The sequence below is a fragment of the Melospiza georgiana genome, chromosome 1, assembly GCF_028018845.1.
Source record: "Melospiza georgiana isolate bMelGeo1 chromosome 1, bMelGeo1.pri, whole genome shotgun sequence".
NCBI lineage: Eukaryota > Metazoa > Chordata > Aves > Passeriformes > Passerellidae > Melospiza > Melospiza georgiana.
In genome coordinates this window covers 147389796-147533974 of record NC_080430.1, presented here as the reverse complement: position 1 = coordinate 147533974, position 144179 = coordinate 147389796, and the positions used below count along the sequence as shown (strand labels likewise).

At 39.4% G+C, this 144179-nt stretch overlaps 1 protein-coding gene across 2 annotated transcripts; it reads left to right on the top strand.

The window, feature by feature from the left end:
• The first annotated feature begins 24238 nt into the window (after window positions 1-24238).
• ZFAT (zinc finger and AT-hook domain containing) lies at window positions 24239-139249 on the top strand. 2 transcript variants are annotated; one of them, XM_058031447.1, is made up of 18 exons: window positions 24239-24281; window positions 35210-35396; window positions 61518-61588; window positions 72803-72973; window positions 78601-78861; window positions 87458-87631; window positions 94691-94841; window positions 95144-96612; window positions 97776-98008; window positions 104979-105066; window positions 108857-109006; window positions 110839-111012; window positions 114138-114226; window positions 116829-116967; window positions 123221-123339; window positions 124720-124846; window positions 126890-127020; window positions 138026-139249. In XM_058031447.1, the coding sequence occupies exons 3-18, from the start codon at window positions 61570-61572 to the stop codon at window positions 138263-138265; spliced, it is 3735 nt and encodes a 1244-aa protein (XP_057887430.1). In that variant the 5' UTR covers window positions 24239-24281; window positions 35210-35396; window positions 61518-61569; the 3' UTR covers window positions 138266-139249. The 2 variants fall into 2 exon arrangements, with proteins under 2 accessions (XP_057887430.1, XP_057887422.1); XM_058031439.1 differs by lacking the exons at window positions 24239-24281; window positions 35210-35396; window positions 61518-61588 and adding an exon at window positions 62821-63001.
• Window positions 139250-144179: the final 4930 nt, after the last annotated feature.

Sequence of the window (144179 nt, the reverse complement as noted above, 5' to 3'; positions counted from 1 at the left end):
GGTGAAGCACTTCTCAGAACCAGGACAACACCCTTGGCCAGTGTGGCTGACCCTCTAAAAATCCTGTTAAGAGTGTGAAAGCAAATATCTGTGAGTGAATGATGCCAAAGCCTCCTCCAGAGGGCAGGGAGCTGGCCCTGCAGGGAAGGTGTTTCACAAACTGCCTTGCACCAGGATGCCTCCAGCCTCAGGAGAAAGAAGCTGCACTGTGCCCACCTCACCTGCTCCCAGAGGCAGCTTCTCTCTTCCCCAAAAAACCCCAAAAATGTGTCAAAACATGTGTGGCTAAAAAACATCAAATCATAATTTTATCAGGCCACATTGGGACCAAGGATCAAAATTGGGCCTATGTAAAAATCTTTAGCAATACCAGGGAAAAGTCAAAAACATTGTGAGTGCAGTCATTTGTTTGCCTCTAAAAGGTGTGTTTGCAGCCTGAATGTAATATTCCTGGAGAACCCAAATAAGGACACAATTATAAAGAAAGCTCAAAAATACCACACTCCACTCTTCAGGCCTTGTGAAATGTAAACAAAATAAAAGTTCCTCATGGAAAAAAGGGTAATGAGTTATTTTTAAAATTTATTTTAATGGTGACTGTGTTATTAATAATGTATTTAGAGAGTTATTTTCAGCTATGTCCCTAGATCCAGTGAAATAATTACATGCTCCAGGACAAGAGTAAAAGGGTGAGGAACTACATATATCTTAGTGACCAGTTCTATAAATAAGCTGCTAAAAATTAGTAACCACTGTCATAGCTGGCTCAAGAGACACTTGTTAACTAATTATAGATCAAGCTGTGCATTAAAATTAAAGCCATTTGCAAGATATTACAGTAAATGCAATGTTCCCAAGAGATGTTAGATTGAGCAATCTTGGAACCTCAAGTGGCTGTGTAACCTCTGCAGCCTCAGCAGTGCAAAAAACAAGATTTCAAATATTATTTGAATGTCATGGAGGGACTGGATAGAAGTGCTACCCAGGACAGGTCATTCCTTGAATTTTTTGACCTGAAGACCCTCTAGAAGATGTACTGACACAACACCACAAATTGCCTGGGTAGGCTGCTCAGATATTGGCAGGTTTTTGGCCATTGCTGCCTGGTTCTGTGTTTTTTATGGTTGTGCATGATGGGATCAGCAGCCTTGCCATGATATAAAACACACAGAATTATAGCACAGGCATTCTGTTCCTCAAAGCTGTGTTTCAGGAATGTGAAGTTTGTTTCCTGATTTAATGCTGCCACAGTCAAGCAGATTTGGTGCATTACATGGGCCTAATAAGATTTCAGTATTTTGAAATTGTGCATAACCTGAGAAAAAGGAGAAAGTATATTTTCGAATAAAGCATACTCTGATGTAAATCATGGATAGAATTTCCAGGAATTTATCCTGCGACAGAATCTGAGGGCTGAGTGGCTGACAAAGCGAGTGGACACAGCGGATCTTTATCACTTTGAGCTGCAGCTTGATCACCAAAAATAAAAATAAAAGTTAAAAATTGAAAAAAAAAGAAAAATTCAATACACAGTGTAACCTTGAACATCAAAAGGACCAACCAGGTTGCCAGAGAGGAGTGGGATACTTCCACCTGCTTGATTCCTTTGCTCTGACTAAAATATTATTAATATTTTAGTATATTGACTGCTGCTTACTTTTCTGGAGCAACACCTTTAAAAATCAAGCTGTAAAACACAGAGATGAACCTGGATGATGGCTGGTTGAGATCAACTACAGGAGACAGCACTGCAAAAAAAAAAAGACAAAAATCTGATTGAAGCTAAGCCTTCCTTTTTTATTTTTTTTCCTTAATTTGGATTAAATTTTCCAATTTCCCAATATAGAACAGAGCATCTGGTTGCAAAGAAGATGGTAGCTGGACTGCAGCATTCAATTACAACTAATCTGCATCACTAGATACTTCTAATGTGCCTGGAAACTATTTTGATCCAAGGCTAATTGGTTTATTGTACGCATTTACAGGTACAAAAGAAAACAAAAATTGTGACTGAGCTAAAATTTAGCTCATTATTTGCTATTGTGGCATTAATTATTGACCAGATTCTTCAGTTACTGAACAATTTAAATCTGTCACGAGCAGTAATCATTCTTCTGAACAATGTTTTGGAAGTTGGTCTATGAGCTGAAACCTTGAAATGTGGAGCAATAGCACAGCCCAGTGGCTTGCCAAAGAATAAACCACCACTAAGGCATCCACTGATCTGGGCAATTGAAGGGATTTTATCCAAAAGTCTGGGAAAAGTGAAAATGGGAAATTATTCTGGGGTCAGGCAGAAGTGAATTCTTTCTTCTAATCCATTTTCTTTATCCAAAATCATTCTGAAAAACTGCTTTCAGCTTTGTTGGCTACAAAGCTACACATTGCCACACTCATGTCATTTTAAATAGAATTCTTTAAGACTGTTATTCAAAACTATATTTGGAATACTAATTTCATTTAGAATAATTCATGCTCTAAATTATGTTATTGTTATAATTCTATTGTTGCAAAGAATTATTCTTTGTCCCCTTATTCCCATTATTCTCATTATATACATACTTGCTTGGATCTGCTTTTATTTTCATGTACAATTTGCATATATTCAAGGAGTCCTCTGAAATCTATTGACACTGGCTTAGGTTGACCCATTTTTTCTAGAAAATAAATGGGTCTGCCCACCATTTATTCTAGAAAATAGCTGATGTCTGACAAAAAATGCAGTACCACCACTACCCCCCCATTTTAGTGTTGGACCAGAGGAGAGGGGTGGGATGTTGTGGCTGCATGGGCACCACCTGGGTTTGGGCTGGGGTCAGGGCTGTGCCAGGGCTGGGGAGCAGCAGAATTTTCAGCTGGGCAGGGCAGGAGGGGTGGTGGGCAGGCAGGATGCTGTGTGCCTGTTTCACCCCATCATGAAGAGGGGATGTGTTTAAGGATGCCCTGGGACACAGGCCAAGGAAGGGCTGGCTAGTTCCTCACAACCATTGTTGTGACGGTGTTCACAGGGGTCTTAGGATGAGGGAAGAGACGAGGATCTGACTCCATGTTTCAGAAGGCTTGATTTATTATTTTATGATATATATTATATTAAAACTATACTAAAAGAATAGAAGAAAGGATTTCTTCAGAAGGCTAGCAAAGAACAGAAAAAGAAGGAATGATAACAAAGGCTTCATCTCAGATTCTCTGTCCGAGCCAGCTGACTGTGATTGGCCATTAATTAGAAACAACCAACATGGGCCAATCACAGATCCACCTGTTGCATTCCACAGCAGCAGATAACCATTGTTGACATTTTGTTCCTGAGGTCTCTCAGCTTCTCAGGAGGAAAAATCCTAAAGAAAGGATTTTTCATAAAAGATGTCTGTGACACATTGTCTGTCTGGGCTGTGAGAGGAGGGTTCAAACAGGGCTGTTGGACACCTGAGAATGGAGCTCATGCATGTTAACACATGGATAAGGCAAATACCTGTCCAAGTCACCAGGAAATAAAAGGCAAAATGCTGTGCCTTAGAATGCCTTCTCTAATTAAACAGAAATACCTTAATTTAAGAAGCATTGCTCTTTCTCCTGGGATAAGTAATGACCCCATCCCTCCACAGGCAATAGAGTTTGTCATAAAACGTGCACAGAGTCCAGATCTGGATTATGGATACTCCAGGTGGGAGGGACAGGATGGGAGCACCTATGGTCAGGGAAAATTTCTGAAAGGAAAGAAGATCATATAGTGCTGAAAGAAGACAAAAAAAAAAAAAAAAAAAAAAAAAAAAAAAAAAAAAAAAAAAACCCAAAACAAAAACCCAAAAACCAAAACCCAAAAAAAAAAAAAAATAAACAAAACTGACACAGAAGTGATAAATGAAAAACAAAGAATAAAGGCTTTGAGGGGTGCCACTTGAAGCAGACTCAGGTCAGAGCCTGTGTTAGCAGTGTAGCAAGCATGGGTCACTAGCAACACAGATTTCTCTCTATTGACTAGAGGAAAAAAATCCACCCCTCCTAGAAAATTCCCCAAATTAATTCTACCAGAAGATGCTACAGATAAGAGGTGACCTTGCACACTGAGTCAGTTTGTTAAACAAGGCATAGCTGACATGGCCAAGTCCTGCACACCACAAGTCCCTGAATCTGAATTTTAGCACTGTGTGTGGCTTAAATAAATCAAGTTTCCACCATTGCTAGTCCCATGGGTAGCAATTAATTGAATTAAATAATAATTACTAATACAGCTATAAAGCAAAAAAAAAAAAAAAAAAAAAAAAAAAAAAAGAAAAGAAGGCTAAAACTCAGCTGTATTTAGTACTCTTAAATCTCTGTACAGCCCCAGATGCAAATAAATGTAATATGCTGGCATTTTGACCAGCAAAAAAACAAAGGTGGACTTAACTAACAAAGTCCCTGAGGATTTAAGGATTCATGGACACAGATATAGGAAAGGCAAAGCTCGGCACCACTCTGGGCTCTGGGTGCAAGCAGTGTTGGTTTCACAAGATGCAGCCTGAACTCCACGGGGCACTGTAGCTCTGGAAGCATCACCTCTAGGCTGCAGTGTGGTGCCAGCACAGTCTCAGCTGCCCATTGCACATGGCAGTGACCCAGGAGCTCATTGTGGTTCGCACAGCCCTGCTCAGTTACAACCAGGTGCCAAACACAACTAAATCTGGTGGGTAGGCCTTGTTGTTTGAATTTACCAAACTTCAGGAGGCTCCAGTGGCACTACCATGCTGCCAAAAACTTCCCCAGAACCAGTATGGCAGAGAATCCTTCCAAAAGGACACATTCCTCTTTCACCTATTTTCTCTCAGACCCAATCCAGTGCATGTTGCCAGAAGATCTCTAGTATTCATATTCTCTGGGAGACAGAGAAGGGACCTCAAAAACAGGAGAAAGTCCACCCGTGTGGCTCCCAGCTCCATTGAGATGATCTGTGCAAGCCTTGTCCTGTCCTGAGATTTTCCTATTGACCAGCTGTGAGCATGTGATCAATTAATTTCCTTCCTTCCTTCCTTCCTTCCTTCCTTCCTTCCTTCCTTCCTTCCTTCCTTCCTTCCTTCCTTCCTTCCTTCCTTCCTTCCTTCCTTCCTTCCTTCCTTCCTTCCTTCCTTCCTTCCTTCCTTCCTTCCTTCCTTCCTTCCTTCCTTCCTTCCTTCCTTCCTTCCTTCCTTCCTTCCTTCCTTCCTTCCTTCCCATTCTGTTTCCCTGCCATTCAATTTTCCTTCTTCCCAACATGTCAGGCTCCAAGCCTGTCTGTCTATCCTGTTTTCATGCTTAGGTGTGTCTGACTGAAGTTCAAGTTTGTGTAATTTGTCCTCCACCAGGAACTCCCTCAAGAATCATGTCCACATCTCCAGCACCCAGACACAGATCACAGCCAAATGACAGGAAAACAAACATTTCCTTCCCCTTTCCTGGAGTTATGGATGTCCTTTTATTAACACCCCAAATCACCCTGATATTTTTTATGTTTATTGGCTGTGGGATATTGGCACACAGCTCTGCCACATTTAAACACTGGTTCCACTGGCATAATCTTCTCAATCCCTGTTGATTTGAATGTTTCTCAGAGGGTCTTGTACATGACAGTCTCCCAGAAAATGATACATGTGAAGATCCATTCATGCAAAATCCCAAAGGATTCACCTAAGCATTCACATTTCAGCTCATAACCATTCTTGGTGCAATATAGGATAAAACACCAATATATATATATATATATTTTTTTTTTTGTGTAGAAATACTATAGAACTACTATAACACTGTTCCTTGCCGGAGTCTTCATAGAGGAAATATGCAGAATATCTTTTTTTCTTGCTTATGCATTGTTCTGCTGCTGTAGGCTATTTCCATTCTCTTATTTATAACAAATTCATTCCAAGTTGTCACTAAAGCATTGCCATATGTTGCCCTTTGTTTTGTGAGGACTGTTACCTGAAGTTCTTCTTTCACAAAGTATTATCAGTTCCGTGCTTCTCCTGCCTGATATTAGCATTTTCCATAGTTTTTTGAAGAATGTTGTGATTTCCAATGGTGAGCATGTGATACTGGAAGTTGCAGATCCCTGAAGTGTTTTCTACTCAGGAAAAAGGGCAGGATGTCCTTCACAGTTCAGCTTTTCACAGACCTAATTCCAATCCTTCTTTTTTTGTTCCTTTTCCCTTTACCCAGTCACTTATCACTGGAAGGAAGACTGTTTCATTCTACTCCTTGTCTCATCCCTCATGAACTTTGTCTTTTCCATGTATATTACCTTCGATTTTTGCCTTTCTCTCTCAGCATCTGAATTTATACAATTTAGGGCTTGTAATGGTTTCAGGCAGATAAAATATGTCATTCAGGAATGGCTTGGACTGTGCTTGATGTGTTTACCTTCCTCACTCATAAGGTGAAAAGTTTCAATAAAATGATGTCCTTTTTGTCTAATTTCCTGCTTTGACTTGGTCTTTTCACTCTCCTTGAAAGCAGAGTGAGTAAGTACTGGGGGACCATGTAATTCACTTATAATTGAAACAATAGACCATAAAGGCTCCTTGAGAGCAATTACATCTATCAAGCCAATGAGTCAGTTGTGCATTTGCACCAAGTCCAAGCAGTAAAATATATTTATCATTTTTTTTTAATGAAAGTTACTGCTCACTTAGTCTTTGGAGTCAGCACAATGCATCATGAGACAGGGAGGCTTAAATGCGAATCTTCATGAGCAGTGTGCATGACATACAATGAAAAAGGATTTCAGTAGGCTTTGTCTGGGCATGCTGCACCAACCAAAGAATTAGTATGTATCTGATTAAATGTGGTCTGAAACACAATGGTTAATCTAAGAAAAGTGAAGTAAAAACTAAAGCAAATTTGAGAGCGTGGTGCTCAAGACCAGATAGTGAGAAGGGGATAAACTGTGTATTACTAAAATTAGAAGTACCTCAATTCCTTTGTTTGCTTTTATCTTCAACCACAACCTAGGCTGACTCTGCTGACAAGCCTGGTTGAGGTCAGGAAAAAGCAATTACACTGCACTAAGCCACCTGTCCAAGGGGGATTCTGGAAAATCAAATCCTGTGCAAGACACTGATTATAAATGAAGAAGTCTGGGACCAGCTACTGTGTCAGAAACATGTCTGTGTGTATGATGCTGGGATCCAGCTGTGTCTGTGCCCTGTAATGCTCTGTGATCCTGGGCATGTCACTCAGGTGGGGGCCATTACCCAAACCATGGTCTCCACAAAATGGAGAGCAAAGTGCTCTTTACCTTTTCCTTCTGTCTTTTTTGGGTGATCAGTGGGGCACCTGGTCCTTCAGAGATGGTAAAATCCATGAGGCCTTTGCACAGGTCTAGCAGCCCAACCCAGCCACAATACATAGGAATTCACAGGATCATTGAGGTTGGAAAAGACCGCTGAGATCATTGAGTCCGACCCTTAACATAGTACCACTGTGCTCACCCCTAAACCCCAAGTGCCACATCCACATGGCTTTCCAGCACTTCCAGGGATGGTGATTCCACCACTTCCTTCTCTAGCCAGCTTCAGCGCCTGAACCATTTTTTCAGTGAAGAAATTTTCCTAATATCTAATCCAAACCACTTGTCATGATTCAATTATGAGAGATGCCTCTGCCTGAGTTAAGGTGCAAATGAGACCATATGCTGAGTAAGGATTTTATTTAACAGTAAATTTAAGGTAGAGAGATAGAAATAATAGGAAGGGAAGGGCAAGAGAAAAAGAGTGAGACACAGATAAGTTAAGCAAAACATATCACCACCATGTGGATTCCTACATTTTCCCACTGGTGCTTCTTCATCCTGGTCCTCAGTGGCAGAGGTGCCAGAATTCTTCTGGAGGTACCACTTGTGTACAGTCCAAGCCGTGGGGATTCAGGGAGTGCAGGTGCCATTCCCATAGCTTCAGATGGGATGTGCATAAGCACTTGCTTCCTTTCCCACAGTTTGCCATGGTGGGAATTTTTGTCTGGATGCTAACCAAACCTCCACCTCATTAGGTCTGGAATGAGCACCTCCTCCTTCCTTCTGTGCTGTCTGTGCTTATCTCAGGTTCCACTGTGGTGGCTTATCTTACAGGGTTGGTATTTTGAGACAAGTACCTGCATTCTTTAAGTCTCACACCACCCTGGCCACTTCCTCTTGTCCTGTCACTTGTCACAGCGTAGAAGAGACCTCCACATCTCCACAATTTCCCCTGCAGAGAGAGTAGTCCATCCTCCCTGTGTGAGACAGAGAAAAAAACACATTTAGGGCCTCACTGAGCTGGGGCACCTCTGTGGTCTCACCAGTTTGGAGGTTCAGTTAAACAATTAAATTAAACAAGATGGTTCCGTGGAATTAAACATGGTGGTTCCATGGATTGATGTGGGAAGCACTTTGGCCTCACTAATTCCAGCACCCAAGCCAAGAGCTGTGGTATTCCGTGCCACATAAGCAGAGCAGCACATTCAGAGGCTGCTGAGATGCCTCTGCTGCACCTCTACAGCCTGGCTCTGCAATAAATATGTGCTTTATGTGCTTTATGTGATGAGGCTTGTTCCCTGCTCTGCAGAAATGCTCTTTTCCATGGAGAGTGTTTCAGCTCCCTCTTAAAAGTGAGCGTGCATTAAAGTGCTTCTCACCTCAGAGATAATTGAGTACATGTACAGCATCTATCACAATAAAAGCCAAACCTCAGACAGATACTAGGGCACTATCAAAGACAAAAAAACAATAAATAAGAATTCATAAGGCTTTCAGTCCAGTGCTTTCTGCCACCACTCAATCCATTAAAAAAAAAAAATCAAATGTTTGTGTACAGCACTTAATTCTACACAGTATACAGGCACCACTGCAATACAAATACAATTTACAGCTATTACTTCTAAAAATAATTAATAAACCTATCATTTGTTGATTCTTCTCTCTTTTTTGAAACTGCCTCTCTTTTTTTGCTTTTTGGAACCTTTCATATTTTTCTACTTGAAAAATTATCAAGTCATTAAAAAGAAAATTGAATTTTTTTATAACAGATACCAAGTAACAGCAAATGTTCACATCCAGGTTATAAAAATGAGGTTTATAATGGCAATACTTATAGATCATTCCTGTTACCACATCAGCAGGGCATCACTACAACATAGTGCTCCACAAAAATGACATATGGAGCAGCACTGAAAATAACAAGAAATTTCCTGCTATATCTGATTTTTTTTTACTGTTAATTCAATGAGCCACCAGCCCTGGTTTCCTTAGTTTGTGTTTTTCATCTGGTTGGATTGTTTGGGGATTTTTCAGAGATGCAGAGGTTATAAGAAAATGGGGGTTCTTTTATATACACCATTTTAGTTTTGATATTTCCCCTGAATTGTGAGAGAGAAAATACTATTTAAATACCACTTTTATAATACTGATAAAAAAGAGAAGAGGAACTGTACCTTTTCTTTCATGAGGTCAGATAATCTTTAGGGAATACATGGGCTTTTTACAACCTTTTAGAGTTTCTTTTTACTTCTTCACAGAACAGCAGCAAATTCTTGAAAGGACGGACCACCTGCAACTTTGGCTTCATGGAAAAAGGGATGGAGGTTTTTAGCACTTCCCTGGAGTCAGGCCAGGTTCTGTACTTACACTGGCATTTATTTAAAACAGATTAATGGGTTTGTGCTGACAGAGCTAATGCTCAGGAAGAAAACCACCTGTCAGCAAGCTGGGCACCTCATCCAAACCCGCGTGCCAGGTGGGCAAACTCATCAGCACCAGCTTCTGAATCCTCCAGGACTTTGCTTCCATGAGCATTCCTGGCATGAGCATCCCCAGCTCCTCCAAGCTTCAGCACCCCTTTGTGTACTGCCTGATGCTCTGCAGCATTCCCAGAAATTTTATGAGCTTTTTGGCTAAGACACAGACATGTTGACTTCTAAAAATAATTTTTAAAAAATCATTAGAGTTGAAAAATTCTCAATTCGGAATTTGCACAAGGGCCCTCCCCTTGTTTCTGAATTGCACAAAGCTTAAGATATCTCATAGAGGTTTTGGATAATTGCCTCAAGGAGTGCAAATTCCTCCCTCTCTGCTCCTGGTGAGCTCCAGTCATTAATAAGATAAAGGGTACAAAGCAGCTTGGCTGCAAGAGAAGAGCACAATGCAATACAATACAGCTCATCCACATGGGGAGGAAAACACAGGTGAAATAATGGTCCAAAAGTTTTCAGGTGAGACAAACCTTGGGTGCATTGCCATGGCTAAGAGTTTTGAACTGGCTGAGCTAATGTTGACTGGTTTTTCAATCCCTGGCACAATGAAATTATATCTCTGAAATCTACCAGTGGGGTGTACCTGTGGCTGCCTGGGTCTGTCTCAGCACTCCTGGAGCAGCCCTGGCACACCCACAGCACCCACACCCAGCAGGGTGCACAGCATGCTGTGACAGAGCAAACTGGGATGGGACAGCCCCTGCACAGCTCAAGGCCAGCTGCAAGATGCCACAAATGACAAGAAAAGGTCACATTCCCTCCTCTCTCAGGTGATGTGCTTGCTGAACACAGCCCCAGGTCTCCTCTCCTGCAGGGCAAGGAGGAAACAAACATGGGAAGGTGCAAACTGAGGCAGTTCAGAAAATAGCAATGTTTGTTTTGACAACACTTGACTTCCTGAGTTGGTAGGACTTTCCTTGGCTTTAAAACCATAGTTTCAACACTTACCATGCCCAAAGTGTGCCAGCAAATTAATGCAGTTTCAGGGGTGGGGGAGAACAGCTAATCAAAGTAGGAGGGTGGAGGAGCTGAGAGATACTAAGAAAGACTGTTCTGGGAGAAGAAATTGCTGCCCTTCCTTCTATATATTGTTGTGATTGCTCTCCTGTTGTTCTCATGTGACATTTCACATGGGCAGATAGTGATAGGACAAGGTGGGGGATGGTTTTAAACTAAAAGAGAATAGATTTAGATTAGATGTCAGAAAGAAATTGTTTCCTGAGAGGGTGGTGAGGCACTGGAACAGGTTGCTCCGAGAAACTTTGGATGCTCCATGCCTGGAAGCATTCAAGGCCAGGCTGGGTGAGTCTTTTAGCAATCTGTTCTAGTGGAAGGTGACCCTGACCATGGTGGGGGGCTTGGAACTAGGTGAATTTTAAGGTCCCTCCCAACCCAAGCTTTTCTGTGCTTCTATAATTCTCTCAATATGTTCCTCACATTCATTGATGAAAGATGTTCAAAGATATAACACATAAATAATCAAACCCTGAATATATAATGTATCTACCAGAGAAGGTCTAGAATAAATGAGAGAGAGGCTGTGCATCTTTTTCTTACTGACTTTTCCTTAGGATGGGGAAATGGTGTGAGCTGCATCTGTCCTTCAGGCCTTCTCCTGCTTCTCCAGCACTGTCCTGACAAGTTGTTTTGTGATTGTGAGTGAGCCTTCCTCAGAGAAACTGCTGCTGACCTGGCTGCTCCTGCCTGGGAGTGCAGGACTGCAGAGAGAACACTGCCTTTCTGTTCTCTCACCCTGTCTGATCCCCTTGGCCAGAGGACGTGGATCTGGCCAGCTTCCAGAGAGTGAATGTGGTGATAAGGAAAAGCAGAACTTTGGAAGACAAAGATATACTGTTACACTGGGCACCAGCAAGGAAGGTAATGTCATTACTGGGATGCTGGCATGCGATACTCAAGGGCAGCCTCAACCATGAAGTCACAATTTTTCCCAACACTTGGAAATAAGTGAATATTCACTCAACTCAAAAAAAAAAAAGAAAAAAAAAAAAGAAGAAAAAGAAGTCATTTGTAATACTACTAAGTGAAGAAAGCAGCAATTCTTACTTCAAAAACATTATCGATGTGAATTCGATGGAAAGTTTAAGAATATCCAAAGAGATAGGAACAGAGAACTGAGAACAAACAAAGCAGAGCCACCTCCTGTTTGTTGCCTCCTGCCCTGCTCTGGAGGTGAAAGCAAGCAGGGGAATGGAGAGGCTCCTGTCCCAGGAAGCACAGTGCAGTACGGAAACTCAAACCACAGCATCTCACAGGTGACTGGAAGGTAGTGACATCCTCCAGAGTTGCCTGCTGACCACATCCTGGACTTTCACAGCCTTCCCAGTAACTCATCCCCACCTCCCCATTGCTAATTGTTCCCTAAGGTCCAAGCAAGGTTGCTCTTAGCCTGCTACAAATGCCTCTTCAGTCCTGGTTTTGGGAACAAACAGTGATTATCCCCTTTGCAGCACTGCTCCCTGTTGAAGTCTGTTTCCACATCCACATTTTTGTGCTGTTTTTATTAAACCAACAACCCTGCTGTGGTCACCCTTTCTCCATAGGGTCACACTGCACCAATCTCTGAGCTCTGCTGTGGCTCTGCTGAGCTCTACCCTGTGCACAGAGATGTCTGTGTGCACACACACACACCATGCTTCCTAAAGTATTTGTGCCCAAAATGGGACACACACTCCAGGAGAGGTCTTGCCCCTGCTAAACAGAGTGGAATAATGCTCTTTATCTCTTACATGTGACATGCACGAGAATGGCTCAACAGCATCTTATCTGCTGGCTTATATTCAGCCCCTGCTCTAATACAGTCCTGTATTCTTTTTTTAATATACCGGGGTGTAGACTATTGTTGACTATTTGCAACTTTTATTGATTTTGTTTTTCTTTCAAAGGCAAAACATTTTGCACTTGCTTTTATTGAATTTTGCTTTATCAGTTCTAGGCTATTTCTCAAAGTTATTATGATTATTTGAATTCTAACACTCCTCCAAACACTTGCATCTTTTCCCAGAACATTATCTTACGGAAATTGTATCTGAGTAAGCTCTGTATCACCAGGAACTTGGCAATAAGAACATCCAACCAGTCTGGAGCTGGGGCAAACCTGTCAGGCCCAAATGACCTTGCTGGTGTAAAGTGAGTAATTTATAATTTCTCTTCAAGCATGACTTTTTCAGGCAGTTGCACTCTCCCCCTTACAGTGATTTCTTCTGGTGAAGGACATTCCTCCTTGCCAGACATTTTAGCTCTGCCTTCCTCCATCCAGTTCCTCATGTCTCAGCACAGAAAGTGGCCTGGGGGATCTGACATGTGCTGATGTGGGGTATCACCAGGGTTAAGCAGAGCCCATCTAGACCAGTTATCTTTGCCTGTCAGAAAGGACATTTCCACATTTTTTATAACAGCCAAGGCAAAACTGCTTTGCCTTTCCCCACTGGGCTAAACACTGGATTCATGGGATATGCTTTATTCTAAACAACTCCATGTTGGCAGCTTCTCATAGGGATGGAGCAAATAATTAATTTCTTTACAAGTGTCTTTACAAGTATCAGAACTGCAGTGTTTGATTTACAGTTGTGGATCCTCCCCTCCCTTGTTTTTTAAATACATAATTTATTTTAATATAATATACCAGACCTGTCATGCAGGTTACACCCACTCAAACAAATGGAAAAATGCAGGAGAAGTTTTTGGACACTGGGACTGAATTCTCCCTATCTTACACTCAAATGTTATTTTAACCAGTTAGCATCTTTCCAAGAGTTGGTGCAGTCTGCATGAGCCCATCCTGTTTTGAATGGTAGAAATTTAAAAATACAGCTATAGCCAGCTATGTCAGTCAGTCCAGAGCAAGATAATGGCCCCACTGATGCTTATTTTGTGGAATTTTCCAATTTTATTTTTTAAATTTTGTCTCACTGATCACTGTAGAAAAAGAACCCAATTTTCAGAATATTTTCAGATATCTGAAAAAATTAGATATATTAGGATATATGTAGATATATTAAGGAATATGATCCACTTTTTCCAGAAGAAAGGGACTTTGGCAAAATGGCTGATGCCAAAAATTTCTGTCTATTTAGAACATCCCCATCAGCAGGTGTCTGACACCATAAAAGAGAAGTCATCACCCTTCAGGACTTCATCTGTCTTGCTGGGGCTGAATCACTCTCTCTGGTCTTCATCCAGTTTGTCCTCAGCATTTGAGGTTTTTCAGAAGAAATTTTGGATGGGGTAGAGCTTGCCATAGCCATTAATTCCCAGCCAGTCTCTGGAGCTACATTAAGCAAGGTTTCCAATAATATTACCAATTAATTTTTAGGTAATAGCGGTGCATGGTGTTCTGCAAGGAACACTGAAGGTTGGTGGAGGTCCATTCATCAAAACCTGATGGGAACTGTGGCTTCTGTGGTGTACACAGATGTTGTTCTGGTCCAGGGAAACATTGGAGAGAATAGTTAACACAGTAAGACAAAATATATATCACAATAAAATATTTCTAGCCATATAATTAAAAAGAGAAAAGGGTAAAAGCAGATCTATCCAGCAGAGAGAGTGGAGTAATAACTAAAGATAATCTAATTACGGACTGAAGCAAGAAAGAAGTTTTTTTCCCCACAGTTTTCAGTGAGATGGATTACCCTCTATTGTGGAGGGCACTCAGAAGTGAGCAGAGACTATAATGATCTCCAGCAAAGTCCTTCTGGTAGGACAGCCAAGGTGTGACAAGGGTCAGATGTGATGTCAGGTTTGACAGGCTGTGGTGGCACCAGAGCAGAGCCAAAGCCATAGTGCTGACCCACTTGTGAATGGCGCTCAGGGTGAGCAAACCAAACCACTAAAAGAGAGTTGATGATGAAGGTTTTGTTTTATTAGAAGACAAATTAGAACAATCAATTTCTAAAGTACAGAAAATTGGATGTTCTGGGTGAGAGACTTCAGCAGTAAAGTTTTTGCAAGGAAGTTTACCTCCATATGCCCTCCACTCATGAGAATCCATGAAAACTTCTCAGGATCCTGCTCCAGCAGCCTCAGCAATGAGCCAAGGAGCAACTCCAATGGGAGCTGGCCTGGTCAGCCTGGTGCTTTGGCAGGGTTTGGCCACAGCCAGGGGCAGGCCATGGGGCTGCAGGGTGGAGGGGCCAGAGCTCCCCATGTGGGACACAGCTGATCCCAGCTGGCTCCAATGGCCCCACACAGGCACATCTGAGCCTCTTGCCCAAGCAGGGGTGTCCAGATGATGCTCATCAGGTTCTGTGGTAGCATGTCCTGCAAGGAGCAGGGAGCTGGACTCCAAGATCCTTGTGGGGCCTTTTCAGCTTGAGATATGCTACGATTCTGTGACCATAACCCCCATTTCCACCCAGGACAACCCTCTGGACCTGTTTTCTCTGGCAGAGCAAAGTCTGGGACCATCTGAGAGCTGTCTTTAGCTACAGCAAGATGAGAGCTGTAAAGACAGTGTGGACAAATGCTCTCAGCCCTGGCAGGATAAAAAGAAGAGCAATGGCCAGAAAAGGAACCATGGAAACTTCAGGCTGGACAAAATGACAATTTTTTTTTTTCATTTGGAGGGTGATGAAGCCCAGGCATGGGTTTCCACAGAGAGGTTGTGGATCTGCTGTTCCTGGGGATTTTTAAAGGTCAAAGACATGGCTTATCCCAGCAGGTGCTGGTACAATACCTGCTTTGAGTGAGTGGTTGGACAAGAGACCTTCAGAAGTCTCTTCTGACCAGCACTTCAGTGGCTGTGATTATAACAGCTGTAAAACAAAAACGTGGTGGACTAGTTTTGAAAAGTAAGAAAAGTAATATAACTCAGGAAGAATATTTGCAGCCACTGCAAAAGAACTCCCATGCTTAGAATAAGGAGTCTGAAGGTTAAATCCTCCTGAGGAAAAACAATAAAGATAAAGGTGGTATAAAGAAAGTTGGTGAGATCATAAAAATAGATGACCTTGGGGGGTAACACTTCCTTTATTTTCAACATTTATTTTACTTTGTTCTGATTTTTAGGAAAAAAAAAAAAAAAAAAAAAAAAAGTGTTGTGCTGTCTTTTCAAGGGAAACATAGCCAGCAATGCTCCTTGCAGGAAAAGTGTGACTGGTCAACAATTGCTGTGTTCCTGCACTTGCTGGAGGGCTGATGGGACTGAGATCCCTCCCTGCCTAAGTGCTGTGAGGCAGAAACTCTTCCCCACATATTGCCAGCTTTTAGGCTTGGACACAGGCAGAGGATCCAAATCTAAGCAGAAGATGAGAGCTGCCATCTCACATACAGGTATGAATCTAACTCACCTCAGGCAAAGGGTTTCCACGCTTGTGGGAATGAGGAGAAAGGGGAATCACAGCCTTCCTGGAGGCAAGTTAACTCCAGCCAGAGGATCTGCATGGTCCTGCCCTGTTGAGGGAAATGGCCAAGTCTGGAAGCCCACAGCCCCTCCAGTACTCTACTGGGAGGGGCAGAACTGGCCTGTAAAGGACCATGATGGGACATGCTATGGATCCTGTATGTGTGGAATGACTGGAGAGGCTGCAAGCAGGACTCTGAAACCTCTGGAGAGCAGCTGTGGTCACAAGCAAACACTTCTCTGTCCCTCAGCCTCTCTGAAAAACTGTGCCCACATCTGACTGAATGGGTTCAGAAAAGACAGGTTCAGCGTGGACTAGGTGAAAGGAAGGGCTTTTTGAAGGACCATGGGAATGGAGGGCCCATTTTATAATGTCCTGTTTCATAAGAAGCCTTGTTTAGTCTGGCAGAAGAGTGGCTGCAAGGGAACATGACTGCTTTCTAAAAATACAACAAGGAGGGAAACACTGGGGAAAACTATTTAAGTGAAAAGCCAGTTCTGGTGCAGAAACAGGTGATATAAATTGTCTCAGAAAAAAATTAGTGCAGATTTGTAACGAATTGAACAGGGAGGTCTAATTGCTGCAGTGTGAATGGGGGGGCATCCAAACTACTTTTGTGACAAAATTTGACCAGATCCAAACCTCATGAGCAGGTTTGGATCTGCTCATGAGTCTGTTTGTAATAGCAGACAGTGGGACTCACTGCCTCAGAGTTGTTCTGCCTCTGGTGTGTCAGAGGGCAGAGATGCTGTGACCCCCATGCTGTTCTGCCATCAGGGCAGAATTACACTGTTCTTTAAACTGCTTTGATAAACACAGCCTAAATGTTTTCCTTTGCTTTCACAGATTTCTTGTTAATCTCAACACTTTGTCCCGCTGGTGTCCTGGGGCGATACCGTAGATCAGCCAAAGGACCAACGCCTTCTTCTACTCTTTATCTTCTGCTTTTTCCAGCATTGTCTGATACTGCCTCTCAAGTAGCATGCTAGTCCCTCTTCTCCTTTATCTCCATGCTCTCCAATCCATCTGATTTGTCCTTCTTACCTATTTTCTTCTGCCCTGTGCTACATCTGCTCAATCTTCTCTATCATCCTGGATCTCTGATTTCAATTGCCAGCTCTTCTTCCACCGTTGTCACTGCTTGTCTCCCACATCTTCCTGAAGAGGGGCTGATATTTGATACTTCTTACTTCCAGCTGATAACACATGGGAATCTGCACCTCACAGATTCCATGGGGAGTGTGTGCCTAACAGGAGTATCACATGATGCAGGACAGAAATTAAACCAGAGCAGATGTACCCTGACATAAAGTGTGACTTGAGGGACAACTGCTCAATTCTATGAATGGACCATCCTCTACTCCAGAAGACTGCAAGGCTTGTTTTGGGGAACAGAGAAGCACCACAGCTGGGCTAAGGAGGATTTTGCTTGGGAATTTGCCTTCCTTTTTTAGGTGGCAGCCTTCTAGCTGAAAAGGAAGTCCTGGATCCTCAATCCTTTGCTACTTAGCTCCTCCTATGTAGCTCCTCCTCGGGTGTGCAGAGACTCTTTAAATAAGATTTCAGAGTAAACAAAAGAGCAAAACACACTCTGCTCAAGAAAACGTGTCAGCTGAATGTCCACCAGAAGAGCATGATGATCCCATACCCCAGCATGGACACTTAAGGCCTGGTCAGCTGGATGCTCTCCAGGCTCTGCTGGCTGGGTCTCTGCTGGCTCTGCTGGGAATGCAGACAACCAGCTCAGAGGGAAATGCCTGCACACAGCCCACTTACATTTAACCAATTGAAATGCACGTGCCAAGAGTCACTGGAGATGCCCCAGGGTATCTCAGATGAATTTATAGGACTGTCAGAAATTGCACAGGACCGACAGTGGACTTGTGACCTTGTGAAGCAGGAGCTGTGGTTGTCTAGGACATCTTAAATGGCATAGAAGTTTTACGTGCAGGCAAGTGAATAAAGCTGTGTGTGTCTTAATCAGGAGCTGGATTGTGGCTGAAAAGCCAAAATAAAAATTTTCATGGGCAACTGAAGAAACCAAAAAAACTGGTTTTGCAAGCTCCAGAGCTTCAGTGCAGCACTTGCAACTTGATATTGATTATCCACTAAAACCAACACAGACCTAAATCAAAAGGAAACACTCAAATCTCCAAAGAGAAGCAAAAGCAAAGTCTGAGGGAAAGGCAGGTGACTGTTAATTGAGTTATATCACAGGATACAGTGGCTGAAGACTTTGATACTGTAAACAAGAAAGCAGTGTTAGAAATGGCCTAAACTGAAATAAAACCAACCTTGAATGAAAGCAAAGTGTTTGCTGGCTCAGAGATTTGAAATTAACTTGGCTGCTGATTCAATGGATCAAAAATTGCATTGATCTAATCCCTCTGACTTTCCACTTATGTCCAAAAATGTAACTTAAGTACAGCTCGACTGGAAGATTGCTCCCTGAACAATGCTTTCTTTTTCTTTTAATGGAAAATTTCAGCTCAATTTTTCCAGCAGTCCAAAACATCCTCTGCTTCCCACATTGTGAGATGACAACAATGCTCAGCTGTCTTTGGCCTGAGTTGTGGCGCCAGGCCAGAAAGTATCTCAAGTTGTGAAAAGTCTTAAATCAACACATTTTACCACTAAAGAGTGAGGAAAAACAGTTTCTAAACCATATGAAATATTCATGTCTAGCATCTTGTGAGATACCATCTGGTTAGATCAAACCAAAGCAGAGCTGATAGTGACAGAGAAATGCACTGGGTAGAAAGTGGGGAGTGTTTCATGCCCTATAAAAGAGCACTACAAAAGCAACATCACTTCAGGAACAATTAACTTTTCCAACCAAAAAAAAAATCTGAAATAAAAGTGTTGATCTTTTGGGCCTTTTGTTAGGACAATAATAATGTACTTCAGATAATATCACGCTTCTCATAAGGGCATTGATAATTCAATTGTAATTTAATAATTGCCTAAATATTAAAGTATCTAAGGAAAAAAGCCAAACCCCCAAATTACTAAACAAGCACTTCTACAGAAGAATAAACAAAGAACAAATGCTGCTGCAGACAATGTGATCTTCCAGCATTTTATATTTATATTCCCAGAAGCAAATATGTCCTTTTATCCCTAAAAGCTTATGTTCATGGTAGCACTTGGGGGACCGGCTCTTTTCTCCTGCAAGGGCTCCTTTTCTGATATAATACCTTGAGACAAATACTTTGCTCTGTTTCTGCCTTCCCTCCCACTTCCAGTCTCTACCAAATGGCAACAGGTTTGCTGTGCCTTGTACAATGGGGCCTTCATGTGCCATTGCAATGTAAATAGTGGCAGTACAGGTACAAGTGTGAGGAGAATATGGCTTTGATTATTCAGTTTTACAAGGTCACCCTTGGGTGAAAGGATTGCTGCATAAAACATTGCTGAGCCATCAGTCTGTGGCTGCCTCCTGGTTACATAATAATGTTATTTCAAATGCACTGAAAGTGTTTCAGGCTTTCCCAAAATTGCCAAGTTTGTGGTGCAGTGGAAGATCACTGGTAAAAATGGTCCCACACAGGTGAGTATCAACACAGAGATACTCACAGGGCTGGGGCTTTCCCCACTCTCTCCCTGTTGTTGTTGGCAATTTACCCCTTCCTTTTCTCAAGGTTAATTAAGCTTTGTGCAACTTTGGAGAATAAGGAACTATTGTACCTGGCTCTGTGGAGGGGAAAGACAAAGAAGGCTGCTTGGAGCATGGAGCTGGAATCAGGACCAGGTTGCTCTCCTTTCCCTTTCTGCATACCTTGTGATAAAATCCAAATGCTATCCCTTTAACAGCAGTGTCACTCACACGGTAGGGGCTCTGCACTGCCTTGGAGAGCAGGGAAGAGAGCATCAAATGTTCCATCCCACTTAATTTGAGAGCTGCCTATAATAAACATTTGGGAACATGTAAAACAGACAGGTCAAATTACATAGTTACATAAATATCACTGGATTTCTGGTGTTTAGGAATAAAAGGTTTTCATCTGTTCAGTTTAAAAGTGCCTAAAATATCCATGCACTGTGTTAAAAACTAATATTAAGTGCTTTTTTTTTTTTGTACTTTCCAAAAGCTTAGCTAGAGACAATTTGGACACAGGATGACAAAACTTCTCCTTAATAACATAAATATCCATGCACAAATAATTTGACACGGTGAGCCATTGCAAAATATTTTATATTCACTAAAATGACAGTCCTTATCTAGTTCTTATCCACAGAAACTCTTGAAGAAACAATCCATTGCCCTTTAAAAGCCCCTCTCAATTCCTCATTTTCCCATCCATCTTATTTATAGCTCTGTCTTTGTAAAGCACTCCAGGATCTACGAATGAGAAGTGCTTAAAAACCTCCATGAGAGCCAGGATTTGAAATCAGCAGCACTTATGGATGCTATGCATATGAAGGGAAGGCCTGAGTGCAACAACCTCAGCATTCAAAATCAACCCCACATCCCTGTCCTCATCAACAGCTTTGCTTTAAACCAGCCCTCACTCGACATCTGTACAAATGCACCAAAATGCCTCTTAGCCCTTCTCCCACTTCTTTTCGACAGGCGTTTCACTGTGTCTGTGAGCAGGGATCCTCCCTCCCTGTTTTCCCTCATTGCACAATTGGCTTTCCATGGGCCCCTTTGGCAGCTCCTGCCCTTTTGGAAAGCAGAGTTCATTCCTCCCCTCCTCTTTCAGCCTTGCATTGAGGAGGAGCTCTGTGGCAGGGACTTGAAGCAGCAGAATGTCAATGCCAGAAGTGGCCTTTCTCATGGAAATCAGGTGCAGGAGCCTGGCATTTTCTGTGCAAGAATGAGAGATGGTGGTGGGTTGTGGTTTTTTGCCCCCTCCCTTTCTGGAAGATTATAACTGAACTGATGAGCTCTGGCTCTCTCATGACTTTTGGGTGCCAGATCTTTCCTCAGGACTGATTTCTCCATCTCCTCCTTCACCTACATTGTTGTGCCATCTCCTTTCGTCACGTCCAATTAGTCATTATGGGCTTGTCTTGGCTTTTTTTAAGATTTCACGGATAAAAATGCCACAGTGTATTTGGTTTGAATTTACTCACGCTGAGGACTGTATTTATGTCTCCCACAAACACTGATTACACTGCTTGACCCCTGGGGAGAAAAGAAAGGGCTCTCCTTGCTAAACTGGGGAGCAACAGGAGATGTGCAGAAAGGAAACACTGTGGTCATACTGACATATCCCTGCTGGCCCATTTATTTATGCCCTTCCTAAAGTTTGCTTTTCAAAGTCTTCCTCCTGATTTGGGGGTTGGTAATATGGACACTGCACTTTTTCAGCATTAAAAATATGAAGGTGCAAGTCCTGGTGTCTTGATATGCAGTTTATCCTGGCTGGCAGGCACATGCAGCCCAGATGGTTGTCTTAGAACAAGACACCTTGTTCTTAGAATAAGGTACCTTAGAATAAGATCACTTCTGGCTGCTCCTGGCTGGCCAAACTCATGCCCTTCACAGCCCTGCAAGCTGGCCACAGTCAGGCTCACGGCTTGGAGGCTGGAATTAAAGGAACCCATGAAAAGGCAAATTCCAGCAGAGCTGGCACCTGCCAGAACCACTGTGCAAAGCCAGCAGATGCACATATGGCCTCCCAGGACAGGCTGGAGTCACCCTCACTACTCACCACACAAGAGCTGCCTTCCACCCAAACAATCTGCTCTGAACAGCAGCCAGTTACAGTGTTTTCACAGAATCATAGAATATTCTGATTTGTAAGGGACCCACAAGGATCACTAAGCCCAGCCCTTAAGTGAATGGCCCGTACAGGTATGGAACCCACAACCACAGCATCACGAGCCAGTAACACAACACTGAATCTACTTGGGCTGATAAGAAATAAGCCATGTCACAAATTCAGTGATAGCTAAAAATGTCTCTTTAAAATTATTTCCTTATTAAAACTCTGCCTTTAAATGAGCAAGACCCACATCATGCATGAATTCACACGGCAGATCCTGGTCATGCCGTGATAGGATTTTAACTGGTTTTTTAATACTCTGGAAGAAAGGCATTGTGCATTTCAAAGGCAGGAAAACTCTATTCATGCCCTTTTATCCACCTTCAGGAAAGGTTTGATGAACACACCTCAGCTTGTATTTTTGATGAATATAGGACTATATTTCTGAATGAATATTCTGGTTAAAATCATTTGAAATTTGTCACAGCTCCAAAAATGACAGCAAGTGGCACACATAAAGCATGCAGTGTGTTCTGCATGTCGGGCAGATGAAAGGCAGTGTAATTGCTAATTGATAGTGTATTTAAATATCATGCCTGCCTACTTATCTTGACTTAAAGTCTGAAATATGTAACATGCTGATAATGCACACACCTTTCATGAAACAAAGTACAAACCCAGAGTCAAACACTGACCTTACACACGTTGCAAGCTGCACGTGCTCACAGCTGACAAATGTTTGAAGCAAAGCATTTACACATAAAACATTTATGCAGACATTGTGCACTGAGGCATTGAAATATGCAGCCTTCCATATGTTATACATATTACATATATGATTTCTATGCCAAGTATTTTGGGAAAAGAAAAAGCAATTGCCCATATGTTCTCTAAACAATGGGAACGTGCTGTAAGTTGTGGCACTGGAGAGGCAGCTTGATCCCTGGGGAATATTTAAGTGCCATGGCATGTGGAAGAACACTAGAGATGGAAAGGAGCAGGCAAACTGTGATGGCACAAGCTGGGTTTGTGTAAATGTGTGCATAGAAAAGGCAGCATTTAAAATCACAGAACAGAACCAGATAGAATCAAAGAGAACATGCTGAGTTGGAAGGGAACACCAAGGACCACTGAGCCCAATTCCTGCACAGCACAATCCCCAAGAGTCACGCCATGTGCCTGAGAACCTGGTCCAAACTCTTCTAGAGCTCTATCAGGCTTGGTGCTGTGACCACTTTCCTGGAGAGCCGGTTCCAGTGCCCAGCCACCCTCTGGGTGAAGAACCTTTTCTTGATATCCAACCTAAAGCTGCACTGACACAGCTTCAGGCCATTCTCTTGGCTCCTGTCACTGTCACCTGAGAGGGAAGATTGATACTGCTCCTTGTGAGGAAGCTGCACAATGAGGGCTCCTCTCAGCATCCTCCAGGCTGAACAGAGCAAATAACCTAAGCCACATCTCATATGGCTTCTCCTCCAAACCCTTCACCACCCTCATGGCGCTTCTTTGGATACTTTCTAATGGCCTAATGGCTTTATATTGTGGCACCCAGGACAGCCCCCAGCACTCGACGTGCGGCCGCCCTAGTGCAGAGCAGAGTGGGACAATCAATCCCCTTGCCTGGCTGGCCGCGCTGTCCCCGGTACCCCAGGACACGGCTGTCCCTCCTGGCTGCCAGGGCACTCATGTCCAACCTGCCTATACCCGGAGCCCGCATTCCCTCTGTCCCTGCAGAGAGAGGGAAGCTCTGACTCCATGAGGACTGAGGGCTCACGCTCCCACACCCTGCACTCCCCGGGCACAGCTGCCCACAGGGACACCAGAGTGTCCCCGGCATTCAAATCCTGCAACCGACAGCAGCTCTGCTCCAGAGCTTGCTAAAAAAAAAAATAAAATTAAAAAAAAAAATTACCCCCAAGGGCTTTGCTCTGTAACTGCCTCAGAATCCTGCTTGTGCACTAGGCTGTGGGGGGGGGGGGAAGAATATACAGATATATACACATATATATACACACACACACATATATATACACACAGATATACGCATACACACACATATATATACAAATATATAATATAAATATATGTAATATCAATATTATGTATTTATTATGGGTTCTGCGCCCTGTGGGTGACTTCGGGGGGCGGGGCCAGGCGGCCCCCGGCGCACGCTCATTGGCCGCGAGGGGCGCGCGGCCCCGCCCCTCCCACCGCCGGCGCGTGCGCGCGCGCGCGGGGTTGGAGGGCGGGGCCAGGGGAGGGCGGGGATTGGTTGCCATGGCGGTGACGTTAGAGGGTGCCGGGGACGGGCGGCGGAGACACGGAAAGGTCAAACGGGAGGCGAGAGTAGCGAGCGCGGCGGGGCCGTGGTGGCGGCAGCGGGGCACGGCCGGGTACGGCCGCTCCGGGGAGACCCGCGGGACCCACCGGCCGGGCGATGCAGCCCCTCGGTCCCCGCCGCCTCCCCGCACAGGTACGGCAGGAGCGGCGCTCTGGGGCCGAGCTTGGGGCGGGGGACAGGCGGCGAGGAGGGTGCCAGGGCTGGGTCGGTGAGCGCCTGTCGGAGGAGCCCGGGCTGTGGGGTCGCGGCCGGCCCCGGCGGTGGGGCAGCTGGGCGCGGGCTCCCTGCGCTCTGCGGGGTCGGACGGGAGCCCCGCACGCTCCCGGTGTCCCTCCCATGCCGGGTCCTTCCTCCGCCGAGCCCCCGGGGCTGCGACCCCGGCACCGTGACCCCCGTGACCCGCTAACACAAGTTGGGATTTTTGGTTTTTGTTGTTGTTTTTTTTTTTTTTCCCCTCTGGGCCTTAGGGAGCGCTGCTCCCCGCCCCGGCCCCCAGCTTTGCATAACTTGTCTCCCAGTTGTCTGTCCCTTCCTCGCTGCACTTTGCCCTTGCCCGGTGGTCTGTGGCGTGAGGGAGTGAAACTATTCAAGGACTGGGTTTTGTTTCTCTAGGGAAAGAGCTGGGTCACAAGTGAGGCAAGCTATCTAATAATATACATATATATATATGTATATTCCTTTTTCCCCCCACAGCAGCTCAATGTACAAGCAGGATTCTGTGACAGTACAGAACAAGGCCCTTGGGTGTGATTTTTTTTTTTTTTTTTTTTTTTTAGCAAACCCTGGAGCAGAGATGCTATTAGCATGTAGAGTTTGAATGCCACAGGCAGTCTGTTGTCTCTTCCTGCTGAAAGGATAATTTAGAGGAGCAACAATGACTCATTAATAGAAAGTATTAGTTGCAGGAAGGCAAAACCAGGTGAAGTTTCTTAGTTTGCCACAGACTTACTCTGTGACCTTGGATCGGTCTTTCTGCACCAGTCAACCCTGTTGTGTTTGCTTATGAATTGGGAATAGCGGTGCTTTCCAAAAGCGTTCTCTGAATAAACATACTAATGACTGTGAAATGCTTATCTGCTGCAGTAATAAAGGGTAGATAGTGATGCTATTTCTATCACAGAAGCAGGAAGGCTCTAGCCAGGATGTGAACTGTAGGAACCACGCTTTGATGGAAATAAGAGCTTGCTTAAAAAGACATTTAATAACCTGTGATGTTGCATGATTTGCACTGTGGTCATCTTGCATTTCATATTTTGATGTAGTGTGTGCTTTCAAAGAGCTGCTATTCCATACTGCAAATACTTTATGGGTGGCTTTTTTTTTCCACTTCTGTTTGGAACAAACCTGTGTGGTGTCCTCTTCCACTGCTAAGGAAACCCTGTGAATTTCTAATGTAGCAGATTATCTCTGATAGTTGACATCTCTGAACTACATGGTGCTTTTGAAAGGAAGTACGAAGGGAGTGACAATAAGTTCATTATGCTTGTAATAAAAGGCAATGTTAGTTTTAGGAGCAGTATTTTTCCCCTCACGTTACTGGATGCTCTCTGTGGAAAATCAGAATGGTTCCAGTATTTCATAGGTAAAAACCTAAATACAGGAGTGCAGGACTTGAGTGTCCTGGTTCACACACTGCTCTGAAGTGCAGCCACTGCAATAACAAATGGAAGCAGCCAAACACAGAGCTGGGAGTTGCTGCTGCAAATCCTGACCTGAGTGAAAAAAGTTTTCTCTCTTTACAGTTTTGCTTAATACTGATTTGTGCAGCTAGACTAGTCATGTTTTTTTCTATTTATTTTTTAATATATTGTATAAGGTTACACCAGGAAGAAGCAATGCTTGCCTCATACATTGGGGATTTTTTGAAAGTAATTCGATATATAGTGTCTCACTTACCTACTCAATTTAATATTAAACTTCCATAATCAGATTAATATTAAGTAGGAAAACTTTTGTGATGAAGAAGAGGTAAGGACAGCCCAGCTGAGTTTGGTTTGGGTTTTGTGTTTTTTATTTTTTTTTAATGAACCTGAGAAGCTTCTCTGGTAGAATGGCAAATCATTGTTAATTCTTAATATGTAGGTGCCCTGGAAAAATCAAATACCTGGTTTCATAGCTACCCTTAGGCATCTTCAATTTATGCAAGCAGGGCTCAGTGAGTAACTACTGTAAGTCTCATTGACCTTAGTAGCTTTGCAGAGGTCATGTTTTAAAACGGGTAAGTTGTGCTTGAACTATTTTCTCAGTAAGTATTAGGAGCAAGTGTTTGTTTACACAATTACACGCTTTTTCCAGTTCTCCATTACATTTTCTGTTTTTCTTTAGATTCTTGCTCATCTAAAAGAAAGCTCTCATTAGGAACACAGGTTTTTGAAAACAAGTTCCTTTTCAAGATGAGGCTGTAGCAGAGCAGACTGTGAGGTTTTACAAACAGCCAGAAAAGCCCGTGTTGGGTTCAGAGAAACTTGGCCAGCACAAGCTGAACGTACACGAGTGACATCAGCATTTTCTGAGCCATTTATGCTGTTCACTTGTGCTGGTTCCCAGCAGTGCCTTGTGTCTTATGTAAGCTCACACTGTACATCCTGTCCTGCTGTTCTCATGCATGATAATTCACTGGCGTTATCTTACGGGAGGGCTTGAGAGCTGCTGCTGCTCTCAAATGTCTGCGTGCAAGTTTCCTATGAGCCAGGAGCACAACAGTGTCCTAGGAGACATCAGAGGAACAACTTGGAGTGAGACACAGCTTGTCCCCTGCTCCTTTTGGTAATAGAGCTGTAACCCCTGTGAAGTCATGTGGCAGAGGTTTTACTGGACTGAAGCCTTGATCTGTATCATATGTAGATGGGCCACTAATGCAGTTTTGATGGCTGGTGATAAAACAGCCATAAAACCCAAAGGACTTCAGTGTCAACAGAAGCCTCGATAATGCTAAGACTGGAAAATAAAGGCTTTTATTACACTGTCACTGCACACTTCTTGTTACAAGGTCTTTGGGAGGAATTGTGTCTTCAGATACTGATCCTTCAAACTTGTCCTTGCAGTTAACATTTAATCGTGTGTAATGAAAGTGCTGCCACTTGATGGGTGAAATTGTAACAAACCCTCCATTATAAGCACTAAACCCAAATATTTCTTCTGTTTTTCCTGCTTGCTAAATCTAACTGAAACCTGCTGACATAAAATCCTGCAGTAAAGCAATGTGCATAATCTAGTTCTAAATAAACAGAGCACCTTCTTTGAACAGTGTCTAATGTTTCATATTTCAGTCGCTTTTGTTAGTGCTGTAGCAGTGTGAGGGAGCCAAATTCCTGATTACCTGTCTTGGTGAACGTGGTTGTCCTTGTCTGACTCCATGGCTTGTTTGGAGCAGCTAGAAAGTTTCCTTATGAGTACTAATCTGGCACAGCCTTCTACAAGACTGTGAAATTTATAGCTCTGTAGGAAACCACCTACAGAGGGAAGAAGGGTTGACCTGGAGGAGAAGTGTACCTGGAGAGGAGTGCTGATGTTCCCTGTGGAAGTCACAGAAATCTTTCCTGTGGCTTGCTCTGTACTGCACAAAACAGTTTGTCGTGGTAGTGGAGAAACAAGAGGAATGCAAGACATGACAAGGGGACTGGTTATCTAAAAAGGAACAGGTGCAGTCCTTAGACACCAAACAGATTCCTTTAAATAAGCTGTTCTTGCAAGTTTAAGGACGTTTATTGGCAAAAGAGAAAGAGAGAAACTTGAAATTATATTTTGAGAAGGAAATGGAGTTATCACTATTATGTTTATTGACCAAAGATAGGGATGCATGGACTTTTCTTAGTGCTTTTGTTATTTATGGAGGATATGCAAATCTGTTTTAAAACCATATACAGGAGAATAGGCAGAAATGAAGTTGTATTTTAGAGCCTTGTAGCAGCTGTAAGAATAAATGTCATAAAAAATCAGCAAACTCCTCCGAAATCCCCAAGCTTCAAAAGTGCCTTCACATGACACATTCAGGATTCTGTTAATTATATTTTATTGTGTGACAGATACTTATGTAAATATAAAGGTCCACATATATGTTGTGATGAATCAGTAGCTTTTTTAGTCAATGTGGGCAAATAAAATGTGGTCTGGATGCTTAAGTCTGCTAAAATATTTATAAGAGGGCTGGCTCTTGGAAAAAGTTTCCCACCGGATGCAGTGGGTGTCAGGTCTAAAGGTCAGCAGCAGAGAGTAAAGAGAAGAATCTTTTGCATTTATTTTTCTCCACATTTTTCAAACAAGCATTGTGTAAAGAAGCAGAGAATCTTTCTTCCTAAATTTCCAAGTGCTAACAGGCACTTGGAGGTTTGTTCATACTTCAGCTGTTTGTTGTGAGCTTCTTTCTTTAAGAGAGAGGAAAAAAATCCCAAACCCCCAGTGCAGTTAATACATTCATGAACTCTTAGCACGGAAGTTCCTGGTGTAAGTCATAAAAGCCAGATGGAGTTTTAAGTGACTGTCATGTACAACTTGGGGAATGAACATTCCTGCTACTAATAAAGGGCCAGATTGGAGCTACGTAATTAATCCCAGTGTCCTTTTCAGTGCATGATGAGATTTGGCTGCAACAGCCATGGAGCTAATAGAGACAACTGTCAGGTCTTGTGAAGCTGTGGATTGTTTGTCTAAAATAAAAATACCTGTGTGCTTACTCTGGTATGTATCTTCTGGTGATTAGTGCTCAAATTGCAGTTTATATGGGGAAAAAAATGAATGTGAATAGTGGGTTTGTCTTGAATCCATCCCGTCTTAAATATGTATGTAAATATATTTATACATATATTTAATATGTATAATTTATCTGCATGCATATAATATAAATATATAAGTGGTTTTAAAGCAAAAGATAAATATATAGGTGTTACATGCAAAACCTTTTCTAAATTTGAGTTGATTTGAAATGTAATGGTCTTACAATGAAGTTTATCAGTCAGTCTTACAATGAAGTTTATTCCCTCTGTGTAGCAGTGTCCTGAAGGAAGTGAGCAGAAAAGTGCCAAAAAACCTCCTTATGAGATGGCACAAAGTCTGTGTCAGATAGAGACAGGAGGAGGAGTGGGCAGATGGCAGTCAGTACAGAACACGTGAATAATCAGATTGAGAACAAGCTGAATAGACTGGCAATGTGCTGTTGCATGCTGCTGCATTTTGGGGACATGCTGGGGATTTTTTCTGTTGTGATCACTGTTCCATACTCAGGAGAGGTAAAAATCTTCAAGCTAGAAGTATGTATGAGGGTGAAGGCATGCCCACCAGAGTCAGGGGAACTTCTGGGAGAGGGAAAGGTCAGTGCTTTTCAGAACTATCAGGACTGGAAAACATTAAAAAAATGTCTTCAATCTGTTATAGACTTCATGTGCAAGTTTATTCAGATCTACCTTTGGCACGCATCACATGGAATAATATTAAAATGATCCAAAATCTTAGTGCCTGACCTTCTGGGATGACAGATTTGTTTCTTTTTCTGAAAAGGTCTGAAAGGTAGTAAGACTTATTTGTGATAAATTGTTAACATAACTTACTTTATCTAATTTATTGGAGAACTCGTTGGGTGGCTGTGTGGCCTGAGTGTTCATTGCCTGGCTCAGTGGCCTTTTCCAGATTATTGGTTGGATGCCCTGTTGGAGTGTGGGATGGGAAGAAGAGCAGAAGGGATGGCTGCACTGGTGAATGATTGATCCTGTAACCTCTTGTGCAATGAAAAGGATTATAGAAAAAAATAAATCCAGAAATACAACAAAAAAAAGCCCTCCTTCCTTACTGATTCTTACTTGAAAAAGGTTATAATATCAATTTATAATAATAATAAGGTATACATATGGAAAAGAGTGTATAGAGATCTAGCTGATCAATAATAACTTAGTTCTGTTTGTATTTGTTTCAAAATGTTCCTGCTTTCTTCTTTCTCAGAAAGTTCCATAGGCTAGAAGAGTAGTGAACTGGTCTAACTGGAGAATGCCCTACTTCTCAAAAAAGAGGCATTGTCTGAGCTGGCATTTGAATGGAAGGATCACAACACACCTTTCATTTTAAAATTTATTTAGTTCAGATAATTTTGCATGCCTGCAGTTATCCTTTAGTAATAACAGTTTGTTCCTTATACACTGTCTTAGCATGCCTCAGTCTGAGCAACAGCAGTAAAGAGTTTAACAGCACAAGAAGGTAGAGCAAATGTGGTCTGTATTTTTTGCAGAAGTGAAGGTTAGAAAGATAAAGGGAAAATGATTAAAATATTCACAAGAAGTGCCCTAGATAAGATTGTTTCTTGTCTGAGGGCATGAGGAATCCTGTGGGAATGAGGAAGCTAAAAGGCTCTTTAATTCTGATGTTTCACACTGAATCAACATGTTAGATATCAAAGTGGTATTAGTGAAATTTGTAAGAACATGGACATTTTATGTAAAGAATAGAGAAATAAAGTAAGTTAGTCCAAACCAAATCCTTTGCTGTATCCGAGCTATGCAGAGAATGAACATTGGAGGCTTAACGTGAGTGTAATAAATCAAACTGCCAGCTGAGCCTCAGAGGCTTTATTCATGCACTTCATTGTTCTCTCTGCAGCTCCAGCAGGGTTCAGCCAAACGCAGGGCTGTCATTCTGCAGATGTTCAGAGTGTTTCCAGTGTTCTGGGGGCTGAGCTGGTGCCTCTGTGTTGTCCCCTCTGCTCCGTGTGCCTGCTCTGACTTCCATGGGGGCTCTCACACGCAGAGATCACAGTGTGAGTTTGCAGGTTTGGGTGAGTGGGGAGCTGTACTCTTGTGTACTGTTGATAATTCCAGAAAAGGCTCAGATTTGTAGCTTCTGGAAAGTGCTTTTTGGCAGCAGAGGATGCCCTGCTGACTCTCTGCAGCTTGGCAGAAAATGTTCCTCAGCACATGAGCTTCCAAAGCACCTCTCTCAGGGTACTTCTTGGGGCTGCTGGCACAGAGCAGGTTTTTAGCCTTCACCAAACTGTCTCCTTTCCCTGTGTCCTCAGTACCAGGCAAACAAAATAATGAAACAGAAGGCAGACTTGTTAAATAAGATTGAAATGGGAAACAAAAGGGTAAAAGCAGAACAGACAGAAAATTGTGTTCTGGTTTAACACATGGTGACACAGCTGGGTGTTCTTACCTAGAGTTCCAAAGCATTCTTCATTTGATTTCAGCTTGTCTCTGCTGTTGGGCCTGACAAGACAGTAGTGTGAACTTTAAGTACTCAAAGTTAAAATTGCTGAGTTTTCCATCACATCTTCCTTTCTTTTGCCTCGTCCTCACTCGGGCTCTGGCTGGAGATGGCACCTTTGTGTTGAAAGAGTTGCTCTTCCATTCTATCTGTATTCATTTTGCTGGCTGGCTGGTCCATATTTGATATGCATCAGTACTTTAATGAACATGCTTGCAACATGCTCATATGATTAGTGTAGTGTGTTTTGTTAACTCCATGTTTTCTGGGAGTATCTTGAGCATTTTATAGAGATCTCATGTGATACATTTTTAGCCAGGCTGATAAACTTTAACTAAATTATCTGATTATATACAAATTATGCTTGTAAATAAATATTCTTTATCATCTTCTCCCTAGTCTGCTTCTTTAGGAGTTCTGCTTATCTTAAATTATTGTTCAGTAAACTTACCCAGTAAAACTTTAACTTGAAAGCAATCAATATTCCACTCACTTGTAGAAGACTAAGTAAACACATTTTTTCCTATCAAATTAGGTTAAGATAAGAAATACTACAGCTAACTAATTTTTAATATTCGTTTGACAGGTGTATACTTTATCCCAGTACAACAAAGGCAGTGTTCAGGAATGTTGTTCTTGGCAGTGGTTCTGTGAGCATAACCCTTGGATCTCCCTGTAGGTCAAGGACAAATTTCACAGAGCCCTTTGCAGTGGGATAACCAAACTGTCTGCTCACAGGATCAGGTACTTTCAGGTCACTGGAACATTGGGAATGTTTCAGGGCAGACAGTTTTTCTGCAACCTGGCCCTCATCTGTTCTGAATATATCAAGGGAATATTTCAAGGAAATGGTAAGGAAGGTGAAGGTGACTTCTAGGGCTTTGTGAAGATTGGTGTGCATATCTCTAGCTGGACAGAATTTGCAGTGTTGAAACTTGACTCAGCTGTGATACAGTACAGATTCTTCTTTTACAAGGAAATCTGTGATATTTTCTTAAACTACTCATCTGTTAATTTTGAGTTCCTTTCTTTTTTTGATTACTCTGACTTGAAAAAAGAGTTTCCACATCTGATCTAATGATTTAATATTTTTAATTACAAAATAAATGTAGTAGTTTATATCCTCAGATATTATATGATTAGGCACGATTGTTTGGTCTTGCATTCTTCATTTGATTTCAGCTTGCATGACTGCTTTGAGTTCAGAAATCTAATTAAAATTTTACTATGAGTTTTTTGCTTTGAATATGATGACTGAATTACTTGTCTTGATAAACACACCAGTTAGATCAGAATCTGCTAAGCTGATGTTTCAGTTAAGAGTCAGGTTATGCCAAATATTAACTAGAAGCAGTAAAATCCCATCTAAGTATAATGAATCTGTGTACTTAAACATTCCTTGGTTCTAACAGACTGAGGAAGCTGTGATTCTGTATGTTAATGTGAAGTTGCCTATTGCAAGATCAGGGAGAAGTTTGGTTTGTTTGTTGCTCTTTCTTACACAACATGAACTGCAGTGTGAAGTTCCTTCTTGTTGTAGTTAATGGTACTTGACTTCTTGCTTATGCAGAAATTAAGGAACAAGACCTTTATTTGCACAGCTTGAATTGCTGTAATGTGTAATACTACTTGTAAATGTCTCCTGAGAGATTCAGACACCCTAGTAAAACCAAACCTCTGCTGCAATTTTCAAAGACTCTTAATCATTAATTTATTTTAGGGGGGGTGGTGGGAAAAGGGGAAATGTTTCCTTAAGTTGCCTGCTTTAAATGAGGTGACTGCTAGTTTTCTGTCAGTTCACTGGTACACTACCAATCTATTTCTTAATAGTTTAGGCAGTTTATAATCTGCTGGTAGTTTGAACTATGTGGCTGTTTGCTTCAGTCATTTATTCTCCCTCTGTAGAATCAAGTTATTTTAGCTGTCTGGTTAATCTTTGCACAGATGGGACTTGCAGGTCATTGGAGGCTGAAGCACTGTGATGTACAGGCTATTGATAACTCTCTGGTGTTTCCTGTCTTTCAAGCTACTGGTTTAAGTTTGTAAATATAATTAGTTTGAGGTGTTGTACTTTTAAGTAGTATTTTAGTTAAGTTGGTATTTGCAAGAATAAATATTAGCTTTCACTTGTGTACAGAGCTCAACAGATTTTGCCAACTCTGATTCTCTGTTTCCTGCATTTAAGTGGAGCCTAAGGCAGCTGACTGTGGCTTTGTGCAAGAGTGGTGAGTTTTGGTGCTTGAGTTTATTATATACAAATGACTCAAAGTCTGTGTTTGCAGCATTTCCTTAAGTGTGCATTTTTAGGTCTTATTGTACAGGTCAACTTTTAGCAATTTTCACAAAACCTACCTGTTCTAGAAATGCTACTGCTGATGCTCTCTGCTCTAGCACCAGCTATATTTGAATGTTTCACTTTGAAAGATTACAAACTGCACATGAAATTGTCTTTTTTTTTAATGGAATTGATTGCTGAGAAGAATTTTTTGATGTTTTTACAGCATTTCTGTTGAGCTAATATGGTCTTAGCTCTTTCAACAGGTGAAATAAGTCTTAAGGACTGTTGCATCCTTGCACTTCAAACCTCTTTCAGGGAACAAGTCTGGTTCATGAACTGAGTATGGCAGGATTCCTATGAGGAGCCATATGTTTGCTTATTTTTCTATTTTTGTAAACATTATATATGCAAATATGGTGAAATGAAGTGGGCAGCTTTAATTAATTTCTTTAGCTGATTTATTATGCTTGATGCCTAACTTTAATGAGCCTTATTTCAGGCTCTTATATGGAAAATAAAATCTGTAGTGCAGAAACTCCAGATTTAATGACATTTTTGTGTGGGAGGTCTACTCTTGGGCTTGGCTTGCATCACTCATGCTAATTCTGCAGAGCTGTACCCTTGACCTGATGAAGTAAGTGATGCTCATGTGTCAGCAGCCTGTGTGTCATTTCCAACCAGTGAAGGAGGACAGAACCACATCCTTGGCTGGAGGTTTTCACAGATATTTTTCAGGAATATTAATACTCAGCAACATGTTATACCAGCAAAGTCTTCAAGGGAATTTTTGCCTGAGGTGCTTTAAGATGCTTCTGGTTACTCAGAAAGGTTTTTGTGTATTCTTGTGTTCCTTTGGTTTCCCTTGGCCTCCCCAAGGGCTGGGTGCTTTCAGGACTAGCCTGCACTGTACCAAGTACTGGCAAGTGGAGCTTTGGGAACAGAAAACAGACTTGGGACTCCTTCCAGCATTTAGGGAAAGTGATTGCTGTGGAATTGCTCAGCTGATTTCCATGGAGGTGGAGTCTGCTGACTGTGTTTGGCACAGAAGCCTGTGGGAAGAGCTCCATGTTAATGTGCAGTGTTAACAAAAGAGGCTGAAGGACAGTGTTCAGACTTGCAGTGGGGGTGAGCTTCAATGCGGAGACTGAAAAGCAACTTGATGTTCCTCTGCTGATTTGTTGTTTTTTTTGTTTGTTTTTTTTCCCAAGTGTCAGGTTCCTCTTGCAAGGCAGGGAAGTATTGAAGCTGCATCTAAATGGTTGCAAAGTTAATGCTACCTTTAAGGAAGCGTGGTTTTGCCAAATTAATTTGTTGTTTACTCTTTCTCTGAGATCTACATCTTGTTATTTTATTGTTCCCCACTGAAAATGTTGATACCAAATGTCTTAGGTATTTCTGTATTTTTAGGGAGCCAGGGGAAGGAAAGGTTCTGCTGTGGTTAAACATTCTCACCTATCTTGGTTTGGGACTGCATCACCACCAACACAGGCAGTCCTGGCCCATGCAGTACCTTCCTGATTGAACTGCTCTCCAGTGATTGGAATCATCTGCCTTCTCTTGCAGAAAACTCATCTTTTTTCCGCTATTTTTTCCCCAGGATAATTTTGCAGCTAATATAGTGGTTGTCCAAGTAAATTGCATCATGAAGTCCAAAAATTCCTGGAGCAGTAGAGGAAGTAGGAATCCCTCGGCTGGAAGACAGAGAACACGACTACCCTTCTGTCACAGTGCTTTTGTTCAATTTAAACCATCCTGAAAGTTTACCAGTAGTCAGCCTCTGTGGTGTGAGTATTCTTTGCATGCTTTTGGAACAGTCATTGTGCAACAGCCTCCCTCATTAAGATAATTACAAAGCAATACTGAGTTGCATTAAATGATGTTCTTATTGCACAGTTGTTTTCCATTTGAGGTACGACACAAAATTCAGCTGCACGTAGTTGTTATATTCTTGTATCACTCTGTATTTTGCAGAGCTAATAAAAATTAAGATTAAAAATTAAGATTAAAACTCAAGATTAACTTGAGAACAACTCTATGTTGTTATCCCCAGAATGCCTGTCACTGTAGGCTGGGTACTGGCATTCTTTGCTGCTGATCCTGCTGAACATGCAAGTCATGTTTTGGAAGAATCAGAATTAAAGCATGTGCTTCCAGACTTCACTGATAGGTTTGGTTTATGGACATTTAGACCTTAGGCAGGATTAGAGCCTGTTCTGAAATGAGATACCCTGTGGTAGGTGTAGTTTAAATATTGTCTTCAGCACAAACTGTGGTTTCACAGATCTCCTCCCGTTGCACACTACCCACGAATGTGGGCAGAGGGTTGGGGTTTGTGTTTTTTTAAGAGGACAGCTTTAGTTAGTTAACCAAAAGGTATGAAAAGCATCAGTCAACCCAAGAATAGAGTTTGTTTTAGCTACTAATCTTGATAAAATGAGTAGCTCTCATTCTTCGTTTGAAACTTGGTGACAGCATAGGAATTTCAGGTTTGCTGCACCAGAAGTACTCAAACCCCCAGATTTTAGTATTAGATAATGATCTAGGTTTCCCCTTCACCAAGCTATTTTGTTGGTTGCATTGAATTGTTGCTTAAACTGCACTGTTGTGGGAATGAGTTGTAGGAACCAGTCCTTCTACTCCTGAGTTACTTCTAAACTGATTGCTTACTGAAAATGGTTTAATTATGATTATTGCGAAAGCCCTGTACTTTTAGGGTGACTGAGAAATAGTTTGGGTCATACTGTCCATCTTCAGTATTTAGTTTATGATGGTTTGAAAAGATTAATTCAGTACCTGGAAGAAACAAAAATGAGATTTGCTGGGAAAAAAAATAGAAACTGAAAATCAGTAGTCAGTGCTTAAATGTAAGGCATCCCTGTGTACTGCTTCAGTGTAACATTTTAAAGTTTTCATGTTCAAAATAGTGCATTGTAGGAAACATCCTGCTGCCTTTTTCAAATTTGAGGGAGTCCCTGCCTGCAAGCTAAGTAAAAATATTTTTCATGTAGCTTGTTCTTTAATACACTGGCATAAAATTATAATCTTGAAGCGTTCTTTTTCTGGAAGAACATTGAGTCATCTGCAGAAGTGACCATGGGATAGTGTTTGGCAGCACATTTAAATACGGTAGGTTTAGGTATGCAACTTCTATATTCTCTGTAATTTATTTTGAAAAAATATTTGGCATCAGCGGAAAAAAGTAGTGTTAGCATCAAATATTTGTGATTTCAGAACTGTTAGACCTGCTGGCAGTGGAATCTATTGATAACACCTGGTTATTTATAGAAAAGACTGTACTGCTGTAATCTATGGATAGTTATATGTCCAATATTGACTTAATTATGTCTGAGGACAATTATATAAACAAGGCTGTAGTTGCTGGAACCATATCACAGGAATTAATGAGATTATGGAGTTGCAGGTGTAATGGTCAGAAGAGCCTTCTGAGGGTCTCTGGTCCAACCACTCATTCAAGGCAGGGCTAGAAGTAGCACTGGATGGATTAAGTCATGGCTTTGACCCCTGAAGCTCTGAAAAGCCCCAAGAACAACAAACCCATGGCCTCCATGTGAAACCTGTGCCTGCTCTTCACCACTCTCCTAGTGAAAAAGATTGTCATTGTGTTCAACCTGGATATTCCATGGTGACTTCTGTGGCCATTGCTCTTCCTTATCCTGTCTGCCAGGGCTTAGAGTGTCTGCACTGTGTTTACAGCTCCCATCTTGGTGTAGCTGTAGGCAGCTCTCAGATGGTCCCAGCCTTCTGTGTACCAGAGAAAACAGGGCCTGACTCCCTCTGCCTCTCCCTGTGGATGATGTCCCTGAGGCCCTTGGTCCCTCAGGCTCCTGCTGGAGTAGGGTCCCCACCTGGGCCCCAGATGTGTGCAGAGTGGCCTTGCCAGGGTCCAGCCAGGCAGGGATCACTCTTTTCCCTCTGTCTCCTGTCCCCTCTGGTGTCTGCCCCAGTGCCTGGGCCCTTTCCTGCAGGGCCGGTGCTGTGCCAGCCCTGCCCAGCCTGTGCTGGGGCTGTGGGCACAGCTTTGCTTTCCTGCCCTGGGCCTGATGAGGTTTGGTTTGGCCCCATCCTTGTGTTTATCTGTGTATGTTTATGCTTGTGGCACTGCTGCCATTCCCTGTGGGAGCCCTCTCTTCCCCTCTCCCCTCCACTTTCTGATCCCCTGCCAGTTTGCTGAGGGTGTGCTCTTCCTGAGTGCTGGGGAGTGTCTGGGGCTCTGGGGTGGCCCCTGGAGTCCAGCCTGGCCAAGATGCAGCTGGGTGATCCAGAGATCTGGCCAGTTTTCCAGGCCAGCTTCCCTTCTCTTCATGGAGCTCTGGGCACCTCAGCTTCCAGCTGAGTCTGTGGTGAGAGACCTGTCCTGAAATCAAAGAATGTTCTCTGGGCCATTCAACTTTCAGAGCCCCCCCAGGAGTTGGCTGTGCTCTGCCTTTGATAAATATTTGTTAACTCCTTAAGATTATCAAAATTAATTTCATCCAGACTTTTCCCATGTTCCTACCAGAAGCTGATGGGACTCTGTACTTTCAAGTTCTCAGGCATAAGGATATTGGGAACCTCCTGTGGATGCCATGATGTTTAAGTAGGTGACAGCACTCACAGACACATGGTGTGATTCATGGGTGTCCTGTGCAGGGCCAGATATTGGACTTCATGATTCTGATGGGTCCCTTCCAAATCAGGGTATTCTATGATTTGATGAATCTTGACATAATGCTACATAGAATACAGAAAAAAACCCCAACTAATTTAGTGGCTGGTAAGCAAAATTTTTAACAGTCAGTATGAAAATAAAAAAATATTTTCATTATTTAGGAAAAATAAATTCCTACTAAAAGTTACTTGTGTCTTCAAAAAGTTTTATGCCTTGTATTGTATTAGTCCAGTAACTAAATTTCAACTCTTATGTTGTTCCAAGTAGAGAAACATAACTCAAATTTATCAGTTATACTCCCAGAAAATTTACAAACTAGGAAAGTCTATTTTAATCCTTGTTTGTTATAAATTATTGGAGGAGGTGGCTTGATTCTGGGGGAGTTGGTGTTTGAGAGGCTCTGAAAGCAGTAATTTTCCAAGTCTATTTGTCAGATCTGATGTAAGATTGATTCTATAATATGGAGTTAATGTTTTCAAAATGAGCTGCTTGGCCAGCACACTGTGTCTGGTTCCAATTACTGTCAGTAAATCCTGAAAATTATTTTCTGAGACAGACTTGGTGAAATCTGCATTTTAAATAGAGATAATCAGTATTAAAGTAGTTGAAAGGAGTTTCGTAATATTTCATGCTGCATGGTTTTGGTTTTGAGATTGTTGATTCTGAAGTGGGTGCCATGGCTGTGCTGTTCTGGCGTGCTGTGTTTCCTCTGTGGAAGCAGGATTACGAGCATGCTTAAAAGGATGGATCTCCTGAGTATTATTGCAAAACAAGTAATTGAGTTTCTTAAAAAACCCAAAAACTTCTGCATAAGAACAAAGATGTTTTGTAAACCCAAGTGCTGTGTACTTATCTGATGTTTGTGACTTGCATGCTTGCTGGGTTGGGCTTATTTTCTTTGAAGTAATTTTAAAAAGTGAATATGCTCTGGGAGCAAGGTTAGGATTGATACTGGTGTACAGATTGTTTCTCAGGTTAATATCCCTCGGGATTTAATTGCAGTGGAGCAGTTGAGCTCTCTTTATACAGCAGGGAAAATAGGTGGTTGTGACACTGTACTTTCAGCAGAATCTCAGGCTGCAATAGCAGCCTCCAAACTCTGCTTTCAAAATTCAGTGTGATGATGCCAGGACTTGTCATATTTGCAACTATACTCATTTGGAAGGATTGGAATACATTCACAGAGGATTATCCTTAAAATGGGAGCATTCCCTGTGGATCTCTTGGTGGCCTGGCCCTTACCAGCTTCTGCAGCAATTTAGTAATTGCTGCAGACTTAGTTGTTGGACCCTGCTGATAGCAGACTGTCCAAATGTGCCCTTGTTCAGCAAGGTAAGTAAAGGGACTTGGAATGTCTGCTTGCAGTTCTCTGCTTGTTCCCTTGCAGTGTTACAGAGAGCTATTGTTGGCAGCTGATATCACCAGAGAATTATAATTGCAAATGTGAGTGAAAAGTCATTAAGTGAAGGAGTGTGCTAAATGTGTCATTGATTGGAGTCTGGGACACCAGACTCAATTGATATCCACTCAAAAGAACCCCAAACAACCAACAACCTACTTAACAAGTGACATATTTATATAGATTTTTTTGGTTTCTGTCTTTTTGGGGAGGTTTTTCCATCTGTGCTCAGCCATGTTTGAGTCAGCAGGTGTGGAGGGCTTCAGTGAACTTACTGCAAATAATTCAATCTTTACCATTCCTGGTATTTAGATTATTTTTTATAGGGCACTGCAATGAACATTTATAAGGTGTATTCTTCATTTCTGTTTCTTGTCAAGTTGAAGGTTGTTTTTTGTCCTTGTGCTTCTGTCTTCCACTCTTTTAGAGCAATCAGATCACTGGTCTGAACTTTTTGTATTTTTTCAGATTGGATGATCTTCTGAATCTTATGCTTTAAAGATGCCTTTAAAAGACCCCAGATTTATAGGTAGTTTTGTCACCTGTGGATCAGTGAGATTTGTTACCTTGGAAGAAGACAAGGCAGATTATAGGCCCATATGAGGAGTTGGAAGACTCTTCAGTATAACATGGAGATATGTCAGGGAGAGGGAGCTGGAAGTACTTAATGATTTGTTTTAATAGTTCATTATTAAATATCTACAATAATCTATCCCACATTGAGCAATCTAGTTTCTCTGTAGATCTTTACCAGGAATGAGGCAAAAGTTCCTTTCCTGTAAGAGGGAGCAAAAGAGGTAAATAGCTGAAACTCTGAAATTAAAACTATGCCATGGGTAGCAGTAATGAGTTACAATGTCAAACCTACTGAAGTTGTATAATCAAAATTTCTTGCTGACACTGAGGAAGTAATACTTCAATGAAAACTTGAGGGAAAGGATGGAATCTTTATGTAAAATCTGGCCTAATAAATTCATAATATTCATATTTCTCCTCTAATTTTGTAGTTCTGGTTGTTCATGTTTCTCTTGTGCATTGGGATGAGGCTGTCCTGCTGGAAAAGTTTAAAATCTAGAAAGGGAAAATAACAGTGCATGTTGCTGTATGTCCTGTAGCAACATAAACAGCTGGATGACTGTGTACTGAGGAAGAGAAATACAAGTAAGGGTGGTAATGCTGTTTGTTTTTTTTTTTTTTTCTGTTCTTGATTGCAGGTTAACCTTCTGGTTGGGACTTTATGAGGGTAATTCATTATGATAACTTTTTAGTGGTAGACGAGTTTTAAATTTTTTTAGCTCATTTTTAAAGCAAAATGACCTCAAATTAGCCGCTTCCTACCTCCTGTGGTGGCTGTGGAGATTACCAGTTACTGCAGAACTTCCCTGAAATAAAGACTTAATTGGCCTGAATGACATCTTGGGTATGGTACTCCACCCCGTGGAGAGCCAAGATGCTGTGCCAGAAATAAACATATGGTTTCTTTAGGCTGAGCTGTGTTGCTCAGCCAGAGGAATATGAGACTCTGGTGGGGAAGAAGGGGGTATGTAACTGCTGCCATCATTCTGAGGCAGAGCACACTAAATTTATGACTTTTTTGAACTTTGTTCGGACTAAGATGTGGGGCAATCTTGAATCAGGATCTGAACTTTTATTTTGTCTCACATCATTATCCTTTTTCAGTAGTTTGTCCTCCTTAGAACTCCTTTTGTCAGATAAAAATAATTAATTTACCACACAGACTTCTGTAGTTTGTTCTACTGAAATAATTTCATATGGTGTATGCATCCAGCCCTCACTGAAATTCCATCTGAGGTGTGCTAGTAACATTCTACTTTCATGCTTTCCTGGACATTTTTAAAATACAAAGACACTTTTTTTTTCTTCTTTCTTTACAATTGGCAGTGTTAGATTTAATCTTTAATTTCTTTAGAATTCATGTCCCAGTTTGAAAGGTCTTTTTCCCTCTTGTGCTGAATTTATTAGTTGCACTGTGTAAGTATTAGTGATCAAAAGAAGCTGAACATGTTTTTCTGAAAATACACAGGAAATGCAGTGTTAAAGCTACTTGTATTCACTTCCTACTTCACTGTAATTCCTCATGATGGATATTGTTAACTTGTAGTGCTGCAGTGAACTCTGTGTGGGTGTCAGAAGTTCACTGCAGTTCACAGTGGAACCTCTTGATTTCAACTGTGAAGTTCTTTCTACTGTATTTCAATTTGTGTGCGGTTCAAGGATCCCTTTAGTAGTTAGGTTTTAATGTTTAATTCTCAGTTCTCTTCTGGTTAATATGCATGACTTAAAAAAAAACACCTCATGGCAACAGTGAGCATCTGTCTGCCTCTGTCATTTCTCATCACTCTGTGCTTGCATCAGGCATCTCAGGCTAAATTGCTTTGACTGACAGATGGACTGACTGACAAGATCTTGGCTCCAAACACACACACAGAGCATTCACACACAGATAGGCTCCTTTGGCTCCCTTCACATTTCATTATTTTTATGTGGTAACTGAGGCCCCAAATACACTGAATTCAGTGGTGATGGTGGTTGTAGAGTGAGGAAGTCTTAAGATGTGGGGCAAGAGAAGGAGGAAGATCTTTGGTTGTTTGCTTCCTCACCCTCTTCCTTTCTTCTTTCTCCTCCTTCCTGTCTTGCTGGACTTTTTGCTCAAGGTGCTCATGAAAGGTGCAATAGAAGTTCTTTGTGACTGGTAAGTTAATGATGGAGGTTTGGGAAAATTGCAGTAAGTTTTGGTGATCTGCATGGCTTTGATTTGGAACTGGTGGATGAACACAAACAGTATTCTAATGGTGTCTCTTCTAAATCCTGACTTTTCCATGAGGGAAATCCCATGAGGGTTTTGTAAAGTATCATGCATATTGATCAGAAGAGAATTGAGAATGAAACATTAAATCCTAACTATTAAAGGGATTCTTGAACTGCACACAAATCTAAATACAGTAGGAAGAACTTCACCATGGAAGTCAACAGCCAGCATTCACAAATTTTCTGGTAGTTAAATAAGGATTTTAATTTTTCTTTGTTGTTGCTGTTCTGGAGTATTTACAGGTGAGGAACAATTCCTAGGAGGGTGATCTTATGTTGCTGTTAATAACAAAGAAGTAAATTTCAGGTGCCAGAAGGACTTCATGTATTATTGAAGATCTGCATCATTCTTTGTGTTCTCTATGTGTGGACTTAGGAGGGGTCTTCACACTTCAAAGAATGGTATCTTTTATTGCTGTTCTCAAGAGAAACAATTAAAGGCATTAACAGAAGCCAGCAGCCAATGTTCTTCAGCTTGTGATGATATTAGAAAAAATCTTGGTTATTTTCAGAGCTTTTAGTCTTTATGGAAATGAGAGGGCTGTGCCATTAGGGGAAATTGGAGTATGCTCTCTACTTTTTTGTTTGAAAAGAAGAAAGTGGTTGGGAAGATCGCTGAAGAGGCTTCTTAATGAATGTATGGCTTCAGTTTTGACTGAGCTTTTCTAGAAATTGGGTCTTTCAAGCATGTAGTTGTACTGTCACCTGTAATGCCTCTGCCTTTTTCAACACTATGTTTGGAAATGAAAATTTCAACTCCTTTTATACAAATATAATTCCTTTGTAAGATGTTATGCAGGTATTTATAGTCGATAGTGAATCCATTAACGCACCAAGAAATGTCACTGTCATGTAAATTGGCATTTTTGTGATGATGTATGTGGTAAAAAAAAAAACAAGGTTGTGGAGAGTTTGTTCTCTTTGGGCAGGTAACATTGTAGTAACCTTCATTATTCCTTAAGAAGTATTAAAGAAAGCAACCAAAGAAATGGCTCATTGCAACTTAATGCTCAGCAGCCTAATTAGTCAAATACCATGTGCCTACCTTTGCATGAAATAGCCTATTTCTTTCCAATGTAAAATAGGAATTTTCAGTTTTGGAACAGCCTGAAGAGGCCTTTGTTGCAAATGACCACTGGCTTTTTAGTTATTTATTCTCAAAAGTAATGAAGGTCAGCATGGTATCCATAGTGACTGCATGCAGCTTCCCCATTAATCTTGGCATGCTGCTGCAATAATGAAATTCACTTACTAGTAACAATTTCTTGTGTTGCAGAGGGAAACCTTTCTTTGAAAACTGGATGTGAGTGGGTTTCTGGAACTTGAGAAATCTTGAATACAGTAGTTTTTCTTCAGTTTGAAACACCTTGTCATAATTTCTGGTTGTATGAGTTACTGTGGAGATCTAAAGAGAGAACAAGCAACCATGAATTGCTGAAGTTTATGTATAATCTGGCACTGGAAAACTTGTGACTTGAAAAATTATTTTCATTTGGAAGTGATAAGGACTGCTAAATGGGGAATATATCATTCTGCTTGCAGCTCTGTTAGTGGGAGGAAGGCATTCTGCTATAAACTACAAAATTAAGGCTTCTAAGTAGTTTGTGAATATGATCAAGCCAGAATGGTTGAATGCTCCCAATTCCACGGTATGAAATCAGAGCATTAGGGGAAAGTGCAACAACCAACTGAGTGAAATGCTTTTAGTAAATACTTCAGTGTAAGGTACACTATTTCCTCTTTGAATATTATACAGTGTAAATACTAAATTTTAATATTATAAAGGTTCTTTTAACTTGGAGAAAAAAATTATTGCAGAATTGAATGCAAGTGTTGTGGGAGTTCTGATGGGAATTTGAAGATGGGGAGTGAAGTGGTTTCATCCTGAGGTTGTTTTCCCTCACATCCCATTTTGCTCCTTTAATGCTTACCCAAAGAGAGTAGGTTTAGTTTGGGTTTATTTAATCATTTGGTTGTAATGGAGCTTTAAACTGATCAGGAAGGATTCTGACCTTGAGGGTAAATATTTTCAGATTTCTGTCTAGTTTCTGTTTCTGGTATTTTTTCATTAAGAATATGGCTTGTTTTTGCTTCTGTCTTTAATTTTGCATAGAGCTGTATTTAAAATGATAAATATTTATGAGAGAATAGCCATTTTCAAAATTCGTGGGAAAGTTCAAAGTGGAAGTCTGTTTTTGAGAGCTCCAGGAATGAGCCTGTAGGGAAGTAAAGCCAATGTATCTTTAAAATAATAATTATTTTATATCTGTTTTAAATGTATAAATTAAATATATATTTATAAATAAATATAATATACAAATAAGAATGAATCTGTTTGAACCTAGAGAGGTCTCAAAATGCATATTGAAATTGAGAATTTTTCATCTAGTTGCTACGTTTAGAAATGTTAATTTAATGTAAATTGTGTGTGAATCTAAAACTATTTTTGCCACTGAATGTAAAAACATGTTTTCTTCAATATTAGCTGCACAGTAATTGGCTGGAATGCTACAGGAGCTAGTCTTAAACCCTTTCTTTTTTTATTTCCCTGTCCTAGAGGTGAGCAGCTGCCCTGCACCCAGGCCCTTGCAGTGATGTATCGTAGTCTGTTGCTGTAAACATCCCCGACTGGAAGCTGTACCAGCTCCAGCTTTCAGTCAGATGTTTGCTGCACCTGGCTATGCTTGGACAACAGCAGGAGGAGAAGCTGTCAGGAATCCATGTGTGCATTTAGATTTGTCAAGCAGTGTTTCTACAGACAGAGATGAATTGCCTTCCTGAGAATTATCCTGGCTGGTAGGTGTGACCTCCTGAAATCTAATCTGAAATGGAGATCCAAAGCTGGTGTATGCTTTGCTCGAAGCTGAGTTCTTTGCTGCTTTGTGTTATAAACTACAGGATTAGGCTTCCTTGGAATGACCAGAGGTGGTGAACTTCTGCAGTTCATTGCTTTATCACTGGTCTGTTTTAGCAGCTTCTCTTACTTTGGCCTGTGGGGACAAATTATTATCAATCCTGTCCAATACTTAGCAGGCCTCATACCTGCTGTGCCTTGCTTTTATTTTCTCTGGAATTCTGTATTCCAAGTCTCCTTGTGAGAAGATTGTGCTCCTAATTGTTAGCTGAGCATAACCCAAGACCAGAATAAAGGTTAAAAACATCACCCAGTCTGTTTTTGCTGTTCTCCCAATCCACAGTGTATGGCCTTGTCTGTGGTGTGGTTTGTGCTGCCCCCACCATGGTTTGCTTTTCTTGGAAATAGCAGCTCTTGAAAATATTTCTTCAGAAGTCTTCACTGGTTCAGTTCCTGAAGAACTTAAAACAGTCATGACACCAGGAACAGTGTCTGCAGAAAAGCTTCAGCTTTTCACTTTTGTCCTGTGGGATCTGCACATGCTGTTGCCTGGATCTTGCCTGGGATTTCTTTCCTTCTTTGTTTCACTTTAGTCTTCTATTTTTAAAGGGATGGCCAATGACAGTAACTGCTGCTAATAGAAAAAATATTCTTGCAATAATCTAGCTCTCTGTTCTACCCCCTCAAATGTTATTTTTTTTATGCCCCAACACTTAAATGAAGTGTTGAATGTTTTGTTGAATTTAAATGTTAGTATAACAAACCTGGGTATTTATTTGTTTAACTTCATTATCGTGGTTCTGTAAAAGATTATTATGAACAAAAATATACATGCTTTTAAGAAGTAAAATATTTTCTCCTTAACTTATCAGAATTAAAACTAGGAGGATTTCTTAGTCCTGGGAAAGCTGGACTAATAAGCATTGGAAAGGTGATGATTTTGAAGCTGTCAGTGAATGACCAAAGGTGAACCAAGGACAGCCATTTTTCTGTGATGGTCTCACTGCTGTAACCATTTTGTTCCTTACCCTGTGTCCTGTCTGGTGACACAGGAACATATGTGGTGGTAGAAGGTTGTGAATTTATTTATTGATCTAATTCATTGCTAGCACCTCTACAAAGATTCTTAAAGCAACTTGCACACCTAATATAACCTCAGTTAAAATACCTTTTAAAAAAAATAGCAGTCTTATTTGGTTTGATAAATCGTGGCTGTCTATTTATAGAAAGGACTTTGATGCAGAAGCTACAAAGCTTGATGCCTTAAAAAAATGCTGGTAGTTGTTTTCCAAGCTTTCTTTGCTGTAAACATTTAGCATTTCCTAGTTCTAGACAGTATTTGGACGTAGAAAAAAGGAAATTGTTTTTCTAACAAACTTCTTAGTTCAAAGTAAATGTATTATAACTAATCTAGTGTTCATTTTGGTTAGTGCTGTCTTAGCCATTCCACATGCCACACAAGTGCTGCTTTTTTTTGTTTTTAATAAGCCTAGTTCACGTGCACTTTGTCAGTCCAGTCTTGTGGAATTGAACTTGTGCATATCTTCATATTGTACTGGTGTCTAATCCATATACTCAAACACAGCTGTCACATGTCAGCACATGAAAATAATTTGAAATGTCTTGTAACTGCAATAAGTAAATAAATTTTAAAGTCCACACTGTATTTTTGTTTGAGTTTTTTTGGGGTTTTTTTTGCCAAGTGTTTGAAATGAAAGGATCTGCTTTCTCTGGTCATGAAATAGCAAGTCCTAACATCTTAACATGTCTCAAATGTGGCTGTTGTTTGCAGCTGAAGAAGGTAGGTGTTGTAGTGTTCTCCAAATGCATGTTTATGCCATGATCCCAGGTGAGCTTTGCAGTACTGGGATGTCTGGGAAGGGATGATGGGGATTTGGCCTGGCAGCTGTGCAGTTCTGGTGGGGATGAGGAGTTGAAGCAACTGTTGGAGAATGAGACAGGACAGGCTCACAAACACAGCAGTGAAATTTGGGAACAGAAGAAGCAGATTTGGCACATCAGCCTGATGCCCAGCAAGCAGATGATCTCATCTTGTTCATGTGAAGCCAGTGTTGTGTGACATGGATCAGTTCCTGGTGTTTTGCAGCAGAGGGAAGTACCTGGATGAAGATCAGTCTGGGATCCAGAGTGACACAGGGGCCACACAGTGCTGCTTTTGGGTGGGTGGCATTAGCTGTACGTGCAGGTGCAGCACAGCTGCCTTTGCTGATAAAAGCTTGTGATGAATACCAAGGCTGACCCTTGCTGAGTAGGTGGAGTGTCTGTGAAGTCCAGTGTTTGGCTTGCCTGTGGTTTTCTTCTGAGCACTTTTTGTGGCCACTTCTGAGCAATGCCCTAAAGTCCTTGGTGACTCCAAAGGCAGTCCTGTGTCCTTTGCACTGGCCTGCTCGAGTGCTGGCTTTCCTTGCTTGGAACTCACAGCTGCATTCAGCAGAATTGCTTGAGCTCATGTTTTCCTTCATACAAAGAACAACTGTTAAAATATTTGGAGGGCTTCCCCCCTCCTCTGTGCATGAAATAATCTGCATCTGTGATTCCTTTTCTCCAGCAAAGCTGCAAACACCTGTTCAGAGGGCTTGGAGAAGGCTGAGGCTCAGCCTTCTGACTGATTGGGTTCATCAGAATTTTATCTTCCCGCACTGCTGAAGTCTTGTTTGTTCAAGACTGGACATCACATTAAACATAAACCTGTAAAATACAAGTTCAGATGGTGAGGCTGAGGAATGTTTTGCTCTTTTGCTATTAAAATTACTTGTATCTCTGAGTAGCTGAAACTGGAGATAAAAATAAGAATGAAAATAATTGAAACAGTAGAATTGCCTTTAAAAAGTTCCAGAGGAGAAATGGGAATTATTTTAAGAACATAAAAATAAGATGCGCAAATGTTGCAACAAATGCTGTAAAATTTAGCACACTAAGGAAACTGTGGAAATACAAACAAAGGGTTATTTCTCCATAGAAGTTGAAATGGGCATTTTTGAGGACTCCCAGTTTGTACCACCCCATTTATCTCCCATATATATTTTAGAGTTGAGTTTCAGTTTGAAAAATTTGGATTTCTAGAAGGTGCCTGTACTGAACATTCAGGGCCTTGGCACGTAAGTGCAGTAGCATGCTCTTGTACAGGGGCTGTGAGAGAGAAACATCTTATTTTTGCTTTTGGATCTCTACAACATCAGGGACTGCAGATGGATATTACTGACTTCTGATATTCAGAAGATTAAATGTTAAAATGCATGGATTGACTTCATAATGTTAGTGAAGGTTAATAAGAGTTGCATGTACTGTATGAGTGGTGCAAATCCATACACCAGAGTATGTCTGCAGATTTATTTTTTTATATCCTGAAAAGCACTGCTGTATTTGTATAATTCAGCTAATTTTTAGTTCCTGTAAACATCCTACACTCAGCTATAATAAGTGGTGGGGCTGGGGGGTGGGTGTTAATTCAACTGACTTGGAAAGGCAGCTTTCCTCAATGACCAAGTGACACTGGCAAGCAGGGAATCCTATTTTTCAGTAGTATTTATTATTGTAAGCACTAATTTCTCTGGAGGCAATATGCATTTCTAGAAATCTCTTCATACTGAAATTATGATTCTGGCTGTATAAAGGCCTGCATGTTTGTTGGGAAACAGGCTTTAACTGATGGGATCTGTATCTTTCTAATTGCAAATAAACTGTGACAATATATCTTTGCTTGAAAAGCAATGTCTCATGCCCAGATGACAGAAATAATCTAAAACCTTATCTTGAATGTTCAGTTCTCAGTTGCAGCAGTGATTTATTGCTTATTATCTACTTGATCATTGTCAAAGGAGGAATAAACTTACAGGGTGCTGTAAAATCAATTCCCAAACCAAGAGATCATTAAAGTAGTAAAAATACTAAGCTTTAACAATTTCTGTTGCCTTTTATCTTAAAAAAAAAATGATAAATATCTCTGATAGGGGAAATCTGCATAGGAGGAAAAAGAAGACAAGGATCTCTTGTTTTTCTAGTAGCTCTTCTTCTATCATGTCTTAGAATCACTGATAATTCTGTTGATGGATGTGTTGTTAAATGAAGTATGGCTTCAGCATTTGGGCATTCTTAGGTACCAAAAAATTTAAAGACAGAACTTAAATATTTTTACTCAAATGGAAGAATGGGGTACATGGAATTCCTCATCTTCATAAAGTATAAACAGGTTTTTTGAAGATCACTTTTACAATCTGGTACCCTTGTTAATATTTGAAAGGCTCAGACTCTAATATTTTTAACTTATGAAGCCAAATACATTATAAAAATCAGTAAGAGGATTTGTCCTCATTCAAATTCACACACATGAGCCCCATTTTGCTATAATTGAACATTTTGTTGTGCTTCTATTTTTGCTTACAAACTGAAGAGGTCTTTTAATACGTAGAAGTCCTTGTGGGCAGGTGTTATGCAATATATGGCACTGGAGGAATTGCATAGAAGAGATGAGATAAAATCAAATCCTGTATCTGAACATCACCCCTGTGTGTGAGCACTGCAGTGCAACCATGTGTTTGCTGTGTGTGCACTTGTGCATGTACAAAACTGTTCTTCTGTGGTTTTATTCAGTGCATCTGTTTAACTGGTACAAAACACAGATCTCCAGCTGGGATGAAGTAGGGAAGAACGAGGGATGCAAGTTCTCCTCCTCAGGAGAGATGATGTAATTAAAAACAAGCTTATCTCCAGAAAGAATCTGCATGTCTGTCTATTCCATTTCCCAGAATCAGTGCCTCGTGGTGTCCCTGACTCTGCCTGACAGAACTTTCCTCAGGTTCTGCTGTCTTTGCTTCACCCATCCTGCCGTGGGTTGCTCTGGGAGGGCTGGGTTTGACAGCTGTGCTGAAGCAGGAGGAAAGTGCCAAGACAGAAGGATTTCCCTGTGAGGCTGTGACATCCTGAAGCTTTGCTGTCACTTGTTGTGTGGTGGTGAATGTTGACTCACACTCTTGACCCATCCACTGTGATTCCTGCCCTTGCTCCCAGGCAGGAGCAGGCTGTGTGACCAGCACAGCTCTCTGGTGTCAGTGAAATGCTCTCGCTGTCCCTCCTCAGACTGGATCCATGTCCTTGCTTTGTGCTCTGTGTGCACCATGAGCACATGGAGCCATGCAATAGTACAGTGACAAAAACAGAAAAAAAATAAGTTTGATGGCAAGAAGGAATCCTCAAATCAACAGTTTCTGCCAACCAAAATGTCTGAGATTCATCTTTTCAGCCAGTGTCTCTATGTGGAGCTAATTTCCTTGGTAGCACGGACGATGACTAAATATTCTGAGCAGATCAAATGTGGAGACATATTTGGTATTTCAGCAGGTTTGTTTTTTTTTTTTTAATGCATTTGAAATCTAGAATTCATGTTGCAGAAACTCAAGTATGATCCAACTAGACACTGCTGTTCTATTGAAGAACAGTTCTGACTGCTTTTGATGCAGCACTTGAAAACTCATTAGGAATGAAATATAAATATAGAAAACCAATGAGCCTGTTGAAGCTTTCATTAATGTAAGCATTTGAATAGTTGGGTTTTTCAAGAGTTAGAGTTCTTTGTGGTTCCAGGTTTGTCGATTTTGTTTAGCTACTCCTTGGTTACATAGACAGTAGAGTAGGTTATAATGATAGTGTATCAAATAATTTCAAATAGTTTGGCTTCTCCTAAGGGAGAAAAGACACTGAGGAGTGTCAGGACCAGTATTTGGCAGGGGGAAGAAGGAGTTGTTTGTTTTTGGTTTTTCTGAGTGAGGATTTGATAGGGGAATGAGTACTGTGCCTGTGTGTACCCTTCGTGCTTGGCTGCACTTGTGAGTGCTGACTGTTTTCTTTTTGTGAAAATCTTCATTTGAGAATCAGACACTGATTTTGGTACTGTTCCTCCTTGTTGAGGTAATGTTTGGCATTCTGGTTTGTGCTAAACTAAAACTAAACTTCTAGATTCCAAGCATAAAATAACCCTGTGGAATCTGACACATCATTTTAAGTAGTGTAGTTCACTTTTTTCTTCCATTTTGTTGATGCTTTTTAGGTAAACAGTGATAATTCCATGGTGCCAGTGATGGCCTAAACCAAAATGGGATAAATATCTTGGGCAAAGATTGAGTGTGAATGATTTATAAGATTGTCTGGAAGTTGTTTGTAGATATGACATCAATGGTAAGTCACTTAAAAATTAAATTTCTCTTGAAAAACACAGGGGCATGGTTAATGTGGATTTTTTCACAGCAATTTTGAAAATACATTTATTCATATGTTTTATTCTTCACAGATTTGTCTTATGCTAAAAATACAAGTTTTGCAATAGATGTTTATTGATATTTGCTTTACTTGTCTGTTGTGTTTACTAAGACTCTTCCAAAATGCAGCTCCCTTCCTTTTAACAGCTGTGCCAGTTCTGCTTAGCTTAATTCACGTTTTATAGAGGTTCTGTGTCTGGGGAGAGTACAGACAAAGTTCAAACTGCTTAAAGCTTGAACTTAAAACATGATTTTATAGTAGGTGAGTATGAGTAGTGAGGGTCTTAGCTGTGGCATTGGGTTTTCTCTTCCTGTTAAGGAGCAGCAGATGCCACACTTGTCCACCTCTGCAGCCAAGGAAAGCCTGATCCATGGAACAGTTCATGCATCTGGAAGCAGAACGAAGGAAATGCAGTTTATGTCAGTCAGAATTGTTTGTTGTCTGATAACATCACTGTCTCAGCAGGGAAATCATTTCCTGTAAACAATATGGCTTTATCTGAAAAATCTGCTATTTTAATAAAGTGAAAAATTATTTTTCCAAGCTTCACAGAAGCCTTATCTTTGTCTGGCAGGAAAAAGGGAAGCGGCAGGGATGAAAGATGCTTTGTGAACTGAGCCCTGTTTACTTAAGGCTATGGAAAACATGCTGAAAGCATATACATTAAGTGCATGGTTTAATGCATTTTTTTAATAAACACATTTCCCCACATATTATTAAATTAGTTGAATTGAGTAACTACCATTAGTGGAAAATGAGATCTGTTGACCATCTCTTTTTCTGGAGATGTTTCACACTTATTCTAAGGAATTTATAAGACAGCAAATCTCTAACCTGGATCACAGTCCAGTGTTGGCAGTCTGCAGAAGCTTTTTAGCTGTGTGTTATGTCCCACTAGACATGAAGTCTTGTTCATCCCATGAACTGCCTGCCATAGCTGCTGTGGGCTGCTTCCTGCCTGTACTGAGCCACAACACACCCAGGATTTCCACTGTCACAGCTGCTCTGGTTTTCCAGGCAGAGGTGCTTCTTGGATGCATCCCACACCAAGGGGTTGACATTGGTGTGTCTCTGTCAGCTGGAGACACAAACTTTGTACCTTCAGATGTGTTAATGAAATCTGGCTTCTGCTATGAAACAAAGAAATACCCCTGACCCCTTCCTGCTTAAATTGGTCTTAGAAAAAAACTGATGTTATAGGATAGATGCAGAAAAGCAAGAAGCAAACTCTGTCTTACCAAAAGATGGAATCTTTGAGGGGCAACGGAAAGGGAAGATAATTTTGTAGAGTTTTCAGATGAGAGGCACTAGTGTGTATGTTGGTTCTTTCTGTTCTGCAGGAATTTCAACAGTGATGTTACATCTCCCACCAGTAAATGTATTTATATCTGCATTTAGCTCAGGCATCCTCACATCAGAAAACTTAGTGAAAACTAAGTTAAGAAGTTGTGAGGAATCTCTTCTTAGAATCTATGTTATTTGTGCTATGATGCTTCTTGGTCAACTAAATTGATAGGTGTTTTGTAGGTTTTTGAAGCACAAATTTCCCAGATTTCTCCTTTCTGAACTTTTTTGACTTGTTGCTATATAAAGTTTTTTCCTATTTGGAATCAGTGAATTCAGGAAATGGAAAATACAGCCGCATCATATGCTTGCTAGAGAAAATAAATATTTAAATAATCTTGGATGGTGCTTCATGTTAAGAGTAAAGGTTTTGATATAGTTTTTCTTTTTTTTTTAATACTAGAAAAACCAATTGCATGTTGAACAATCAGAAATAGTTTTCATACAGATGCTCATCTTAAAACTGTTTTTTCTATTTTTTTAGACTGCTTGAAGTGCAGATTTACTATAAAAATGTGTAGATACACACACACATATATATAATAGTAGTGTAAGAACAGTCAAGTGAAGTTTTTCCCAGGGCAATGCTGATAAGAACGTTTGCTTATCAATGCTTCAGCTGATAAGGCAGTAGTTAATATGGTGGGATGCAGAATGAAGGCTGCAGTTCCTTCCATCAAAAATATCCTTTTTGATGTAGATGTCATTTTAATTAAACATCCATGTGTGCTGCTGTGTGACAGTGACCGTGTGGAGCATTGCCCTGTGCCAGGCTCTGACTGTTCACTGGCAGCTTTGGTTTTGGAGCTCTGCAGACATGGCCTGCATGCATGGCAAGCACAAGGGATGTCAAGGTTCTGCTGGTCCTTGGCTGGATGTCCTCCAGTGTGTCCAGATGGGATATTAGGAAATCCTAGTATACCAAACTTCCTGAATTTTTGTTTGAGCTGCAGCATTTCTGCTAGAAAAATAGGTAAGTAAGGTCACACTAAAGTAACAACTTCCAAAGGCTTGATCTCAATGACAGCTCCCATCTGTTAATTACATTTGATGGTTGTTTTTGTGGCAGAGTAGTGCTGCTGATGTGGGACCGTGTAATCTGTCTAAAATTGTTGTGACTGAAAGCCAGATCCTGACTCCATAAAATTCCATAACAACTGAGTGACTTCACTGATTTCTAAGGAGGTTTTTTTTCTAGCTGTCATCAATATGAATGAGATTATAATCAGGCTTCAGTTATGGTTCAGAATACATCAGAAGATACTAAGTATGAGCAAATGTAAACTGTCATAAAGCATGTGAAGTGTCCACAATACATGCATGGATTTAATCATAAATTAGTTTTGCAAAATTGATGGCTGAGCTGTAACAGGGATGAGTAATTTCTCAGCAGAGTTTCCTTGTATGAACATAAAACCAGAACTCATATAGTTTTATTGGATGTTTAAGTAGTGGTGTCTGTGTTACAAAAATAACCAAACCCAAACCCTTGCCATGGTGTGCTAATGAAAGGAGACTGAGCAGATGGTTTTTAGGGACTGCACTTCACGTGTTATGCAACTGTGCTGTTCTTCCAGAGAAAGAGAAGTGAAGCAGAAAGAAGTCTAGCTAAACATTTAATGCTTAAACTTCCACTCATTGTTAACACAGAAAATGACTGAAGAAACCTCCAAAAATAGAGTATTCAGATGTGCAAGCTACAAAATTTATTTGCTTTTATCCTCCAATTTGAACAATTATCTCATTAGAGCAGCAGAGTGATAAATTAAGCACCCTCAACATGTTTTTATCAACGGAGGAAGGGAAAAGGAATAATAAATTATTCTTGCATGAGGAAAAACCTTGTAGCATGGCCAAGAGAACAATGCCAGACAGAATACAGAGTTGTTTGGGTTTGAGATACTGCCCAATGAAACCTGAAGATGAGAGCTTACACTGGAGGAGTAATAAAAAAAGAAATTCAAACAGCTTTTTCCAATTAAGGAGTATAACTGGAGTCTCTGTCAGCCCTAGTAAATGGTATTTAGAGAAGTGAAGTCACCTTCTCTTATACAGACTGCCTGTAGAATATACAATTCAGTGCTGTTATCACATTTCAGTAGCTGGTCTATTCAAAAGATAAGCAGTATTAGTGATTTTTAGGAAAACTGTAAAACTGAAAATGTTCCTTAAAACATTTTGTGGTGTAATCTCTCTACTACTTTCAAAATTTCTCTGTAAGAGAGAGGAGAAGGAGGGGTTGGTTAAAACACCCACAAACACTGTGCAGTGCATGTGTTTTCCTCCTTGTAAGGAGCAAAAAATGAATAGGTGGTGACTGGACGTTTTGTCAGTCAAGCAATATTACTCTGAAAAAAGATGTATTTACAGCTTTTCCCTGTCAATGGATTTTCATTCTATCAGCACCATTTATTATGTCAAAGAGGGAAGTATTGGGCTGTGATCATGTGGAAGATGCAGAGATTAATGAGCAAATCAATGGTATCAATATGACACAGATCCCTTAGCTTTTTTCATAAGTAGGAATGTGCTGCTTTAGAGTCTTGTTTATATGGTCACAGTGATCCTCTAATAATTGGAGCCCCAGACACAGCATTCCCACGAATAAACAACATAAGCTTCTGACTACTCCCCCATCCTTCCTTCTCCTCCTAGCATCTCCCACAGTCGAAGCATCAACCTCCTTCTATAGTCACTGGGGAATTCTGGATGCTTCTGACCCTCCAGAAGCTACAGGCAGGCAGACCTAGCTCATGGCATACAGAAGTGTTTGGAAGGGACCTTAAAGGTCATCTAGTTCGAAGCTTCCTGCTTTTATCCAGTCCATCCATCCATCCATCCATCCATCCATCCATCCATCCATCCATCCATGTCTCTCCAATTTGGAGAAAGGATGTTGTGTGGGACAGTCTCCAATGCTTTTCGATTTCCTTTAGTCCAGGTAAATGATGTCAGTAGGTAGTGGTGGTGGTTCTCATTTTCCTGGGAGAGAACTTAATGTATTAAGTATTTAAAGACATGATAATCTTGCAGAAAATTGATGAAGATTGAGAATTGTACAGCAGTCTGCTGAAGTCAAACATATGATGCAATGTCTAACCCAATTACCATCACACAAATCATGGAGGAGCTGTCAGATTTGTATCGTTTGGGCATATCATGCTTGTCAAATTCCTCCTGTAGAGCTAATAAATCAAACCCAGCATGATTGGTGCTGCTTTTCCTCTCTGTTCCACTATCCTATAAATAGCTTCCTGTTCCATGAGAGCAGTGGCAACTTTCCCAGCAGAAATAGGATAACAAAGATGTCTTTCCTCTACACCTCTCTTTGTGCCTTTTTTCAGTGGTGTAGAGAATATTCTATTTGTACTATGAATTTACCTTTTTTATTTGGTGTGTATATATATTTCCTCTTGCCTTGTGTAAGTAAAGGTTTACAGTGAAGATTTACTGTAAAGATTTACAGTAAAGGTGAAAAGAATGAAATCATGGTGCTGTTTGGATATTGTGCTACACTTTTTATACATAATCATAAATAATCTTCTGACAGTCCTACATTTTGAAAAGCTTAAGGCAAAGTTTGCTTTCTCACATGCATTTCCACCTCAGTCCAGCTGTACAGCATTCATTTTGTACTAGACTGAAGAAACAGCACATAATAGCATTTCTTAACTTTCATTTTTCTAATATAATTTCTTGTTTTATAGGTCCCTGTGTAAGAAAACAAACCCCAATCCAAAAGTACTTAAAAGAACAAGGAAAACTGCCATTTAAACCTGCACAGTGTTCCAGCCTGTGCTGCTGTCTCCAGCTAGTCTGACACCACCTACCAAAGGAAAAACATGCTGTACAGCTGTAATAGGATTAAATAGAATAAACCTGCAAGCAGAAATGTGATTAATACAGGGTATTTCTGAATCCTGCAGTGACTGTATTGCTACACTGAGAAAACCAGAATCTTTATTAGAAGCATTTTCAGTATGTATATATTTTTTCTGAAGTTATTTATAATTGTTGCCTTTCTCTCAGGCCTGCAGGAGATAATTTTTAAATTAACTGTGCAGTGTAATCAGTATCAGTAGACTATACAATCCTGAGATGTCAAGAATTATGGTAAGCCTCATACTAAGCTCTGGAGAGATTTGTAACTGTGTAGTTTGCACTGCCCCATTTTTATTAGCATTTTCATTATAAAGTTGTTACTGGAAGCATAAAGTTAATGTTCTGTAACAAGAAAACAGCAATTATGCAGTCCTAAACAAGAACTCAACATTAAACATGGCAGATAAAAATAACAAGCAGATACAGTTACTGCAGACAGATAATGTGGAAAAAAATAATGTAGCGTTTACAGGAAGGCAATGGTAACTTTTCTTCCTTAAGCATAAAGCTGATTGCCAAACAACCCCCTGTAATTTCTGAGCATTCATCTTTGCATTTTCAAGTAGAACTTCCAAAAGTGCAGAGCATAAACTCAAACTGTTTTCCCTTTGAAATCAATGAGAAAATAAAAATCTGATAAAAATATATGTGCTAATTAACTTTAAAAAAATTTCTTAAACCTGTGTAACTTTTGAGAATGCTCTCTTCAGTGTCCTCCCCTAGAATCTATATTAAATGGATGCTGTTGATTACCTCCACAGCTGTAAATATAGCTCAAGTTTTCCCTTAGTGGAAAAACAGTTTACAAAACCCAGGAAGAAGTGCTTAATTACTTTACAAAGTTTAGACTTTGCTCTCACTAAACAATGGTCCCTTTTCTTTTAAAAATAACGCAGCATGTCCATGGGGCCGGATGGGATCCACCCCAGGGCAGTGACAGAATGGAGGAAGAGCCCACCCTGGCACTCTCCATCGTTTATCAGCAGTCCTGGCCATGTGGGGAGCTCCCAGACGACTTCAGGTTGGCAAATGCAACACCCATAAAGGGCTGGCAGGAGGATGTGGGAATTATGGTGCCAGGGGAAGTCATGGTGCCAATCACTGTGTGTGTCACCACATAAGGAACAATCAGGCGATCAGTCCCACCAGCAGGGGGTCATGCAAGGCAGGTCCTGCTTGAGCAACCTGACCTTCCATGACCAGGTGAGGGATGTAGTGGGTGAGGGAAAGGTTGTGGGTGTTGTCTGCCTGGACTTCAGCAAAGCCTTTGACACCTCTTCCCACAGCATTCTCCTGGAGAAACTGGCTTCCCACAGCTTGGGCAGGTGCACTCTTTGCTGGCTAAAACCTGGCTGACTGGCTGAGCCCAGAGTGGTGGTGAATGGTGACAGAGCCAGTTGGTGGCCGGTCACCAGTGGTGTTTCCCAGGGACTCAGTACTCGGTCCAGCCCTGTCTAGGATCTTTATTGATGACCTGGATGAGGGGATTAAATGTACCTTCATTAAGGTACCCCAAGGGACACTAAGGACACCAAACCCTGTGGGTAAGGACATTAAGGACATACATACATTGAGGGTATGAGAGGGAGTGTTGATCTGCTGGAGGGTAGGAAGGTCCTGCAGAGGGATCTGGACAGGCTGGATCAACGGGCCCAGACCAGTTTGTATGAGGTTCAATAAGGCCAAGTACTGGGTCCTGCCCTTGTGTCCCAACAAACCCTGCAGTGTCCCAGGCTGGGGACAGAGTGGCAGGAAAGTTCCCCAGCGGGAAAGGCCCTGGGGGTGCTGGCCAACAGCAGCTAAACATGAGCCCGTGTGTGGCCAGGTGGGCAAGAAGGCTGGTGGCCTCCTGGCCTTCTGTGTCAGCACTAGTGTGGCCAGCAGGACCAGGGCACTGGCTGTCCCCAGGCACTGCCTGTCCCACTGTATTTGGCACAGGTGAGGACACACCTCAGGTGCTGTGTCCAGTTCTGTGTCCCTCACTACAAGACAGAGATTGAGGTGCAGGAGCGTGCCCAGATAAGAGCAGCTGAGCCGGGGAAGGGTCAGGAGCACAAATCTGATGAGGAGCAGCAGAGGGAGCTGGGGGTGCTCAGCCTGGAGAAAAGGAGGCTGGGGGCACTTAATTGCTCTCTACAGCCACCTGAAAGGAGAGTGAATCCAGAGGGGAGTTGTCCTCTTCTCCCAAATAACAAGGGACAGGAGGTAAAGGCCTCAAGTTGCACCAGGGAAAGTTTAGGTCTGGTATTATTGGATATTCATAGAAAGGGTTGTCAGGCATTGGAACTGCCCAGGGAATTGTTTGCAAGCAAGCACAGGAAATTCAAATGCAGTAGCGTGTATGTGTATTGTATAATTATTAAAAAACCCAGACATGTTGTGGGCTTTTTCCATTCTATAGCAAGTGCACACAAAGTTGGAGATTTTTATTTTACACCATTTCTTACAATACTTAACTTGTCATACCTGAGTTCTCCTCTCTTGTTAGAATGCTTTATGCACTCTACTTCATAGAATGCTAAAGAATTTTTGTCTTAAAACACTGGTATATAATAAAAATCAGTCAGGTTGGAAATTCAAGCACTGCAAGGTCATTAAGTGTCTAAATCAAGGCTGTTGGCACATGTTTGTTTTTATCCTCTGTTGGTATTTTTTGTTGCAGATCCTTAGGTCAAAGTCACATAATTTACTGCTTCCTCTCACTGGACAACTGCCTCATTTAGCCAGTTATTGTATCTTCCCTCTACAAAGCTTTGCCTCGTTCTGTTTTGGGTGCTTATGGGACATTTTGATTTGCTATTTCAACAGAAATTACTTTACTTTCTGAGATGCTCATGGGGGAAAAAAAAGGAAAGTGACACACTGAAGTTTAGGGTAAAGCTTCTCTAACTGGATATCTTCAATATATGACATCTAGGATAAGAGGAATTTAAAAGTAATTATCACATTTAAGCACAGATGCTAAAATTTTCAACTATAGAAATATGTAAAGCTTTTCAAAGCACATTGCAAATGCCACAGTGAGGAAGCAGAAAAGGAGGAAGATGCAATTAATGAATGCTGGTTTTATACCATAAATGAACTCAGAGAAGAATCTGTTCCTAATCTCCCTTCATAAAACCTCATGTTTACCTCTGAACAATTTTCAGCTTCTGTAACAAACCAGGCAGAGTCTTGTGCCACAGATGAGCCCCTGTGCTGTGTAGCCCTCATTCATATCTAGGTCAGGTACGTCAGCAACGCTGAATGAGTCAGAGACTCTGAACAAATGCAGGGTATGACTGTGGGATGTGAAAGATTCCCAGAAATAGCTTATGCAAATGGAAATGAAAACTGCACAAAGCTGTACTAATTCTAAGTTTTGATTGATTTTATCACCTTAATTCTGTGGGGCTGCTCTAATGGAACAGCCAAGCAAGCTGCACTCTCATTTCACACTTGGGAATACTTCAGTGAAATGCTTTTCCTATTTGTAAATAAAACCATATAAACTGGGAAAGGGAGAAGTCAGCATCTGCTGTGCCCTCAATAGGGGCATCCACACTCTGTTCATGGATTCCAGCTCCAGATGCAGGCTGAAGCCCTGTGCAATACTGAACTTGCTCTGTATTTGAACTTTGCATTCTCCAGCACTTGGTAGAGATGATGATGATGATGATGATGATTATTATTATTATTATTATTCAAGAATTGGTTCAGGAGAAATCAGCTCATACCAGCCAGGCATGGAGGTATGAGAAGGAGCTGCTCAGTGCTTGAAGAGAAGGAACTGGGAGCTGTATTTGATAAGCACTTATGTGTGCAGGAGCTTATCTGCAAGTGGCTAGAGAGACATCAGGGGTGAGAAAGTGCAGAAAGCATCTGGAAAGAGCACTTGAGGAAAACAGGAAAGATATTCTTGTGAATGAAAACTGGGACTGGGACCTGAAGAACAACAAAGGAGGTCAGGCAGGGGAATGTGCAGGAGGGGCAGGGAAAGCAGGGGGTGTGTGAGCCTGGAGTTTTGTCAATAAGGAAACTGTGACAGAATGGGATGAACAGACTGGGATCAGGCTCCTGCTAGAGAGGGGATCTGTTTGTGGAATTACAGAATACCCTGAGCTGGAAGGGACCATCAAGGGTCACTGAAGTCCAGGTCCTCCACAGGAAGCCCCAGGAATCCCTGCCCTCTGTGCCAAGAGGGCCTCACAAGCCATGCTGGTGATTGCAGTGCCTGGATCTGAGTTGTGTGTGGTGGAGCTGAACTCTGCTGGTGACAAGTTATGTGGCTTTGGACATGATGCCACTTCGAAGAACTTGAGGGTATTTTTATTTAAGCTGTGAAATTGTTGATTCAGAGCTCCAAAAACTTTGCTTCATGTAGCTCTGTGACCTGGCCAGACACCTCAACACTGACAGCTTTTCTTTCTTTTCTGACATCCAACAGACAGACCCCTCCAAACATTTTGACTGGGCCAGGCAGCAAAGCTCAGCAATTCCAACTCTGATTTCTTGCCTTAGGTAAAGAACAAGCCTTTATTAATGTAGCCTTTTAACCAGGCTTGTGATAGTGGAAAGCAGAGCTGTATGCAATATATGTGTGTAAAAAGTAAACCACGTGGCACGTGGATGCTCAAGCAATGGTTCTATGTGAAAACAAGTGCTTTTCTTGGCAGGAAAATCCACCCCACTTGCTGTAGTGAGGCTCAGTGACTCAAGGACCAGAGAATGTTCTTCCAATGCCAAGGTAAGGATGAATATTATTCATGTTCAATAAAGAGCACAGTCCTTTCCTTTCATGGGCAGCATGTGCCTGAGCACAACTGTGCTTTCATCTTTATTGCTCCTAGAAGTACGAAATGTTCTCCAGAAGATATGTGCAGTGGGTGGGAAGAGGGGCAGAAATGGGTACAAGGAGTCCAGAAGGTAAAGAGGGCAGGTCAAGGCTGAAGATGGGTTCCCAATGCTGCTTCTCATGAGGTCAGAACACCCAGTGATGACTCTGCTATAATACTGCTCTGTTATTTGCATTTGGTCAGAGGAGACAAAAAAATTTTGCAGAGGAGCAGCCACAGCCCCTGGAAAGGTCTGGTCTTTCCCTTCTGCCTTCTACTCAGGTCCCTGATATAAAGAACATGTTTTCCTAAGAGTTGTCTCATCTAAGTCATTCTGAGTAAGAGAAGCATTGATGGGTAAAGTGATGGAGCAAAGCTCTGTGTAAAGCTGGTAGAAGTTGTGACACCAGTGAGGAGAGGTGACTTTTACACACAAATGAGCCTGCTCCCTCACGCTTGCCTTTTCATGGCCATAAGCACCAAGGGTGTTTGTTCAGACAGTCCTGCCAGAGTTACCTGTGGTGACACGGAGGACAAGGGACACACACCCTGCTTCCCCATGATCTCAGCTCTTACCTCAGAAGCAAAGTTTAAATTAGGAATAAATCCTTTACTGTTAGGGGGGCAAGACTGCAGATTTTTGAGTCAATCAGACTCAAGATTCACAGGGAAGCTGTGGATGTCCCATTCCTGGAAGCGTTCAAGGCCAGGTGGGATGGGGCTCGGAACAACTTGGTTCACAGAAAGGTTTGAACGAGATGGTATTTAGAGACCTTTCCACCCAGTCCATTCTATGACCACCTCGTATGTGCTAAAGTACCAGGCTCATTAAAACACATTTTACCCACAGCTGGTGAATTAAAACGTCTTTGGCATCCCGAGGCTGTGTCAGCCTGAGCTGCGCAGCCCCGGCCTCCGGGGGTCCTGGGGCGGGCGGCGGGTGCTCAGAGGGGCATGGGGAGCCGAGGCCGGGGTGCCGCGGCTGTCCCGGGTGTCTCCTGCCCCGGTGTCTCTGTCACGGTGTCCCCGTGTCCCCGATCCTCCTCCCGCCGCTCCCTCAGCCCGCGGGCGGCGCCTCAGGGGACGCGGCCCCGCGCGGCCGCCACTGCGCAGGCGCCGCCCCGCCCCGCGGAGCCGAGCCGAGGCGCCACTGCCGTGTCGGCCGCGGCAGATTCGCCATAAGGCGCCGCACGGGGACCCGATTTTCGGTGTTGGATTTTTTTTTTTCTTCCCTTTTCCCTCGCTCTGTTTTCCAAGCGGGCCGCGCTCGGTCCCCGGCGCGCTGTCCCGCTGAGCCCCCGTGGCGATGGAGGCGGCGGCTGCAGGTGAGCGGGGCCGGGCCGGGCGGGCGGGGGAGCGCGCACGGATCCCCGCGCGGCGGGCGGGAAGAAGTAGTTCCGGCGATGCTGTGACACGATCCTTCCGCACGACAAGTAGTTCCCCCAGTGGCGGCCGGCTCAGCGTCCATCGCCCCGCGCTGCCCGGCGGCCTGGGGGGCCGGGGGGGGGCTCCAGAAGCCGTCGGAGGGCTCGGGCAGCCCGAGCCCGGGAGTCCTGCTGTGCCCCGGCTGCCCGTCCTGAGGCCTCCGCTTTGCAGCGAGTCGGGAGCAGCTGGAGCCGCTGCTGGTCCCGAATGGAAGCGTGGAGACCCCACAGCAATTTCACGGGGTGTGAGGGGGCTGCAGGGGAGCCGGAGAGGGGCTCTGCCTAAGGAGCTGTAGTGATAGGATAGAGAGTAATGGGTACGAACTGAAAGGGGAATTTTAGTGCGGATATTAGGAAGGAAATCTTTACTGTGTGAGGGTAGTGAGACACTGGAACAGGGTGACAAGGAAAGTTGTGGCTGCCCCAAGCCTGGTGGTGCTCAAAGCCCGGCTGGATAAAGCCTTGAGAAACCTTGGCCATGGCAGGGAGGTTGGGACTGGATGATCTTTAAGGGCTGTTCCAACCCCTTTCCATGCTCTGATTCCATGATTGATTCTGTGCTCACCTGGGTTTGAAACACTCCTGATCTCCTCTGGCAGCCGCTCTAAATAGTGCTGACAGCTCAAGGTCCAAGATGTGTTAAAGATGTTTCCACTGCCCGTAATCGCCGGCCTTGGTGTGCCCTGTACTGGCCTGGCTGTCATTGGAGCAGTAACACTATCTCCAAAGTTACTAAGTTACTCTAAGGGGCAGCCCCCGCAGTGCTGCGTTTGTGCTTTCTGCCTTTCACAATCCCTGTGGGCTGTTGCAGTACGAGTTTGTGAAGTGATGTCGCAACAATTTAATGCCTGTTAATTACCCTGTATACTCAAATTTGGCTTCTGGTTGTCATTCCCCAAATTGATGTCTTACTTTTTAGAATCCTGAGTTATTTCTACCTGTCCTACCAAGTATTGTTGCATAGTTTACAACTCAAACCACCACTAAGGGGTAGTAGCCATACTCTAAAATTCAGAAAGTTCAACTGCAACATGAAGAAGAACCTCTTTATGCTGAGGATGGTGCTGGAACAGCTTAGGAAGGTCACGGAGTCTCCTTTTCTGGAGACATTTAACACCCACCCGGATGCATTCCTGTGTCACCTGCTTTAGGGATCCAGCTTTGGTGGGAGGGTTGGACTAGATGATCTCCAGAGGTCCCTTCCTACCCCATCCATTCTGTGATTCTGTGAAACAGGATTTTATGCCAAGGGGAATTGCACTATCAGTAGGATAACTGAGTAGCAGAATAGCTAACAGGTGCTGTGTTAATTATGGACCATTGTTAAAACATTTCAGGATTGTTTTATATCCTGGGATCCAACTTTCAGTGAGAAACAATTCTTTTACTACTAGTGCTACTAATAAATTCATATTTATTCAAGCACATTTGTCTTAATAAAAAGTGTTCTGAGTGTGGTTGAACCCAGAATTGTGGTGAGTGTTCAGTATTTTTGATTTTGCTGCTGCTGAGGTGTATTTGACCTCAAATGCATTTCCATTGTGGCTGCTTCCAAAAATCTGGATCAGAGTGCTTCATATGGTGAATCCTGAAGTTAATGATTGATCACACAGTTTGTGCTTCTACTTTGAGGGGTTCTGGTGGTTTTGGTGTCTGGTAGTGCACCTTACACATTTTGATCTTGTGCATTAGTGTATTTCACTGGAACCTTAAGCAGTGTTATGTTTAGCCACATGAGGGAGATCTTAGAACATGAAAATAAAAATGTCTTGCTATAAATGTATCTACTATGGCTTTTTTTTTCTTAATGATGGAAAAGCTATCCTGTTTCTATTTTTGATAAAGTGATTATTCTAAACTGAAAATAATTTCCTAGTTATTTGAATATCCTATTAAATCCATGTTATATCCAAGTTATGAATTTTATATATTTTAACCAACAGAAATATGTGGAGACAGTTATCTTCTTTTAAAGAACTTTATTTAACTTTATTTCCAGAAGCATTTGTGATGTGTGTGTGTAATGCAGAAAAATAGATGTGCTTTTATTTGCCATCATCAGTGAAACTCCAGGAGTTTCAAATGCAAGTTTCTTTCCACAAATACAGTATCAGCCTGGTTAAATACAATGTGTTTGGTTTGGGTGAGAGTGGGTCTGGGTGAAACCTGGGGAGCTCAGCAAGGCCAAGCAGCAGCTCCTGCCCCTGGGTTGGGGCAGTCCCAAGCACAAACCCAGGCTGGGCAGGAGAGGGGCTGGAGCAGCCCTGAGGATTGGGGGGCTGCTGGGTGAGAGGCTGGACATGGCCCACAAACCGGACACGTGCTGGGCTGCACCCAGAGCAGGTGAGGAGGGAATTCTGCCCTGGTGAGACCCCCTCTGCAGTGCTGTGCCCACCTCCGGCACCCCAGACAGGGAAGGAGCTCTTTGAGTGCTGGAAAAACTGAGCTACATTAAAGTGTACCTCATGCAGTGTTCTTACTGCAATGTGCAAAACACAATGTCAGAAAGTACTGAATGATTTGGATCTTAATTTTGTTTCACTCCCGGCATTTCATGTCCCTAACAGCACACAATGGATGTGTAAATAGAGAAGAGTCAGAATGGGGCTGGCACACAGGGGTGCTTGTCCAGAGTATGGACTTAGACCTTCTTAGAGGCTTTGCTGAGCCCCAGCCAGTCTCTGTCAACTTTCTGCTCAACTTCTAAGAATTCTGGGCACTGAGTGCATGTGTGCCCCCCTGGAGCTGCAGCAGCAGGGAGAGATCAGCTGCAAGGCAGGCAGTGGTTTCAGAGGGGTCATGTCCTTCATGGCACCTGTTTTTGTTCTTCATTTTACACTTTGCCTTTTCTCCATCTTCAGTTACCTCCTTCCAGGCAAAAAACAAAACAAAACAAAACAAAACAAAAAACCCCCAATTTGTTTAACTACTCATTTATGGAACTGTGCTGTGTTGTTGATTTTTTTTATTTCTGTACCTTTTAAGGATGATGGTTATGATTATTATTATTTCAGTAGAGGAACAATATCCACAGTTGCAAGCCCAGTATGGATCTTCTCTATTTTTAATAGGTTTTGATATTATAGGACCATCTCTTTTATAGGTCTGTCTGTTTTAGCTCTAAGGTTTTGTTTCTGAGGAGAGCAGTTCCTAGCCTTGTTTTGAGGCTGCCTTTAAAGTGTTTGCTATAATTGAGAGATCTTTCCCAGAAAACCTCTTCAAACCATTATAAAATGACAGCAAATTAAAAACATTATTTTGCTCTGGGCTCACCTTCTTTGAAGGGTGTTTTTCCTATACAGATTGCTTTTTATTGCACAGGCTCTTAGGCAGGCCTGTTACTGCTGAGATGTTTTAAAATGTTGCTGCATTCTGCTTTTTATTTTTTAAGTTTCTAAAATTACCCTTAATGACCTGCCTCACTGTTTTTTTTACCTTAAATTGGACACAATTTAAATCTTATTTTGCTTTCCTCATTTTATGAAACTTCTATGAAGATGTTTTCTTCTACTGAAAGTTCATTTCACTGCTATTCAGCTGTGCTAGATTTTTCCTTCCCATTTCTAAAACCTTCTTTGATGATTAGCATCAAATATGATGCTTTTAAATAGCCTTCATGCTGCTTTCAAGGATTTAACTTGTCTTGGAGCTTTTTAGTCCTTTTTGTGGTTTGTTTTGTTAAAGATGCTTTTTATCTTTATATAGTTAGCATTGTTGAAGTGAAGCATAAACATTTGGTTCTTTATCACTCTTTTAAGAAGGCTTTTGAGTAGTACTTTAATCATGGTTATAGAGTAACTCTCAAATAATGTCACTTTGAAAAGGGTCCTGTGTTTTACTTCTGATAAAGTCAAGAACTGTTTCTCCTCATGTGGTTTCCCTGTCTGCTTGCTGGGTGAAACAGTCATTAATGGTGTCTAAACATTTAATCTTGGCATCCTGTCCTGACCTGACATTTACCCACTCTGCATAGGGCTAATTAAAGCCTACAGTGTATTGTTTCTGGCTTTGTAACCTCTTTTATCCCCTCCACTGTGGCACAGTCATTGGTGCCCCTGTGGTCAAGGCTGTTGCTCGTGTGCAGTCCTTACACTCTACTTTTCTGGGCACTGTATTTAAATTCCTCAGGAATTTTACTACTTGTTAAAATAGCCTGGTAATCAGATTTGACCCTAAGCTGCTTCTAAAAGGCCTTTTTTAAAAATTAATGCATCCTACTTTGTCCCCAATGTTTTGGTAGTGGTAGTAACCCACTGGCATTGCAACAGTGGTTATCAGAAACTTGTTTGGGTGCATGAATGTCAGTAATCCTTGTTTACAGCCAGGCTGCCAACTCTGCCATTTTATTATTTTTCTTGCATTACTGTAGTAGTGGTTATGTTTGTTTTTTAAAAAGCAACTACAAAACCAAACCTAAGACATTGTTTTGTTCTTTCCTGCAAAAAACATATTAATTTATGTATCGTCCTTCACTTAAAAGTAAGTCTCTGATTTTTACTGCTGCAAAGTGAATCATCTTCATCTTTGTAGTCTTTTGCACTTCCTACCTTGCCCTTCAGTCTTAATTTAAAACCATTTTTGGCCTTCCTTTAAGTTTTGCTTGGGTACACCTGATGCTCCTCCATTTTTATTTCTCAACTTGCAATTTTCTCTTAGTTAGATACAGAGAAAAACCAGCTTAGTTCTGTTCACACTGGCACTGTGTTGAATTCATACCCCAGGCACCTCAACTAGTGTGCTTTTGGTTTTCAGTCCTAGTATATTTATATTATATAGATGATAGAATTACAGAGTGGTTTGGCTTGGAAGGGACCTTAAACATCACTCAAGTCCTGCCATGGCCAGGGCCCCCTTCCACCATCCCAGGTTGCTCAGGGCCCCATCCAGCCTGGCCTTGAGCACTGCCAGGGATGGGGCATCCACAGCTTCTCTGGGCAACCTGTGCCAGTGCCTCACCACCCTCACAGGAAAGGTAGAAATTTTAAAATATATCATTTCTTAGTCATAAACATTCACAAACTTTAGTGTAATTTAGTCTTGGATGCAGTGTCTGAGAGCCTCTACAGATGTAGGTTATTGAGTAAATTTCATTTACAGCCTGGTAAGGAAATAGGGTGAATGTAAATGACTGGGTGTTCCATAAAACCATATTAAATGGGATTGATTTTATCATCACCTTTTAGTTTTTGCAGGAATGCACCCTGTACTGACATTGCTGTAGCAGTCTTCCTTAATGTTAAAGTAAAGTTTGTGGCACTGAACTAATGATAATGAAATTGCCCTGATTTCAGTTAGCAGCTGAGAGCAAGAACAGCCATGGTCAGGGGCTCCTCCTCTTTGCTTAAATGCTTTCTGCATGGCTGGCTTTGTCTCACCAGTGATTTTGTGCTGCTGTATTAAGAAACTGTTGCTTACTGTTTAGAATTGCCCAAATTCAGATTAAAGCAGCCCTAAAATAGCTTTTGATTCTCCAGCTGCCACTTGCAGTGTGGTTGATTTGTTAGTTTTGAGCACAGGGTTCATGTGGTGCTGCTGTTCTAATGGTAGCAAATAGTTTGTTTTGTAGACTTTATATGCTTCTTTTTTCTTTAACATTTACCAAGGATAATGCTTTTGATTCAGAGCTGTGCTGTAATACTGGACATTAATTTCTTGATGAATCAAAATTGAGAAAATAGCCAGAAACCAGCATTGATTTATCTGTTTTTTTTCTTTAAGAAATAAAATTAGTTCATACCAGCATCTTTATGAAAATAATGATTAAAATATTATGTGAACTAGAAAGTATATTTTAAGTAAAACAACAGCAAAAAAACCCCTACAAAAAACCATGAAACCAACAAACAAGTGTCCTGGAGATAAAGCAATAAAAATCAGAAATACACTAACATGTTTGTGAAAATTTTGGATGTTTGAAATGGCTTTGAAAATGAAAAGCCTCTAACATGCTGAGAGGAGTGAGATCTGATAAGTAAAATATTTTTAAAGTATTTGACAGTAGTACAAGATATCATTATTTCTTCTCCTGTATTTGCCCATTCTTTTATGTTCAGTGGAAACATTTTATTACTGAGAAATAGTGTTGCTTGTCTTAAACAAAAGTTATTGGCTTTTTACATGCTGCTTTATATTAACTGCTACCTCACATTTCATTGCTTCTACCTAAACAGAAAAAGTTTTGTTTATTGTTTTTAGACACTTCAATATCTTACATGTTCAACCTTTGTGTGTGAAAAGTTCTTTTGCAAAATAAATAATTTGGTTGGAATAGCTGTGCCCACCTTTTCCACTTTTTATTGTACTTGATATCTGTACAGAAACAACAGAAAGAGAAAAAAAAAAAAAAAAAAAAAACAAAAGCCCAACAAGACCAAGTCCTAGTCTGATGAATAAGATTTTTAGTTGCAGAAAGTTCCTGTTAAGAATTTAATGGTGATAATACAACAAAGTTTGTTTCAGCTCTGTAGTAAGTTTAGAAAGAAATAAGTTATTATTCATATTCTGAACTTAATTGCTGCATATTTTAGGAAGGTTGACTAGATGCATAATTATTGATCCTATCAACTTTTTACACAGGCCAAGAAATACCCAGGGACTTTATTTTTTAAATTTAATTGTGGAGTTCTAATTCCCTTTAACAGCTCCAGAACTTTAAAGGCACTCACAGAAGTTGTTAACACTTGCCTGCTTTGAGTTTTTCACCTTGAAAGGAAAGGTGAAAAGGTTTGGATCCATTAGAATGATTTAGGGTACATAAATGCACATTTGTGTCCTTTCCCTGTGTGTCTTGTAAAGGTAGTTATTAAAAATAAAATAATACCCAATGCTGAGACTTCCTTTTATGCAAAATTAAATTTTTGGTTAGGTAAAATGTACTTTGCACTAGATTTTGGCATACATTGGTTAGAAGTACATATTCCCTTAAGTCCTGTTAATTTCAGGATCTTTCCAAGATAAGTGCTGCTCTCTTGCCCCTTTCCCTTTCCCCACTCCAACTTTAAAGCCAAACAGGACAGATACTGGTTTATGCTTTGTGAAGGGGATTGGGAATCAGGGAATCTGCTTCCTAGTTAGCAGCTTGCTCTTTGTTTTTAGTAATCCATTTGTTAAACTCCCTTTGCTGTAGATATGCTTAGTGGGAAGAAAAAATCCCTACTAATTAAGCAATATGCTGAGGGTTTTGGAAGAATTAGAAAAAAAAAGACTTTGCTGATGTTATAGCTCAATTTTCCACCTAGTCAATTAAGGGGAAAATTATTGGTATTATTTATTTCAGTGTATATTTAGCACAGTTTATAGGGGCAAACTGAAGATAATGAATTACCACAAACATGTTTAGTGAACAGAATGTCCCAGATTGGTTTTGGCTGAATTTCCTGATGTTTGTGTACCTGCATACTTGATTACTGTTCTTTTCTTTCTCTGCATATTTAATTGCTGCCTAATTAATTGCTCACTTGATTTCCTACGTAATTAATTATTCACTAATTAGTCATTGATTCTATGCATAGTTAATTAACTTACTCCTGATTTGATTTTTACACTTAATTGACTATAACTCATTGCTTTATCGCTATGCTGCCTAATTAGCTACTGCATAATCAATTATTGTTTGCTTATTCCATACTTGCTTAGTCTGGTGATCAGCAGAGTTTATCCTCTGCTCTCTGACCTCCTTTTCCAGGCATTTTTCCTAAAATAATTTCTTTACTCTGGTTTCCAACTCACCTCTGAGTAAAACTTGTGTGTTCTCCTGGTGCTTCCTGCACCTTCAGTGACCCTGAGTGTGCTCTCCCCCCTGGGCTCTTCACTCCTGGCTTTGGGTGACCTTGCTAATCAAACCCTTTAAACACCCACTGAGGCTTCTGGGCACTCTCCTTGCTCTGCTTCCCCTCCCCAAGTCCTTTCTGGGAGGAGTGAGAGATAAAGTGGTGTGTGAGCACTGATTGCAGCTGTTCAAGGAGGAGACAAGAGACAAAACCCTGAGTTTGAACTTCTAGGGAGAACAGCCAGCAGGTCAGGAAGCAGAAACAGTGACAAATAAAACCTCAAAACAGAAATGTCAGCTACATTTTGAGATTTCAATTGGTTAAATGTTTAGGTAAATGTTCATAGATTTTATTTTGTGTTTACATTTAAAGAAAAGAGTTGTTATCTGCTGGGTCAATAACAGGCTTCATGCCCTTAAAAAAACCCCAAAAACGACAAAAAAATAATGCTAACTAGGGCAGAACTAGTTCAAAGGAACATTTCAATGTACTGCAATCAAACCAGAAATATCTGTGTGCTCAAGACAGCAGAATGGCTGAGAAGGAGCCCAGCTGAGCTCCCAAGAACACATTGATTGTGCCATACACTTACAGAGCTGTGTATGTAATAAGAGGATATCTCGAGCAACAGGAGCAGTATTGGAGCTGTTCTTTCAGAGATGTTGTGGAAGAGATGAAGGCACAGCCTGCCTGTTAGTTTTGAGCTGTGCTTTTGTTATGTTTCAGGGGCAAATACCTGTAAGAGACACCTCTGCTGCTCTTAACTTTCAGGAATGCTCTTAACCTCAAATAAAGATTTGTTTTGAGTGGGGTGAACTATGTAATTTTTGCGTCATGAAAGAGGTAGAATAAGGTTCAATAGGAGAGTGTTTAGGTTTGTTTTAAAAATAGGTCCCAAAATACAGCTTCCCTGTTCTCATACCCCCAGATTCATCCCAAAATTCACAAACTATCATGTTATTTCTGTACTTAACCAGTGATCTTTGGTTTGACTTGTACCTCAAAAGTGCTGCTTGTTCCAGTTTGGTTTCAGTGGGTTTATTCCTTAGGGAGATGAAGGGAAGTTAACAATTGAAACCAGTCTCTGGACCAGAGCTTCATACATATAGCTGGAGAACAATGTGCTGTTAAAATTGGTTCCTGGTTGTTTTTTGTTTCATTGGAACCTGAAGGGAGTAGGGACTCTTCAAAAATCAACCATTAAGCCAAAAGACTGCAGTGTTAGAAAACAGAAGTCCTCTGAATTTCTCTGGCTAAAATCTCTGTTTTTTAAAATCTGGGATTATATTAATCCTTCTGTATTGTTATTTACTTTCTTCATTCTTTGCTTTCACATAACACTTCAAGTACCTGTGAATTTAAAAAGGCCATTTGCCTAAAAAGTTGTGTCAAATTTCCATTTAAAGCATTGACCAAGGGGCATTTTAATGACATTCTTCATTTGCTCCTGCTGCTTTGAAGCTTTTTAGTTTGTTTTTGGTTTTGTTTGTTTGTTTTTCTTAAATCAACAGGAACTTTTCACAGAACTTCATGAGGATGTCATGTCATATATATAACTTTACCATATGTTTGAAAATACATAAAATTATAAAGATATTTGGGGCTGGAAGGGGAAAAGGTCTTAAATTGTACTTCTTCCTTTTATGTCAATGTCATGTTAAAACATTTCTGAGATTTCAGCCGGAGGAAATTTTTTGTCCTATGAGGATCTAGCTAGGAGTTTATCCATTTCTTAAATTAATTCATTTGGGAATATATTATGAATGTGTTCATTTAGTGATAAAACACAATTTCACCTCATTGCTGCCTGTTATGTGTCTTGGGTAAATTATAGTTGCTATATTGACTGAGCCAAAATCCTAATAACTCATGGTAACATAAAGAACTTGCATTTGGAAACACTAATTCCTTGTTTTTAAACTTGTTTTTTCAGGGACCAATTCCATCTTCATGTGTAAGCTTTGTAACTTATTTTCACCAAATAAGTCCGAGCTGTTGTCTCACGTCTCTGAGAAACACACGGAAGAAGGGACTGCTGTGGATGACATCATTATTCCTCTCCAGCCTCTATCAGCACCCACAAACACAAGCAAAGATGGAGAAGGTACATTCAGAAATTGAGAGAAATGTCATTTTCAGTGTTACATATTTTTTTAATAAAACCTGTGGTGTGGTGACTCTGCATTGTGTATGGAATGGTTTCCATAGCTGGTTTTTATAATAAGCGCTGTGCAACTGTCACCCCAAATTTCATTCAGCACAGAATAGGTCACGTGGCAGATGTGGATAAACTCAATTTGTCTTAGGGAATGCTGGCATTGGTTCATTAATTTTCAATGTGAGCTATAGCAGAGTTTGCTTCCTACAGCTTTAATTGGAGCTCTGTAGTGGGAGCAGTGGGAAGATTGTCTAGCAGCAGTGAACAGCCATCAGGACACCATGAGTGAGGTGTGCCTTGAGGCTTAGGTGACCCTTTTGAGTTGTCTAACATGTTTGCTGTGATTCAGGTAATGTTAATACTTCTATTCCAAAAAGGAAGTGGCACAATTCATAATTTATAACTGTTTTGATAGTGATGCTGGTAAATAAAGCAATCAGAGGTTGAATTAGTTACACATAAAAGTTTTATTGTGCAATGGAAGAAGTTACATTCATTCCATTCCATTTTTAAGATAATTTCCATCTTTTGGAATATTAGCAATGGGTTAAAAATAATTCAGACTTTTTATCTTCTCTTATGCCCTTACTGAGTAATGGATTTGTATTGCTGCAAACCTCTTATTTAACACAATTAACAGGATTTTTCAATCATTATAATTTCTGGATTTTAGAACCTATGTGCTTATGAATCAACTGCCCTCTAAAATCATACCTCCAAGAATTTTTTGTTGTTAACATATGTATGTGATGTTTCTTTTCTTATTTACCAGCAGTAATTCAGTAGTTATATTAACTTCATCAGTGTAAGAAGATATTTCTAATAATGGTCATTTAGTATTTCACTAGAGCTGCTGTCTCCTCAGGTGGCTGGTGGGGAAAAATTTCACCAGAGTATTATTTCACATAATGCCCAGAATTACCAGTGTATCAGAAGGTGATGAATAAATTTCAGATCAGTTTTCAAAATGTCATTCTAATTTTATTTTTGTAGCACAGAATTAATTCCTCAGTCATGCAAAATGCATTTTCCTTTCTACAGTCTTTGTTTCCTGTTATCCTTCCACTGCAAATGTTTCTGAGCACAGTGACACTGGTACCTTGTAACATATTCTTATTAATTTTAGTAAAAAAGGCTCCTCTGTAAACTTCTCTTTGCATTTTTGTCAGGAGTATCTGCACTTTCTGTATTGTATGTGTTCAGCATGCATTGTACATTTAGGAGGATAGTTTGTAATTACCATTATGATCTGCAGCAACAGAAATTAGCATAATTAGCTTTTAAGAAAACAGCTCTGCAAATCTTATGTAAAATATAACATTCTTAAGTTATATATTTGTAATTTACCTTCTCATTATTCTTGGTGAATAGTTTTATTCATCTGATGGGCTTATATGGTGCCACTTTTTTCAGGTTAGATAGCCCAACTGATATCTGCTGTCAGTAAGAATATCAAGGTAAATTACTTTTCCACAGTTTTCAAGTCATATTCTAAGCATTCTTTAGAATTTTTCCTTTCCCATCAGACACATTGATTGGAGAAGAGGGTTCTGAAGTCCCATTGATTTATTTTCTGTGCTCCGTTTATAAAAATACTGTAATCTACAGTTGAACATTGGATTGGAAAGAGTTCTTCTGTGAAAGCATCAATTATTCCCTCCTGCTATGGAATCTGCAGCAAATAAAACTTAGAAAGTTTGTAGTATACAATTATTTGTTAGTGAACCAGTGTTTGCAGTAATTCAGTGTTGTCACTGAAAGGAGAAGTAATTGGTGAATCACCAGTCTTAGAAATTACAGTCTTAGAAATTAGAACTTTTAGAAATTAGAAACTTTGGTGACTAATAGATGAACATCTTTTTTTCCTTTGAAAGTGTAATTTCTCTTCCAATTATTGGTAAATACTGTAGCTACCCCACAATAGGTATAGAAGAGTGAATGCTGAGTTGCTAATGGAGCTCTTTGTTCTTCCCGAGTAATGAATTAATGATTTTATAAGTACTGGGGACAAGTAAAGTGCTAGGCATGACATATGTGTTTATTACTCTAGTGTTATTTTATTTACAGTGCTCTCTGCTGAATTTTGTTTAGTCACACCACTTTCCCATTGTTAAGCCATGATCTATTTAGAGTTGATTTGTTCTAAACATTTTGGCACAATGATGTTAAATTTTTTTTAATGAAGTGGGACCAAAGGTAGCAGGGAGATGTTGCTGTACATCTATACACAGGTCACATTTTGTCCAGCACTGGCGTGTGCCATCTTTGTTTTGGGAAATGACAGATAATTGTAGTCATTCATACTCCAGTTTAGCCTAGGGCTTTTTATAATTCTTCACAATGATCTCCATTTCCTTCACAGTGCTTGTCAAAACTCAGCTTGCTTTTGCTTAGATTGGTGAGGATTTGTGGGACAGCATCAATGGCTCTGGTTTCATCTATTCAGACTGTTACTACCTGCTGGATTGTTGTTTGGTTTGGGCTGTATGTGGATTATGGGATGCATGTCTCTGTGTGTTATGAAACCTCAGAGAAAGTTACAGTGTGAGTGTCATCACTTCCTCCAAGGAGTGCAGCCATTAAGGTCACTTACAGCCATGGTGTGTGTGTGCATCAGCCTCATCCTTGCCTGAGCACAGGATGCCCCCAGAGCCTGCCTTCATTCACACCTGGGGGACAGGAGGTGTTGCTGGTGCTGTGCTACAAACACAGAACTGTAATAAAATGAGGCTGAGGGTGAGATTTATATGGGTGCATTTGTGTGACACTGTGTGCAGAAGAGTCTGAATATGTTGTGCTGTTGTAAGTGATGAAATGTAAGTTTTTTATACTGGCATTTGAGAAAGATTCATATTGCATAATGCATCAGCCTGTTAAAATGTGGTCAGGAGATTTAAATGACATTTGCACAAGCATTTTGCGACTTCTGACAAACTTTTTGTATTAAATAGATTGATTTGAACAAGCTTATGTGAACAATTCCTGTGAAGGAACAGTATAAAAATAGACACATGGTTTATTTCATTACTCACTTTTTGAAGTATCTTTTTTATGCCTTTGAGTACATAATTATAGAGCATAGCACAGAATGTCTTCCCTGGATGTTGCCATTGCTCATCCAATGGCAGTCAGCATAAAGATTGGTTTCAGTCAGTCTGTAATGAGTGCAAAATCCCCAGAAACAGCGAAGTTGTTCTTGAGGGAACGGGATCTTAATTCAAAATCTTTTTAATGGCCAATTTAAAACTTCTATTTATGACTAAGCATCCTTGAAATAAGTGTTAGGGGGCTTTTATTATTTTTTTAATATACTGCTTTATTTTTAGCAGTTAAATAGATTCTTTTTTCTAACAAGCAATATTTGATTGACTTGGTTATGTACTGGCAGATGAGTGACAATGTTCTGCTATTAAATTACTGTGTGCTGTTGATCTTAGGTGGAATTTGTAACTGCAGTGTGAAGTGCTCACTGGGGGCATGCTGGGTAGAGACAGCTGGAATTTGTGGTTATGTGCCTCACTAAAAGATTAATTCTGGCATTGTTAACTCAAAGTAGCTTGAGATAAGTTCTGTCTTGCAAAAAGGAAACCAAGGAGCAAAGAAAAGAAATGACTGTGATAAACCTCAGGAGTTCTGGTGATGTTTCAGTTGCTCACATGAGCCCTCCTGTTCCTGTGTTTGTTGCTGCCTGCCTCTTGCCACCAACCCTTTTACATGGTTGAGAAGTGCTGTAAATTCTCTTACTGCTGGACACACTGTGCAAATTTTAGAAATGTTTGTAATTCTTTGTTTATTTGCCATACCATTAGTAGTCACAGTGATAAGAACTGCAATTTTATAAGCCATAGCAGAGGTTCTCTCACCAGCCATCTAAAGGAGCAGTTTTCATATTTCTACTTGCATGCAAGATTTTGTTTCAATTTCTGTCTTAATGTGAAAGTGTTGTTCTATTTTTCATTAAATTTTCACTAAAACAGCCAGGAAGAAGCATCTCTTTGACCTGGTTTTTCTTAATTTCTTTTTGTTGGGTAATCTGATGATTGCATTGCAAAGGAATGAAAAGAATATCATACACATATGGTAGTTGCATTCATTCTTCCAAGCCTTGGATTTAACTATTTTGTAGTAGTCTGACCAGCATCCACATGTGAATTCCTCATGTTGGAACTGTGATTCCTATTAGCAAACTGTGGCCTTTTGATGGGTGATGTAAAGATCATTGTTGTTGGGTTTATTTTAATTGTTTGTTAATTTCTTCAATTTAAATACTGATTGTTGTGATGGATGGATATCAAAATAACATGAATGGTAGCAAAAAGAAGTTTTGATAGCGCTGAAATCACTCCTTTCTTTTTGGCTGAAATAGACAAAATTACTTTTCCTAGAGTAGCATAAAAGTTCAGGACACTGGTGGAAAGTTGCAAAAAGTTATGGGGAACAGTTGGGTTTTTTCTATTCATAGTAAGGTTTTTTGGCAGTTTTATTACATTATTTAAGCAGACAGGTGTTCAGTCACTCCTGTAAGAAGACAGAATACTTTCTTTTTCATCTGATAGTAATTACATGGTTAACTCAAAGCTGTGGTCTCTGAGTGTGAGGTTTTGTTTTCCAGGTATGTTTTAGGGAAATGCTGACTAGGTTACAAATAACATGATGCTGCCTTCTGTTCTCCTGCATCATCTTCCTTTAAGATTCCTTAAGTCATTTATTTTTCCATATCCTCTAAATCAACCAATTCAATAAGGTCTTTCAGCACCTGTGCTTGAAAAAATTTTGTAGTTTCGCTTTTTTTTAATATTCCCTCTTTTTGTGGGTTTTCAGACTTCTACATTGTCAATCTCAATTTATCAGAACAGCAGTGATGAGAGAAATCTTAAGCAGGAAATACAATTTAAGTTGTCATGTATTTCTATGCACTGCATATCATGGATTTCATCAATATTTCCTCTACAGAAATATGGAAATGTAAAATTATATTGTATTTATTGGGGGTTGTGGATGACTTCCAATTGTAATTCAGGAAACATTTTTTTGCATGACTTCTGGAGTTTATTTGTTGCCAACAATTTTTTAGGCCAGCTTTTGACTAGAAAGTGCTGACAACCAAGAACCACAGAAAATATTAGGGAGTAATTGTTCACTATATTAAAAAGTCAATGAGATTTTGGTTCTTAAACATACATTGTTTTTCTCTGATTACATCTCAATACCTGGGTAATTTATTTGAAAATGACTTAAATTAAAAGGCTTTTGTAGTGTTGAAACACAGTAGAGCAATTTTGTAGTATGCATGTGCTGAGAGAGTGCTTGCAATGTAATTAAGTAAAACTGTGGCACTTTGACATCTGCTGATCTCAATAACACAAATGTTATTGCTTTGCAGCTACCACAAATGCCAGCAAATACCACTGCTGGAAATAAGTTTGTGTGATGCTAATCTTTTTTAAAGCTTTTGGGATAACTCCCCTCAGATTTCATTCAAGGCACCTATTTTTCAAAGATCAGATGGCTGTTAGCTAATTAGCCATGGAATTTAATTATAGTTTACTTTAAACTTTAATTTTATTTTCTAGAGTTTCTCGTAGTGAAGAGGAAAAGGGGCAGACCAAAAGGGTCCACTAAGAAGTTTTGTGTGGATGAAGATGTGGCAGAAAATAACCCAGTTCCAAGCAAAGAGACTCCACCTGGGACAGAGGAAGGCCCAGAACCCCCTGAAGTGTCACCAGGCAGCCTGGAGTGCAGGAAATGCAATCGCAAATTCTCCAACACACGGCAGCTCACAAAACACATCTGCATTATTGTTCTCAATGAAGGAGAAGAAGAAGGAGATGGAGGTAAGAAAACATCCAGCAAAAATATCTGAAGCAGGTTGTGGGACTGTGTGTTCCCACCATGAGACCTGGCTTGGAATCCCCAGTGCTGGCTTTAAATGGAATGGAGTTGTCTGTTGCTTTTAACACAAAAAAGCAAAACTGAACTTAGACAAGGTGTTTAAACTTCTTTCAAAGTGGTCAAAATGTTTATTACAGTAATGACTGTCTTACAGCTCCCTGAAATGCTTGTTTTTCATAGCAACTGTTCTGTTTCTCACAAAGTGGAGTGTAGTTTCTCAGTGAGAAGTGGTATAGGCCCTGCAGGTGAGTATCTCACATAGGTGGGGAAGGATGAACCTGTACAGGTGTTTCTGTCCTGTGTCTTTGGAAACTCTTTCTAGTCTGTTGTGATTATACTCAACTAGTATGACTATTTTACTTTCACATATATTAGAGTTTAACTTCTGTGGCAAAGCTTTATTAAAACAAGCTCAAAATACATTGATAGAGCAGAGAAACTCTTGCTTTGATAAAGTACCTGGTTATATTTTAGTATCATCAGTGGTACAATTTTTCAACTACACAAAATGACAATTACTCCAGCTGTCTCACCTCTGACATCCCAAGTGTCCAAGCCCTTTGCTGTTTGTATGTGCTAGGTCCAGTGTTAATATTTGAATTATTTTAGAAATGTCACATTTTCTGATGTCCTTTTAAAATACTCTCAGGTCAAAGTATGAACTCAAATTACCTGTTCTTGACCTATTAGCTCTTTAGAGCTCCTAAATCTTATCTTCATTGGTTTCTCTACAAAATACACTGCAAATTTTCTAAACTAAATGGCTCATCCTTTTCCTTCTTCATTAATAGCTTCAGTTTTGGGCAGATGAAACATTTTTTTTATTCTCTGGTAAAAGCAAAATGGTCAAGCAAAGTCAAACAGTCAAGCAACAAATCACTTGGGGTCACCAAAACAAGCGGTTCCAATTTTTGGAAGCTTTCTATCTTCACTGCAAACTGTGAAGGTGTTGGGGGCTGGTTTTATCCTGAAAACATAATTCTTTGGAATATATTTGTGAAATTCAGTCCTCAGCTGTCTACTGATTACTGTCCCATCAGACGAAAACTTTTCACTTCTAGCTTTACTGTATGAACTGGTTGAGACAACTTTTCAGTTTCTGAATGTATAGATGAAGGTAGCATGTGCATTATTATTTTTCTCTGAGATAAGGTGTGTGAATGCAGTCAGTAGCACAAAACACTGTGGAATGGGCAAGAATAGTGTGTTCTCTGCCTAGGATTCTCTATAATAGTCTCTGTAATATTCCCCATAACCTTTTGCGTAATCACAGAATCACTAAGTTTGGAAAAGACATCCAAGGTCATGGAGTCCAACTATTAACTCAGCATGACCATGTTCAGCACTAAACCATGTCCCCAAGTGTCACATACTCAGACCTTGTGAACACTTCCTGGAAGGCTGAGTCCACTGCTTCCCTGCACAGCCTGTTCTGGTGGTTGATCACCTTTTCAATGAAGAAATTTTCCTAATATCCAATCTAAGCCTCCTCTGGCACAACTTGAAGCCATTTCCTCTCACCCTGTCTCTTGTTACCTGGGAGAGGTAACCCCCACCTGGCTGCAGCTCCTGTCGGGCAGTTGCAGAGAGTGAAAAGGATCTTCTGGATCCTCTGCTCCAGGCTGGGCACCCCCAGCTCCCTCAGCTGCTCCTCACACTTGTGCTGCAGACCCTTCCCCAGCTCTGCTGTTCTCTGGACCCTCTCCAGCCCCTCAATGTCCTTCTTGTAGTGAAAGGCCCAAACCTGAGCACAGGGTTTGAGGTGTGACCTCAGCAGTGCTGAGTACAGGGGGACAGTGTCTGCCCTGCTCCTGCTGGCCACATTAACTTTAATAATGTGTCAAGGTGCCATTTGCCTTCCTGCCCACCTGGGCACATTCTGGCTCATGTTCAGCCACTGCTGACCCACAGCTCCAGGTCCTTTTCTGCCAGGCATTTTTCCAGCCCCTCTGCCCCCAGCCTGCAGCACAGCATGGAGCAGTTGTGACCCAAGGGCAGGACCTGGCACTTTGCCTTATGGAACCTCACACAATTGGCCTCAGTCCATTGATCCAGCCTGTCCAGATCCCTCTGCAGAGCCCTCCTGCTTTATACCAGGGCATGAGGTGTTTTTTTGCTCTTCTGTTCTTTTCCTAATGTTTCTTTTATATTCTGGTTGATTTTTCGGACTCCTGCTTACTATTAAACTTAGGTTTTCAGGTAAGTATTTAGAAATACAGACAGATCTTTCTTGTACTCTAAGAGTCAATTTAAAACCCATCATTTTATCAGTAATTTTTTTTTTCTTCAATGCACTGTCACCCATGTTCTTAGAGCTGGATGGAAGATTTTATTGAAGGTCTTTTAATCTTCCAGAAATATAATACCTGCTTCTGCATGTCAGAGAGAGTTCAAAATAGATGGCTAAAATTCACAAACAGCTTTAGCTGCAGGTTTTTCTCCCTTAGTCTTTGACATTTTACCTAGTACATACAGGTTTTTTGGGTTTTTTTAACTTTTATCCATGTATTTTCCAACTTGAAATTACTTATCTGTTTTTTTAATGCTTCTGAGATATTTCTGTAGTTTTAAAGTTTGTACCACTGCCCTCACGTTTTTAATTTCTTGCTTAGCACTCTATGACATCTGGTTAATAGCCAGATGTTTTCACTTTGCACTGTGTCTGGCTGCAATGGAGTTAATTTCTCCATAATAGCAGCTCATATAATGCAGTGGTTTATATTTTTGACCAAAATAATGTTTTGGCTATTGCTAAAATATGCTAAGCATGAAAATATTGAAAATATATAGTTATTCTGTGTGATATTCTCTATTCAAAGAAATCTAACATATGTTTTGAGCTGGATCTCAAATATTCATAGAGGTCTTCAAGTAATAAAATGTTCTGCTGTCTTTTATAGGTCGACAAGAAAAGTGCTGAAATCCCTAACATGACCGGCATTTAAAGGAAATAAATCTCTAGAAAACTCTAGTTGGAGCTAGGCTTGAAACTTCACTGAAACTGCACATGTATTGGTCATAGGAATAGCTGGTAGATGCAGAGGGCCTCTGCTGTTCTTTGCTTTTGTAATGAGTGACCTGCACTGATCTGAGATCAGTGACTCACTGATGGTTCTCCTGCTCTTTCCAGAGTCACCAGGCCCTGTTGGTTACTGACATTTTTTGTGCCTTTCATTTGATCCTTTAAAGCATAATGATTGCCTTCACCTTGTGGGCCCAGTCACTAAAACAAACAAAACAAACAAAAAAAAAAGTGTCCTTTTTTTCAAATCTGGAGGGTTGAGCCTGCCTGGACTCCAGGGTGCCCAGGAAGCAGCTCCTCAGCTGGACTGGAAAGAGAAAATACAACAAAAGGCTTGTGAGGAGAGATCACTCACCAGTTATATCACAGGAAAAACAGACACAGCCTGGGCAAATTAACTTATTAAATCAGAGCAGGGTAATGAGGAATAAACCCAAACCTCCATCAGAGAAGCCAAACTGTATCCCCTCTGCTACCAAAACATGGCCACACAAAGCCAATGCAGCACAGGATTAAAAATGTGCACTGTATTTCCAATTTCTTCATGTACATGCTTAGTAAATATATTTTTTCAGAGAGTGCTTATTTGCCTAAGCAGGTTGCTGGTTTGCAAGCCAAATTGTGTGTACAGTTATTTCTGTTTCTTTTTGGTTAAACAAAATTAACAGTTCTGGCTAATGGTTTGGGTCTGGCTGCAAAATACAAGTGAGAACATTTAATGGCTGAGGAATGGCATTTGGGTGGAAGACAGATTACAGTTCCTTCTCTGGAGTGAGCCATTTAATCCTCCTGAAGTGGGAGCCTACGTATATCTTAAAGATGTCATGTTTGGCCTTAGTTTAAAATGGTTTTGCCATCAGCTGGATTCTAATTAAAATTAATTCTTCCTGCAAGTAGAATGTCATTGTCTGCAGGAGAAACAATTGCCTGTGTTAATTTCAAATGGTCAGTTCACTTTTGTTTTTTTCCAAGCTGCTCTCCTGCTGCTATAAAATATCACTTCTTAGAGACTAAAAAATAGTAATTTGAATGAAGAGTAGTTTAAAAACATGCCAGTTAAGGCTGTGTAGCTGTGCCTGTGAAATGTCCTACATCCAATTACAAATGCTGAGAGCAATCCCTTCAGTTAATAACTCCAGCAGAATCCTGGGACAGGTGAAGGATGCCATTCAGTGGGACTCTGGAAGCCCTGATTAATTCAGAGCTGGAAGGAGCTCTGCTGATCACAGCCCTGACCATTCCTGGATTGGGTTTGAGGCTGCTCAGTTTTGTGTTCCTTGCACAAACACGAGTGGCGTTGAAACGCCTGGTGCTGGGGAGGGCGCTCTGTCCATCTGTCTGTCTGTTGGATCCAGGTGCCAGCTGACAATGGGAGGTGCAGAGTGAGACAGTTGGTCTAAACAAACCTGTTCAGGAACAAGCAAAGGCTTTTACTGCCTGGAGAAACTCAGCTATTCAAGTGGCATATACTCCATTTTCTCATAAATCATCTTAAAATCATCCTTTCTATGTTCCTTTAAATATTCCTTTATAACCCGTGGTAGTTATTATACAGAAGAACTATCCTAGTTGACATGGACAAAGCATTTATTTGACACTCTAATCCATGATCCTAACAGGGAAGAATTTTTTTTTCTAGGAAGGCAGGTAAATACTGATGAGATGGCCACATCCTGTAGAAAGGCTGTTTGAGCCCTGTGGTCAAAGTTGAAGCTCTTTTTCATTAAAACATACTTTTGTGTCCCTTTCAGTCCTTTCCTAAAACACACCTTCCACTTCAGGGTATTTTTGGTGTACAGAGTTCAGAAACAAAGCAGCTGTCATTGAGAGTTAAGGTGTTTGTTCATTTGGTGATTTGATAGGGAGTGTTGGTTTGAAGGATTTTTAAGTCTCAGGTTACACACAGACCACAAAACTGTTCTGTTTGTAGCAAAATGTGTTGTAGATGTGTACACCCCAGCTCCTTATCAACAAATTGTTTCTGGAAGATGTTTCTGGAAGTCTGTTTCTCTCAGACACAGTGGAATGGGGCTACTACCATCAACAGGCATCAAATTAGTGAATAAATTTTAATGTTTAGGTATCAGGTATCAGAATTAGATCACTGTAGAAAGAGGATTTTTTTTTTTTTTTAATATCAGGTATCTCGTGAGGATGAGAATGTTCTTACACATCCTCAGCGCTAGTAGCAGATGTGTGGTCAGGAAATCAGTGGAGTTTTCTCATTGCTGTTTCTCACCAATCTATGTGTGGGTTTTTTTTGTGTTAGCTGAGATTGCACAGCACTCAGTAGCTGCCTCACACCTTTGCTCATACTGAATGTAATCCTCCTGTTAGGGGATGGGTGTTTTCAGCTCATGCTGAGAAAGTTGAGATATTTTTTGTCATATAGGCAGTTGAGATTCAGTTTTTTGTTTGAAGTACTTACCAGCTTTGGGTTTTGTAGGAAATTTTTTTTTGTATGGCCATAATTTTTAGTGCTTAGCCTACATGCACAAATATTCTACATGTATGAAACAGCTCCATTTTAACAAAGAAGTATTTTTATATTGAAATGCTGCATGCTGTTTTTAAGTCTTTTAAAATAGTATTTGTGATCTGTTTTGAAATCAGGGAGACAGTCAGCAATGTTTATTGTAATGCATGTCTTCACCTTGACCCTTGGTTGGACTGGAAGAACTGCCAAACTGATCTGCCTGACAGAGGCAAGTCAGGAAAGAAAAACAATGTGAAGCATTTGTTGGCTACTGTGGTCATAGTTGTTCACTAACATGGATCACAAACAAACTCAAATCTGTGGGTCTCCTTTTTTTAGTAGAATTCCAATACTCAAAAGTTAATAGAGTTTCATATTAAGATGAAAAGGTAATAAATGGTTTTGTTATTTGTCTTCAGCCACTTTACTTCATCGATTAACTGATTGTTGGTTAGAATCCTTCTAATGGTTAAAAAGGAGAGTTTAGGAGTAAGATGCTTGGATTCCATTCATATATCTGCTAGGAACTACATGATCCTAGCAACGTGGACAAAATTCCATTCCCCTCATCAGAGCTTTTATTCCAATATATGGTTCTGGATTTCTTTTAGCTAAAGCATGTTTTGTCCATAGGTATATAAAATCTTTTGGGGCTTTTTTCTAATGCTTTTCAGTTTTGCTTACTGCCCACTGAACAAAAGCAGAGTAATTAGTTAATTAATTAAACCAGTATGTGAAGTACCCTCAGGGAAACAATTCAATAAGCAGATTACATTCTCAGGCACATGGTGTGGCAGTCCTGGGCAGGGCCAGGAGTTGGAGTCAATGATCCTTGTGAGTCCCTTCCAACTCAGTTTATTCTGTGATTCTGTGTATTCAGATTGTTTATGAGAAGACTTTCTTGTGTTGGTAGCCTGGTCCTGCTGAGAAATTTGTGATAATTCATTTTATTCTTGCTAATAAACTAACAGAGGCTGTTTAATGGGCAAAATGTGAAAATATATGTTTGTTTTATAGAATCACTAAGATTGGAAAAGAACTTTAAGATAGAGTTTGACTGTTTCCTTACACTCCTGCTCAGCACACCAAAAGAAACCACTGCACAAGCAGGTTCTGTTTGAAGGGGATTTTTCTTTATCTTCAAATATCCCTTTCGAGTATTGCAGAAAAATATCAGTGTTAGAACTGCTTTTAGTATAAACAAATAATTTACAACTATATTAAGGAGTTAAATGGGGACATTATGAAATTCTTTATACCTATAAAGCAGCAATATTTTTCAAAATCATAGAAGTCCACAGAGAAGAACCTAGTTGAGAAGAGGCATAGATCAAGGAATTTTTGTAATGCAATTGGAAAAACCATTAGTAGGTGTTGAAAAGCTGGGGGCTCTCTATGCAGAGGAGCTGGAAGGTGGGCAGAATCATGGCTGGCTGTGTTTGAATTCAGTTTGGTTTTTCATTGTTTCTCATTCTGGAGACTCTAAATATGAATTCCAGGCTTACAGTTTACTGCCAGTTGTCAGCATACAGATTTCTGTCTCAGCATTGCCTGAGAAAGCTAAACTTTTTCCCTGCCTGCCTTGTTTCCTTCTGTTCTGTGTCTAGTAAAGAAATTTTGGTTTATGCAGGTTATGTGATCAGCCTTACCCATGCTGCTTTAGCTTCTGCTTGTGCCCTTCATTTTTGTAAGGAACAGCCAGGACACTTCAAACCTTTATTGCATTAGATTCAGGCCACAGAGACAGTTTTTGTTTCAATCTCAGCTGAGTATTTACAAAATATTTCTGGAATTAGAACAGCTGCTTCCAGCTGTTGTATATGTTTTCACTCCTTCTGCTGTTTGCATGACAAGTCTGGACACACTACAGCTTTGCTCTTACTGGTTTTTTATTTATATTTTGTTTTCCTATCTCATTATGGCAACTACAGCATATTTTATATATACACATGGAATTACTCACTCTGGAGATTGAATCAACTGATGTAGATTGAGAGAGGAAAAAAAGAAAAATTCACTGGGTTTATTTATAATTCTCTTCCATTAGTTTCTTCTTTCCTTGTTCATGGCCTCTGAAAATTTGCATAATGCCTTGATTTGCTGACTGATTTTTCTTGTTTGCATCTTCTACCATTTCATCTAAGAAATTTTATTTGTATAAACTTAAGAGTTCTCTCGTTCTTTATCTATACTACTAATTATTTATCTATAGAGACACTTGTTTTCTGGTTGTTTTTTTTTGACTTTTATTATTTAGAATTTTAGTAAATGAATTCCCCATTTACTTTAAAAAAGGAATCAGCTGATTACTGGCTATTCATTGGTATCTCAGAAGAGTGTTTTGTATACAGCTGTTGTGTGGCTTTCTAGTTAACAGGTTGAAAACTTATCCTATTTGAGGTTGAAGACATTCTGAACAGCAACAGGGAATGATTTGGAAGTGCAGGCCTTCAAAATGTGGAGTTACATGTCAGGGTTAGGTTGAACCAAAGAACTATTTTGAACTCTAATTATTTTTGAATCCACACTAAAAAAGAAAATTATGTTTCTGGCTGTTGACTTACAATACCAGAAGTGGAAGAAGGTCTAATCCGAAGAGATTGTCAAAAGACTTACCCTTAAATAAGATGGATAATGAAGCCTGTACTGGAAAAAATAATCCTAAAATTGTCAGAACAATTAAATATGGAAAAGGGAAAAATAAATTGTTTATTAATTGCAAAATCATGAGAACTTCAACAAAGTTTGTAGCATTCACAATAATGTGAATGAATTTAGACACACATGTTTCTGAGAGTTCATTTTTTAAATTTTGATTTTTTTCTCTTTTATTTTCTTTGTTTGTATAAGTCTCATACTAGTTTTATAAAATAGAGGGGAAAAACTTCCCCTAAGGGATCATGCAGCACATCATGCTTTGATAACATCTTTCTTTCTACTGTAGCATGAATTTTCTCCCCATTTGTTCTTTCAGTGTTAGGAACTGTTACCTGCATTGCTTTTGTACATAGTTACCTTCTTTTTGGTGTTTGCTCTTTAGGTAATGATTCTGACGTTGACCTTGACAGGAAGGAAGATGAGCGAGAAAAAACTCCCAAGAGGCCCAGAGCTCAGAAAACAGAGAAAACAGCATCAACTAAGGAGACTGAGCAGGTTTCAGGAGCTAAAAATCCTATTATAAGTGTGGTTTTGACAGCCCATGAAACTATTCCAGGTAATCAAAATCACCAATTACATAAATTTTTTAAGTTATGCTGACACTGTATGAAACATTCACTGGTCTAAGACAAAATTGCTTAGAATATTTAGTGTATGAAAAATATTTAGCATTATTTGATTATCTTGATAGAGTGTCCACATCTGGCAGCTATGTAATTGTAGAACTTCAGTCACATTTCTACATAGGTACAAGAAATGCTGGACCTGGCTGTAGTTAACCTCAGTTACTGCATTAACATCAGCTATGTTTAGTCTGTGAATAGTTTTAAAGAAGAAAATGCTAAAACACTGACCAGAGAACAGAAAAGTGCATATATATTTGAAAATCAAATTCTACATTATGATTAGAGGATTCAAACAATTTAAACCTAGATTTGCATTTGAGTGTTTATATAAACCATTACCTTGTTATAAGCCATTAACCATTCTGACTGTCAGAATCCCTTTTTTATAGTTCTGTGCATTATTTTCAGCTTTGTAGCTTTATTTTCTCCTTTTCGTTGTTTCTAACCTTTCTGAGCATTTGTTTTGCTTATAACTATCAGAACAACTTTAAGGTCTTCATTTTGTTGTGGTGGGTTGGAAGCTAGCAGGATTCTCTGTGTTTTTAATATCTTTTGATACTGATATCTGTGATATGCTGGTTCAGGGACTCATGGAGGTGTAAGTAAATTAACACCTTTAGGTGTTAATTTATGGATATAGAGAAACCTCCCTTCCTCAGGGCTTTTGGAAAGAGCCATAAGTGGAGATTCCCCTCTCCTGGTGCTAAATTTTATGCACTTTGTAAGAATTTTTATCTTAGACGTTTACATTTCTGGCAAGGACTACAAGAATTTCCAAGAGGGCAAGGAAAGACATGGTGGATAATGCAATCAAAGATCCATTTCCTCACAAAACTGCCTTAAAAAGGCAAATGAAATAATAGTAAATATAGATAATGAAACAAATGTATGAAGCATGTGATGCAGGATAAGAATGTAAATCTAGTGGATGTTGTTGCCTTAATTACTACCTAGTAAAATTTTTCTTTGTAAAACCGAAATTTTGGGCTGTCTTGCACATATGCTTTTTGAGATACTCAAAATAGTAAAATAACTTAAACTTTGGAGGAACTTGGGCATAGTATATCAAATATTCAGAAGGCTTTAATGAACCAAAGGGATTTAGGGTCAAGTATGAAGCTGCAGCAGTGTTTTAAGATCCTCTCATCTCTTTGACTGACAATTAATAATCTTGTTACATTCAAGTTCCCAGCTAAATTATGTGTAGTAAAAAAGTCAGTACTCTTCAAAAAGTTATAAATTGCCACCCAACTTTTCAGAATTTGGAAATTCTAGAAGAAACTGTATAAGTGATTAAAGATTCAATAGAAAAATATTTAATGCAAATATCATATAATTTATTTTTCATTGATTTTCCTTCTATTTTTTCCCCATTAATTTCCACAATCTATATCTTAATGTCACCAGCAATTCTTAGACAGTTCCCCTTGCTCAGTAATACTTAAATGTCTGGAGATTTTAATAAAGGTCTTTCACATTCTTTTTCATAGTAATTTTTCTAGAGATTTATCTTGTGCTGAAGAGATAAGTTACTGCTGTAGACTGCTATTAAAAAATATAAATAGTTCTCCCTTCTCTTCTACTTTCTTTGTACTAGACCATCTGTGAAATTAAGTTGAAAATAAAGTTTGAAGTTCCTTAAACACTATCCAAACTTAATCCTTTCTCACAATCATTAACAATCTGTACCTATCTGTTACCTAGTTTTGAGGGTGCATGGAAATATCCCTTTTTGTGTCCACTACAGTAAAATTCTGTTCATTACAGTAAAATTCTATTCTGACAAATAGAAAAATAGAGAAGGCCTTAAAAATTAGCTGTATTTTATCCCCAGTACTAAGAAAATACTTAGACTGTATTTTTCTCCTCTTAAATAAATGATTATTTTAGAACTATTTCATTGACACTTTGCTGTAACTTTGCTAAGCACTAATGAGGTTTGGGACAATGCTTTGTATCATTTATGACTAAATGGATGTTTTCAAAATCCCTTTGAACAAAGAGGATCAGTCAGTTTTTTACTTCCCAGAGAGGACATTTGGGCAACTTTGATTTTCCCTGGTGTTCCTCTTCTGTAATGTTTTCTTAGGAGGCATATGAAAGGTAATAGATTTACAGCTGTAGAAATCTGAGAGCTGGCATTAATTCACAGAGTAAATACAATTAAGAGAGGGAATAACTACAATTATATGCACTTCTGAAAATTGTTTTGAATGGCAGACATTTTTTTTAGTCTGTTTTTAAGAACAAGTGAATAAATTTGTCCAAATATTCCATCTTCTGGGGTTTTAATGTCTTTTGTTTCCCATGTTTAAATTCTGTAAATTATCAAGGTGTCAAAAACCAATTTATTATTCTTGCTCAGTTAGTTTGATTCAGGAGAGATGTGAACATTTAAATTACTGTTTTATGTAAATTCTGTAATATTTTAAAGACAGCTTGTTACTAGATTAGTTTTAAGTTCCTATGAAGATGGTCAGTGGTAGATTATTGTTTTGTTTATTGGTTTTCAAGAAATACAAAAACAGCATGAAGTATTCGGTTTCTTGAGAATAATTATTTTTTGTTTTCTAAAGGAGTTGGATTTTTTTTTTCAACTACAAATTCTTAATACAACACTGAGAAGACTTTTCTCTCCCTGATTTCCACTGTCCATAAAAGTCCACCTGCGTTCTCATGCGACTGTGTGAGAGGATTCTGTCTGTAATCTATGAACACTTAGATCCTTCTTCCATCAAAATTTTTGGGCAGTGGGGAAGAAATGGAAGAATATAATTTTACTTACTATTTTGGGACTGACTTAGTTTAACTAGTGGCAATCTTTTTTGTGTACAATAATTTCTGTTCTGTAGCTCATGGAATGATGGTTGTAGGTTTATGACACATCTGAATGGATTTACTATCAGACAAAATGATCCTCCTGGGGAAAGGAGGAGGACTGGGACTGCCCCTTCTCAAAGTATCTTGGTCAGTAAATACAGACTGCTGTCCCAAGCACGTGCTGTTCTCCAGCTCCAGCTTTTGAACCATTGTGCCTGTTGATGCATTTCTGTAGTGAAACACACTAGAAAATTAATAATGTATTTGCAGAAGGAGAGATTTTAGGCAGATCCCCTCTCTAACCCTATTCATGTACTCCTGTGCTGGTACTTTTCAGGCATCACCAACATGTAGGTGAATGGAGGGCCAGGGAAAAGATGCTATTCTTATGCTGACTTACAGCAAATATTGAATTAGGCAAGGTTAGGAAAATGAAGCCTTTCACCTCTGAATATGAGCAGGTGTTCATGTTGTTTGGGTTTACAGATAGATTTAGCTCAGCCAGTCTAATGTCCAGCCCTGGTGAAAGGAGGAATGTTCATCCTCCCACACATGGGTCTGCATTTCTATTTTGGTCTAAATTTAAATGGGTTCATTCTCAGGGTGTTAAATGGTCCTTTTGCCTTTTTTTTAGCTTTATTTTGAGGGTTAGAGGTAGCTTTGTATGGATAACTTTGGCGTTATGGGTAGGGTTGGTTTCTGATGACTTTGACTTTGAGAACTGTATTTCTATGGATCACACACATTTGGAGCACATTTCACAAGATACTGTGGAAGCTGGAAAAACACATTGCTTCAAAAAGAGATTGAAAGAAACAAATATTCACTTCATATCCATAGCTTATTTTATTTTATTATTCATTATTCATTATTTTAACTGTACAGACCAGAGTTATGGTCTGTAATGTTGAAATCTATTATGTACACCTACATTATGAAGATTTTTTTTTATATTTTAACTTCAGCTAAAGTTCTTTTTTAAAACAAAAAAGTTGGTCTAAAGGCAGAATGCAGCATCTCTATAGGAAAGAAAAAAGACACTTATTGTGTAAAGTCTCATGGATTCTGACAGTTGTTTGCATTAGATTAGTTCTGACAGGTGTTTGCATTGGATTATCATATTTAATATGTATCAATTAATTTGTCTAAATCCTATCTTGAATACATTTATATTTTCAGTTTCTGTGACATTATGCAGTAATTGTTCCATAACTTAATTAAATGTGGGGTGAAAGTACATATTCCTTCAGTTTAAGTCTGCATTGAACTTTTTTTTTTTTGTGGGTTGCAAGATAATGATTATTCACACTTTTTTTTTCTGCAGTATTGCTAATTACAAAGTTTTTTCTGATATTTCACTTTCGGTTACCTCTTTTCCAAGCTGAAGGTCTCCAAATTCTCTATCCCCTTTCCAAACAAAATACTTAGGATTTTTTCTTTGTTACTGTTTTCTGAAGTTCTTTATCCTTTTTTTGTGATCCATACTTGAAGCTTTAGGACATTTACAGAATTTAGTTGAATTAACAGGAATTAGGTTGATGTTTTTTCCTGGTTTATTTCTGATCCATTCCTAATAATTCCATTCCCTTTTAGACTGTTGATAAGTATTGGAGAACTCTGTAGTGAAGGACAGGCTGCTTTTTCAAGGGACAGACTGTAAGACACTGGAGGCCATCTCTGAGTTTGAGGCAGAGATGAGGCTCACTGGGTAATGCTTATCTGTAGCAGCTGCTGTCAGAATGACATGAAGAACTCAAATCTTATTCTTCTGAAGGCAGATTTACTTAGGTGATATTGACTGAAAAGAGGAAAGCAAAAGGCATAAATAAAGTCTAGTAAACTAAAGTCGATTCTGCCTTTAAAATAGAGATATGATAGTGCTGGAGGAAGGATTTTTGCAAAAGAACTTATCAGTACAGTAAACTTCTTTTTTTTCACCCTGATATTTATATGCTTTGACTTCTTGAAATGATTGCCTAGAGAAGCAGGAAAACCTTTATCTTCCTTATTGGCATTTGATGTTTTTAATAAAAAATAAGACCTTGCATGTGTTTGCCTTGTTCTTAGGCATTTCCCTCACCTGAATACTGAGGGCATTCTTTTGGGATTTGGGACATGTGGTGGCTAGGCTGGGCAGAGCCTAGAAACCAATTTTCTCGCTTCCTGGGCATGTGCTGTGGTCATTAGTTTGTGATCTAGTGGTGATTGCAGTGGCTGCTGGTCTGTTGGCACCCTCATCCCAAGTGGATGGAGGCATCTAATCATTATTAATGCTCCCTGTCTTCCAAGGGTGGGAAGTAGCAACCTCCCACTAGGGGCCATGATTGCCTTTTGTGAGCAGGTACTTCATCAGCATGACTGCAAATCTGAATCTCCCTCTTCAAGTTTTTTAAGACCTTTGTCTTTCTGTGAAATGCATAGGTAATTTATAGGCAGTAACATGAGGATAACCTTGGAGAATTCTGCTCACTCAAAGTATGCATAATACTGGTGAGTTAGTATTTATCTAGTGAGTATATATTCACTTCACCCAATTTAGGTGATTAAATTTTTATAGTGATAGTATGAAAGTCTATTAAACAGTTTGGCAGTCCTTTTAGAAAATGCTCAAACATCCTGAAATGCAGAAGGGCACAGAGGAGAGTTAGTGTGGAGCATTTAATGAGAATCTTTGTCTCACAGTCAAGAAATGGGAGGCCTAGAAGAGGCAATCATGCATATAAAGCAGTTTAAGACCTATTTTCTTTTAACTGAGTCACTCTAAATATAGAATTTGCTTCTATTTTAAGTATTGAAGTACCAGAATACTTTTCTGGTGTCTGATGTCTATTCTGTTACCTTTGTACTGAACTCACAGACTGACCCATGGCTCCTGTGCTGTAATGACCAGGTCCCATCTCACTGGGACAGTGCAATTTGGGAGATGCAATCCTGTGGACAGCCTGACATTTTTGGGAAAGGGAGGAACAGGAAGAATAGAAGCTGTAATGTTCTGGTAACATTTAGGGTAAAATCTTGGAAGACCAGTTGTTAAAACTGCAGAATGTTTAGTACAGAACTGAAAGCATTATTTTAAAAAAAAGTACTCCAAAAAAGCTGGTTTTAGATGCAACTAGTTCAGTGAGCAACAGAGCTATTACAGTTTAGTTATTCTGTTTAGTTACAGAGTTGCCTGATGTCCAGTCTGGTAGGAAAAGCTACAATAGCTTTAGGATGGCCTCTTCTCAAAATATCTCAATTTCCCACTTAAAATCACTCTGAAGGACCCACAGAATCTCTGTTTTTCTCCTTGTTGTCTACAGCATTTCTTTCCTCCATGTCCTCCTAGACTCCTCACTAAGTCTTTCACACCTCTTGTGTGAAACCACACTGTGGTTTCAGAGACTTTTTGTTAGTACTGCCTATATTTTATAAGTAATATCTTCAGGACTCTGGGCTAAATGCATTCAGTATAGCTCCCTTCTGCTCCCAATGGAGATTGAGAAGTGCACATGGAACACAGAATCAGAATATCCTGAGTTGTAAAGGCTCCACAGAGACTGAATCCATCTCCTGGCCAGCACAGGACAGCCCCAATAATCACACCATGTGCCTGAGAGCATTGTCCAAACACTTTCTGGGCTCTGTCAGGCTTGGAGCTGTGACCACTGCCCTGGGAAGCCTTTTCCAAACATATTATTTTTATTCTGAGGGATGGCAACATGCCCCAAAATATAAGGAGTTTAAGGAAAAACTGTACATAGTTTTAAAAATAGAGTAAATTGTCTTTTAGACTAAACTTTTCCCTAGCCTTATTTGTGGAACTGATTGAACAGCTAGGCATAATTTTTCAAAGGCTGTGGTATGAAGCAGAAACAGAAAAATTCAAATTTTATTTAGAAGATTTACAATCTTTTGAAGGTGGAAATATTTGGATGTAGGATCTCCTTGTAGCAGGCATCGAGCACTATAAATAAGGCTCTGAGCTATCAGTCCTGGCAAGTTATTTAAGCAGAACTGTGGTGTAAGTACTGATGGATTCTGGAAGTGAATCCATCATAAACAACAGAAACTAAAACAGTCAAACTAATGATTACAGAGTTTATTGTTTAATTTACACTTTTATATTATAGCAATGCATGTTTCTAGTGTGAAATTTTTGATGAGCATTCCTTTCATTCTTCCTTTAGGAGCCAGAAAAATTGTTCCTCTTGAGGCTTCTCCTCATGAAAGTGAACCCAAAACTCCAGACACAACAGTGCAAGACCCATCACAACGAAAAGGATATCAAGAATATGCCATTCAGCAAACTCCATATGAGCAAGCAATGAAAACAAGCAGGTAGTTTTGAAGTACTTATATTTGTGTTCATGCAAAATAAGAATGAAATGTTTCCCCATCCATTTTTATGAAACTGGAGTATTGTTCTGAGACTGTTAAATAAAGGAAGAGCTGAAAATTAACTGTGAATAAGCTGTATAATTTGAAATGTCTTTGGGGAATACATTTTTTTAAAAACTAAGCATTTCTGTCCATTATGAATATCTAGAGAAACACATTATGTTATGAATGTCTAATTTCAGCACATTATGTTACCAAGGTTCACTGCTGTAAATATAACTTCTTGTTTGGGGTTTTTTTAGGTTGGGTCCAACTCAGCTGAAAATTTTTACATGTGAATATTGCAACAAGGTGTTCAAATTTAAACACTCCCTCCAAGCACATCTGAGGATCCATACAAATGAGAAACCTTACAAGTGTTCTTACTGCAGTTATGCCAGTGCCATCAAAGCCAACCTGAACGTCCACCTGCGGAAGCACACGGGGGAGAAGTTCAGCTGTGATTATTGCACCTTCACCTGTCTCAGCAAAGGCCACCTCAAAGTCCACATCGAAAGGGTTCACAAGAAGATTAAGCAGCACTGTCGTTTCTGCAAAAAGAAATACTCAGATGTTAAAAACTTGATCAAGCATATGAAGGAAACTCACGACCTCCAAGACAAAAAGGTGAAAGATGTTTTCGATGAGCTTCGCTTGATGACACGAGAGGGCAAAAGGCAGCTCCTCTATGACTGCCACATTTGTGAGCGCAAATTCAAAAATGAGCTGGACCGAGACCGCCACATGCTCGTTCATGGTGATGAAAGACCCTTTGCTTGTGAGCTCTGTGGCCATGGAGCCACGAAGTACCAAGCCCTTGAGCTCCATGTTCGAAAGCACCCTTTTGTGTATGTGTGTTCTGTGTGCCTGAAGAAGTTTGTCAGTTCTGTGAGGCTCCGTGCTCACATCAAAGATGTGCATGCAGATCTGCAGGAGGATTTTGTTTTTAATAGTTCCATCAACCAAAGCTTCTGCTTGCTTGAGCCAGGAGGTGACATCCAGCCAGAAGCCCTTGGTGAACAGCAGACACAAACTGCGAATGAATCAACTGTCACAAGCACTGATGCTGTTAGCACCCCACAGCCATCTGCCTCTAAAGGTGAATCAGCAGCTGCAGATGTAAACCATGATGGTCAGCATAATGGTGATGTACAAATTGATGCAGTCCTTTCCTTAGAATTAGAAAATCCTCTGGTGAAGAGTGTAGCAGAGACACTGTGTCAGACAACAGACATAGCAGTCTCAGATATTCAGCCCTGTGTAACATCAGATTGCTTCCTGCTGAAAAATGGTACTGCTGGCCCTGAGGAGTTTAAAGATTCTCCTCCAAATGAGGAGGAAGTTACTCAATGCAGTTCTGTAAATGAGCAGTGTGAAGAAATTAATCTTTTACTATCTGAAGACAAAAGTTTAGATGTGAGTCAGAACAACACAATGACTGAGAACCTTCCAGTTCTTGAAGAGACAATCCAATCTGTTCCTCCTGGTGAATCAGAAACAAGCAATCCACCCATTCAAAATTCAGCAGAGCCCACAGACCCTTTGGCAGCAGCAGAAGCTGGGGCAGCCACCAGCCCACAGGCAGCCTCTTCCAACACAGCCACAGCCAGTGGGGGGAATGGATCCGTGGCCTTCATGCAGATCCTGGACAGCTTGCAGAAGAGACAGATGAGCACTGAGCTGCGGGAGAGGATAAGGAAGGTTTATGGAGACTTGGAATGTGAATACTGTGGTAAGGAGCAGTGGAATTGTGTTTGGGGTTTTTTAAATCTTATGCAGTGAGCTAGCTTTTTCCTGCTCCTCCAGTTTACAGTGATATAATTGTATCTTTGCAGCAGCATTAATTTTGTAGTTCAGTATGGATTCTGGGGTCCAGTGGGATTTATTTTTTGCTATAAATATAATGTGAAATGAGTCAAATCTCCTCAAAAAAACTCACTAGTAGAATATAGCAAAGCAAGGCTCAAATATCTGTTGATGTGAAATTTGATAGAATTAGATTAGTTCTGTCCACATGCATTTCCCCAAGTCACAGCTTTCACTGGGCCAAGCACATATTTAAGCATGTGATCAGCATTAGTTCAGTCCACGCTTTAATGCTTGAGCTTCATTATCAGCTTAGTATAAAATCCAATTTTTTTCATATAGTGTAGGAGGATGTATAGTAATATACATTCTGTACAATAGAAACATAGATACTGGCATAATTTTGTGTCTTATTTTGAACCAGGTTCTTTGAGATGAAAATTTTAATTACATGGTATCAGATCAAGACTATCCTGACTGTAATTGTTTGGGTTTTTTGGTTTATGGAAGTGGGAATAACACACCATTCCTCTTATTCTAACTGAAATGTTTGTGTTTACATAACTGGAAAGGAAGCAATTCAGGATGTATTTTGTAGCTTTCAATATTGAAAAGGGAAAGGAACCAAAGTCTGAAAAAACAAGTTTTTGAAACATCATGTAACATTGTACTTCAGATGAATTGCTTCGAACTTTTTGGTGCCATTTTGCCAAAAGAGCATAAGAGGGAGTAACATGAAAGAAAGTAAAAAAAATATTTTGACAATCTCTTTTAGCGCACTGTTGCATTCAGATGCTTTGCATAAGAGAACAGATAAAAAGGACTTTTTCTTTAGGAAAAAGATCATTGATATGTACTGAAGTTACTCTTGTTAGGCTGTTTCAGGACATATAACATGATCTTCTTAGGCAAAGGTGGATTTGTAAATATATTTTCAGTAGTGAAGGGTCTGTAGGCAAGTTTCATCAAAGACAAAAGGGACAGGATTCAAACAGTGTGTTTTGTCCTGAAAGAAAATTAGTTATTTTTATTAATTTTCACTAAAAATTGTTTAGGAATTACTTTCTTCATGTCTAATTTGATTTTCAGGCAAGTTGTTTTGGTACCAGGTACACTATGACATGCATGTCCGAACGCACACTCGAGAACATTTATATTACTGCTCCCAGTGCAATTATTCTTCCATCACCAAGAACTGCCTTAAGCGTCACGTCATCCAGAAACACAGCAATATTTTGCTGAAATGTCCCACAGAAAATTGTGACTACTCCACTCCAGATAAATACAAGCTCCAGGCACACCTGAAAGTTCACTCAGATCTGGTGAGTAGCAAACCAAATGTGTGTGTGTGTCTGAATTCAGTGTCTTCTTCAGTGTTTGTAATTCTGTGGCAATACTTGGAGACATAGCTCACACTATGTGTTCTCTGCACACTTCTGGGAATACCTGTCTTAGAGTAACTGGATATTTGGATCTTCTCAGAGCTGTTTCCAGGGGAATATGTCTGTATCCATTTCCTCTCTTTGGTTTTCCCAGTATTTTCAGATCCTTTGAGTGAGTAGAATAAAGTTGGTGCTCTAGTTACATTACTTCATTCTGTGAACCTGAATTTCCTTCTGTCCTGGTTTAGGGCAAATTTGTTAAAGAATCTGCAAAGGAGGGCCCCTCCAGAAAGCAAAACCCACAGGGCCCTTCCCCCCAACCGGTTCGGGAAAAAATTCCTTGGAGAGAGGTGAAAGAACCTGTTTATTTGACAGGCACAGCACCCCCCAGCACACAAAATGAACAATACCCGATGACAAAATGAACAATACCGCTCTGAGAAAGATGACAAAATCAGAAAGTCTCTTTCGGGGGTGGTTGCTCTGTTCTCAGTCCCTCCGGCGCTGGGGCAGCTGCTGCAGCCGAACAGTGCAAACCCTCGGTGTTCCCGGGTCCCAGTCCAGAGCAGGTTTGGGATGGTCACAGAAACAGGAGAGGAGAAACAGTCCAGGAAGGAATGTGGACTAGAACTAGCTAATAAGCAGAGGCCAAAGCAGAGCAGAAGCAAGAGCAGAAAAGGGAGCAAGCAAAGCAGCAAGCTGAAGCAAGAAGTGAAAACAGCCCTATGTACTGCTCGTCTCTGTGTCCCTGATAAGGGAAACCCAAACAAAACTTCCACTCTTCAGAGCCTGTCTTAAAGGCACAGAACAGATGAATGGGGATACAAGCATCATAACGTCACCCCAGGACACCTTCCTTCATAAATAAATTACTCATGTAAAACGGAAATATGTGCTTTTTAATTACTACAGACAAAAGGTATTTAAGTTATTAAAAAGGATTTTTTTCCTAGTATCTCCACCTACTTGCAGTTGAACATCTAACATTTTCTTTTGTGTTGACAAACACAGAGAGGTCTCATTTTAAAGGTTCCTGTCTTGTTCAGAAAGCCCTCAGAGTGCCATGTTCTGAAACCAGGCCTTGGTAGGCAGTTGGTCAGTATTTCCAACAGCTGGATTTACTTTAAAGGTATTTGGAACAGAACAACACTTCACCTCCTGCTCTTCTTAAGCAGCTACTTCTGAAGAACTTAAAAACCAAACAGAAGAGTTAACACAAAAAGGAAAAATTTCCCGTCCTTGTGTCCTTCCCTTCTGTAAATATTTGAAATTGAATCTGAATTTGTTATGAAAGGTGCAGAAAATTCATTCAAAAACTCTTTTTGAATGTTTTTGTATTCATGATGTTTACAATGCCCATGCGATAGCAAAAGTCTGTGCGATTGATGTCTAAGAACACTTAAGAAAAAAGAGTCCACAATTAGCTCTCCTTATAGCCTTCCAGAAGTACCTGGTTTTCAAGTGTGATGAATGTCCAGCAGCTCCCACCAGGTACATAATTTTCATAGTTCTAAATAGAACTGAGAAAATGGATTTCATAATTAAAAGCATTGTGATGGCACAATCTTTCAGAATCATGCTTACAGATGCTTACTGTCAAATATATTCATTTAAATGGATTGAAAAATTCATGTATTAGAATTTGCTTCGTAACTGAATTTGGCAATTCTCATATTGATCTTTGTGCCCACTGCTTGGTATATTTACTCCATGCACATCTCAGTGAAAAGGACCACTTCTTCAAAACTATATTTATGCACAGTTAAATGTGGAAATCTACTTTAATTTTCATTTGAAAAATCAATTCTTAATAAATATTAAAATTTAACTTCTCTGGAGACAGAAGATATTGATAGTTCAGTTTCTTGTGTGGATGTGTATCCTGCATCACCTCCTTGCTGGCTGCATTTCAGCTGGATCCCTGCATTATTTGTAGAAGATAAATGGTGGGTATTGAAAAGCAGCTTTCCCTTCATCCTTGTATATATCACTGTACAGCCACCCACCTTGCTCTGTTTACAGCACTCAAGTCTTGCACTGAATTTGGGATTGGTTATTCCCTGGCAGATGATGATGGGGAGTGTGAATGTGCTGCCTCTTGCCTTCTGTGTTTGCTACACATTTTTGTTACAGGGAAGATTTTTACTTTTGAAGCCTGGGAACTGAGGTGTGACTTGATTCAAATCCAAAACTTTGTATATATTCTCTGATTTTCAGTACTCATCATTTACTCTTTGGGCTTTTGTTGTAGATTTTTGATGTTTATTGGCATTTATTGAGCTCCTCCAAAGTTCAAACTGTGTATGAACTTTGGAGGAGCTCAATAAATGACCAATCACTTCAGTGTCCTGGGACCTAGGAAAGGGCTGGGCAGTTTCAAATTGCTTCAGTACAATTTCTATTATGAATGAGCTCATGGAAACATTGAAGAGCAGGGTGTTGAATTAAACAATGCTGAAGTAGGTACCAGAGTTTGTTTAAAACCCCCAGTGGCTTTTGCCATGCTCACTGTGCTGAGCAGATAAACATCACAGAGAGGTTTGTCTCTGAACATATTTTAAGTCTATGTATGTAATTGATACTGCAACATTATCCCCTCTATAAAACTGCACTTCAGACCCAGAACCATCACCTGTTATAAGGTGCCTGCATCTACTTTGATGCACATTTTGGAATGTAAATAATTCTTGTCTTTGGAAGGATGCTTAGAAATTCCATGATGCTGTTGAATTTTCATGTAATAGTGTAGCCGTTGGTAGGATGTGAGATGCTCAAGCTCTGGTTGCTTATTTACCCTTCCTGAGGAGAGTAAATTTGCACATGGTCACTGCTCTGGCTGTGGAGCAGTGCTGCTGAGCAGTCAAGAATGCAAGGTACTGCAAAGGGAAGCAGTTAACAAAAACATCTCTGGTGTAATGATCAGGTGCTCAGTTGGAAAGCAGCTTTTGCTCTTAGTCCTCACTTCCATAATGAATGTCAGCTTGGCATTTGTTTTTACTAAAGTTATTTCACCAAAAATGCTTAAGTACTGTATGCAGGTGCTTGTCATTTTGTGAGCTGAGTTCTGCTTCTTGCCAGACTTCAGAAAAATCTGTCTAAACATCTGCATGTTTTTCTGTAGCCTCCTGCACATGTGTGCACAGCTGTCTCCTGGGTACATCACATCCTTTAGATGAGTTGCATTTTAATGGGACATCAGTTGAATGCAGGAATCTTTTGGGAAATTTTTTATTTGAACATCATGACAACTGTGGTGAAGATTCCTGGAGGTCTTCACTCCTCAGAAGTGTAACTTGGGGGTCTAATTCTGATCCCATGGATGTTAAAAATTAAATTTCTGTTGAACTGGATAGCTATGGGAGCAGGCTTTGGTCCTCTATTCCTCTACAAAATTATGCATTCAAATGTTGTGTTAATTGAGTTGTGGGAATTTTTCCTGGAAATATTCTTTGAGTGCCAATATTTAGTAGAGGATTCTAATTTTTATTTTTGTGACTGTATACTTGTATACCTACCCCTTGAATTATCTTGAAACACATGCCTCAGAGAAATAAAATTCTCTTCAGAGCACCATAAATGGGTAATGCAATATAGCTGATGCTTTCTTAGCACAATTTAAATTCATTTATATAAAGAGAAATGCATTGTGATTATTATGTAAGTGGCCTTATTTAATAAAGAAATAGTATAAACAAGAAAATTTGTGATAGTATTAGGCTAATTTATTTTCACTAGTTTAAGAATACTTACATACCTAATTAAATTCCTGTTTTATGGAATGTAAACAACACTTTCAGTCAAAAACCTACCTTTATTTAGGAATTATTTTGAGTTTCTTATATTTTCTCAAATTGGCTAATAGGGGTGTTGAGCAAATATCAGGCAGTGATCTCCTTTGAAATTTAAACAGCTGATTGGACTTTGCAGCTGGTCTCTAACAAAGGTAGATGCAGTTCTCTCCATGCTTTACTTCTGTTCAAAAAAACCTTCAAAGGCATTTAAAAGGCAGGTATTCCAATAAGGCATAGGAAAAATAACTTTGATTCTTAACAGAGGAGAACTTGCATGCTGAGAATGTGATTCAGGTATTTCTGCAACCTCAGCTTTCAAAGCCTTTCTGTCATCACCTATGGCCAGGGCACCTGGAGAGCTGGAGCTGTGGAGCAGGGGAGCTTGTCTGGGGCTCTGTGTTGTGGTCTGGGTGCTCTGAAATATTTCATTTGCAGCAGGAGATCTTTAAAGGCTGTTTTGAGACTGATGGGATTGCACTGCAGGACTCACACAAGCTCTCAGGGCCGCAGCAGAAGAACATTTAAGCATTCCAAGCTGACAGCATCAGCTCCAGTACTCTGGCACTGGCCTGGGTACCCAGCAGGGAAAGGTTTGGGTTCCTCTGTGAGGAACTGGAGCCACACTTTGAGGGGACTCAGTGCTCCTAGGCATGCTCTGTTACACTGCCAAAGATAACCCTTTTGAAGATCACTTCTGCAGAACTTGGTGCAGATAACTTTCTAACAGCTCGAGAAAAGCTGTTGGCATTATTTCATTATTGAAGAATTTTGTTACCATCATCTTGTGGAAAGATGAGTTCTCAGCACCCATCCATTCATGTTGCTCTATAGCTCTTGATGCATTTACTGATTATTTTGGTTTTTCCTCTAAGATATAGGCTTATAGCCTTGCCTTCCTCAAGAATATTAATAAGAATGTGAAGTTGTCACAGTTAACAGCACTTCAGCTGAAGTGATGTGGGTGTGTAGTGGAGTGTTGAATTTTTATTTTCTTTTTTAACATTTTTCTCAATGTTCTGGCCACACTGAGAAATACTTAATTCAATGAATATTAAAGACCAGCAACACCCAACTGCACATTAAAAGTACACTATTTTTTCCCTTTATTTAAATGTATATTTTGAAATCAGATATATAGCAAGTTTGAGGAACAGATGAGATCTGTCAACACATTTCAGCTCAAGAGCCCCTAAATGATTTTGTGCTGTTTTTCTTATATGTGCCAAATTATGAATGTGATCATGCAACTACATCTTTGAAATGGTGCAAACATTTCTATGGAGTTTTGTTATGATTACTCTACCAATCTTTATTTCAGGTGGAAATCCAAAATCATCACGAACAGATTTAGGTTATATCATTTCAGAGACCCTAATTCCACAAACTAGCAGCTCTTCTTCAAGGTTTTGTCAGCTTTGGAGGCTCCTTGAATCTCTTCCAAAACTCAGCTAGTATTCTCTGATGTTCCTATTTTTCCCTTAAGATTCTTAGGGCTTAAAATTTTGACAGCCCCAACTGCATTATAGCAAGGTACAGCCCTCAGGGTGGTAAAACTCGTGTAGCTGCCATCCCCAGTCCCTGATTTTCTCACTGGAGCAAAAGACTGTCAGCTCAGGCAGAATTCTCCTAGTGCCACTGCCACATTAATGGCAGTGAGAGCTCCATATCCTACAGCTGTGGGAGTATTTATTGCTATTTCAGCCTAGGTGTGCTGGGGCTACTGCTGGTTTTAACTTGTAGGTACTTCAGGGATTTGTTTCTCAGAGGTACATGAGACTGACTGCCCATGCTGCATCAGAGTCCAAAACCTGTCTGCCATGAAAACCCATCAATTTTTGCTTTCCTTTCAAGAGAGGTGTCCATGTACAGCTGCACAACTGCAGCATCTGGACAATAATGACCTCCTTGTAGAGCCCTCCTTGCTATCAGAGATGCTCTTTGGTCAAAAGTCAGAAACTGGTAGAGTCCAGGACCCTTAGCCTCCTGTGATCTCCAGATTTCTCCTTCATAACACAGGGGTCTGTCCCGTTTTGATCAATAATTTCCTTCCACACTCTTCAGGAAATATTTCTCTCCTGGAATAAGTAGTGAAGTGTCTGTTCTGTGGCTTCAGCTCACCTTTTCAGAGATCTCTGGTGGGTGGGCAGCTGCACCTCTCCAACCAAGTACTGTGTTACCTGGGCACCTGCCCAGCTGTCAGGACTAACTAGACTCCCTCTGTCTGTGGTTTTGATAATCCACTCATAAATTTATCTACTCAGTGCAGAGGTGACTATGACCCACTCATTGGATTGAGCATCCAGTGCCAGCAGGTACTTCTGGAAAGATCAGTCTCTACAATTTATATTGTGACTGTCAAGGTTTAAATTAAAGCGTAATGGAGAAAATTCCTATATTTTTAGAAGTTAGATGCATTTGTAAAAACAGGAAAATTGCAATTAGTCTAAAATTACATATAGAAAGAGATGACATCAAAACTCTTCAGTTGGACTTGATTGACAGTGTTAAATCTGTTATAACATCAGTGACGCTGAAAAAATCCACAGTAGTCTTTAAATCAAAATAATAGAATATGACTTTTTTGGTAATACATAAAATGCTGAATATTTATAAAGTAGTTAAAAACGTAGACACTGAATAAGTAATGGCATCTGTCATTGTTAACTCTGCTGCTCAATTTCAGGCCATTTTATAAATCCACAAAGTGGTGGTTGTCTTCAGAAGGGTAAGATCTGATCCTGGTTTCAGACGGGTGGACTTGTGAAAAAAAGAAGAAAACCCCCTAAATATTACTGCTTATATCAAATAATTCTCTTCTGTTATGTGACTTGATCTTTCAGCTCCTGATTTTCTACAGAGTCAGTCAGAAGATAATGCTTACATTTATTGTGCATATTCTCATCTGCTGTAACTTGGAGCCCAGTATTCATGAGGATTAATGATGTGCTTAGAGTCTTTTAATATTTCTCCTTCACTTATTTCACTATAAATACATTCGTTTTTTCCTTAAAAACCGAACCCTGAATTATAACTTTGTTGAGAACCATGTATTACTGAATAATGACTATAGTGATTATACCAGTAGACTGAAAATGCAATCTCTTTCTTTCTCACTTAAGGATAAAAAGAGTTATTCCTGTCCTGTGTGTGAGAAGTCATTTTCTGAAGATCGACTTATAAAATCTCACATCAAGACAAATCACCCTGGTAAGAAAAAAAATCAAGGAAGATTTCTCAGTCTATTGCAATAAATGGATAAGGGTTTAGAATGAGCAGTGTAATGTGATTATATTTCTAAGAAAGAGAAGAGTCTATTTCTAATTCAACTGGTTTAGAGTAAGAATTGTGTTGGTTTTGCAGATGTTAAAATTTAGAGTGAAAAGTGTTCCTGTTTGAGTGTGCTGTGAAATATGTCAGGTAATTGAAATCTGTCTTCATCTGGCAAAGGGTGAATTCAAATTAAGCACTGGAAAGTTTGGGATCAGGCACATAAACATCCTGTAGCAGCCCAGGAGATGTGAAATTCCCACTGGCCCTACATGAACTGACAGGAATGTGTTCAGGGCTCATGATTTGTCTGTAGGTGCCTGATGGGAATGCAGAGCTGGCCCTGTGCATGCCCAGGTCCCCAGGGCCAGCTGGGGTCTGCAGCAGGGCTCCTGCCAGAACCAGCTGGGATGTGGTGTGACCAGTAGGAATGGAGCTGGCAAGTTCCATTACTGGAATCAGTAATGGGTCTGGATGCAGCAAACTGCCCCAAACTCTGTTTACACCTTGCATTCTGGTGCCCTGATTTATCAGTGCCAGTACAAGATAACATGAATGTGGTGAGTCAATGTGCTGTGCCTGAGTAAACAATTCTTTCCCAGATCTTGGGAATTTGATGCCAAAATGCTGGTGTGGGGACTGGTTTAAACTCACTGATGTGAACTCAGCAGTCACACTGGTGTGTCCCTAATTTCCTGCTTCTCAGGATCTGTGTTATGTTGGATAGAAAGTCCTGCTGCTACTGCAGAGGAGGGAGAGGTGACACTTTCATTAATTCATAATGGCTCCTTATCACCTGACATAATTGGATACAAAGAAGGAAAACACTGGTCATGCTCAGACTGAATCTAAGGGGAAAAAAAACAACTAAAGTGATGTAACTTTCCTTGTCTTTTTGGTCAGATGTACAGCATAATAGGTAAAGCAGTAGTTTTATCTTTCTACTGCCACTAGATAGTGCTAGACCCGTGTTTTAAACAATTTCCTTCACTTTAATTTCCTCCTTAACTCCCACTTCAGCTCTTTAGTTACTAAACCTCTTTATTTGCAGAGCACTCCAGAGCAGTGTGGTTGGAGGGCTTGTCGTACGTCAGAGGACATGTCTGATGCAGGAAATTGAGATGAGAAAAGGCTTCTGAACTATACTGTAGTCAGGAGGTATAACTGCAGTAAGCATAGAAATTGAATCTCAAGAACTGTGCCTTTAAAGCCTTTGTGCTGCCTCAGGCAGGGAGCATAGGAGATATTCCTGAATAGCAGGAGCTGAGAACTGGCAGGACAATGATGTTCTGTGCCCTTCCATGTTGTCATTAGTCTGTTCTTGTCCACTGACTGCTGAATGATCACTGTGTGCTATGTATGAAATACCAGTTAACTCTGGAGCCCTGAAGTACTAAACTTGTCGATTTATAAATACTCCTGAACAATTCATTTGGTATCTGAATCTCTCTAAAAAAATTATAATGTAATTTTATTTTTTTAATTCAAGTGGGTCTTTTAAACTCTTACAATAGAAGTAAGGTTCAGAAAGAAAATCTACACTATTATTTTGTGTTTTCATTTCTCATTCTTGTATCATGGGCGAATAGAGCTTAAAGGCAGAATAGCAGATTTATTAGATGTATCTCTGGCACTAAAGAAATACTACATCTAAGATATGCCTATGCAACAGTTATGCAACAAGCCTGTTTTAATATATTGAGGAGAATTAATGCACAAATCTTTTTTATTTCTGTGAATTTTCTCCTTGTAATCAGGAAGACATCCTTTATTTGTACACCACACTTAATTACAGGCCATATAAATGTGAGGGGTCTGATGGTATAAGCTATTAAATACTGCAGTGGCATGAGTGCAGTTGTTTTCAAAAATATAAATTAAAATTAATGAAGATGAAAGGAAAGACGAGTACTGTTTAAGATGAATTTTAACGTGACATATCAAAAATTAATTTAAACTGAAGCACTTTCATATTTATCATTAAAATATTCTAGAACTCCCCCTCTTCTTCCTTTCTTAGTATCATTCTGCATGCCCTGCTCCCTTGTCTCTTCTGTTTCATCAAGTAGAAAGTATGAAAAAGTAGTCTTTCCTATTCTGTATTTGCAGGGGAGTTGAATTTTGGTCCCATGAAGGCAGTGAGACAAAAATCTCCATAGACTTTGGCAGAGCAGTATTTCAAACCAAAGGGCTAAGAGAGCTTGGCTTTATTGCCCAATGATTTTTGTACGCAGCAGTGAAGAAGGAGTCTTGGGTTCTGGTCCCAGCTCTCAGAATTATCTACCTTTCATCCACTGTCTGATTTAATATATTTCTCAATAGTTCTGAGACATGAGAGGCATCAGCTTCCATAGCTCCCCACTGAGCAGACATCCTAGCCTGCAGTCATGAATGAAGGATCTAAGCCATGAAAGGCAGAATGAGGGTTCAGACTTATGGCTGTATTTTTCTTTTTTTTTGGTACCTTAGAACTTATCTCTGCTCAGTTCATGGGCTTTTATAGTTACCTTTTGAGGTTATTTTCCCTGTGCATATGAGTTCAGGCAGGATTTTTGTGATTCCATTCTGGGACCGATCATCAGGAGAAAAGGTGATTTTTGGTAAAAATTGAAGTTTAGACAGGAACTTTCAAGTTTATAAGATTTGGGGCATAATATGTCATCAACTTTCATGTCTTAAGGTTTAGATTGCATGAGTGTTGTACTTTCATTAAGTCAAGAGATAGCATTTCATTCATCTGACGTGCATTGAGCAATTTGATTTATTTTTAAAAGCATCTGGCAGTGTTTTCATTATGTGTCTAGGCCACTTTAATTTAGACTTCATTATTTTGAACTTTTTCACTGTGACAACCAAAACATTATCTCATATGAAGGAGATACACAGAATTGAGTGTGTCTAGCTTGAATAAAAAAAGGCCAGGAGAGGAATCTTAATTGCTGTCTTCAGCAATCTAATTAAAAAGAAGACAGAGGGAGATTTTTCTTGGAGCTCTACAGTGAAGAGATGTCAGTTGAAACAAGAAGATTCTGACTAGAACTGGGAAAACGGTTTTGACTGTAAAGATGGTTAAACACTGCAATGGGCCAAGAGAGGCTGTAGAATCTGCATCCTTGGACATGGATGGATATGACCCCAAGCAACTTGATGTAACTTTGAAAATGGAACTGTTGACTGTGCAAAGTTGACTGTGCTTGGAGTAGGTGACCTTAGAGGTCCCTTCCAGTCACATTTATTCCATGAGCCTGGTTTTCCCTTTAAAGTGCCTGATTATCAGAGTTCTGACTATTGTAGCTGTGGCTGAAGTGAATTGTCTTCAGATCCTTGACATCTGGAAATCTGGGGTGAAATCATGAATAAAGCTTTTGAAAATATTAAAGAAAAAATTCCCAATTTAACTTATGGGGAAGGGTCACAGTAATAAAATGATCTTTTGTGCCAGTGGCCCAAGCAAGTTTTTTTATATTTAAAATATTAATTTATTTTTTTTTAAACAGGCAGCAGTGAGGACAGTGAGTTCACAGATCAGGAGAGAAAGGACAGAGCATCCTAGAAGGCCTAAAGAAAAAGAAGGTCCTTGTGCTCTTTGCTTAAGTCAGTTTTGAGTGGGAGTAAGGGAAATACAACTTTTAAAAGTTGGACCGAATCAGGATCTGGCTCTTCAATATAACTTACAAAATAAATTGTCTCATGTCCTTCTGGTTCTTACTACTTTTTGCATTTCTCTCAGAGGTTTCAATGACTACTATTTCTGAGATTCTTGGCAGAAGAGTTCAGCTGAAAGGACTCATTGGAAAACGAGCTGTGAAATGTCCCCACTGTGATTTTTATTTTATGAAGAATGGATCAGACCTTCAGCGTCATATTTGGGCTCATGAAGGTAAAACTCTGCTTTTAAGCTTTTGGGCATATAATGAGTTCATATTCCACTGAAGCTTAGCCTGACATAAAAAAAGCCAGATTCAAGTTTATTTCTATACTCAAATGCAAAACTTCAGGCTGCATTGGAGGTTAATTAATCAGTTTAATGGACTCTGGATCACATATGGAACTTCACACTCAGGACATTAACAGACAGTTTAAATATTTTATAAAAATTATTAAAATTCTAATGCAATTTTTTTCCAGAACACATTCATAAACATCTATAAAGTATTCTATGTGAGTAAGGAGGAGTAAGTTAAATACATGCTCAGTATTTTGAAACAAGTAATTTTCTGTATCTTCCTATGAGTCTCTGCTGTTCCTTTTACTTTTGTCCAAAAGTCCTTGATCTGGAAATCTGTTAGTAAACCAATTGAAATCCAGTTGCTTTGATGTATACATAACTTTCTGTGAATATTTTAAATAAATCCTGCAGAGCATGGCAGCTAGCTGCCATTGACACAGACAGTGATCAAATCCCCTAAGACAATGCTCATCATATTTATGACATTTTTAGAGAGAAATTCCAGTAATATGGCAACACATGGGTTAAAAGTGCCTTGAATTTAAAATCTTTAGACAGTGAAATCTTGTGTCTACCCAGTCTGTGTATTTTATAAAAGGTTGAAGACAGCTTACATGGTTTTTTGTCCCATTAGTAATCTGTGGAACAGATTGCCTGTGATTTTAGGTTCTTCAGCCATCCCTGTGCATGAGAGGGGTGCTCTCAAGCTGATACCTTGTTTCCAAAGTGTTCCCATATAGGTAGTTCAGCGTGTTTGTTTGACTGATCTAACTCTGAGTTTTCCTGCTTGTGTACCAGAGCAGGGCTCCTCTCCAGTGGCCTTTCCTCCTTTAAGGAGTTTAGGTAAGGCAGAATGTAGGTTAGAGAAATTCCTTGTGTATTCCATAGACAAAGTTCTTTTATTCTGACTGGAACTGGGAACCCATGCCATCAACCTGGCAGGAGAAAGAGGTAAATAGAAATCTCTTCCCAAATCAAAGTGTGCAATCTAGTCTGCTTAAAGCAGACTGTAATTCTTCATGCTTGTAAATCTAATTTTAAGGTCATGAGTATCAATTTAAAATGTGCAGACCCTCATGAAACTGTTGAACTACTCTGCCAATTCAGATTTATTCAGCTTTTCTTTGAAGGATTTACTTTGTTCTTGTAGATCTTCTGTTAAATGACCCACTGGGTATTTCTCTGTATGCTTTGGACAGTTTGAGGGAAGAGAAGTTTTAAGTGCTTGTATCTGCCTGAACCATTAGCAAATGGCACTAATTAACCATAAAACACAGCTTGCACATTTAACTTCTGCTTTCATGTTAACTGCCTAATGGAGCAGTCCTCCTTACAACAGATTTCCTCACTGTTGGTTGTAGTAAACAGAGAATGGGAGTTACCTGAAGACTTCTGGAGGGAGACATGTACACAAGCTTGGCATAAACACAGGCAGCCTGGATTTTACTTCTAAAGGGAGGGTAGGTTTAGCAAGGCCCAAATATCAATATTTTCCTGGCCAAACTCAGTACTTGGCTTCAGTGGGGCAATATTCAATTGTGAAAGAACTCCTCCTTTCTCTGAGCAAGTTAAGTGATGCTGTCATGAGCTCAGCATCATTTACACAGAAGCTCTAAATGAAATTTCTTATTTGTAGGCATCCAAATTCTGAAGTGTTTCTCTTTGTCCATGTTGCTCACATGATCTGAAATTTCTTTCAAGCAAATGTCCAGCCTGGAAAGGCACAGCCTGGTTGTTTCAGGGTGTATTTATTTCATTTTTAGGTGTGAAACCCTTCAAATGTTCCCTCTGTGAGTACGCCACTCGGAGCAAGAGCAACTTGAAAGCTCACATGAATCGTCACAGCACAGAGAAAACTCACCTTTGTGATATGTGTGGGAAAAAGTTCAAATCAAAAGGCACTTTGAAGAGCCATAAACTCCTTCATACTGCTGATGGTAAGTGCATTAAATTTATTATCTATTTATTAAATCTATTTTAGGACAATAAATATTGGCTGTACCACAGGCCTTATTAACAAATGCTTTTCAGTTGAACACTTCAGTGTGATTTGCAGATTTTTTTTATTCCCAGGAGACACCATTTGGGAAATAATTCAAAACTTTGTGAAATTAATTTCTGTGAAAGACAGCTGTCTCTGAAATATTAGGTTTCTCTGAAATTCATATTGGCTTTATATGCCTTCCTTGTTCTAACAGGGAATTGTATATTTTAATAGAAATTTGAAATTGCCAGTAGTTCTGTCTCTTACTGTTAAATCTCTCACTGTTTTATTCTATGAGAATATTATTAGGATCCTGGTCTGATCAGCCAGTGGCAAACCTGGGCACTGTCTCACACTCAGCACCTCATTTGCCCTGCAGTTTTATCATTTCTGTGATGATAACTGAAAAAAGCAAGATGCGCATCCAGAAAAGTATCCAATTTTTTATATAAAAGTTTAGAGCACAACAGTACTTTATTTTTCTGTGATTATCACACTGAAGTAAATTATTGAGCAGAATAAGTTGTACAGACCTTCATTATGACTTAGTAGCTTGATTTTTGTTACTCATGCAATTGTGTGAAACCTCATTCCACTTTTTATTGACCATTTAATTTAGATTCTTTTTTTTTTTCAAATTACATCTTCAGAGAAAGCACACAATGATCTGTTACATTTTTAGAATATATTTAAGGTTTCTGTGTCAGAGATATTTTTTAATGCTTGTGTCTGTGTGTTCAAGTGGAAGAAACAATCCTTTTTACACCAATATGCTACATCTTACAAGAAGATTATAGTTATTGTTTTATTACCAAAGTTATTGTAGAAATGCTATGTGTTGGTAAATCATTTGTTATTCACAAAGTACTTTCCAGTATTTTGAAGTAACTTGATCAGTACCAAGTAGGTCTGGCATATGCATCTAAGCTTCATGTGTCAGAATCAAGATTTTACTTATCAAATGCAAACCTCAGCTGATTTCTTGCTAGGAGAAGGAGGCAAGTTGTTGTATTTGGATGAAAAGAAAATTTCAAGAATCATCAGTCTATAAAGAAAAATAAAAAAGTCTCTTTCTATGGCCCTGTAAAAAAAAAAATCACTTCATGGGGTTTCGTTTCAAAACCTTTCTGTTTTGTTTTCACCATCTGGCATGATGAAATAGGGAAATTCAGCAATGAAAGTTGAATTTGTTTTCAAATGTGTGTTACTTGGATTTCTTGAACAAATCTATGTGTGTATAAGTCACTAATGCAATTCATCTGAGCCTGGTTTGAAATTCAGTGTTGTTAAGAACAGCAGTATAGTTGAGCAGGACCTAGCCATGTCTGGATTGTGTTTAAAAGTGTGAAGTTATCTTTAACCATTCAAATCCATGTGAGGACCTGTGTTCTTTTAGAAGTTACTGCTAGGTCAGGCTGAAACCTTGGCTGTGGAGGCATTGCTATTACCAGGAGCCTTCTTTATTTGGCTTCAAATTCATCATCTTCTGGATAACTCCAGCGACTTCTAGTGGAAAGTGTCCCAGCCCATCACAGGGTGATGGGGGCTGGAACAAGATGACCTTCCAACCCAAACCATTCTATGACTCTGTGTTCCTTTTTGTTAAGATTCCATCTTTGACTGGTACAAATAAATCCAAGACTAAGGCTCTTTTGCTTTGCTTTTCACACTTCCAAAACTGTTCCGGGAAATTCCCAGTACCTTTGGAAGGTGAGTTTGACCACTGTCTCCAGTGGAAGCAGGATCTCACTGTCTGTGGAGTCTTAAGTAATTTTCCTCACTAAGTTCACCCCAGCAAACTTTTCATGCATTTCAAACTCTTGTGAAAAAGGACATTTGTCACCAGGAATGTGGTTTGTCAGGGGACGCTCAGCATTCTGAGTGACAGTTTCTCTTTGCCCAGTGTCCCTTACTGTAGTGACAGCACTGCAGAAGGTCTTAGCAGCACACATCTAGGGTTCTTCAGTTATTTCACAAATAAGTGAATTTGAAAGCTGTTTCACTGTTTATGAGTCTTGTCCTCCTGACTTATGAATCCAAGCAATTTTTGTTCAAATATCAGAGCCCTGCAAGGTCAATTTAAGTCATGGAATATAAAGTAGTTTTGTGTCTGATTTATGCTTTTCCAGAAGACAGACTTCTCAAGAGTGACATGATAACAAGCAGTTCTGTATTCCAGGGTCATTACTGCTTGTGGGTAGAAGTAAACCAGAAAGGCTGATTTTCATTATTTTATTTAGATACCAGAAGGTGCTTCTTAGCTGTGTTTTATAGAAACTTTCACACTTGATATAAAATGCTTTTACCTTTTTCATCAGCATCTGGAATCTAAGAAACCTCATCTCTTTGTGATTATACAGAACATTGTCTATTCTACTTCTGCTTTACCTTTTGATTCTTTTACTTTTGGAATAGTTTTTAGCATCCTTTTTCCACATCATTCAAATACAATTTGCCAGCTGAGCACATTTAATTCAGGAATGAAGTTCCTTCAGTATTTAATGCACTTTGTAATTTGGCTGTAGGTAGGAGAAAGAGAGTGTGAAACCCAGAGAATAAAAGGAAGGAAATTGTGTTCATTTAAATCATAAGGGGAAAAATAGATTAGTAAGAGAGACTGCTTTGAGGGGAAAATGTATTTGAATCATAACAATTCAGTGCTGGAGACAGAAATAACTAAACCCATGTGAACAAGATCAAACATTGGTGTTTTGAGGATTTCCGAGTGTGCTTTACAAACAGCAAAGTAGCTGTGCCTGCAGTTGTAAATAATGGATTTCCTTCTTCCATTTAGGGTGCACTATAACAATTCTTTTTCTTCTTTCCCAAGTGACTATCCCAGGAGAATCCAGAGCATTTAATACTTATAATTTAAAGATTGCACTCAAGCCTTTTTTTCTCCCTTATTCTGCTCTTAGCTCTATTTAACCAAAATTTTGCAGAGCAAGCGCCAGACTTCTCGTGTTGTTCATTGTTCGTTCTTAGCATTTGGGAATTTATCTTAATAAGGAAATAGAATCAGTAGTTTTCTGAACTTAAATAGAAAAAGAATTATTCCATTTGCTGTTCCCATTGCAGGAAAGCAGTTTAAATGCACAGTTTGTGACTATACAGCTGCCCAGAAACCACAGCTCCTACGTCATATGGAACAACACGTCTCTTTCAAGGTAAGAACACATATAAATCATGCTTAAAGTGATTAGGAAATACACAGAACTTTAGATAACAGTAATAAAACTGCACATTTTCTTGTTTGATGACAATTAACAGTATATAAACATTTTAATATTGTGGAAATTTTGACCTTATATTCAGACTTTTGAGATAGGGTTATTTTATTTGTGACCGATTTGTAATTAGTAGTTTTACTTGACAAAAATATCTATATTTTGCAATATGAAACAAATTTTTTGGGTTTGATTATCAGTCCTTGAGTAAGTGAATCTAATATGTACCTTAAAAAGTCCTGGGAAGGTATGGAAGCAAATCCCCACTATCACTGTTCATTCAAATTTTTCCCAAATTTTCCAGTCTCTTGTACTACAGATGAGTTCATATACTTGAAGAAAATTGAAGAGAATTAATTTTAAAACACTTACCTTAAAACATTTGTCTGAAACATGCATTGGGAAGAGCTTTGAAAAATGTTCATGTTTCTATGAAGTATTTAGGTTAGAGATACAGTTTATTTTAATAAATGGCAATATGTTTTTATTTCTAAATTTCAGATTGGTTCTCAGTGTGATAGGTCCTAATGTAATGTATTGTGAAATGTTATATTCAGTAAATAGGAATTATACTGGTTCCTTTTCCAGAAAATACAATATTTTTTATTTAAGAAAACGTTCATTTTAATGCGAGGCTTTATCTTAATAGTGAACATATTTCTTATTGAAAACATGATACTATTTTCATATGTAACATCTTTCATTATCTAACAGTTCATTTTACTTCTATAAAGAGTACACTGCAGGCATTCTTAACAAGTTCTATAAAGCAGCAAGGCAAGCAGTCTTTTGAATGATGGTTTAAGTTTTGGAAGACAAAGCAAGTTATCTAAAGAGATTTTTCATTTTGAAAAAAAACCCAATTTTTCTGTCTTAAGTATGTGGTTTTGCTCCAAACTTATATTTTTGAAAATATTTTTTTGTAAATGAAAATACATAATTTTCCTTTTTTGATGGCTAAAGTGATGAATGCCCTCACAGTGCAGTTCTTGAAATGCAGCCGGTTCTGACCTTGGGATCTGCCTACACATAAGTGGAAATTCAGGACATTGTCAAGAGAACTGAACTCTGGCTTAGATCAATCAGGAGTATTTGTCTAGAGGAGTTCAAAAAGTATTTGCCTCCTTCTAGGACAGTTGTTTTCATGCTTATCAGGCTCAGAGAAATGTCACTACTTATGTGACCTAATGATCCTTTAATCCATCATATTTCCCAGCTCCATGAATTTGCAATCCTGCTATCCAAGAGCAGGGAACATGCATGACTTGCACAAGTGAGTGCTGCAAGAGCACAGCAGTCTGTCTGCATTTTATTTTCTTTAAAAAATGACAGTTTCAGCAAGAGAAAGAGAGTACCCATCTCTGAAATATTGAGTAGCTGAATTTTACAGTACCCTCTGAAGCATAAGGTTAAGGGAGTCTGAACATCACTTTTCTTCCTTATTTTTGCTGTTTGGAACCTGAAGGAAGATCATGAGCAATGAGCTTAGGAGAGTGTTCTAATCAATGTACCCTGACCGCAGACATTTCCCTGCTTTAAATTCAGCTCCTGGATGAACATTTCTGTGCCAACCATTTTCTGCTGAGGAGCTTTAGGTGGGACTGCTGTGCATGAAACATTTTCCATCCTATTCTGAGGTACTTGACTTTTTCCTGAGGACTTCAGCCAACATCTGCATGCTTTTACCAGGACCTAATGCTTGTGTCAAGCTCCCTATGACTGTGACACATCTCAGTCAGAAAGTTACTATCAGAGGTTAACTTTAGGCTCAAATGTTTGTTTTCTTAATTTTTATTTCTTTAGAAATTTGTCTCTCTGTCAGTTGAAGAGAGACGTGTTCTTAAAAAATTAGTTAATTTAGTTGCCAAAGTCAGCTCACCAAATGGTCAGAGAAATGCAAATGCCAGGAAAAGGTGAAAGAAATGAGAAAAGGGGATAGGATAGGATAGGATAGGAAAGGAAAGGAAAGGAAAGGAAAGGAAAGGAAAGGAAAGGAAAGGAAAGGAAAGGAAAGGAAAGGAAAGGAAAGGAAAGGAAAGGAAAGGAAAGGAAAGGAAAGGAAAGGAAAGGAAAGGAAAGGAAAGGAAAGGAAAGGAAAGGAAAGGAAAGGAAAGGAAAGGAAAGGAAAGGAAAGGAAAGGAGTTAAATTAGATTGGCTGTACAATCATTTTGTACTTTCAGTTATTTTAGTTGTCTTGCTGCTGTTTTTTAGACCAAAGCTCACAGCAGCTGGGTCATTTCATAGTAGAGAGTCTCCACATGGTCAGACCTGTTAACATCAATTATGAAAACATACAATTTACTGAATTACAAAAACTGGGTAATATTCTTATAATAGTGAGAGTATTTGTTGTCTTGCCCATAATAAAAAGTACCAAATCTAGGTAATGTACTTCAATTTCTTTTGAATTTTCGAGAGTTCCATTGAAAGATGCCCAAGCCAGAAATGAGCATGGTTTCTTGGGATCAAAACATTGCAGTTTGGCGCAGTATCCTGAAGAGGTGAGGAAATACAGTCCAACATTTTCCTTTTTGCCCCCAGCCCTTCCGCTGTGCACACTGCCACTATTCCTGCAACATATCGGGGTCCCTGAAGAGGCATTACAACAGGAAGCATCCCAATGAAGAGTATGTCAATGCAGGCTCTGGGGAGCCTGCAGCTGAAGCTCTTATCCAGCAAGGTACGTCTCCACCAAATAAGATTTGTTGGTTTGTTTGGTTTTTTTCTGAAGCAAACTTGGTGAGAAGCTAAACTTCTGTGCAGTATGTGCACTTCAGTTTATTGGGTGCTATATGTTAAATCATTATTCCTTTTTAGTAATTCTGAAATGGCCACCTTTTACCCTTCCTTCAGTGTCCTTTGTTCTTGGTTTTTAAGGGTGTGGGAACCAAAGTTTTGTTTGACCTTGACTGTGCTATTTGTTGTTGCATACATTTATCATTCACACTTGTTTGTCTCTTTTTGTAAGTCAAGTATCCCTGCCTGTTGAAATGTATCCCTGCTTGTTGAAATGAATGATAAATTTCTACCATTCTGCTGATAAATTTCTGTGACAATTCTGCAAGGTTGAACTCAATGTAAGGTTGAGCAAACATAAGGAAAGAGACTGAAGAGTAAATGGCAGCAAATTATTCCCCCACTAGAAAAATCTGGGGAGAAAAGAGAGTACAGGTAAAACAGATTAGGAATTGTTATGCTCGGAATGTGGTTTATGGGCAAAGGAAGCACACCTTGTCTGTGTAAGTAAGCTAAGAATGTATTAGTAGTAAAGCAGAAATCACCACAGTTTAATTTAGGATTAGTCTGACTCCCATAAGTATCTTTGCTGTTACACACTAAGCAGATGAACCAAAGCAAACAACTGATTATAGTCAGGTACATTTATGGGTGTAAAGCTCCTTCAGTTTTCTAGTGCCTGGTGTGAGGAACATTGAGCAAGAAGAGGAGAAAGCCAGATTAAGTATTAAATTGCGTGGAAAATATGTTCATTCTTGGTAAAATTAAGTTTCCTTCTTTGTTACTCGTAATTTTAGAAAGTGTTTTCCCTATTTTTTAGTAGAAACTACCAACAGTTTCGTCTTTTGGAATCTTCAGTTTCTAATTTTGTTGAAGGGAATAGAGACTAAAATAATGCCGTTGTATTAGATAATGAATTAAATGTAATTCTTCTAAGGTTACATTGTTTCTAAATGCTATTTCAAATCATTAATCTAACACATAACATTTATCTATTGAAGGCATTAATCCTTGCTAAAATACTGAACTCATGACACAGAGAACTCAGTTGTAGATTCTCCCTTTAAACTTGCTCTATAAGGGGAAAATATATAACTACAATAAGTAATCTGAGTCTGTGTTGGTTTTATATAACATTTTTTTGTTTCCTTTTGTCAAAAAAAAAATCCCCAGCCAAATAATTTTCAAAGCAAATATCTATAACAGTGTAGGAATATATAGTATCGTTTTATTATTATTTTCACAGGCAGTACAAGTCCATGGGGAGCCTGCAGTTGTTTTAAGCAAGTAATATTTGCTTGGTCAGTACTCAGAGCCTCTATTTTGTAGTCACCCAGATGAAGGAAAAACTCTTCATCATGGGGAGCTTTGTTTAACTTTCCAAATATCTGAGCTCTGCAAGGAATTATTTGTCTGTAGCTACTTTTAGGAATAGATATGAGAGAATGAATTCTCCTAGTATAAATTAGGGATCATACTTGCAATGTTTGGAACAAAGAAAATTAATCTTACACTGATTAGGCTTTCCTTCCCCTTTGGGAGCCAGATAAATGCATTTCTGAAGGTAATTCTTTTCCACTGAAACATAAGAACTGCAAAGTTGTTGAGATGCAAGAGTACCCTTAAAATGGAGACAGTGGAGAGAGACGAGAGAGAGGAGTTTCTAACTTTTTCCTGTGGTGGTTATCCTTTTCCCACCACACTGGAACATGGGACAGGATGAAATTTAACAAGGTCAAATGTCAGCTTCTGCCCCCAGGGTGGAGCAATGCCTGGCACCTGTCTGAGTGGGAAGATCAGCCCTGCAGACAGGAATAATCTGGGTGGCAGCAGCTCCCCAGGAGCCAGCAGTGAGCCCAGAGGGCAAATCCCATCCTGGGCTGCATCAAACCATTAAACACAGCATGAGCAGCAGGGAAAAGAGAGGATTATCCTGCTGTGCTCAGGGCTGGGATCACCAGGTGAGGATGTGAAGGTTCATGACTGTGTCCAGAGAGTGACAAGGATGGTGATGGGGCTGGAAGTGATGTCCTGTGAGGAGCACCTGAGGGCTCTGGGCTTGTCTGGTTTGGAGGAGGCTCAGGGGTGATCTCACTGCTCTCTGACAGCTTCCTGAGGGGTAAAGGGGAGAGGGAGCTGCTGAGCTCTTCTCCTTGGGATCCAGTGATGGAACATGTTGGAATGGTTCAGAACTGTGCCTGGGAGGCTAAGACTGGACATTAGGAAGCATTTCTTTACTGAGAGGGTGTCACAGACATATTTTCTGAAAATTGCTTTCCTTAGGATTTTTTTCTCCTGAGAAGCTGAGAGGCCTCAGGAACAAAATGTAAACAATGATTATCTGCTGCTGTGGAATGCAGCAGGTGGATCTGTGATTGGCCCATGTTGGTTGTTTAATTAATGGCCAATCACAGTCAGCTGGCTTGGACACTCTGTCTGAGCCACAAGCCTTTGTTATCTATTCCTTGTCTATTCTCAGCTAGCCTTCTGATGAAATCCTTTCTTCTATTCTTTTAGTATAGTTTTAATATAATATATATATAATAAAATAATAAATCAAGCCTTCTGAAACGTGGAATCAGATCCTTGTCTCTTCCCTCATCCTAAGACCCCTGTGAACACGGTCACAAGAGGGTGATGAAACTGTGGAAGAGGCTTCCCAGTGAGGTGATCAATGCCTGAAGGCTGTCATTGTTTAAGGGGCATTTGGGCAATGCCCTTAACAACAGTTTTAACTTTTGGTAACCCCTGAACTGGTCAGGCAGTTGGACTGGATGGTCCTTGTAGGTCCCTCACAAGAGAAACAGCCTTTTCTGTTCTTTCCATCTCTGGCTTTCATCCTTCTTTCTCTTCCTCTCCTTACACAGCCTTTATATTTGCTGTGCTGACAGTAGTGCTGTGCCTGAATTCCACATTCACCTGTGGAAAAGTCAGGCATTTTAGAGTAGTAATGAGGCATCAAATCCATGTAGGAGCTATGAAGTCAGTGTCTCTTCTCAGGGCTCAGTAATGAAGAAAGCTATATTAATAGGTGTGATTTCCCACATGCAGCTTCCTTTGCCAACTCAATTTCCTGTTCTGTGATGCATCAGATGTATCTTGCACCTGGGCTCCAAATAAGGCCAGAGATTCCTTAGCATGCTATAGAAACATCAATTTTTCTCAGTGTGTTGGTATCTCACTGAGGGGAGAATTGTTCCTGGCGGGAGACATTTGCATTTGGAAGTGATAAACATGAATCCTATTGAAGTTAATGAAAGTTTTCCTGATTTGAAAATCAGAATGTTTTCTGTATTTGGTTCACACAGCACAAACAGATTACTGTGGACATATTCTGCAGTGTGACAAGAAAGTCATATTTGTCTTATATGACACCTGGGTATCATACAAGGTAATAGATGTTAGAAATAGATTTTTTACTGTGAGGTACTGGAACAAATTACCCAGATAAATTGTGAATGTCCCATGCCTGGAAGTGTTCAAGGCCAGGTTGGATGAGGTCCTGAGCAACCTGGTCTAGTGGAAGGTGTCCCTGCCAATTGGCAGAGAAACAGAACAAGATGAACTTTAAGGTCCCTTCCAAGCCAAATCTTTGAATGACTCTGTGGATTTCTGAACTGCTTGGGCCAGAAGTTGCACCTTGATGTCTGACAGGCTTCTGTTTAGTTTCAATTACTGTATTCATAGATCTGAAAAGCAATTTTGGAAAATTATTCATATATTCATATAAAGGAAAAAGACCTTTCAGGCCTGATATTAAACAAATCCTTTGAAATGAAGAGACTATAGATGAAAAGGAAAAGGAGAGACTACCAGCAAGAAAAAAGGCTTGAAAAGAAATTGAGAGGGAAAAGGAACAAAGATTAATATCTAATAAAAGCTGTCTATATGTATTTGTATTGTATTCTGCTTTTTCTAAGTTACTTTCTGGGCCCAGAGTGAATTGCCTCACACTTGCTCATCTCCTCTACTCTCAGTTGGGTTTTGACTGCATTGAAGGCACTGCAAATAAACTTAATTGGAAATATTTATATGAATGTAGACTGCTGGACTGTACCCAAGATTCCTAGAATGAGCTTATAAATAAATGAATGATTCATAGAAGAGGGACTGTGTTCATTGGAGTAACTGCATTGCCAAGGATAGACAGCAGTATTTAATTTCTGGGCTTGTGGTTAGAAATTAGAATCACCCAGGATCAGAGAAATGCTTGGGATTTTTCAGAGTATGTGTGGGTTTCTTTGTTTAAGTAGAAGTCTATGATCTGACCTTTATTTTACTATTATAAAGTAATAAAGGAAAACTAATAGCATAAGAATTTGATATATTCTGCAAAGGTGGGAAGAATATTCTATATTACCCACTAGTTTTTCTGCAAGGCCCTGTCTATGTGCTCATTTGATGGCTTATTTTATAGTTTCATTTGCTTTGTGCTGGTCAAGTCCCATACAATTTTTCCCAAATTTGTTTCTTTTCTCCTCGATTCTCCTCGAGAATCTCCTCGATTCTCCCTCCCATCCATAAACATTTTGTTTACATGTCTGAGAGACAGATTTTGGTTTGTGTTTGTGCTTGTGCAGGCCATAGATGAGGGTCCAGTTGTGGCCTCAGTGTTCTGTTTTACAGCTCTCATCACATGCTCTCTTTATACGAAAATGGGAATTGTCTTGTGGAGATTTTAGGTCAATAAATAAAAAAGAGCACATGCCAATGGAAAGAAGTTGTGGGGCTATGTAATATCTGCCTGCAGTGTTTTGTTACAAGTATCAGTTTTGTTATTGAAAGTAGTAAAGGTGTGTAATTCATTCACACTCTCTGTATGTTACCCATTATTCTAAAAAATTATCTAGAAATTAATTTTTTTGAGCTTCCATATCAAGTCACTGATATGGAGTTATATATTACCAGTTGAATTCTATGCCTCTATTACTTGTTATTTAATTAAGGTCATAATGACAAAAGTTACAGATTTAATTTACCTGATGTGTTGTTACAATAGTTTTGATATCAAAGTAATGCAGAAAAGTGTTCACTGCTCCACAGCAATGTGTTTTTTCTAATGCTACAGATGGGTGTGAAATTAATGTGTAATTTCATTTTCTGTAACTGATAATATAATCTATTCTAATCTGAACGTTTTGAGTTTCCTTAGTCAAACTGCTTCAGTTTTGCTTAAAGATAGAACATTGAGCATCTGCTCTAACAGTGAAGTTTGGTAAAGACCTGGCAAAGAAGAGGGTTAGTGTAGTAACACAAAGTTTCACTGAAAGTAAGTCTCTCTCACCTTAGAGACTGGATGTAGTTACCTTCTGTTTTATCAAAATAAAAATTTTGAGAAAATTTTTCTTTTCACCTGGTTACCATTTGGTAGCTCTCCGTTAATGTAAAATGAGATGTTTTTTCTAATTGCCTTGTTCATAAAGGACTGTGCATCCGGGTCTTGGCTTATATCCAGCTTCTGTGAGTGTGTTTGATGCCTTGGAACATGATGTGGAGTCAGGCTTGTGGTAGCTCAGTTCCTGCTATTAGATTTGTTACAGTGAGTTCTGGTCACCTAATGCAACAATTTATCACATGCAGGTTATTCATATTGTCTTAAGTCAATAGAGGGGAAAAAAAAGAAATACTTATTTGTATAATTACAAGCAAGTGAGATCTGACATTTGACCAAACAAATTTCATAAGCAAAAGAAGTAAAAGCTCTTTAATCTTGTATAAAAAATTGGATTCTCATGATTTTATTATGCTTAGATTTTTACCTGTAATGCTGCACACTCACACATTAAATATTGTGCTAACTTCTTGCTGTGCATCATTTTGTAGACAGAAAACTTTATTTACAGATTCCTTTTAACATAAACCTCAAGAACAAAGATATTTGAGTAAAGAGAATATTGCATTGTTAATGCCTCCTTGTTTACTTTGCTAATGTAAAAAAAATAACAATGTTTGTTTTGAAACTTGAGAAAACTAGAACAGCTATATTAGGGAAGGCACATTTAAAAAATATTACTAAAGTATGCCACTGATGTGTATGTTAAATGTTAACATATTTCATATTGGACAAATGGCTAAAAGAAAACATTTTACAGTTACATGGCTTGATTGACATGGGGTCAAATTAAGCAGGTTGTTCTTGTGTTGAAAAAGAATTTATATGAAAATAACTCAAAGAATTTATTTGTGTTTTCTTGTAGGTGGCATTAAGTGTCCTGTTTGCAGCTTTGTGTATGGTACAAAATGGGAGTTCAACAGACATCTTAAAAACAAGCATGGAATGAAGCTGGTGGAGAATGATGGGGAGACCAAATGGGAGGTAAAGCAAAATAACAATGGCTTTAACCCTCAATTTTTTTAAAATTCTGGGGAGAAAAGTAAGGATAAAAATAAAAAGTGTGAAAAAATGTGGTTCTGACTTTATATAAGATCAGAAAGTTGTGGGATCTTATCTTTGCTTGAATGCGGGTCTTCTATGTATGTTAAATTTTAATATACAGTAGGGTTAACAGCCTTCTAAATGCTTATTTTTGCATTTTAGGCTTCTAGTCCTCTGTTTGCAGCAGAAAGGGTGAAAGCTTTATTAAATAAAAGAGAAATTGAAAAACTTCCTGCATTTTATAATATGCTGAATATTCACTGGTGTTAACTGTAAGATGAGCAAAGCTGCCGGAAAAAACTTATGTCTTGGTCCAGAGAAGGCTAGAATCTAGAAAACTGAATTTTTTAATTGACCAACTGAAAAAAATATAATGTTATGAAGAGTAAGTCTTCTATGATATGCTCTGTGTTTTCAGCTTCAATCCTGGAGATGCAGAATCAATGGCAAAACCATAGATTTAGACACTTTTATTAAAAAATTATCGTTGGCCAGTGGAGTGTCTTCCACTGCCCAAGCAGGCTGATTTTGATATCCAGTGAGAGGAAAAAGCCAGGAATCAACTGCAGCTGTTTTAGGCCTCTTCTGCTAAATTTCAGTCTGGCTCCATCACAAATCTAGTACCTGATTTGGAAGAGCTGACCTGCAGGTCTTGTCTAACACTTATTGAGTATCCACACACAGGATAAGTCTTTGAAAAACACTGGAGTAGATTCTATTTGGACAGCTGTTCAAAGAAGTAGGACAAGCATTTTAAAATGCAACCCTTCAAAGTCCTTTATCCATATTCCAAATTATTATCTGTACACTTTGCCTGTAGCTGCTCAAAGCTGGAAAAATAAGAGGACATCCTGGGTGCAAGAATGACTCTGTTGCTGAATTTGCAATAGAATCTCATCAGAGCAGGAATATATATTGACAGCTTGTTTTGAAAAAAACATAGTTTATGGAAAGGATAACTTTGCAGAAACAAAATGCCATTTTTTTCAAGGTTCTGAGGTGTTTTAGCATATATGCAATATAAATTCATTTTGCTCAAAAGGTTTTTGGTAAACTCTGGTACAGTACAAGTCTGTTGTTAGTTTAAGATAACTGTGCAACAAAAATAAGGTCAAGATAACTTTGCATCCTTAAAGCAACTTTTGAAGTAGAATCCAGAAGAACATTGTGGGATGATTATCCTGTCTCCCATTTAACACTCTTCTTGAATTCTGTTTCACACACTATAGCTCTTGTTACAGTATTTGTTGTCCAAACTCATTCCTTGTTGCTGTTAAATCATTGAAATGAGATTATTCATGCCTTGGCTTTGTTTCCAAGCTAACTGCTGAGGTTTCTGAAGAAGCATCCACTCAGTATCTCCATATCACAGAGGCTGGAGAAGATGTTCAAGGCACTCAAGCTGCTGTGGCTGCATTACAGAACCTCAGATACACTTCTGAGAACAGTAAGTTACCTTTTTCCTAGGTTGGAACACAAATACACCTTTTTTTTCCAAATAATGAAATTATTTTGAGTGTACAATATACAACCTCCTGTAATCTCCTATTAAAAATTTTTAATTAAGTCATCCAGAACTTACTTCTGGGGGGGTTATATTTTCTTAAAGTATAAATTAAAAATTATAATTCATTATGAATTCCTATATCCTGAAGTCATTAATACTTATCACTGCCTGTTTTGCACTTTATTATTAGCTGTGTGGAATTTCCTGCCTATATTATTAAATATGCTGTGAAATTAGCTATCTTGGCAGAGTAGATGGTGTGTATCTAATGACAATTCTCTGGCTATTATTTTTCTCCCTCTCTGGCTTTAGTCAGCAAGACTGCAGGAGTGACATGGTGGAATAGCTCATTTACCATGTTCCCAAGGCAGCACTAACAATCTCAATTTTGGTGGTACACAAAATTAAGTGAGCTATTCTGTATCAGATTGAGAAGGAAAAGAGTAGTATTAGATAATGTCTGCCAAGTGATAAATAACAAAAGCCAGGAGAAAAAAAAAAAAGGCCAGATTTCTGAGAGTGTAAAAACACCAGACTAGAGTAGGTGTTCCTAGGTGGCTTTTTAAAATTTTTTTAATACATATAAATAAATGCCCTGGTTATGAAAAGACAGCATTTTACAATTGTTTATCATTGTAGTCTTTACAGTTCACAATACAGATACATGTCAAAAACTCTCAGCTTTTATGGGCTTTCCAAACATGCTGCAATTAAATTACATTACTGCCAGTTTCTGTATATTACTTCAATGAGTTGAGGTTCTGAGTAAGTGAAAACTTCTTGAGAACTTTTTTAAAACCTCTTCATATCTAAATTAAAATAAATATTTTCATGGAATGTACTGTAGTCTTAATTTTCAGCATGAAGCTATAATTTTTTGAATAATCTTCTTTTTAGAGCATCCAACTTCAGGTACTCTTCCAGCATATTCCCTCTTAGTATAAAACCAGTAGTATCTTGTCTAAAGGCAGTTTTATAGTTAAAAAACCCCAAAGCAAGCAAACCTTTTTCAGTACTCAGATACATTTGTTTCTTACATAAATAACAAAATATAGCTACTTTTCTATTTGAAATTAAATTATCTGACCTAGACTGCCTATACTATCACAGTATCAACCTAAATTTAAAAGAGCTTAAGTTAGGAAATTAGATTTATTCCATTTTCTATCTCTGACAGTGATTAAAGCAAATGTAAGGCAGTTTTACATGGCCCTGACAGTTTCTTTCCCTGTCTGACGTCTCCCTCATGCTGACAGTGGGCATGAGGGAATGGTTGGCCATTGGTGGGAATTTGTATTCCTGCATAACAAAAACCATTTTTCTGAATTCAAGTCTTTTACACTTTGTGAAAAGTGAGAGTACAACTATTTTGTTTGGGATTTTTTGTAAACATCCCTTTCCTTTGGCAGGGCTGCACACACCAGAGAATTTTTTAAAAAGGACAGACATGTTCTGATCCAGTGTTTATAAAGTGATCAGTATGAGTTTTCCCAAGCAATTAACCTTTTCCTTCAGCAGCTTAGTGATAAAACTACTTCATTTAGGTTGAGGGGTACTGCAGAGGACCAGACAGAGGGTAAACACAGGTTTCTAAAATACCAAATGGCTGTTATGGTTATAGGTATACAAGTAGGTTCTGTGTAAGGTGAATGTCTGGTAAATACACATTTGGATTTTTAAACTCCTGCAGCTTCCTAATTTGCAGTTCCTGCTATGACTTGTGGCTGTTGTTTCTTTATTCAATGTACTCTTTTAGATCTCTTTCAAATAGGCACAGAAGTGATCAGTGTGGCTGCACTTGCTGACTCATGCATTCCCTGGGCAAATTTATTTTGTGAATACTTCCCTGCCATAGATCTGTCACATTATTGAGCTTTTTGAATTGTACCAACAGCACTGCAAGTCAGGGCAGTGCTGTTTGATTCACACAGCCTCAGAACTGTTCTCCTGTGATGATCTTATGGCTGCTGTCTTTTTGATAAGGTGAAAGACTGGATCCAGCAGCTGTAAACATCCTGCAGCAGATCATTGAGTTGGGTTCAGAGTCCCACGATGCCACCGCAGTGGCTTCTGTCGTTACCATGGCGCCTGGCACGGTGACAGTGGTGAAGCAGGTGAGAGCTCCTTTCTTCTCTAAACCAGAGACATTCAATTTGCATATGTCTTCTGTGAAATGGGTGTTACTTTGCAAGGGACAAAAATTAAATGATCATTCAAGACACATAAGGAATTTTTCCTGATTTTTCACTGGGTGGTGTGTGTATGGGTGTTTACATGCCCAAGCATGTACATGTATATTATCTTATATGTAGGCACATATATCTTTATACATCTAAAAGTGCATATAGTTTTGTATGTTTTATAGTTTTTATAGTTTTTGAATTAATAAATACACCTATATCTGTATGTAGATATGTGTGTGAAAATACAACTTTTTTTTAGCAGGTGTTATCAGGTTTTATAAAATAACATATTTTGTGCAGACACTTAATCCCATTGTCATCTGAAAGATTCAGGTGGTCCTTGGTGCAGCAAGCAAAGGAAATAATTTTTAATTTGAGGTGCCCGTTGGGTTCAAACATCATGGCTTTTGCTCAGTATTTCCTCCTCACAGGTGTCTGCTAATTTCCATTTTTCATTCTCCTCTCAGTGTTCTTTAAACTGCTTGTTACTTCTCTTTCAGCACAGCTCTTTGCTTATCCCTTTCCCCACTGATTCACTGGGGTCTCTGCACTCTGCACCTGTGGTTGACAGGTGAGGAAAGTACATGAGAAATTTTAACTTCCCGAAGAGTTAAAATAACTCTTTTTATTTAAATAAACCAGAACTGATTATTCTGAGTCCTGAAATTGACTTTTGAGTTCAGCATTTTTTGTAGTGTTTTGAACATTGAGTTCATGAGAGTTCTACAGAAGTGTGAAGTTCATGGTGTGTGAAGTACTTGGATAATTCCTAAGCTTGCTGCCCAAATGTCACAAAAACAAGGCATAATTTGAAGCCATTGCATTTTCAGATGTTCCTTTGCAATACTTAACAGGTATTTTGACTAGAAACTATGTAGGAGTTTAGGGCTTTTTTGTAGAATAACATACCCAAACTTGACAACTAAATTCAGTCATTAAAGAGAAGAGACAACGTGGTCCAATTATGTGCAAGTTTCAAAACAACTTTTATAGTACAGCCACTACCAACATGCCTGCTGTGCTACAGAGATGACCTGTTGGGGGTTGAATGCAGTATTAGCAATTGGTGTTTGTCAATATCATTGAAATTAGTTCTTCCCTAAAGAAATTAATCTTTTGAGGCTATTGTACTAAAGGTATAGGAGAAAGTGGTTGCTGAAGGAGAGCTGCCTAGAGAATGTTTTGATATCTGAGTGTTAAAGTTTAAATATACAGGTATTAACTCTGATCAATATCTGAGTCATCATAAAATCTATTGACTTCTTTGTTGGACACTCTGAATTTACTGGTAACTTTTTCTAAGTAAATATTTCTATTCCAAATTAATTTTCTTCTTCACTTTTCAATCCATATTTCTAGCCTTTTGAGTTTGCAGACTGCTAAGCCTTAATCACTTCTTTTTCCCTGTATACATCAGTGATTCTCAGTGATATCAAACTCTTACAAGCACCACTCCTGTATTAAATGAAATATTGAATTCTCAGAGCACAGAATCTCTTTCTAACTTTTCTTTTTATGCACTGCTATCCAATCCCTTTAGCATCTTCTACGTTTGTAAAATTTTTCTTTTCGTTTTTCTCTTTTCTTTTTTCTTTTATTTTTCTCCAGAAATTGGTTTTTTGCCATAGTCTGGTCTGTTATACAGCTGTAGTTACTTTCCAGCTCTTGTCTTCCAACCAGAAAATTGCTCCAGAGTTTCAGGCACACCCAATTTTAATCTGAGGGAAAGAACTCTTTAAAAGTCTTTCTATTAGCTTGACTTTAATCCTCCCCTATTAGAAACTGTCAGGTTTTTCCTTCAATGCTGAGTTGCTTTCCGTGGGATATCCCTCATTTGTAGCTATGGCTTGGTTGGGTTTTAATTATCACAGGTTCCTAATTGTTACCTTGAAGTGACCTTTAGATATGTTCATATTTCACTTTTCTACTGGAAAATGTATTCCATACTTTCTTCTGTGACCTTCAGCTTTTCTTGTGGGTTGTGAGACAAAGAATTCATTCAGGGTGTCAGCAGTCTCTCAGCATCACCTGTCACTGAATTTCCACTCTTGCTCTTTAATGGCCTCACAGAGTCCTTGCTTAGCAGCTCAAGTCCATTTTTTCTTTCCTTAACAACATTTATTGTAGTTGTCCTGATTTTTATGCTGTTTGTTTCTTTCTTTCTTTTTCTCTAAGGACGTACATTACCCATTTCTTATATCAGTTCTTACTTTCAAATCTCATTTCTAGCTAGCCCTTGCAAGTTTACTTCATATTTCTCTATTTTCACCAAGAAATTTCTTCTCATTCTAAACTATTAGAATGTTTCAGAAGGATTTTTTTCTTTTTGCTGTAAATGTTACACTACAGTGTTCTATTTTTGTCTCCCCTTTCCTCCCTGGAAATTTATTTCTCCCACAGCTGTCCTTTTCCTTACTTTTAACTCATAAAATTCCCATTTACACTTTATCCTTAAAATCTTGTATAAATCCAGCTGTATCTCTCAGTAATGCTGCTATGCTCATGCTTTGGCAGTTCCCTAACCTGTGTGCTCACATACCTTCAGTGTGCTGTGCTTGTAGAGCTTCAGGTTAATGCAAGAATTTTGCCTTCAGAAACAAACTCTGTATTTATCCCTAAGTCCTTTTCAGCATCTTGGAAGATATGAGGTGTATTAATTAGGTCTAACTGGTGTAATTTTAAAATTGTCTAGGTCACAGGACATAAAGGATACCATGGTTCTTCTGTTAAATTATTGTTCTGCTTGTAATCTTAAAGCAAGTACAATAAATTGTAAATACGCATTATATTGGAGGTGAAATCAAGATCACATTGTCCTTCACAGCTCCTGATCTGCATGTCTAGAACAAAATTTCAGCTCTGACTTAGGAAACTTTTTATTTCTTGTTTATATGAATGATTATATTAAAGAAAAGGCTTTGACAACATAACAGTAACCAATTCCAGCCAGAATTGGGATTCAGCTTATGATTTTAGACCCCAAAAATGCAAAGATATCCCTGCTTAGCTTGGGTTATGTTTGGTAAATAAGAATCATTGTTGGCTCTGTTAGTGTTACGTGTATGAAACCTTTCCAAGGTTTTGTCTGGAGCCTGAAATGATATTATCTTAATTTTGCTGTGACTCAATATACTAATCTGTTATCAAAGTTTTTTTTTTTTTTTTCTAATTTAGGATAAATCCAGTTGTGTGAGCTCTGAAAATATGCAGCTGTCAAGGAGTGTAATATAAATATCTCATTAAATGCCTGAGGAAAAAAAGTTAGTAATGTGAAGTTTTACCAATATGATCTGACTGGCAAAAATCCCCTTTGAAGGTTTGAGCACAGCATGGCAGGAGAAGTCCATCCTTGTTCAGTTACTAGGGATCCACTCTGGATCTCTCTGTCAAAGATGAAGATACTTCTTCATGGCAGGACATTTGAGTTGTGCTCTGCTTAAAGGTGAAAAAGGTAGCAAGGTGGAGAAAAGGAGAGAGGACAGAGTGCTGAGTTTGAAGAACAGCTAGGAAAGAGCTTAATAAATGCTTAGAAAAGGCAGGAAATACTCTTCACAGTGGATGGTAAATACAGGCAAGAGACTGTGGAGAAAGGAGTTTGGTGGGAACAGCACATGGGAAGGTGAAGGGACTGGAAGGGTAAAACAGGAGACTTCCCTTTCTGCACATTCCACTCTCTGTGTCCTGTTACAGATGTACTTTTGCCCTTGTGCCTTAGGGTGGAGATTGATTCATTTGGTTTTTTGTTTATTTTGCTAGAAGAGGCTGTTCAATCCATTATTTATAGAGGTGGACTGTTTTCCTGGCTTACATGCCAAGCATCACCCCCTCTTGATTTACAGTCCCTGCTGGCCTGTGCTCAATGATTGGTTTTTCACACAAAATGTGTGTGTTAACTAGAATAGAGATAGTGTTTCACTACAAACTGCCTTGTTACTTAGTTGCCTCTTTCAGTTAGAATGTACATCAGACAAGGATATTAATTGTTCCATTAAAAAGTTTCTTCCAAGTTAAACATGTGTTTGATTTAAATACTGAGTTTCTTGTGAGGAAATATCAGCCTCATAAATGAACAGCCCTAATATGTTATTTTTGAAGAGGGGATTCTTTCAGTGTGTAGTGCTGTAAGTAACTCACCAAGGAAACAATATTCAAGTGCATATTCTTGGTTTCACAATATATGAAGAATATCCTTAAAAGCTTAGTTCCTGAATCCCTCAGTGCATTGTCCAGAACGTCAAAAGTGTTTCCTCTTCTTGGTCTGTGTCCCTCAGCTCTAGTTTCTCTTCTAGTTGTTGCTCTTCCATTTCTAGTGTTTGTTAGCAGGAATGTTTAATGGCAGCAATATGCTACCTGATTTAATTAATTTATTTTTTTCATAAATGCAGTTTATTTCTTGTATCAGATCTCTTTGATGCAGAGTTGAAAGCATGTATGGTTCTCTATCCAAATATGAGAGGTTTTTTTTCCATCAGATTACTGCTACAGAGCAGTAGAATTTTGGATTGCAAACCAAAGGTTTACATTGCTATGCACTGTAGTAACCAGTTAAATTTGGTTGCATGTGATCCGTTTTTTAGGGTTTTCCTTGTGTTCATAGTGATGGACAAATGTGCTGTTAATTCATTTTTTCTTAGGCCTGTGGTACTGCACTGTGTTTGTGTGCTCTAGAACCATCACTTATAGCTCACTCTGAAGGTGGCTGAGAAGTTTGTGTTAATCACTAGTCATTATTATTATAAGGTGATTATGTCAGCCTTTCTGCACACTTGTTCATCAGAAGTTCACTTTATTTCTCAACTCTGTGGGATGTCTTTTCTATTTTTCAAGCCAGAAAGCTGATTTCCTCCTCAGGAACATTCTTGGGCCTTGCTGCAGGTGAATACCTAAATGGTTCAAATTTGTTCTGAATGATGACTCCTCTATGCTTTCTCATTTCAACCTTTTAGCTACAATAGTTGCCCAAGCCATCATTATTTTATGCTTCAGTTAGCTCTGATAATCTTTTTTCTGACATTCAGAGCTTTTGTTTTACCCCTTTTGTATTCTTTCAGAAAAAACCTCAAAGATTACTTTCTCTCCTCTTCTTGTCATTGCCTTATCTTATCTTGTTTACTTGATGTTCCTTTTTATGCCACATCAAACAAAATCTTGTTTTCCTTTCCTGAATTTTTTACTCCTTTCCAGTTAGAATCCCGTTTCTCATTAGCTGTAAAGATTTTGTCTCCTACCTTTGCTCAGTCCATGAAGATTTAGCTGCTTATTACTTTTTTCAAACAATTTTCTAATGTTTCCATATTGTGCTTAGTTGTGTGGATTTTTAATGAGGAGCAATTTGTACCTCATTGTCTTCTCTCAATTACTTGTCAAGAATATGATGGCATCAATTATCTGTGAATAGGCTGTTGTATATTGACACCAATGCCTGGCACACTGAACTACCACTGTCTCATTTATGCTTTTCTCTCTCACCTCCCTTTTTCTAGCTCTGCTTACTTTGTCTTGTTTTCTACTGAAATGATACTGAAATTATAAGGCCTTTGGGGCATGAACTGCTCTTTTCATGTGGCATAGCTGATACAATCCAGGTCCTGATCCAAAGCTACATAAATATTAACAATAAAGTGCAGTAGTTGGCTGCTGAATTATCTTTCTTTTCCTTCCACTCAGAAAGATGAGACAGAACTGATGTTTTTACTACTTCTGTAGACTGAAGTGAAAGGTTAAATCTATTTCTGAAAAGGACAGTAACCTTTTTTTAACTTAGACATAATGTGTTCTGGAGAATAAGTATATCAGCTATTACAATAACTAAACAGATCTCTATCAGAAGACAACCAGAAAATATTGGATTTCCATGTGCTTCAACCTTTATTTTAGTTGCTTTTATCCTTTTATTCTGTGATCTCCAGTAAAAACCTACCGTGGTAAGTCACTTTCTTCAAAGTGACAGCAGTAGGAAGGCAGAGCAAAGATTATACATCAGCTCAAAGCAGATCACAGAAAAGAATTTTATAGCATAGCACATCTTCAAAAGTAAATGCCTATTATTAGCATGGCTGTCACATCAGAGGCTGCTGAGCATTGTGCTTCAGCAGCACATCTTGTATTTCAGTCTGCTTGGATTGGTCCTGATGTGGTGATGGCTGCTGGTGGCAATCTAGAAAATTTGCCAGTACAGGGAGTTATGTGCATGCTGATTGTCAATTTTGTAGTTGCTTTAGAACACAGAGCAGTCTGATGCTTCCTGTGGCAGTAACAGCAGTGGAAAGTTTTAAATGGGGCAGTGAAGCCTTGTTTCCTCAGCCTTTGAGGAGTTCTCATCTCTGTAAGGGACAGATAAAATGTCAGTCAAGATCACTGTCCTCTTAGAGCTCCTAAAACAATGGCAGTGTTGCCATTCTGCCTCAAAAGGAGGTGGGGTGACCCAGCCATGTCCAGCCACAGTCCCTCTGTTGGGATATATTCAACCAGCCAATTGCTATAACATTTTAAAAATCTGCATCAACAGTATAAAGATTTGTTTGTCCCCTTGCTGTTTTTATTTTATGCAAAGCAACTCTTTCATACTCAAGCCTCTTATTATTCCAAAACCATTATGCACCAGATTGTCTTTGTTTTGTAGCTCATTATAGAGATTCAAATGATCAAATTACAGAGTTTTCTGTGTGTCTTTTTCACACAATATAACTGTATGTAAACCAGAACTGAGAAAGAGTTGAAGTTATTCAAATTATGCTGAACAAAGCTTATGGGCACCAATGTAAGCTGACACATCACATATCCAGGTGTTCTCTGTGATCTAAATTCCTTTCATTTTAATCCTTTCTGCAGATATTTTGTATATTTTCTTACTAATATTTTATGATATAAATAGGAGCATCTGCAGCCTAGTGTAAGGTTTTGGAAATCTGAAAGATCTCTGTGATTAACTTTTCTGCTTCATGGTGAACTGAAAAGCAGCTTTCAATCTGAAATCAAGAGAGAGATTCCACTGAGGATTTGGGGACAGGCCCAGCAAAACTATTTTGAGCACAGTGGACCTGGAACTCCTGCTGACTTCAAGTAAAATTGAAGATATAACAGTATTTCACAAAATGAGCTCTAGAGTAAGGAAAATGCTTTAGCATCTTACTGCAAATATTTTTTCTTATTCCTTTTCAGGAAAGGAAAGAAGTATGTTTTCCTCAATGGCTTGAATTCATTTATTTCAAATTTAAAAATACTTTCTTGTTTTGAGAGAAAGAGATTCCTCTAAGAGAGACCCATTTGTAATGAATACTTCCATGTATTTGGATGGTCTTTGGATATGTAAATTAAGAACATTTGGAATTTAGAGATGTTGAGTTTCTTATGAAAACATGATGGTGAAAATCCCATTGGCTTTTGTGAGAGACAGATTTAGTTAATAAAGAATATTTATGCAGGTACTGACTAGATTTAATGTGCCAGCTGTGTGTGGCTTCAGCTCCTTGCTGGCATTCTTTAATGAAGGATAAGCAGACAGATGCTTTTCAGCTGACTCTCAAACAGAAAAGAGGTCTTGGATGCTGCTCTTCAAAAGATTTCAGAAGCCAATAAAGAGAATTGAGTGTGGTGACTTCGTTCATTCAGATGGCAGCTGTCCCACTGTTTCATCAGTTTGAGGGATGTAAATTAACATTTTGAGATTATTCCCTGTGGAACAATCCAATAGGAACCAAACAGAAGCATGTAAACATTGAACTGATTTGAAATGTAAATATCCCAAATAATGTGGTGATTTGTCAAACTAAAAGGATTACAGATAGCTGTCCAAAAAAAGATACTGGAAGCTAGAAACACCAGAAAAAAAGGCATTAGTTTTCTTTACCCTGCATGACAAGGGTAATAAACCCACATCGATAAAGTCAGATAGGGAGTTTAAATTAACTTTCTTTATTGGCCATTTTCATTTCAAAAGGATATAAAACTGAATAAGTATTAGATTGCTGCTATTGAATTGAATGAGATTCTGCTTTAGTTTCATTTTTGTGTCAACTATGCTTTATTTATTTTCCTCTCTTCATTATTTATGTACATTCACAAAGCTATATTTAAAATTATTTATGGGTTTTGATTTAGACTGACAACAGTGAGATCCATCTCTCACTGTGTTGTGCATTCTTGCAGCTCTTAGCAAATGCAGTGTAATTTTTCTGGCCTGAGGCATTTTGTCAGAGGGTTATGTGTAGTGCACTAAAACCAGAGGGATTAGTGTGTATTGTATAATTATAGGGCCACATTTTAGACACCCCTATTTCTGTATTTGTTTGAGCATCTCTAGCATCAAGGGCTGTAATTGTGAGCTGATTCATAACAAGCTGTGAGATTCTAATTATCTAACATTTTTAACTGCAGCTTCCTATCTGAATTCAATGGTGATTAGACTTTTCATGGCCTGTTGCAATATTCATTAGCAGATCTTGTGTATGTCCTTAACTTCCACAGAGCTGACAGTGGAGCAAGAACCCTCAGCAAAGAGGAGAGGACAGTTATGAAAAGGGAGTTTGGGATAAGAATTCACTAAAGCTCAGTTGCTTTCAGTAGGATTTAGGGTTTCTTAAATAATTGAAAAATAAAAAGGGTGTATTAGGAGCAGCAAGAGACAAAAGTTTACAGTTCTATAGTTTTTTTTCATTATTTAGCTCCTTGCTTTTCAAAGAGAGGCTCAAGCTTCCATTAGTGAGGGGTGAAAGGGCCTTATAAAAAGAGCAAGTGATTTTTGACAGATAAGGAAAGGATGGGGAGGGTTTATAAACTCAAAAAGGAGAGACTTAGATTAGATGTTAGGAAGAAATTCTTTAGTCAGAGGGTAGTGAGCCATGGGAACAGATTGCCCAGAGAAGCTGTGGATGCCCCATCCCTGGGAGTGTTGGAGGCCAGGCTGGACAGGGAGTGGGAGGTGACCCCATGGCAGAGGGGTTGGAACTTGATCATCTCCATGTTCCCTGTCAATCCAAACCATTCTGAGTCTATTATTCTTTGATTCTATGATACCTGCCTTTTGAGACAACATAAATTGCTCCTCTGAAGCTGGTTGCACATTTTACTGTGTCAAGAAAACATCCAGCATCATCTACTTGTGTGGGGTGCTGAGCTTGGAACTTCAGCAGGAGCTGTTTAAAGTATATTTCAAATAAAACACTCAGATATAATTGATAAAAGAATGTGAAAAGGACTTCATTCCACTCCTGTATTTTTTATCCCTATAAAATGAATCCTGTGCAATGAAGGCAGAGTGGGCATTGCTGGGTACAACTGTGTTGTTGCATTAAGGTCAGTGACAATGGCCAGATTCCCTTTAGATGTTAAATCTTTCACCAGATAAAATCCACATATATTTCATTAGTATATTACAGCCATACTGACTTGGAGGCCTCTGAATAATTTAGTACCTGGACATACTTGTTATTGTTCAAGAAAAGGCTTTCTATATCCTTATTAATTGAGTGAAAGTTCAGAGTGCTGTGAAGTCTTAAGGGGCTTGTGAATCTCTGAAATCTTCTGACAGGTATTTTAAACACGAAATAGAAAAGTCAGAAGCAAAGTCACCGTATAACAAAGATAATGGTTGCTTAGGGAAAAAATAAATGAGAAAAGAGCATCAGGAAAACAAACATATAGAGCCTATTTTTCTTCTTGCTGGTCTCTAAGGGACCAGACAGATCCTTGGAACCTCCACGGTAGTTCTTCCCTTCTGTTCCCACTCCCTTCTTAAACAGCATTAATAATCTTAATTGTATTTACTTGAATTTGATTGTGCCACTGCTGTTTACTTTTGAGGCAGCTTCTAACTAAAAAAAAAAAAAAAAAAAATTGGTCCTTTCTAACTTCTGTAACTTACATTCCACACTTCATAGAATCTACCATGTCTGACCTCTTCTTTCTAAGATCACTTCAGAGTTTTCAGAGTTCAGTGCTGCAGGAGCACACTGTGCTCCAGCAAACAGAACCATGGATTCCTAGAATGGTTTGGATTGAAAAGGACCATAAAGATCATCTCATTCCAACCTTCCTGCCATGGGTAGGGACACCTTCCCCTAACAAATGCTTTTGCATATGTCCTGCATAGTGAAAAATTGCTGTTCCATTCTCTCCTTAAAAGTAGATTATTTTATCACTAACACTTCATAGAATTTCTTCCACATCACTTTACATTTTCCTGGTTTATTTATACTTGTCTGGAGTACTTTGCATAGGAATTTTATATGGGTCTGCTAGAAGATTAAGATTTGGTTTTGCATTCTAGTATGTACTGTATTTCAGTAATTGACAGGCACTTGTATGAATTTGGAATTCAACACCAGATTGTGTTGCTTTTTAAAATTTTGACAAGAAGCAAAATGTTCAGTAAAAAATCCTTTCTTTTCACTTGTTTCTGTCACTCTCCTTTCAATAATGTAAACATTGCTGCCTCACAAACAGAAGGCCTTAGGAACCTATTTCAGTGATATTTATATTTCACATTTTTCTAATAAAATCCCTTAAGGTTTGCAGTGTAATTTGCACTTCTGAGAGCAGCCATTGACTCGGGAGAGAGAGAAAGGTGGGTGCAGTAGGTGTTTTGAATGGGTTCTCAACTCAGTGCTACTAGAGAAATTGAGTTCAGATTTATTTAAATAAAAGCAGTTTTGAATAAGTGACTGCTGAGAGATTAAAGTTGTCTCTAAAGAGCAGTGTTCCTGAAACTTTGCAGCTCTCTGTGCCCAGAACTGAGACGCTGTGTTGGTGCTTTCACTATTCTGCCTAGCTTCACACTCATTAATCAAAAGCGCTCGCATTTTCTGCAAAACTGACATTTTCTTTCAAAACTGTGTGATTGCTAATTTGTGTGCTGTATTTCCATTAATCGTCACCACAGCAGGTACATCTTGGCAAGGTGAAATCTCTGTAAGCTCTCCCCTGTGTCCTCCCTCAGGTGAAGGAAGAGGAGCAGGCAGCCAAGCACGCGCTGATGATCCAGGAGACGCTGCAGCAGGCGGCGGTGGAGCTGGCGGAGCAGCATCACCTGGTGGTGTCCTCGGATGAGGTGGAGGGCATCGAGACAGTCACTGTCTACACCCAGGGTGGGGAGGCTTCAGAGTTCATTGTCTATGTTCAGGAAGCTGTGCAGCCTGTGGAGGAGCAAGCTGTGGAAGAATCAGTGCAGGAGCTTTAGAGAGCAATGCTCAAAGGAGATGATTTCTTGATTTGCCAAAGCCAGAGGTTTGGGGGTTTTTTGTCCCAGCCAAAAGTGAGCAAGCTGATGGATTTTCAGTTGATTTGTAAAGTGATCTAACTGGTTGAATTGTATCAGTAACTTTGATGTATTATGTGCAAGACCTTCTCAAACTTTTTTTTTTTCCTAGAAAATACTTTTAAGGAAAAAGTATTCTTCCCCTTCTTCGAAGATCTCTCACTTGATTCTTGTAAATTCACACAAATATTATCTGTTCAAAACTGTGGTATCCTATGGTAAAAACCATCTGTAAAGGTAGCTAGAGTGTCTGGAAAAGCCCATACATCCCATTTCATACATGCTTCATAAGTTCTTGACTTGGCTGGAAGCAAAGTTGTTTTTTCTATAATTTAAAAGGGCCTCTTAGCTCTGAGTTCATGCTTAGAAAGCATCTGCTGAGTTGTGGATCTAACCCAAACAAAGCCTCAAAATTTAATGAGAAACACACCACAGATGGACTGTAGTTTATACCTGTGAGATGGTCCTTTGAGTTTGGGAGGTATTTAAAGCCATAAATGATAATTCTGGGTATCAGTAGGATGACTGTTATTTAACTATTTGAATAATGATAACTGTTTCCATCCCACTGAATAAATACCTGTCTAGTATCATAAGGTGAAACCAAAACTGTCAAATCAAGGAAATACTCTTTTGTTTTTAGGAAAAAAAATATATTCAAAATATTTGTAAATGCTATAAGAGATGTATGTTCATATGTTTTAAACAGACATGCTTGTAAATATGACAGTGTGAAAAAATTTGTACAAAAAGCTTAAGTAAATATTGATGAGAATCAAGATATTCTTAATTATGCATGTACATAGTTCCAGATTTTTCTTCATGAATCTTGAATTGTTTCTGGTTTAATATTTTTAAATTTGAGCTATAAAAATTATTAATAAATAAAAAATTGTCTAATGTTTTCTTCTAATGCTTCAATTTCTTAAGTGTTGTTTTCCCTTTTGTAGCTAATTAAAAAGTGCTGGTGTGCATTGACTCTGACAAGTTATTCCTCCAGTTAGTAGTCTCTTATCAAGAAAGTGCCACCACGAAATAAAGGCAGACCTTTCAATGTGATTTAACTTATTTCTGGGTATCCTGGGTAAAAAAGTGGAGAAAAGCTTTTGACTAAGTGGATGCAATGTGGTGAGTTGGTTGTCAGCATCTTCTGAGTCTGCTGGGTTCTCTTGGTGCTGGGCAATATCAGAGTGCAAACCTGTGGTGACAGTTTCTCCCTTAGCTGTGGCAATGGGGAGCTTAAATTTGTTAATGGAGAAGAACTGAGAGTTGCTTGACTTGGGTGGCAGCTTTGTTTGCTCTGGTTTCATCCTGAGGGTGCACCAGGAGCCCCAGCGATGCTGGGTTTGCGGGGTGGAGACCTTGTTGCCATTTTGTGTCACTGACCAGAGCTGGTCACAAGTGTCAGGGTTGATTCTGTGTGTGTTCAGTAAACTTGGCAAGAATGAGCCATGAAATGTTTGGTAACATTGCTAATGTGATAGAAACTGATGCATCAAATGTATCAGTATGATTAATCTGCATAAGAAACTGTGGTTTTGTAATTACTGGTTGAAATTCAGTGTTGATTTATAAGAACAATGCTTTCTGTTACCTAGAAAAGAAGAAAGCAGTCTCAAAAAGTTACAATTTATTGGAACAGCCTATTTGCTGTTAAAACCATTTGGAAGAGCCTCTTGATCACATGTGCTAACAGTGGTGAACTTAGTGTAAAACCTTCCTGAAAAGGGGACACAAAAACATTTTTCTGTGCATCACTCAAGAATTCTGAAGTACATTATTTCAGATAGACTGAGTAATGCTGTCTGGAAGAGGTGTGGCTGTATTTGGACAAAGTTTTGGAGTTTTGTTTGTTTTAATTGTAGTATATCACAGCCATACATACCTGTGTAACTTAAGGCTTGATATATAATTGGTGAGTTATATCAAATTTTCCTATACTAAATCATAAACACTTGAATTTTCTGCTTCTTTTTTTTTTATTATTATTAAAATACTTTTCAATTCAGGTCTTTTTTCCCCAGCTCTGTCTCCCATGACCTAAACAGCACAAATTGTTGTTGCTTTTAATGGTATGTTTTCCAACAAGATTACAGAAGTGACATTGATGCAATTCAGATTTTCAAAACATTTTAATATTTTTAATTCTTCTAAAGTTATAAATTTCTTTGTCCACACAGCATCTTAGCTCTGCTGTATAGAATATGCACTACACCATATTAATAAAGGAAAATTATTTCATATTTTAATAATTTGCTCACAACATGGACATGTGCTCTACAAATTTTACAAAAACCAAGCCAAACCCAAAACACAGGAAAAAACCTCTCGCATCTCAAGAATGAGTAGTCCTGTTAGCACAACTAGTAGAGAAAGGAAGAATGTTGCAGAAATCGTACTGCAAGATATTCAATTGTTCAAATGATTTAAGATCCAAGTGGGCAGAAAATCTGGTGTGTGGGGGAATTCAGGACTCAGTATTTGGCTTGAATTCTTCACCTGTGGAGGAGTCTGATCACAGAAGGTTCAGTGTAGTGTCAATGGAAATGAGGAAATTGACCCAGTGAGGAAGTTTTACCTTTCTGTTCCTTGTGAAAATCCAACTCTTGGGACAAAGATATACTGAATGTTTGAGACTGATCCCTCAGGGAGAACTTCTTTCCCAAGTCCCACCCAATCTTTTATGGAGGTAGAATTATCAGCCCATCTTATGCCCTAAAAGACTGCAAGCCTGTCGTCTTGACTACACTTAGAGTTGTATTAATGTAAGAGCAGTGAGATTCAATTGAGGACTCTGCTGCCAGTATTGAAAAAAAAATAAGGTTCATTTTTATTTTGTAATTCTTTTGATCTGTTAATAAGGATGACTGCTCTCAGCACTCACAGAGCAGAGCTTTGTGAAACAGATGATGTGCACAAAGTCATAGTTTAGGGATGGTTATATTTGGGTTTGTGTTGATGGTTGGATTTCTTTACACTAGATTACAATTTTTGCTATTTGTAGGTACGTTTGAGCTGTATCTGAACGTTTGAACAGGCAGTGACATGAGCTCATTTGCAGATGGCATCATTAACAAAAGTTTGGCTTGTTTGGGTAATGGTAATCCTGCAGTGAACTGCAGATGTTCTGTTCCCTTTTGTGATACAATGACAGTGAGGTTACTGAGTGGTGCTGCACGTGGCTTGACAGCTTCTCAATTTCCATTTCCAGCTTTCCCATCAGAGCAGACATTATTTCCATCAATAGCAGCTCTACTCCATTTGTCTTTTTTCTCCCTTGAAATGAGGGCAACTTTAATCTGGGAAGACTTATCATGTTCACTCAGTCACAGAGATGTATTTTGGCTCAGCCTGAGGATCAGACTTGCTATTAGGACATAAATATGCAGTATCATTTCCATTCCTGCTATAGTTCTACCAGGTAAGCGATTAAGGTGATCTTTCATGAGTTTCTGTTCTCAACTTGCCTTTATTGTGCTTTAAGTGATTACAAACAGTGCCACACATTTCAAAGGATAGTGCAAATTACAGATCTTTGATATCTGCCTGACAGAATATTCTGTTCGAGTCCATTGTGTTCCCCACCTCATCAACCCTCAAAATGGTTGAAAAGAGAAAGGAAACCAGCATGTTTCTCTCTTGATAAACACTGATGAACAAAAATGCTGTGACTGATACCAGCTCTGGTCCTATTCCATGCCATGTGCTCTGGGATGATCCTTCTGGAGCAGAGAGGTTGGACCAGGTGACCCAATGGGTGTTTTCCAACCTGGCCCATTCTGAGATTCTGTGAAGTGCCTGTGTGTGCCCTGATCAGCAATGTTCAAGGATTTCACCAGAGGGGAAGGAGCAGAGCTCAGTGTCAAACAAAACCAAGGAATAAAATCATCAAGGAAAAGAAATACTAGGTCAAATAACACAATTAACACCCTGTTGGGACGATCTGTTAGCCTGGAAGGTAATACCTAAAGGTCATCTTGAGTAGCTCTGTTTTTGCAGTGAGTGAAATACAGCCAGACATTGGGAATGAGCCTGGTGGGAAGAACAGGGCAGCTGACCTCAAAGGTTTCTCTGCCACCTCAGGTTTCTGGGCATTTAATGACAGCAAAAGAGAAAAAAAGTGACAAAAGACCTTTTTTATATTCAGAACCACACCTAACAAGGATGCTTGTCAGAGCTCACTCTGAAGGAATTGATGGGATGGTCTTTGATGGGATCTTAAATGAGAGCAAAATCACCACTTACATTTCCTTATTCCTAGGTCACATATTCTTCATAAATGTTCAGTGCAAGGCTTGAAGTGAGTAGTGGCTGCCAGTAAAGCAGAAAAACAAAATAAATGTCTCTGACAACACTATAAATGACCTTTATATTCCCTATAAAAGTATTTTTTACGGGCTAGTTTGCTAAAGTGGGATAAAGAGAGAAATCACAGTCAATATGTTGCACAGAGCTCTTCCTGGTTTTTGAAATGTTGCAAATTTTCCTGAAAAGTGGAAATAACTATCAGCCTAGGTAAATTTAAAGGGATCAAAAAGTCTTCACTGTCTTGGAATGAAAACAAACAATGGGAATTTATAGAGCAAGCCTTGATTTGAGTTTTTCTTCAGTTCAAGGCATGTTATCTTCTGGGAAATAAGGGATCATTTTGTGTTGTGTACCCAAATGAAACACTCTGCAAGTGTATTTTACAGGAACACATAAAGATATATGAGAATGAGACCACAGGAGCTCTGCATTGGTAATATTCTTTATGGGCAAGCAGTGAAATAAGGGACAAAATATCACGGTGGATTACAGAGCCAGTCAATGTTTTTACACTTTGCTCTGGAAATGGTTCCCCTTTTTGATTAGCCTTTATAGCATTTATTTTGCTACTGCCATTTGGAGTGAAAATACTTTCTGGGAGCTGAGTTGGCCCAGGGTATTAAAAGTAGAGTACAGAATATTTTAGGGATGGATAACTTGTTCAAATACATGTTCAGATGGTATTAGTCAAATATTCCTTTCATCTAATGGTGACTGAATGAGTTCAAATCCAATATATGATTTTAAAAGGTCCAAATCAGAAAATCTCTACGCTTTGTGCATACTCTTACCTCTTAGTCAAAGGCCAATCAGTTTCTCCAGCAGAAACAGCCACCCTTCACTTGCCACAGAGTTTGTCTAGACGGTGACATTCTATTTAGAGTTTGGGTTTAGCTATTCAGGTTGCATTTCCAAACCCTAAATGAATTGCACATGAAGCCTTCTATTTGGAGTGTAGTCCTGCTCACCCAGAGATGTTTTCCATTTCTGTTCAAGTCATTTCCCTGGACTGGGTGTTGACTTGAACTCCTGGGTGGTGCCACAGCACAAGAACTTCTTATGGCATAGTTGTGCTTTTTTGTGACATCAGAACACGTGATGCTACAAAAATCATTTACTGAAGTGCTAGAGAAATGTTGTCTATTTTTGAATCTAGAAGTGTTCACCAGGACTGTGTCATCCCCAGGAGCTGCTCTCTCCATCTGTCAGCATTGGCTCAAAGTTTTACCAGCAGAATGGGTGTGCTGGGGGTGCTTGGCCAGGTTTTGGTAGCAGGGGGGTGACAATTTGGCATCTGTGAGGAGCTGCCACAAACTTCTCCCCATATCTGACAGAGCCAGAGCCAGCCAGCTCCAGGACAGAGCCACAGAGCAGTGATGGCTGTAACTCCTCTGGGATAACATATTTAATGAGGGGGAAACAATTGTTTTCTGGGATAACATATTTAATAAAGGGGAAACTATTGTGCAGAAGGAATTGCAGGCAGAGTGAGAATATGTAAGAGAAACCTCTCTGCAGCCGCCAAGGT

What these genes read in the sequence shown, in the direction of transcription:
- ZFAT (XM_058031447.1), top strand. An exon ending in CTTGGAATGTGAATACTGTG is followed by an intron (nt 96,613 to 97,775) that starts GTAAGGAGCAGT and finishes TTTGATTTTCAG; the next exon opens with GCAAGTTGTTTTGGTACCAG. An exon ending in CAGATACACTTCTGAGAACA is followed by an intron (nt 124,847 to 126,889) that starts GTAAGTTACCTT and finishes CTTTTTGATAAG; the next exon opens with GTGAAAGACTGGATCCAGCA.